Genomic DNA, 144,179 nt, shown 5'->3' with positions numbered 1-144,179 from the left:
CCTTCAGCCCAACTCATCCATGCTGACAAGATATCCTAAATTAATCTAGTCCCATTTGCCAGCACTTGGCCCAAATCCTTCTAAACCTTTCCTATTCATATACCTATCCAGATGCCTGTTAAATGTTGTAATGGTACCAGCCTCCATCACTTCCTCTGGCAGCTCATTCTATACATGCAACACCCTCTGCGTGAAAAAGTTGCCCCTTAGGTCCCTTTTAAATTTTTCCCCTCTCACCCTAAACTTACTCCCTTTAGTTCTGGACTCTCTCACCCCAGGGAAAAGATCTTGTCTTTTTACCCTATCCATGCCCCTCACGATTTTATAAACCTTTTTGTGGTCACCCCTCAGCCTCTGACACTCCAGGGAAAATAGCCCCAGCCTATTCAGCTTCTCCCTTTAGCTCAACCTTTAACTCTTGTAAATCTTTTCTGAATCCTTTCCAGTTTCACAATATCCTTCCTATAGGAGGGAGACCAAGTTTGCACACAATATTCCAAAAGCGGCCTAACCAATGTCCTGTACAGCCGCAACATGACCTCCCAACTCCTATACTCAATGCTCTGACCAATAAAGTAAAGCATACTAACTGCCTCCTTCACTATCCTATCAACTTGAGACTCCATTTTCAAGGAAATATGAACCTGCACTCCAAGGTCTCTTTGTTCACCAACACTCCCCAGGCCCTTACTGTGTATAAGTCCTACTTGCAACACTAAACTTACTAACTGTGTCTCCTATGTTTACATTCAAATAATTTATATAAATGATGAAAAGCAGTGGGCACAACACTGATCCTTGTGGCACTCTACTGGTCACAGGCCTCCAGTCTGAAAAGTAACCCTCCACCATCACCCTCTGTCTTCTAACTTCGAGTCATTTCTGTATCCAAATGGCTAGCTCTCCTTGTATTCCAGGCGATCTAACTTTGCTAACCAGGCTACCATGAGGAACTTTGTTGAATGCCTTACTGAAGTCCATTTGGATCTCGTCCACTGCTCTGCCCTCATCAATCCTCTTTGTTACTTCTTCAAAAAACTCAATCAAGTTCGTGTGACATAATTTCCCACGCACGCAGCCATGTTGAATATTCCTAATTAGTCATTGCCTTTCCAATATGTGTAAATCCTGTCTCTCAGAATTCCCTCCAACAACTTGCCCACTTCCGATGTCATGTTCACCAAGTCTATAGTTCCCTGGCTTTTCCTTACCACTTTTCTTAAATAGTGGCACCATGTTAGCCAACCACCAGCACCTCACCTGTGACTGTCAATGACACAAATATTTCAGCAAGGGGCCCAGCAGTAACTTCCCTAGCTTCCCAGAGAGGCCTAAGATACACCTGATCAGTTCCTGGGATTTATCATCTTTATGCATTTTAAGATATCCAGCACCTCCTCCACTGAAATATGGACATTTTTCAAGATGCCACCTTCTACTTCCCCACATCCTGTATCTTACATGTCTGCCACAGTAACACTGATGCAAGGTACTTATTAACTCATACCATTGAAAATTGTACTTGTAGCACTGAGCCTTGAGAACTCCATTGGAAACAGAGCTCCAGTCTCACAAATATCCTTACATGATTATGCTTTGTTTCTTGCCACTAAGGCTATTTTGTACCACCTGGATCCCACACACTTTGTCTTTAAAACCAGTTTGCCACATGGGATCATGTCATAAGTCTTGCTAAAATCCATCCATTCAATGGTTACTTAGAAAGGGTTACTGGATATATATTTGAAGAAAAAACATGTAGAGCGGAACTATTTGGGTAGTTCTTTCAAAATGACAGCATGGGCATATTGGACCAAAACTTTCCACAGTGCTGAATGATTCCACAGATTGAGACAACCCAAACTCATTTCATTAGTGGACCTGATAGCCAGCAGTAGATGAGATTTCCATCCCCCAGCATGTCGTGCATTTGGACCATTTTATAAAGGTAATAAGCACCACTCAACTGCAGCAACTGTTATAATGTTCTACTCCCAGATTTTTAAGTGTATAGGTAACATGAGTAAGAAGCTTTGCCAGGTGTTACTCAAAAATATTTCAGGAACTTGAATTAAACTGGCTTAATGCCAGAGTAAGGCGCGCACCTTTACATTTGGGCATCGGACAAGCAACACCTGCCATTTTATCTTCTCCCTTTCCACCATTCAAGGCCCAAATGTTTTACGTTTATTTGTACTTCATTCAACTGCACTGGCCCTGGGGACTTGGGTGGTTCAGTTAGCGGGGTGGCTGGCTTGTGATATGAGTGAAACCAAAAATGTGGATTGAGAATCCCACACCAGCTGAAGTTATCATGTGGCTCCTATCTTCACAACTTTGCCCCTCACCTGAGGTGTGTTGATTCTCAGCTGACCATTACTAGTTGCCTTTCTCTAATGAGAGTGTGGAACTATGGTGCCTTTACTGTATTCACTTCTTGCAATGTGCTCTCTGCTAAATTGTGAAGTCTAAACATAGGCTGAGTGAGCATTTTATGGAACACCATCATTCCATCTCCAATGCTTTCGGTCAACTGTGATTTAAATTTCCATCTTGCTCTCACTCGGAACATTCTGTCCTTGTTCTCTCGCAGTGTTTCAAACAGGTTCAAAGAAACAGAGTTTTGTTCTTTAGTCAACATGGTTTTATGCATGGGAAAACATGTCTCACAAACTTGATTGTGCTTTTTGAAGAGGTAATGCAGAGGATTGATGAAGGCAGAGCGATAGACGTAATCTATATGTTCTTCAGTTAAGGCATTCAACAAGGTTCCTCATGGTAGACTGGTTAGCAAGGGCTTTTGCCAGAAATGTTGATGCTGCCTGAACTGCTGTGCTTTTCCAGCACCACTAATCCAGAAACTGTTTTCCAGCATCTGCAGTCATTGTTTTTACCTGGTTAGCAAGGTTAAAACTCACAGAATAGTTGGAAAACTAGCCATTTGGATTACAGAACTGGCTTGAAGGTAGAAGACAGAGGGTGGTGTTACGAGTTGTCTTTCAGACTGGAGGTCTGTGACCAGTGGTGTGCCACAAGGATCGGTGCTGGTTCCACTACTTTTCATCATTTATATAAGTGATTTTTGATGTGAAAACTAGGAGGTGTGGTTAGTAAGTTTGCAGATGACACCAAAATTGGAAGTGTAGTGGACAGCAAAAAAGGTTATCTCAGAGTACAATAGGATCTTGATCAGATGGGCCAATGGGCTGAGGAGTGGCAGATGGAGGTTAATTTAGTAAAATGTGAGGTGATGCATTCTGGAAAGGCAAATCAGGGCAGGACTTATACACGTTATAGTATGTTCCTGGGGAGTGTTGGTGAACAAGGAGACCTTGGAGTGCAGGTTCATAGTTTCTTGAAAGTAGAGTCGCAGGTAGATAGGATAATGAAGAAGCTGTTTGGTATGCTTTCATTTATTGGTCAGAGCATTGAGTATTGGAATTGGAAGACCATGCTGCAGCTTTCCAGGACATTAGTTAGGCCATGTTTGGAATATTGTGTGCAAATCAGGTCTTCCTCCAAGAGGAAGGATGTTGTGAAACTTGAAAGGGTTCAGAAAAATGTTACAAGGATGTTGCCAGGGTTCGAGGGTTTGAGCCTAAGGGAGAGGTTGAATAGACCGGGGCTGTTTTTCGTGGAGTGTTCAAGGCTGATGGGTGACCTTATAGTGGTTTTTAAAATCATGAGGGGCATGGATAGAATAAATAGACAAAGTTTTTTCCCTGGGGTGGGCAAATCCAGATTTAGAGGGCATAGGTTTAGGGTGAGAGGGTAAAAATTTAAAAGGGACCTAAGGGGCAATTTTTTCATACAGACTGTGTATGGAATGAGCTGCCAGTGGAAGTGGTCGAGGCTGGTACAATTACAACATTTAAAAGGCATCTGGATGGGTATATGAATAGGAAGGCAAATGGGACTGGAAAAGGAAAAAGACTTTGGGTATTCACTCAATCCATGCCACTCATGATTGTATAAACTTCTCTAAGGTCACACCTCAGCCTCTGACAATCGAGAGGACATAGCCCCAGCCTAATATAGTCTCTCCCTATAGCTCAAAACCTCCAATCCTGGTAAATCCTTTCTGTACCCTTTCAAGTTTCACAACACCTTTCCTATAGCAAGGAGACCAGAATTGAACATAGAGTAAAAAATGAGGTCTGCAGATGCTGGAGATCACAGCTGAAAATGTGTTGCTGGTCAAAGCACAGATGGCCAGGCAGCATCTCAGGAATAGGGAATTCGACGTTTCGAGCATAAGCCCTTCATCAGGAATGGCTTCATTCCTGATGAAGGGCTTATGCTCAAAACGTCGAATTCCCTATTCCTGAGATGCTGCCTGACCTGCTGTGCTTTGACCAGCAACACATTTTCAGAATTGAACATAGCATTGCACTTCTACAATTGTCAATTTTTGCTAGGTTAGCATTCAATGCAAAAGGAACTGGGTTATAAAAATGCAACAGCAAGTTTGAATACATCAAGATCCTACAATATAAATACGAGGCAATCTGATTTTTTCAAATGATGTTGGTTGAGTTATAAATATTGGCCAAAACAGGTAAGACTCCCCTGCTCTTCACTGGACAGTGAGATGAGATTTTTGTTATCCACCTGAGTGGGGAGACAGGTTCTCAGTTTAATGTCTCACCAGCAAGGTGGCCTCCTCTGACAGAACAGTACTTTCTCAGTATTGTGTTGGAGCATGAAGACTGCATCAAGTTTATACTATTAATATAAGACTGGAACAGCGAGTAACTGAAAGGCCATGACTTCATGATCCGATAACTATTTGCAAAGTAAATATACGAAAATGCAAATTGTAACAACTCAGTAATTACAGCCTTCATACAGAAGTTCAACACATAAAGAAATCTCTGAGCTTTAATCTCAGAGAAAATGCCTGTGATAACCTAAAGTATGCAAGCTGCATTAACACAACAAAGTTTTCATGTGGCTACCCAGAATTCAGTGGCTTTTTATAAAACCTTTTCATATTAAATTAAGTGGTATTTCCCCCTCTGCCATGAGCTCGGTCAGATGTGTGCCTGAAGGCCTACTCATGGTGTGAACCTGATTTCAGTTGCACATCTGCAGTCAAAAACCACTCTCACCTAAAATGGTAATCAGGTCCTAGGAGTGCAACCTGCAGAATAAAACAAATGAAGATGGGAAGATAGAGTCTCCAATACTGGGGCCTGTTTGAACCAGATGATGCAAGTGCTAAATGAGACCATTTTGGAAGTGCAGAACAAGTAGAAAGGTATTTTACAGCAATACTTAAATGTTGTAAAGGAGGGACAGCCAATTTACACACACTAAGCTGCTTCAAATGTCAACGTGGTAATGGTCAGATTATCAGTTTTTGTACTGTTAACAGAACAATAGAACAGTCACCGCACAGAAAGAGGCCATTTAGCCCATCCTGTCTGTGAAGGCTAAATAAACTAGCCACCCATTTCTAATTTGACACAGCAGCATCAGGTCTTTAGCCTTGAAAGTTACAATGCTTTAGGTGAGAAACTAGGTTCCTTTTAAATGAGTTGAGGAGTTCTGCCTTCAAATAACTGCAAAGATTCCGGTATCCCATCACCAAGTCACCCTTTATTTACTTGTGAACAATACACTGGCTGCTTGGAGTCAGTCCTCTGAATTGAGGAGATTCTAATCTCCTGGTTATATTGATCAGCCAGGGTAGCCTTGATCGGCTCAGGTTAACAACCCCAATCAATGACATCATAGTCAACGTCAACCTGATTCCAATCGCTACATCCTCAACCACCAAACCAGGCAGACAATTCCAGACACTCACCACATTCTGGGTGAAACAGCTTTTCATAGTCATAGAAGCCCTATAGTGTGGAAGCAGGCCATTCGGCCCATCAAGTCCACACCAACCCTCCAAACACTATCCCACCCAGACCCATCCCAGTAGTCTTGCATTTCCCATGGCCAATCCACATATCCTGCACATCTCTGTGAGGAAACCGCAGCACATGGAGGAAACCCACGCAGACACGGGGAAAACGTACAAACTCCACACAGCCATTTGCTGGAATCAAACCCAGGTCCTTGGCACTGTGAGGCAGCAGTGCTAACCACTGAGCAACCATGCCATCCTTTCCTCACAGCTACTTTTGCTAATCATTTTAAATCAGAGTCCCTTTAAAAATTGACCTCTCCATTTAGGGAAAAATGTTTCCCATGGATGTTTTATCACCAAACTCTCTTTATTCTATACATCCTTACTAATTGAGGGTTAAATATTAACCAGGATACCAGGGTTAATTTCCATGCGTTTTTTTCACTGACTAAAGTGAAAGGCCAAAGGACTCGTCCTTACTCACACTGGCACCAGAATGATAGTGATAATTTAACCTTCTCAAGGATAATAAATACTGGCCTTGTCAGTGCCACCCACAACCCATGAGCAAATGCAAAAGGAACCTGTGACAGATCTTTTAAAAAGCCATTTAGCTATGGAATTGCTCATTTGAATGACAAAAAATGCTGAAAACATCAGTAAGATCACATCTTTTGTAAAATATTTTCCCATGAGGGTAAACTTGAATTCACCTGCCTCTTAAGAGAGTTATTTTGAGGTTTACCTTCTGTGAAGATTGGTGAATATGTGTACTAAGTATGAGAGATCTCAATCATTAAACATTGAGGCTTGTACGGATGTGAGATATATTATTGGAGGTTTCTGGGGACGCTGAATCGAAAGGGACAAAGTCTGCGCAAATAAACAAATTGTGCATTCTGCATTTTAGCCTTCTAAGTTCTCCTTTTAGTCATGTCCCTGTTATTTTACTTTTACTTTGACACATATTTCCAATTCTGCAAATTTGTGTTCCAGGTTCCTATTTTTGGATAAAAGAAACAGATCAAAGCTATTTGACCACATTCTTCCCGTAACCCTGCAACCACCTAAACCACATCCAACTTAGTCCTGACTTCAATCTGACTATATTTTTGACTCAATGAACTTACTGACTGACTACCTCCACACTTCTAGTATCCTCAAATTTAAGGTCGAATGTTTCTGCATAATTCTCCTTTGGACTTCTGGCTTACTCATGACTGTATCTTAACTTTTCAACAGAGTGAATATTTTCCTGAATCCATTTGAGCAGTTTTCATCACAAATTACGAATATTACAATAATCACAGACGTACAGCATAGAAGCAGACCTTTTGATCCAACTCATATGGGCGGCACGGTGGCTCAGTGATTAGCACTGCTGCCTCACAGCACCAGAGTCCCAGGTTCGATTCCAGCCTTGGGTGGCTGTGCTCCAGTTTCCTCCCACAGTCCAAAGATGTGCAGGATGTGCAGAGGGAAATGGGTCTAGGTGGGTTACTCTTCGGAGGGTCGATGTGTACTGGTTGGGCTGAAGGGCCTGTTTCTGCACTGTAGGGAGTCTAATCTAATCCATGCCAACCAGATATTCCACAAAAATCTAAACCCATTTGCCCATAACCCTTCCTAATCATATACCCGCCCAGATGTCTTTTAAATATTGTGATTGTACCAGCCTCCACCACATCCTCTGGCAGCTCATTCCATATACGCACCACTCTCTGCATGAAAAAGTTGTTCCCTTAGATCCCTTTTAAATCTTTCCCCTCTCACCTTAAAGCTATGCTCTCAAATTTTGGACTTCACTACCCTGGGGAAAATACCTTGGCTAATCACCCTATCCGTGCTCTTTATGATTTTAGATTAGATTACATACAGTGTGGAAACAGGTCCTTCAGCCAACAAGTTTACACTGACCCTCCGAAGAGCAACCCACACAGACCCATTTCCCTAGCCTAACTCTCTGGTAATTTAGCATGGCCAATTCACCTAACCTGCACATCTTTGAACTGTGGGAAGAAACCGGAGCTCCCGGAGGAAACCCATGAAGACACGGAGAGAAAGTGTAAACTCCACACAGACAGTCACCCGAGGCTGGAATTGAACCAGGTCCCTGAGCAACCGTGCCACTCCCAATTTTATTAATTTCTAAGGTCACTCCTCAGCCTCTGACACTCCAGTGAAAACAACCCCAGCCTATTCAGCCTCTCCCCATAGCTTAAACCCACCACCCTGGCAACATTTTTATAAATCTTTTCCAAACCCTTTTAAGTTTCACAACATCTTTCCTATCCATAGGAATCAGAGGCATTTTCCTCAAGTCTCCTGGAAACAAAGTCCTGGAGCCTGAAATTACTTCAATCCTTCACCTCGTGTACTGTAGTTGTGTTTTGATAACTTGGTGGCCCCGAAGGTTTGGACTGCGATTGTTTGTAAATCTGTGCAGCAGAGCGCATGAAACTAACCACTCAATCCCGCACCCCCGCCCCCTCCCCCAGGCGACCCATCAACAGGTCCCGGGCCAGACGACAAACATCAATGCAGGTGGACAGTTCTCTCTCCCAGCTGGTTATGGAGTTAACTGACAGCAATGACTACATTTTATGCCAAACCACAACGTTCCCCTTCCTCTCACAATCCCTGCAAAACTTCATGACAACCACAACATATTAAACACTGTACAGAAATAACTAACAGCAGAGTCAAGCTCGACTTAACGAAATCCCTGAGAGAAGTTAGAAAGAATTATCAACTCCAGTGTGTGGCGAGCACTTCGAGATGGTTGGTCTTGAAAACACCAATACATATTTACTGCCAATTCTGTAACCTCAAAGAAGGCTTATGATAGTTTGAAGGAGCAGCTTCAGAAGAAGAACCAGGGCATTCCAATTTAATGAGTGCGAGGACATAACAAGAAACATATTAAAAATATAGCAATTAACAAAGAAGTGCGTTGCCATTAGCTGCTCACCTCAGTCCTCTGTGTTAACAGTGTTTCTGGCTTCACTCTCTCATTCTGTTCCTAGGTTACGTACATTTCCGACAAATAGCCTCAGATCCCCAGCGTCTCTACAAACTTATCGCCTGGAAAAGGAAGCCGGATTGCACACAATGCACAAGAAATAAAAATGAAAAGGCTTAGTTATTCTGCCACTTGGGCAGCATTGTCCCTAAAAGGTTAACGATCAGCGTTCAGGGACAAAGGCCGTTCGCTTCGCTCCGTCTCCGCTTCTGAACTGTGACTTGCTTCTGGAGATGTTGAGCTGGACACTGGCGCTATGGAAACTGTCAGCTGCTCCTCAGCACAATAAGAGGTACAGCTCCAGGTCCTAATGCTCACCTGGTATACACCTGTAAGTAGGTGCACAACTGTAATGTGATTCATTAAGTCAAATGCTAACCAAGGCAACTGACCCTAATGCAACAAGAATTGCATTTCAGATGCTGCCTGACCTGCTGTGCTTTTCCAGCAACACACTCTCAACTCTGATCTCCAGCATCTGCAGTCCTCACTGTCTCCCATATGCAACAAGACCTCAGAAAGTGGCAAAACCATTATGTTCAGTGGTACCTATTCTTACTGCTGCAGGTGGGTGACTTGGGAACCTCGTTACTGGATGTAGAACTCAGGATTTGGCCCAATCCTTTGTGTTTAGCACATGCTTCATTCTGAACATAGTATAGAGAGAGGAGGCAGCAACTTTAAAATGAGCTTGGTGAGCAGGGAGTTGCTTCAGTCTGAACAAAAGCACTTTTTTGAGAGAGGATAAGTGTGATAAGAAATCAGAGTGGTATCACAAGAAATCATTTAGTTATAGGTCTGTAGGAAGCTGCTCTTAGGGAGTGCGTCTAAATAGCTTAAAAATAAGTATAATTTGGATTTCAGAAAGAAATCCGAGCAAACGGAAGGTAAATAAATTAAATAAACAATAAATTAAAATAACAATGTAAAACTGAAGTGAAAATGAAGTTAACACAACTAAAGTAAAGCTAAGTTATTTGTAAGTTTTTATAAGAAGTTCTATTTATTCTACAGGTAACAAAGAGGAGTTATGAGATGGTAACTGAAGTGGTCACAAGTGAAGTGGACATGCTGTGTTATGTGTGAAGTTATGGACATACCATGTGTCCCAGACAGACACATCTGCAGGTGTCTGAGGTTCTGAGGAAGGCTCAATTGATTCAAAATGTTAACACTGATTTCCCTCCATTGATGCTATTAGACCTGTTGTGCTTTTTCCAACAATTTCTGTTTTTGTTTCTGCAGGTGTTTACAGGCTGCATATGCCTGAGCTCCGGGCTGGAGTCACTGTTGTGTATCTGCGAGGCAGAGGACTATGGATAGCAGGTACAGAGAGATGGTCACATCACAGTTTAGAAGAGCACATGTAGAAAGGGAAACGGAAGCCTAAGCAAAATTAGGCAGGTAATGCAGGAGTTCACTTTATTTTTTTTTCCTTTTCCCCCACACTACCGTCCAACTGCGGTAGTGCTTATTTTTCCCCAGCACCATGTGGTGTGTGTGCAGGTGTGAGACACAGTGAGAGACACAAAGTGCATGAATCTTTATTCAAATTTCCACCACCAGGAAGAAAGGAAACACCCAAGTAGACTGTGACAAGCAGTGCCCTTCAAATCAAAGAGCAATGTGGTGTGATCAAACAGTGAAGGGGAGAGCAGGGATCAAATCTAAATAGAGTTGGCGAGGGAAATAATGCACTCTACGCCCTGCTTGCCCACCTCTCCCTGAACAACATCAGGGTATCGGTGGACACCGCGTGCTCCTTTTCCAGAGACACCCGGGCTCTAATGTAAAGAGGGGCAGGCAGTCAGCCCTAATGACCCCCTCCATGGCCTGCTGCCTGGACCTGTTTATGGCCAGTTTGGCCAGGCCCAGGAGCAGACCCACGAGGAGGTCTTCAGACCTGCCCTCCCTCCTCTGTACCGGGTGCCAGAAGATCAGGAGCGTGGGACTGAAGTGCAACCAAAAACAGAGGAGGAGGTTTTTAAGAAAATCAAAAAGGGAGTGCAAATGCCCACAAGAAGTTCACTTTATCGTGCATTGCCAATCAGTATTCCATTTTTGAGACTCACGAAGGCGATGGTTCCTCAGGGGAGGGTAGTCCTGGCGCATGTCAGTTATTTAGGGAAGGAGAAAGAGTAATGGAAGAGCAATAGAAAAAGTAGATTCCATTGTCGGGGGTTTGGGGGTGGTCAGACAGACATGTCTTCAGGCAAGACTCCAAGATGATATTTGCATCCCCGGTGACAGGGTCAAGAATGTCACAGGACAGCTACAACAATTTTTTTTAGGGAAGGGAAATGAGCCAGAATTGTAGGTCTTTTTGGTACCAATGACATATGTAGGAATATGGATGAGATCCTGTAGTAGATTTCAGGGAGTTAGGAAAGAAATTAAACAGCAGGACTTCAAGATCAGTAATCTCAAGATTACAACCAATGCCATGTGCCAATTAGGGTAATAACAGAATCTAGTGAACACTTAGCTAGAGCACCAAGCAATTGGGACCAGTTTTGGGGGGGGGGGGGGGGGGGGGGGGGAGGTGGGACATGCTGAGTTACACCCTAATGGAATTGGGACTGATATCCTCACAGGAAGATTTGCTAGTGCAGATGATATAGGTTCAAACTAGTTTGTCAGGGGGATGAATCTCTGAGGAGAAACCCAAATGGAAAGGAGGTTAAGGTGGTAAACAGGAAGTAGAACGGTTATGAGGGAGATGAGATAATGGGAGAAACAAAGCTGAGCATTGAGTTGACTTTGAATGCAAAATTATGTCAAAAAAATAAAGTTAAAGGCCCTCTACCTGAATACACATGGTATCCTCAAAAAGAAAAGTGATCAAAAGATACAAATACATGTAAATGATTATGATTTCATTGCCATTACAAAAACATGGCTGAGGATAGGGAAACTAATATTCAAGAATATTTGATGCTTAGTAAAGACAAACAAGAAGGAAGCGTTGCGCTGATAATACAAGATGGGTTCAGTACACTTATAGGGGAAGATCTCAAATTGGAAGTATAATGTATGGAAGCTTGGTGGGATTAAGAAACAACAAGGGCAGCAGATATTTCTTGGAGTTATTTATAGGGCACCAAATATTAGTGGTAATGTGGGGAATGGTATACATCAGGAGATGAGAAAAATTCACCCTATGTCTAAGATTGACAAGCATTTCATTAAAATTCCCAAAAATAGAGTTTTCACAAAACTAGATATAGACAGTGGATTCTGGCAAGTGCATTGGATTTGCAGTCAAGATTATTTGCTACATTCATAATTCTAGTTGGAAGATTTTACTTCAACTGATTACTATTTGAGATTAACTTGGGCACAGATTTCTCAACATAATACACCTAGTACTTTATCATGACGTTTTATAATATCAAATATTGATGCATGATAAAACAGTTGAAGACTATTATCAATGTGTGTATGCAGTCTTACAGCTTATAAGCATAAGACCACAAGATATTGGAGCAGAAATTAGGCTATTCAGCCCATCAAATCTGCTCCACCATTCAGTCATGGATGATAACTTTGTTAACCCCAATCTCTTGCTTTCTCCCCATAACCTTTGATCCCCATGACAATCAAGAAACTATCTTTCTCCATCTTAAAAATACTCAATGACTTGGCCTCCACAGCCTTCTGTGGCAGTGAATTCGACAGATTCACCACTGTCTGGCTGAAGAAGTTTCTCCTTATCTCTGTTCTAAAAAGGTCTTTCCTTTACTCTAAGGTTGAGCCTTGTGTCCTAGTGTCTCCTTCCAATGGAAACATCTTCTCAACATCCACTCGGTCCAGACCGTTCAGTATTCTGCAAGTTTCAATTAGATAACCCCTCATCCTTCTAAACTCCATCAAGTATAGATCCAGAGTCCTCAAACATTCCTCATATGTTAAACTTTTTGTTCCTGAGACCATTATCATGAACCTTCTCTGAATGTACTCCTGGGCAGAAGGGTTCTCTCTTAACAACAAGGCATCTATTCAGTTTGGGGGTGACATTGTCAACAGTAAAAATATAATGGTGGATCTTGAGAAGATTAATGTCACACTGAAGTCAGTTCATGTTCTTCAAAATTCTTAGGGATGGATGGCATTTTTTTGCTTCATTTGGCAGAGATTAGAAAGCCCTTGACACAATTCCTCAATAAGATGCAAGGATGGTGTTGGAACCTACAACAAGAGGGGGCGGCACGGTGGCACAGTGGCACAGTGGTTAGCACTGCTGCCTCACAGCGCCAGGGACCTGGGTTCAATTCCCGCCTCAGGCGACTGACTGTGTGGAGTTTGCACGTTCTCCCCGTGTCTGCGTGGGTTTCCTCCGGGTGCTCCGGTTTCCTCCCACAGTCCAAAGATGTGCGGGTCAGGTGAATTGGCCATGCTAAATTGCCCGTAGTGTTAGGTAAGGGGTATATGTCGGGGTATGGGTGGGTGGCGGGTCGGTGTGGACTTGTTGGGCCGAAGGGCCTGTTTCCACACTGTAAGTAATCTAAAAAAAAAGAGAATATGTTGAAGTCCATGGATTTAATTATCATAGCAATTGCTGCTTCAGCCACACGTTTAGGAGCAATACACATCTGAGAGCAACCGGATGGGTGATGCAAATTATTCTAGTGTGCATCATAAACATTACCCAACACAGAAATATGATATGCTGAGATTCAGAAGGACAGTCTCTCAGTTTTATGGGCTCATGAGAGATTTTCAGATTACATCTTAGATTGAAAGTGGTCAGAGACACAGATCACAAACCTTTAGTTTCTCTACTTAATGGAAAAGAACTAGAAAAGATGGTGCATAAAATACAAAAATTGTGACTTTGACATATGAATGTCACATTTGACAAAGTACATGTACAGAGAAAACTTCAGATGCTGTTGAATTGTTCCCTGGAGTGAATAGGGAACAATTTGACCTACTAATCATGAAATCAAATTTGTTCACAACATTGAGTGATACTCTCACTCCATGGTGTGGCACAATGACCAGCAAGTTGCAATCAGCTTAGCCAGGTCTAACACAAGCAGTTGAGGGAGTACAGATGTCTGAACATTATTGAACATTTCTGTATTTTGTTGAACATTAGCCAGATCAAAGACCGAGCAGATTGGTGGTAAAAACTAACAAATTTTGAGCAATCATGTTACTTTACAATTGTGCTTGACTCACTGGTGTATGAAGAGTGACTGGTCATTCAGCTTCAGTTTGGGAAGATGTAATCAGAAAGATGTAACAGGGAAACTGCACCAGAGACAGACAGACTCAGCTCCCCATTCTACCAAAGAAGTTGACTCCATAATAACCCAACAATGTACATAATAATGTGAAACAAGTCACACAATACACTTCAGTGTGATACAGTTGTCACATTTAAGACAGGGCAATGGTGTGACTCAGAGATCTGAACAGAAAAGCTATGGTCATCCAAATAACTACAGACCAGCAGAGACCATATATTGAAGGGTTCATATCAAAGAGCCACAAGAACCTAAGCCCATCACATGTTAATCATCAAAAATGAATTTATTGAAATGAATCAAATGGAGAACTTGCTGATGCAAAGGACATACAGATCTTAGACTGTCAGGAACAGAATCAAAGTCAATGGTCTTCAACCTAGAAAATGACCAGACTTCCATGTCCAAAGACAGCAATATTCCAGGAGAACTGTGAAACCTCTAAATGACCTGGATTTGTCAAGTCACAGACCTAGGGAAAGATGAGATAGTGGTAACTGTAATTATATATAAAAGTAAACCACTACTAGTAAAAATAAAAAATAGGAGGCAAGGTTATATATAGATGCAAAAGTGTCCACAACGATTAACACCAAGAAATGCCATAAGCATCATCTTCTATGATGATGTGAGGTGGCCTGAACAGCTTAGAATATCAAGGGAATGAGACCAGATATCTAATACTCCACAAAGACTCTGTAACTACATCCATGTAACCTGTAACTAGTTATTAACATTCAATAAAATGCAATGTAAACTCAAAGAGGCTTTTTGAGTTACAGCAGGAATGAGTTTTTCTCTACCGCTCTAGACAGAGGCAGGCCCGGTAGTTTTCTACGTTGAAAGAAGACGGTGGCAACATTTTTCATCAGGATCAGCAACCCATACAGTATAGTGAACTGGTATGGTTATATAAAACACACAGACAATGTGCACTCAGAAGATATAAAAGATAATAGAATTGTTCAAATTAGAGATAGAAAGAATGACATTTATTTTACACAAGTTTTTATTTGAATAGCTTTTTCATAATATTTGTAACTTAGCATCTGACACTTTTTTGTGAAATAGAAATAAAGTACAAAATTTTAAATTTTTATCCAAGGTCTAATATTGTACCAAAAGCATTCAGATTGCCCAAAATTGTGAACAGAACTTGGGTATTTACTTCAATTATCCTTAATTCTATAAAATGCTCAAAAATGCTATAAAATGTGTGATAGAAGGCAGCTAGAGTGTCCCTGAGTCAGGAATCTTGAAAAATGTGTCCTGTTTTATATCAGAGCTATAATCTATGTATCAGCAATATTTTGTGTAAAGATGCCTCCTGCCTGCTCATTCACTCCCTGGGAGTGGAGTAGAGGCATTTAAGAGGTATTGTGATTGTTATCTTAAAAGGAAGAATGTGCAAGGCTAAGGTGACAAGTCAGGGAAATGGTTCTGGATGAAATGCTCCTTCAATTGCTTCCAGATATTTTGATTTATTCTAGGTAACTTTACCTTTAAATCCCTCCTCACATCTTCAAAAAGATACTCTATTACATTTTTATTCATAGTTTCTGTAATTTTCTTCATCTGTCAGTGGCTGTGTACAATTAGATTAAAAATTAAAATAATCTAATTGCCCCTATTTTAGCATTTATATCCCCATTGATTTCATTATGAAGTGTGTTATATTCCAATAATTGGAACTTGTTGTTAGATACTAAGCCAGTCCTCTACTTACTTGGTGATCCATTCCCCCAACACATCTGACAATCTACCCTCCCAGCACCCTTACCTCACTATTACCTTATGTACGTACCATTTGACAGAAATTGTCAAAGTGACTACTGGAGATTATGAACCTTTAAGTTTCAAAATATAAAAGGGTGCATGATTTGCCTCCTTCTGACAATCCCACACTGTGAGAGAAGTGACAAATGGAAAATAGCTCTGCATTTCTGAAGGAGCCTTGATCAGAATCTCCTTTTGGAAATGCAAAGCTCTCTCCTATTGTAAACAAAGGGGCCGACTATCAATCTGCATAGGATTGCCACACTTTGGATGATCTGACCCTAAAGGTCATGCATATTCCTATTGGGCAACATTTAATTGCTGTTTTCAGGTAACTTATATCACAATTTCATTGTAAACATATTCATTGTCTCAACAGCAGCAAAGAACATAATGCATAACGATGCACCAATTTGAGGAAGTAGCAAACAACATGGATAAAGGCAAATCTGTAGATGTGGTGTATTTAGATTTCCAGAAGGCATTTGACAAAGTGCCAGATTGAACGAAACTAAATAGTGCGTGATGTAGCAAGTCATACATTAGCATGGCCAAAAGCTTGATTAGCTGACAGGAAGCTGAAAATGTGTTGCTGGAAAAGTGCAGCAGGTCAGGCAGCATCCAAGGAACAGGGTGCCCGAAACGTCGAATCTCCTGTTCCCTGGATGCTGCCTGACCTGCTGCGCTTTTCCAGCATCACATTTTCAGCTCTGATCTCCAGCATCTGCAGTCCTCACTTTCTCCTCCTAGTCTACAGGAAGCACAGAATAGGGATAAGTGCATATTTTTCAGGTTGGCAAGCTGTAATTGGTGGTGTGTCAGAGGAATCTTTACTGAAAGGACTGAATGCATGGTTGCTACATTTGCTGATTGCAAAGAGGCCATAAGGAGTCTGCAACAGGGATCACAGAGGTTAAGTAAAAGAGGAAGGTTGTTGACATAATATTGTGTGGAAAAATATAAACATTTCTAATTTGGCAGGACAAATGGTATACAGTATTAAATGGAGAGACGCTACAGAATGCTAAGGTACAGAGGGATCTGGGTGAACCAGTACATGAATTACAATATGTCGGCCTGTCACCATTGGAGTGCCACAAGGATCGGTGCTGGGTCCACTACCTTTCGTCATTGATATAAATGATTTGGACATGAGCATAAGCGGTACAGTTAGTAAGTTTGCAGATGACACCAAAATTGGAGGAGGTGTAGTGGACAGCGAAGGGGGTTACCTCAGATTACAATGGGATCTTGATCAGATGGGCCAATGGGCAGAGAAGTGGCAGATGGAGTTTAATTTAGATAAATGCAAGGTGCTGCATTTTGGGAAAGCAAACCTTAGCAGGACTTATACACTTAATGGTAAGGTCCTAGGGAGCATTGCTGAACAAAGAGACCTTGGAGTGCAGGTTCATAGTTCGTTGAAAGTAGAGTTGCAGGTAGATAGGATAGTGAAGAAGGCATTTGGTATACTTTCCTTTATTGGTCAGTGTATTGAGTACAGGAGTTGGGAAGTCATGTTGTGGCTATACAGGACATTGGTTAGGCCACTTTTGGAGTACTGTGTGCAATTCTGGTCTCCTTCCTATCTATCGGATGTTGTGAAACTTGAAAGGGTTCAGAAAAGATTTACAAGGATGTTGCCAGGGTTGGAGGATTTCAGCTATAGGGAGAGGCTGAATAGGTTGGGGCTGTTTTCCCTGGAGCATCAGAGGCTGAAGGGTGGCCTCATAGATGCTTATAAAATCATGAGGGGCGTGGATAGGATAAATAGACAAAGTCTTTTCCTTGGGTTGGGGGAGTCCAGAACTAGAGGGCATAGGTTTACGGTGAGAGGGGAAAGATATAAAAGAGACCTAAGGGACAACCTTTTCACGCAGAGATGTGGTACGTGTATAGAATGAGCTCACGGGTGCTGATGGGGGCACATGGCGGGGGTTTGGGGTTTCATACAGAGAGCGGGGTTGGGGGGGGCAGATGGGGAGGCGGAGGTATGGGCGGATGTGGGGGTGGGTTTGTGGGCGAATGGGGGTTGGAGCTGGGGGCTCGTGCTTTGTGTGCTGCTAACTAGTCTCCTGAATGGGGAGCAGACTGAGCAAGTGCTCGTTGTGTCAATTCCATTGAACTGATGGTGATGGTGGTGGAGGAGGGAGGCTTGAGCTATGCTGCAGATTCCTTACACACAAGTGTGTGTCTGGTCAGAAACAAACCCTGAGACAGAGAGAGGGAGCAAGGTAGGCAGAGTGGGAAAAAAGGAAACTTCAGAAAATTCCGATCCCCAGAGGAGAGGCATTGAATCAATTAACCGAATAATCAATTATTCGAACGAAATAGTGCCCGCTCATCTCATTTGGATAATCGAGGTTCCTCTGCATTTATCTTCTCCGCACAATCAACTGGGCAGTAGCCAGGCATCAGTTAAATGTCTGATCTGACCTAGAAGAAACAGTATGATATTTGATTAGTTTGATTAGCCATGATCATACTGAATGGAGGGGATTGCTTGAAGGGCTGAATGGTCGACTTATATTCTGCTCTTTGCAGATTGGAGGATTAAATCATTTAGAAGCTTACTACTACAATTCCAAACTCCACAGAATTAAGCAGGGGGGAAATAACCAACCTGCAATTGTAGTAGGAATTGTGGTTAGCCGATGTGGGGATTTTTTTTGGTTTTTGGCCAACTGCAGCAAATAGAAGCTTTCCACTTTAGCCCAACTTTCTGATGTCTGCTTATTAAGGGTTGTTTCAAAGTTTGGCTCTGATAGATAATTTATAAAGCCCAATGATTTAATGCAATTAATACCACTTATTTATAGAGTACATTATACAATCCTAACACGCTTGGCTGGGCAAGTCACCACAGGCCTTGTGCAGGTTCGCCACTCTGTCTCCAATTGGACTGGCATGTTACATGACTGTTTCCTCAGAGTTTGTCCTTAAAGGGGCCAACTACTACACATACATTTTTGGGTCACCTTCATCTCATATTATTAAAAGGGTCAGGAATGGCTTTACAGTCATAGTCATTGAGATGTACAGCATGGAAACAGACCCTTCGGTCCAACTTATCCATGTCGACCAGATTTCCTAACCTAATCCACTTCCATTTGCCAGCACTTGGTCCATAACCCTCTAAACCCTTCATATTCATATACCTATCCAGACGCCTTCTAAATGTTGTAATTGTACCAGCCTCCATCACTTCCTCTGGCAGCTCATTCCATACACGCACCGCCCTCTGCATGAAAACGTTGCCCTTTCTTGAAGCTTTTTCTGGAACCTTTACATCTGGACACCTATCCAGAAAACCTTCTGGACAATGGGGGTCAAGAACATTCTGTAGCATTTCATTTACATACCAACTCTTAATCTGAATTTATTGTAGTTGGCATTGCAAAGGTGGGTGCAGGATCAGGAGGGCAACCAATCCCATTCAATTGGACCTGGGAACTGAGTATTCCCAAGGAAGAGTGGGAAGGAATTTTAGGACCCCTATAAAAGTAGAGCTAGTTCAATGTTTTGAAATTGAAAAATGCACTTCAGTGAGTTATTTATATGAGAAAGGCTTTTTAGCTTGGTATATAGCCAAGCTAATTGATTTGAAACACTCAGAGGCCTTTGAAAGAATGAATGGTTTTTGATTACTGATCTAAAATGAGGATCTGTGGATACCTTTAATCCAGAGTAGATGAAAGTTAACTCATCTTATTGTACACAACGTGATTCTGAACCTCTGTAGAAGTCAGTCAAGGTGTTTTGTTCTCCAGGCTAATTGGCAGCCTCCTACTTTAATTAATCAAAGCATTAATTGGTCAAAGAAAGTAATACAAGGTCATGTTGAAGCTATGATTTAGGAGATTTGGTGTTGATTCCGAATCCTGAGAGAAACTTATTCAGAATTGTTGCACCTGGAGAAACCAAGCAATGAAGTGGTGCAATGTCTTCTATAAACAAGCTCATTTCAGAAGCTGAGAGAAAACAAAGAAGAAATACCAAGCCTGCAAATTATCCAAAACTGATTCTGAGGAAGGGTCACTAGACCCAAAATGTTAACTCTGAATTCTCTTCACAAATTCAGCCAGGCCTGATGAGCTTTTCCAACTTTTGTATCCAAAACTCAATCATCTGTGAAAACCTGCAATATTTGCTAGCGATCCTTCTGGCCTTCGCTGTCACTGCTGTAGCCTCAAAGGACAGACGAGAAAAAGTGGATATGAAAGTGCTAACAGAGGTTTCCTCCTGCTGTTTTTGATTGTACAGTACAAACTCCAAGATCCCATTTATGATTAACAATTCAAGTATTGGCCAGTTCAATGTGTTGCAATTCGGCTTCTAGCTTTATGCTGCAGTGGTTCAATGGAATCTATGGTGTCTAGAACTTCAATTCAAGGATTTCAAATAGTCAAAAAGGGTCAAGTATTTAATATGAATAGATGGAAAAATTGGTGGATATGAAACAATTCAATGAACTTATGGTCTGGGGTTTTATATGTAACAAAGTACAATAATATGTAGATTGTATGTAAGAAATTTAGAAGAGGTTCCAAAAAAAATTCTTTACACAAAAAGTTGTCAGCCTGTACACGGAACTCACCAGGACTAATAGTCAGAGCAGAAGCTAAATCAATATTCAAGATTAAGTTGAACAGGGTGGTGAAGATACTAGGTAGGCAAACATGTTTGAGACTATTTACTCACTGTAGGGGATAAATACAAAAACAGATTGATATGAGCCATGCGGCCTAAACAAAGTTGTAATCTCATTGTTAGATATAAATTACCCTTTCCCTAATCACTTAGAAGCTGACAGAATGAGAGAAAAATTCCTTAAGTCATTAGACAACCACTTGATGAAGGAGCGGTGCTCCGAAAGCTAATGCTTCTAAATAAACCTGTTGGACTATAACCTGGTGTTGTGTGATTTTTAACTTACGTCAATTAAGCCCTCAGGAGAGGACTGTTAACAAGATGTACTTAACTCAATCTCTTTCAACTTCAAGTCTAAAGGTCACAAAACTCAAAAAGGTAGTATGTTGAATTTAAAATATTTAACTTAGATACAAATTAAATATTGCATTCCTCTGTAATCTAGCAATCTGCCTTTGCTTTGCACAATTCTATTTAAATTCCATCTGTTTAGTATCAACTAATATTGTGAATATCTGGAGCTCTTTCAGAATAGTGGTAGCTGTACTTATTCCAGAGGCAGGAAGGTTGGATTTAAGTCCCACCTACTCCAGAGTTGTGTAATAATATCCCTGAACAGCTTGGTTAGAAAATATTTATGGTGAATATTTGTATTCTACCAACTAGAACCTTAAAATCGGTGTATCCCATATTACCACATGGTTAATTTCCATTCATCGTAAGTGAGTATGCCAGACTATTTGTGGGCTTAGGGTTGCTTATTAATATAAAATACATGTCTACATAATTAATATGAGCCTACTGCCCTATTTCTGAAGAATCACAGAATGATTACAGCATTCAAAGGCTACTTGAACTATTGAAATGTGGCATCTCTCTGCAAGAGCAAGTTATGTAGTTCTCCACTTCATTTAGAATGGGCATGTTAGTTCCAGTTCTTTCACATGTAAATTCCAGAACTTTATTAGTTACATTCTCAAGTGAATTTTTACAATAAGTGCCACGTTGGCCCAGAAAATGCATTGAAGGTGTAAGGTGCCCCATGTGAGGCTGTCTGTCAGAGGTATGTCATACCTTCAATGCATTATCTGGGCCAACATGGCACCTATTGTTAAAATTCACTCGAGAATGTAACTTTAACAAAGTTCTGGAATTTACACATGAAAGAACTGAAACCAACTCTCATCTAAAAGATGAAAGACTTAACAAACAATCCAGGTTTTCTCAATATATAATTTCAGTTATATCACACTGTAAATTCTGTGCCCTATGATCTTATACTCCATAACCACCTGATGAAAGAGCAGCGCTCCAAAAGCTAGTGCTTTCAAATAAACCTGTTAAGACTATAATCTTGTGTTGTGGGATTGTTAACTTTAAATGAGGGTATTCTGGTTCAGAACTCTCCATGAAAGGAAACAGTTCCTCTCTTTCGTCTTGATTTTTCATCTGAATCTCCTCTCTGCTTTGCCTTTTCCAAGGAGAACAATGCCAACTTGTTGAGACTGAAGAATAAAATTTTCCATCCCAGCCCTTAACACTATGGCAGTCCCAGTCTGTTTAGAAAGTTAAAATCCGCTACACTATCACCCTATTATTCTGACAGATAAGTAAGATCCCCTTACAAATTTGCTTCTTAATTTCCCACAGACATTTAAGGAGCTTATAGTACAATTCCAATAAGATAATCATCTTTTATTTTTCAGTTCCAACTAAATAACTTCACTGGAGGGACTCCTCGGACTGTCCTCCCTAAGTACAGCTGTAAGGTTATTCCTAATCAAAAACACCACTCCGCCCACCCCCTTTCTATTTTTCCAATAGCATCTATATCCTGGAAAACTTTGCTATCAGTCCTGTCCATCCTTGAGCCATCTGTGTATTTGCTATGAAATCCCTGTCCTATGTTCCCAGTCATGCCCTAAGTTCATCTGCCTTACTTGTTAGGCCTTTTGCATTGAAACAAACGCAGTTTAATTTATCAGTCTACCCCATTCTCCACTTTGCTTCTGCCTGTCTTGACTGTTTGACTTGCTCCTTTTCCCAACTGCGCCAGCCTCAGATTGACCTCTTTTCTCACCATCTCTCTGGGTCCCTGCACCCCCCTTCTCCTTTACTAGTTTACATCTACCCACCAGTATATTCGTCCTCTTCCAATTCAGGTGCAACTGATCCTTCTTATTCAGGTAATTTCTACCCTAGAAGAGATTTCAAAGATCCAAAATGTGAATTCTTCTCCCCTGCACCATCTCCTCAGCCACACATTCATCTACTCTATCCTCCTACTGCTACTGTGATGATGCTGCTCCTTTAACAAGGTTAAGTTATCCTTGGCCTTTTCTTTCAGAGAGATTGTAAAAGATATGACTCCGAAAAGAGTAAGTTGGATGGGTCTTAGGGCCAATTTCAATATAGCTAACAGATACTGCCTCAGGCAAAAGGCTTTTAATGAAAGGGGAGCGGCCAATTCTCCCAGCTAAGCTTATCTCCAGTTTGATTTGATGTTTTGGCAGTCTGGCTACTCAGGGAAAGCCGTCAGGCAGATTGAGTCTGCTGGTCCAAGAAATAGCTACATGGAAGAGAGTGTTCCATGCTGCCATCTCTCTCTGTCCTGTAAGACCCTGTGTTTGATTTTACCTTTTGTGCCAAAGGGTGTTTATGGAAATTGTTGCAAGTATTGGGAACAGCATCATTAAGGTGATATAGTTGGTTGGGTTTTCGCATCGGTTGGGTTGTTCTGTACTTTGTTCTCTTTTGGTTGTGTTTGATTTGGTAATCTTGTAAATAAATTCTGTTTTGTTTAAAACTAACTGGCTTGACCAGCTGCATCTCTCCTGAAGTATCTGTGTTACATCTGCCGAAAACAACTGGCAAAGTTAGGGTTTGGGCTACTTTCTTAAAATGTTTTCGGGGGTCTGGCCTGGTCCAATATACTACTCTCACTAGCACATGGCACCAGGAGTATTCCAGATATTACTAAAGAGAAAATGCTGGAAAATCTCAGCAGTTCTGCCAGCATCTGTAAGGAGAGAAAAGAGCTGACGTTTCGAGTCTAACTGACCCTTTGTCAAAGCTGACATTCCAGATGTTATTACCCTTAAGGGCCCGCTTTTTAACCTAATTTCCTAAATTCTCTCCTCAGAACCATCCATTATTTAATTCCTGTCATTGGTTCCAATGTGTATAATGACCTCCTGCTGGACCCTCTCTCCTTTGAGAATATTCTGTCCCCTCTCTGAGACATCCTCGACTCTGGCACTGGGAACAACATACCATTCTGGTGTCACGGTGTCGGCCTGCTTTTCAGACTGGAGGCCTGTGACCAGTGGTGTGCATTTAGGCTTGGTGCTGTGTCCACTGCTTTTTATCATTTATCTAAATGATTTGGATGTGAGTACAGGAGATATGGATAGTAAGTTTGCAGATGACACCAAAATTGGGGATGTAGTGGTCAGCCAAGAAGGTTATCTAAGAGTACAAGGGGACTTTGATCAGATGGGCCAAGGAGTGGCTGATGGAGTTAATTTAGATAAATGTGAGATGCTGCAATTTGGTTAAGCAAAGCAAGGCAGGACGTAAACACATAATGGTTAAGGTCCTGGGGAGCATTGCCAAAAAGGGATCATGGACTGCAGGTTCATAGTTCCTTGAAAGTTTAGTCACAGATAGACAGGACAGTGAAGGCAGTATTTGAGTATAGAGTTGACAGGTCGTGCTGCAGCTGTACAGGACATTGGTTAGGTGACTTTTGTAATACTGTGTTCAATTCTGGTCTCTCAGCTACAGGAGTGGGTGCAGAAAAGATTTACAATGACGTTGCCAGGATAGGAGGGTTTGAGCGATTAGAAAAGGCTGATTAGGCTGGGGCTATTTTCCCTGGAGCATCGGAAGTTGAGGGGTGACTTTATAGAAATTTATAAAATCATGAGGGGTATGGATAGGGTGAACAGCCAACGTCTTTTTTCCAGGGTAGGGGAGTCCAAAACTAGACATCATAGGTTTAAGGTGAGAGGGGAAAGATTTAAAAGGGACCTAAGGGGCAACCTTTTCACATAGAGGGTGGTGTGAGTATGGAATGAGCTGCCAGAGGTAGTGGAAGTTGGTGCAATTACAACATTTTAAAGGCATCTGGGTGGGTATATGAATAGGAAGGGTTAGAGGGGCCTGATATCCCAAATAAATATGGGCAGATATCCCATACAAATGGCAAATGGGACTGGATTAATTTAGGATATCTGGTTGATGTAGACGAGTTGGATCTGTTTCCATATGCTGTACATCTCTATGGCTGTATCTATCCACATTACAGAAGTCACTTATCCCTGGAACAATTTATATAAATCTTTTCTACAATCTCTTCGAATTCTCCCTGCAACATGATTTTCAGAACTGGACATGGCAGTTGAGGCCAATCCCAGTGTTTTATGATGATACACTATAATTTCCTTGTATCTGTACCTATTTAGAAAGCCCAGATTTGGAGACATTTTTAAAAATGATTTTGACTTTTCAATGTCCTTTCCACCCTAAACATATCCCCCCAGGAATCAGTGGTTCTTCTTTGAAATTATATCCTGAAGCTTAGATTGCCTATCCATGTTCTTTTTGACAGTACAATAATTCACACTCTTATGAATTGAATTTCACCTGTTAGATTTTTTTATGTTCTCTTAAACTTTAACACTATGCTCCACACAGTTGACAATGCTTATACAGGTTTTCTGTCATCTGAAAGATCGCAAAGTGAGCCCTGTACCACTGTCTCTTATCAAAAAGCAGTGGAAGCAGTGGTCCTAACATTGACTTTTGGGGAACACCATTTGTATAGATCTTTCTCCAGCCTAAAAGAAGTCATTCACTTTTAATGTCAGTCAGTTTTGTATGGTGTTGCAACTATCCATTTTAGTCCATGGGCTCCAATGTTACTGACAAATCTACAATTATGAAATTTGTGAAATGTGTCACTTTATGAAATGTTTTTAGTGCAGTATCCAAAGGAACAAGTTGCTGTCAGTATTAAAACAAATCTAACGTTCAATAGAAGCTTACCAATATATATTTGAGCTTAAGATTTTGAACTGTGCCATTGTAATTTATGAAACACTCAATCATGCAACTGAATTATCACCTAGCAGTTTACCGACATCTAAAATATCTAAGGCTTTTAAATTTGAGGTGTTATTGGTTACAGTTTATATTCTAAAATCAAACATAATACGTGACTTATTTGTGTAGAGCATAGTGCGTATAGGATGAAAGCAACAACTGTTGGCTTTAGTAAATTAACTTTCACACCTATTCATGTACCACATTAAAATTTGCCGGTGGTCTGGTTAATCAGTTTCTACAGTATAATGTCAAGGCTTGGTGTGAGGTTATTGGAAAACACATTGTCAGCTTTTCAAAAGTATTAGTTGAATATGCAGAACTATGTAGCAACAAAATGAAGAACTTGGGTACCTTGTTCTGCAACCTAAATTTTCTTAAGCATCATCATATGGTAATGCCTAATATTCCACATTCAATGGCTAATTAGCAATCATCCTTTTGATTTCACTGTGCGAAAATAAGAAATAAAGTAATAGGAACACTAACATAACCAACTAAATACTGGCAAAATTGTACCATTCCTCCTCAAAAACATTTTGGAGCAAGAATAACACAGATTGCAGAAGGTCAAGGGGTAGGTTCACCACTACCTTTTTGCAGCAATTTATAAAAATATATTTTGATGGTAACTGTTGACATCACCATCAAGGTCAGCATTTGTTTCCCATCCACCTTCCCAGAGTGCATTGCTAGGCCATTTTGGAATCATCTACATTGCTGTGGGTCTGGCTTCACAAGTAGGCAAGGAGTAAAAGTGGTAGATTTCCTCCAATAAACAGTACAGGACACCAGATTCTTTTTTCACAATAATCAATGAGAGTTTCATGGTTGCCATAACTTGGACGAGTTGTATTCCAATTTTCATTACTTTTATTTAAAGGTTATGTGGCCTGACTGTCCCAAAAGGATCACATTATACACGTGGAAAAATGTGCACATATACCTGTTGTGTAATGCCCTGCCAGTAAGAAAATACGGTGACACCCAAAAAAGCACAATAAATATGAGAGAATGAGGTCACTAGCAGTACTGGCAGGGATATTATACAGCCTAGAAGCAGGAGAATCGGCATTTCGGGCAAAAGCTCCTCATCAGGCTTTGCTGACGAAGGGCTTTTGCCCGAAACGTCAATTCTCCTGCTCTTCGGATACTGCCTGACCTGCTGTGCTTTTCCAGCGCCACACTCTTGACTCTAATCTCGAGCATCTGCAGTCCTCACATTTGCCCTGGGTTACTATACATGCATATCGAGAGCACTTTTGAGTGTCAGCAGATATTGTCAAATTTAAATTAGCAGTGGTGGGATTAGAATGTATCCCTGGAACATTAACATGGGTCTCCAGATTACTAGACCAGTGAGGTTATCACTATACTACCATTACCCCAATAATGGGTGTTTATTAAAAATGAAATGAAACTTTGCTAATACTATTTTTCCACTTGTTTTGGAATACTAAGGATCATTTACTTGCATTATTGCAAAAATTATAATTTTTTTTTGTAATTTGGGAGCACCAAGGATAGAATTAAGCAGTTTGAGAAACAAATCAGGGATGAGGAGTTCACTCAGCCCTTTAACTTTCTTGGCAAAGAAACTAATTGGACTTTGATCAATCTGATGATTTTGATTTTATTATTTTGCTTGGTCACTTACTACAAACAATTCATCCTTTAAGCAAATACATCTTAGCTCACATCAACTCTAAATTTAATTTTTCATTTATTTCTATTTAAATCATGGACTTTATTGGTTGTTTCTTGTAGATTTACATTATCTCTACCATTTAACATTTATTACATTTGATAAGAATCCTCCTTTTACAGCCTTTTATTAAATGCTGACTCTTGAATCTTCCTCAACACCTCTATATTTGAAAGTGCATAGAAAGAGAAACAGGATAGATCTTGATAATAAAGTATAGCTTTTCGGCAAAATGATCAAAGTCTAACTAGTGCCTTATGAAGCATGAGCTTAACTACTACAAATTTGCATTTTACTGCTCTATGTTGTGATGGATATTTTCTGATTAACCTGTTCAGAGATATTATAATACACCTTTGGAACAGTAAGGGCTTGAACCCAGGACTTCTGGTTCAGAGGGACACTTTCACTGCATCACAGCTACATACTTCAGGATAACATTCCATCAAGTTCGATTGATGATTTACACCATACAAATTAGTTTGCAAGGCATATTGAAATGTATGTGCCAGAACCTAACTGAAAACAATACTCAAGTATAAGAACAGAAATTGCAGTAGGAACTCAGTAGGTCTGACAACATATGTGGAGAGAAGGCAAGTTAATGTTTCAAGTCATGTGACCAGTTTTCAAAGAAATACTCTTGGCACCACTTGTCATTGACTAAGCATGGTGACCCTAATTTCAATGCATTTTTAGAATGGTTTAATGTGACCAAGGATCTTAATCTCGAAGTTTGGATCAATGAAGAGCTGGCATGAACTCCAAGTGGGAAATAAAGAGGTAGTTTAGAAAAATGCTTTGGTTTCCAGATAAGATGTTAAATCAAGGCCCCATTTGCCTGCTTGGTTAGATGTAAAAGTCCCATGGTATTATTTCAAAGAAGAGAACAGGAGTCATCCCTTTTCGATATTTATCCTTCAATTAGCACCTCAAAAACAAACTAGTTATGATCACATTTTGTTTGTGGCCATTCACTATGCAGATTGATTGCTATGTTTTCTAAATTGCAAAAGTGACTACACTTCAAAAGTAGCTCATTGGCTGTGAAGCATTTTGTGGTATCTAGTAGTTGTGAAAAGCATTATATTTATCTTCCTTGTAAATATATTTATCTTCCTCAGTGCAAATAAAATCAAAAGCAATTCCAAAATCAGTTTTATATAGCAACTAAAGGTTTGAGAAGATTTGTAGCTCAGGTTGAGGATCTTGATGTAGGTTTGCTTGCTGACCTCGAAGGTTTTTGGAAGGTTCATTTTCTGATGTTTCGTCACCATACTAGGTAACATCTTCTGCGAGCCTCCGAATGAAGCACTGGTGGTGTAGCCCGCTTTCTACTTATATGTTTAAGTTGCCTAGGGTTGGTGATGTAATTTCCTGTGGTGACATAATTTGCTATGGTGATGTCATTTTCTGATCTTTTTCTCGAGGTTGGTAAATGGGATCATCAATCAACACATTGACTGCGATCCTATTTACCCCTGAGCAAACCTACATCCAGTAACTAAAATATGTTCCAACTTGCCCACTACAATGCTCAAATTCTAAGGTGAAGGTTTGAAAGATTGGAAGTGATCATTACAGAAGTTACTTCTTTGAAATTATTCATAGAACATAGAAAAGTACAGCAAAGAACAGGCCCTTCGGCCCACGATGCTGTGCCGAGGATTATTTCTAATCTAAAATAAAATAACCTAACCTATGCACCCCTCAATTCGCTGCTGATAATGTGCATGTCCAGCAGTCACTTAAATGTCCCTAATGACTCTTCACCACCACCGCTGACAACACATTCCATGCATTCACAAGTCTCTGCATAAAGAACCTACCTCTGACATCTCCTCTATACCTTCCTCCTAATATCTTAAAACTATGACCCCTTATGCTAGCCGATCCGGCCCTGGGGAAAAGACTCTGGCTATTGACTCTATCCATGCCTCTCATTACCTTGGATACCTCAATCAGGTCACCTCTCTTCCTCCTTCTCTCCAGAGGGAAACGTCCAAACTTAGTCAACCTCTCTTTGTTAGACAAGTCCTCCAGTCCAGGCAGAATTGTGGTAAACCTCCTTTGCATCCTCTCCAATTCATTCATAGGATATAGCTGTTACTGTTTATGTCAGCAATTACCCATCCCCAGCAGGCCTCAAGAAGGTAATGGTAAGCTGCCTTCTGGACTGCTCTAGTCCTTGGGGTGTAGATCCATCCGTACTGCTACTGGGAATAAAGTTCCAGGGTTTTGACTCTTGACAATGAAAGAACAACAACACATTGTTCTATGTTCTGTACTGCTGGCAGTATTGTGTGTAGTTTGGACAAGAACTTAGAAGGTGATGATGTACCTGTTCATCCTTGGCTTTTACCTCTCTAAGTGGTAAAAGTCACAGGAACAAAGAACAATATAACAGGAACAGGTCCTTTGACCCTCCAAGCCTACCCTGATGCATTTTGCCCTTCCATACTAAAACTGTCTTCACTTATAGCATCTGTATTTCTCTATTCCCTTCTGACAGACTGACTTGCAACTAAAAAGACCATTTCATAACTTCAGGATGTCTACAAGAGCTGATCACGTACTTTCAAAGTGTTGTCACAGCAGCCAATTTGTAAACAGCAAGGTCACATAAATAGGAACTTGATGACAATACAATATTTCTCACCTAAGATTGAAGAAACATTGGCTAGGGCACAAAATACGCGTCTTCAGTTTTTCTTTGAAATTGTGCCATGGGATTTTATGTCTAATTGACAGAGTAATTGGGAATGCAGCTTAATGTCTCAGCCTAAACATGGCAACTCAGACAATACACCACTCTTAGTACTCCTCTGCCATCAGCCCTTGAGTATATATTCAGATCCTGGTGTGAACCTAACTCCACAACCTCTGTCTTGATGGCAAGTACTAATTCTGAAATAAGGCATATTTGTGCAGCATTTCTGGTATATTCTCAGATGCAAGTTTAAGGATTGGAGTAAGTAACCTGATGTATTCCTTGGTATCTTGCTCTTGCTTTAAATTACTTGGGAATGCTTGGTGATGGACACCATAAATAAAATTTGAATGGTAATTGCCTTTTTATACATTAAGTGGTGTAGTTAATGCAAGAAAAAACATGATTTCAACAGAAAAAAATACTTAGTTTATTCCCTTATTACAACTTTGAAAAAATACTATTACCATTCTTTCAGATACACAAACAACAGTGCAAATTAGAGGCATTCAGATACTTGCTGACTAAACTCCTTCCTCAAATGTGGAATTCATATGTACATTTCAAAATGCAGCAAAATATTTTAACCACATCCTGTTGCAAGAAAGCACTGAGGCAAGGAGATAATCAATCGAGTGAAAATGTTCGCTGTCTTCAGCAATACATAATGTAACTGAAAGGTTAGTCATGATCTTTGTGAATCTTAAGATATGCAATATCATTTACATCTCCAGGATTCCCCAAAAAGTAGTTCACAGCCAAGGAATTAGTTTTGAAGTATAGTCACTCCACTCATGCATACTAGTATGCACTGAGATCTTAATAAGACTATAAGACATAGGACTAAATGACTAATAGGTTTGTTTTAGTGGCATTCATTAAAGGGTAAATGTAGGCCAGGAAGATTTGGAACTAAACAGATGATAGCACCACGGATCTTAACAACAAACAGGACCTTGGTTTGATGTCTCATGTCAATAATGATACCTCAGGCAATGCAATACTGCCTTGGCAAAACAGTGAAGCATTAGCCTAGTTTATGTGCTTAAGTCGTTCACTGGGGCTGAAACTCAACATTCTGATTCAGAAGCACAAGTAAGTAGCAGCACTGAGACCAGCTGACTTAAAAATCTTACATAATGTATACAGGAGATAAGTATATAAAGCCCTGTCAGTAACTTCACACAGAATATTTCAAAAATTACAACTAGGATGCTCCATTTCATATCAATACTTAAAGAAAAAGTACTTTACAGGTTTTACATGTTTGTAACAAATTTGGATTGAAAATATTTAATTCTAAATTCTACATGAAAATCAAAAAGGCACATTTTCTAAAAAAAAAAAAATTTTGGTGCCAATTTTCATGCACAGCAATTATGTTTCAAGTAATCCCAGTAATTACAGTCTTAGAACTGCATTATTTAAAAAAAAACTTACCTTGTGGAACTGAAAATTTACAGAAGCAATCTAGCTGGTGTGCCAAAACCAGAGCTGAATTACAGATAAAATAGTTTGGCATGGTACAAAATTGGAGTTAAAAAGAGTCACTACATTTTTCTCCCATAGGATATAGGTATTTCTGGCTAAGTCAGCATTTGTTACCCATCATTAATTGACTTGGAGCATGTGGTAACGAGTTGCCTGCTTGAACCACAACAGTCTGCAGTTCAGTATACCAGCAGTACACCAGGAGTTCCAGGACTTTGACCCAGCCACAAAGAACGAACCTGATAATTCCAAACCAACGTAGGATGGTTTAGGGGAAAGAGAACTTGCAGGTGGTGGGTCTTCCCATGTATTTACTATAGTCATTCTATATATTAGAGATTTGGCATTCAGAAGGTGCTGTTGAAGAATCCTTGGTGAGTTGTTGCATCGTATCTTGTATATGGTACACACTGTTGCCACTGTGCAGTAGGGGATGGAGGCAATGAATATTAAAAGGTGCTGAATGTCAATCATGTAGCTATTTTATCCCAGATGGTGTCGAGCTTCTTCTGTGCAGTTGGAGCTGCACTCACCCAGGATTGTGGCAGCATTCTATTATGCTCCTGGCTTGTGCCTTGTGGATGGTGACAAATGTTAGGGAGTTAGGAGGTCTGTTATTTGCTGCACGTACCCAGCCTCTGATTTACCACTGTAGATAGAATTTGTATGGTAAACCAATTCAGTTTCTTTCAAACGGTAATCTCCAGAATGTAGATGCTGGTTAAGGGGAGAGCTTGTAGGTGGTGCTTGGTGCTTGAGGATTCATAAATGACACGGAAATAAATTTCCAAAATAGAAAGGAAACAATAGTTTGGTCATAACCAAGCTAGGCTGACTAAATGTTTGAAAATTTAATGTTTGTCACATAACGTTTTCTTTCTTTGCAATCGTTTTATAATCAGAGACTCTCCTTCAAATATTATTCCAATAAAAATTAAAATTCACAATATACAGGTTACAAAGACATTCTATTTTTCTACAAATTATAATTTATAAATATTTATCAAATAAAAACTATTACTTATAAGCACATTGTCAGAAACTGTGATGGAGGGCACGTGATATCATTGTTCACTTGAACTATGAAATTTACAAGGGTCACATTTCAGCATATCTAAGCTTGGATTGTGTTTGTAAAGAATTGAGAGTATACAGAACAGTAGTGAAAAACTGGTGTTGGGAACAAAGGAAAGCAATGAATTAGTACAGTCAATACAATGGTATATTGACATGTCAACATGTGTTGATTTCAGTGAATCGTCTTAAATCATTAACAAGACCAATACTGTGTCCAGTAAGCTTCCCAAGTAATTTAGTTGAATAAACTGCAGGACAGTGAAAGAGTGAAACAAAGTGCTGTGCCAGGGACAGATAAGCTTTGAAAATGTAAGAGAAATATTCTTAGAACTTGGAAATTGGTCAGAGTATATGTTTGTAAAAGGCAACCTCCTTTTCCTCTATTTAAATTAATGATAAAACTGGACAGATTCAGATTTGCTCTTCCAGTTGCTGAACCAACTTGCAGACTTTGCAGACCTCAAAAGAGAGTTAGGCCTCAAATGGCCAAGTTGGAAATGCCAAAAATAAAGCAGAGCAGTGGAAATCAGAAGTCAACAATACCAAGACAGAGACACCGTAGTAAATGAGAAAGCATATGTAAATTCGACTAACCAATAACATATCTGAAAAGTCCATCACAATTCCAGCAGTTTTGATCACCTGTTAATAATATTTTGTTAGCCAGATTCGATAAGTTCACTGGTATACTTTTTAAAATCTTATTATATACACGTGTTTAAATAAGTTGCCATTCAACTTAATGCTAAAGCCACAGCAAACCAAGTTGGTGGTCACCATCTCATTTACCTTTGTAAGATATGTACAAATCTTGAAGACACAGCCCTGTTGTGTTAAAAAGAGGAAATCAGAATCCTTCTTGAGAATCCATTTTTGGTGAGAAGGTCACTCGACTGGAAATGTCCACTGTCTTCTCTCTAAAAACGCTGATGGACCTGCTGAGCGTCTCTCTCATTTTCTGCTTTTAATTTCAGATTTCCAGCGTCCAATGTATTTTGCTTTTATACTTATGAAATCTTTGAGCTTTGTTGTATCTTTTCTCAGCTGACTTAACACTGGTCCAGGCTGATGTGAAATATTCATTGAGTGTCATTGTCCCAAAGAAGCATAAAAACTTAACGAAGTTTTTGAGGTGAACCGATGCTCAAGAATGCACACTATTGACAATTGTGAACAAGATTAAGACTGAAGAATTCAATATACAAAACTATCTTTAAAAACTGTACAGACTTTGAAAACTGCTACAATACACCTACCTGACAAAACCAAGGGAAAATTTCTCAATTCATATGGCATATACACTTGTGAGTTATGTAGACTGAACATTCTGTTGCATGATCCAATACTTCTGTTCATTCAAAGCGCACTGAACGGATAACTGGAGACTTCCTAAGTTGCAGCAGACTGAAGTTAAAAAATGTCCATTTTATATTTGAAAGCTGTTAGAAGGTCTCTTGCATATTCTCAGGTCTGTAAGTAAAAAGGAAGAATCTGTTCTTCTGCTTAATAGGATGGCCCACTTTTACTAGAGTAAGCATACTAGGAATTTTCACTACTCCGGTTCAAGCTGCCTGCAGCTGCATTACTCGGAGACTGAAGGAATTCATGGAAGTCTTGGACCAGATCTCCCTGTTCGCCAACACTCAGGTGTGGAGGACTCCCTATTAGAGGAGAAAAGAAAAATAAGGGTGTCATTTTGAGAGTAGGTAAAATTTCTGAACAGAGAAACTTTAACCTCCAAAATCCAACATGTACTGTATTTAGCAAAACAAAGGTAAAACTAGGATAGGCCAGTCACGGATACTGCTTTTACCAAGTTCTCTCATTTCTGGTTGATACAACATTACTCCTTGCTTTCCATTTGAACCATGCAACCACTGTCATTTTATTACACAGCACTGCATTTATCAAACTCTGACACCTCACATAACTTAAGTAATCAAATTCCTACTGAACAAATGCATGCTGACATTTATTTATTAACTCATTTTTCAAAGTTCCTATTTGGTGCCAAATAATTACTTTCATTCTTTTATCGCATGTGGGCATCATCATCATCAAGGTCAGCATTTGATGTCCATCCTGAATTGCCTTTTACAGCAGTTAAGAGTTAATCACTTTGCCATGTTTAGGCTAGATGAGACAAGGAAAGCAGGTTACTTGTCCTAAATGACATTAGTGAACCAGAATGTATTTGAATGACAATTAATCTTTGTATCATTACTGAGAATAGTGAGGTTTATAGGTTTTTCATTTGATCACAACAGCAACTTTTGCAGGCCTCCAGTTTGCAGGCCTCCATATTACTCTCCTCAAGCTACAATACATCTCATTTGGATCCACATCAGTTTTCTACTTTTAGTGTTGCCAACAATTTAAAATACTTCCTTTTTTATTTTTCAAAATACATCCAAATCTTGAAGCTACCTCCCCTATTACTGTAATAGTGACACCATTCTCTAATGCAAAATACTCATTTAGTACTTCAGCCATGCTCCAACTCTCCTGAGATGATCAGCTTTTTTGGTCTCCAATCAGTATTACCCCCTGTCCATTTAAGTACTGTAAGGCTGAGCTTTTTCTTTCTTGTATTTTCAATCCAACATTCACATGAATTTCAAGTTGGAATCAGATTTTCCAAAAATAAAAGTCATTCATAAACTTCTGAGGGCAATCATATACTTCATTGAAAAGATTAATTGGTTGTGCCCCAGTGATGCCACTGAAAATGAATAACACATCTTCCACTGCATCTATTAATCACAGCTTCCAAAGTGCATCAATAAACACAAACATTCGAACAAAAGTTATCACAAAAATAAAAGTAAGATTCTGCAACTTGTTTTTTTGCAGCATTCAATCAAAATTAAATCTGGAATGGAGTTTCCACATTCAATCTTTTTCAAACAAACTATTTACAAGCTATTATTAGAAAGAATGAAATTGTATACTTTACACACGAGTGCTGAATTAGCAAATAAAGATTAGTATTTGTAACTAAAACAGATGTAGATAGCATGCTGAGTGAGATCCTTAAACCTGAAAAAGGTTACATTTACATTACCCAAAATACTGTACATTTCACAATCTAACCATGACCACAAGAGCTAAACAAGGACCAATTACTAAATGATTAATCCGACTTTCATTCTTCAGGTGCCATAGCAACATAATTACTGAGTATTTATCAGCAAGGCCTGAAGGCATTTGAAATGATGATACTAAAACAGGTCACAAGATAAATACAGATTAAGACCATTCAGCCCATTTCAATTCAACCATAATTGCTACTTTTGTTTGTTAAATAATTCCAGGTTTCTCATCTTTGTCAGGTCTTGCTGAGCTTTTGTTGCCTGAAAAACTAGATTATTTACAAAATAACCTTCAGTTTGAACTTAAACTTACTGTTTTATTTAAGCTAATATTTTGGACATTTTATTCCCTCAGACATCTCCCACTGTAAACAAGCTTAAAAGATATGGTCTTGGGCATCTTATCTCCAGACTGAAAATCCCACACCACTCATCTGCAAACCTGAGACTCTGGGTAAGTCTTGAGACTACTCCCTACATCATCTCCAATGCTCGAGTGTCACCATTTTTTGTTGTACAGATGATTTAGCACAGACCAGGATATAATGGGATATGCAAAGCAATCAATCTCTCAATTCATCCACGGAGAACAGCAAGTGTATTAAATTTAGTAGTTCTATTAATTATATAATTGTAGTATTACAACTCAACTTGTCTTCTTGTGATGGATTGTAATTTTTTCAGATTGTGAAAATTTAAAGTAATGGTGGATTGAACTTGATGCACACCATTAGCAGGGAAAGAAAATAATGGGTTGCAGTAATCTACAGACTCTCAGAATTGCCTCATCTGTTACAGCAATGTATAATTCAGGAAATTATGAAGTCCTAAGAAGAACATTACAATTGTCATGGTTGATTTTAATCTGCATGTTGACTGGACAAATCAGACATGCACGGGTAGCATGGAAGTTAAATTTGTAGGGTGTATCAGAGAATATTTCCCAGAGCAATATGTTGTAGAACCTAATCCAAAATAGGCCATCTTAAGATCTAATCATGTGTAATGAGATAGGATTAATAAGAGATCCATAGTTAAGGATGCTTTAAAAGGGTAGCTATCATAATATGGTAGAATTTTAAGTTCAGTTTGAGGGGGAGTCACTCAGCTCTCAAATCAGTGTCCTCAACATAAAAGGTCAATTACAGATGTATGAAAAAATTGTCTAAAGCGGTTGGGAAAATAGACTAGTCGAGGTGACCAGTGGCCAAAATTAAAGCAGATATTTCATAACACTCTGCAAAAATTCAGTCAAAAAGGAGAAGGTTGAACCAATCATGGTCAAAAGATGGAACATTCAACGAGAAATAAAGGCATACAAAGTGGCAAAAAATAGTGTCAAACAGAGGATTGAGATTTTTTTCCCCCCAGAAACAAGCAGTGGATGACAAGAAAAGACATATAGAGAACATTGATTATGAAAGTAAATTGGTAAGAAATAAAACAAAACAGCAAGGGCTACTATGGGTGCCTCAAAAGAAAGTGAGTATCTAAACTAACCATGGAACCCTTGGAGGACACAACTAGGGAATTAATAACAACATGAAAATAACAAATAATTTCAACCAATACTTTACAATGGCCTTCATATGGAAAACACTATAAACATCCCAACAACAGCAAACAGATAAGCAAGGTAGTAATGGAAGAAAAGGCTTTGTAACATCTTCTAACATGAAGTACAAAAGTATTTTTAATGTATTTCTATAAACTAATTGCAGAACAATTGCCAGCACCTGATAGCCCCCATCTAAGGGTTTCAAAAAGAAGTAACTGCAGAAATAGCAGTTGCATTGGTCAAAATATTCCAGAGCTCTATGGACTCCAATGGATTGGAAAACTGTTCCTGTTCAAGAAGAGAGGAAGGCTATGCAGAAAACAGAGTCCATTAATCAAGAAGAAATACTGGATGTTTAGAAAAACTTAATACAGTCAACATGGTTTTGTGAAAGAAACCATGGTTGACAAATTTGGTAGAGCTTCTTAAGGTTTTTTCAAAAAAAACATTGATATAAGGGAACCGGTGGATGTAGTTTATTTGGGTTTTCAGACGACATTGATAAAAGTGCCTCATAAAAGGTTACTACACAAGATAGAAGCTATTATTAGCATTAGGAGTGATGTATTGGCAAAGACTAAGGATTTGTTTACACACAGAAGACCAAGATTCAGGATGAACAGGTATTTATCAGTACATAGCTATTGAAGTCCTATAATAATCAGTCAATCTATCCTCAATTATTCACTACCTGTATTAATGACTTGGAGAGGAGGACAGAGTGTAATGTATCCAAATTTGCTGATGACACAAGAACAGGTAGGAGGTTGAGTGAGTACGCAAAAACCTGGAGTTTAATGTAGGAAAGTGTGAGGTAGTACATTTTGGTAAAGAGAATCAAATGGCAAACTATTAATTAAAACAGATTCCAAAAACAAAGTGCACTAAGGAATCTGGGTGTTTTTGTGCATGGAATAAAATGTTAGCATTGAGGAGCAACAGGTAATTGAGGTACCAAATGGCATTCGGCCTTTATTGCTAGAGTGTTGGAATTTAAAATAGGAAAGTCTTGTCAGAAAGATACAGGATTTAGTGATGCCACACCTGGAGCACACTGTACAGTTCTGGCCCCCCCATATGTAAGAAAGGATGTATAGACATTGGAGGCAGTTCAAAAAGAGATTCACCAGGCTGATTCCTGGGATAAAAGGGTTAACTTATCCAGAATTGTTAAACCAATTAGGGCTTTATTAGTGGGAGATTAGAAGAATGAAGAATGATGTTATTGAAACATATGATTATGAGGCTGCTTGACAGGGCATATGTCAAGTTGTGGGGTAATCTCAAACTAGGGGCAAATGCCAACTATTTCTGTAACTCTCATTTAAAACAGAATTGTTTGTCACAGAGAGTAGTGAACTACTAGAATTCTCTACCTCAGAAATCTGTGGAAGCTAGATGACAAAGTACTTAAAAGGAAGTAGTTGAAAATGTGTTGCTGGTTAAAGCACAGCAGGTTAGGCAGCATCCAAGGAATAGGAAATTCGACGTTTCGGGCATAAGCCCTTCATCAGGAATGATGAATTCTTGATGAAGGGCTTATGCCCGAAATGTTGAATTTCCTATTCCTTGGATGCTGCCTAACCTGCTGTGCTTTAACCAGCAACACATTTTCAACTGTGATCTCCAGCATCTGCAGACCTCATTTTTTACCCTTAAAAGGAAGTAGACAGGTTTTTGAAATATCAGGGAATTGAGGGTTACAATGGGCTGACACACAAAAAAAGGGAAGTTGAAGCTTGAAGCAGATTAGTCATGATCTCATTGAATGATTGGACAGGCCTGAGGGGTGAAATAGTCTGCTCCTATTTCCTATGTTAGCAGACTATAATATATAGCAGACTGTATAATAATTATGTAACTTGGGAGAATTGTACTGGTGGACTAAGGGTTATGGCTTACAATGCAGTACACTGCATTTTAAACACTTTGAAAGTTCATTTTTTTCACATAGCAGAAAATAAGGACTCCATTGAAAATAAAGGTTAGGAGCAAGATGGCAGAGGCCTCAAGTGAAAAGCAAACTTCACACAGAAGACTATGTTTCAATGAGCAACTTGCAAATTTACATAACACATACAAAGTATTAAAACAAAAAGAATGCCACCTCAAGTTTCACAGTACTGAAAAAGAAAAAGGTTACAAATTGAATTAAAATTAAAAGGCATATGGGATTATGGATATAATACCACCAACCAAAAAGTAAAAGAAAATGAAGGCAAAATATTTAAGCAAAAACAGATGTTGCTGGAAAAGCTCAGCAGGTCTGGCAGCAACTGTGAAGAGAAATCAAAGTTAATCTTTTGGGTCCGATGAACCTTCCTCAGAACTGGATTTCTGAGGAAGGGTCACCAGACATGAAACGTTAACTATGATTTCTCTTCACAGATGCTGCCAAACCTGCTAAGCTTTACCCGCAACTTCTGTTTTCATTCCTGATTTACAGCATACAGAGTTCTTTCCATTTTTATAAAGTATTTAAGCGTTAGGGATAACAGATAGAAAAATATGCAAGTTAAGATAAATGGAGATTGGTGTTAATACTTAACTTCATAATATTAGGCAAGCGGAAATCCAGAATTAAATAAAGAGATGAAGGATATACAAAGAAAATACTGTAGAAGTTAGGCTAAAAAGATGATAGAAATAAAAAGCACCCTTTGAGACATGTGCACTTCCAGCTAGTGCAGGGAATGTAGGAAGTCTCAGCAAAACCATATAATGTACTGTAGAGACTATACTCGCATACAGTTTAGTTTTTATTTTCCTACAGGAGGGATATTTATTTTGTTCAGAGAAGATTTGCGTGCCCAGTTCCTAGGATAAATGTGTGGAGTTTAGATCAGAGTGGGTCTGGAAAAGCACAGCAGGTCAGGCAGCATCCGAGGAGCAGGAAAATTGACGTTTCAGGCAAAAACCCTTCATCAGGGAGGCCAGGTAGTTGAGTATATTTAAGACTGATACTCAAAAATCTATCTATCTCAAAGACATCAGAGTACAGGGAGAAAGCGGGAGAATGGGATTGAGAAACTTATCAGCCATGATTGAATGGTGGAACAGACCCGCTGGGCTGAATAGCCTAATTTCTGCTCTTATGTCTTATGGTCTTATGATTTAGGAGGGGTTGAGCAGGTTGACCCTGTACTCATTTTGAGTTCAGAAGATTAACAGGTGATCTTATTGAAACATTTAATTGAGAGAGTTTGACAAGGGAGATATCGAGCTGATGTCTCCTCCCAGTGGCGGAACCTGGAAATAGAGACCATACACTTCAAAATAAGATGTGTCCCATTTAAGATAGAGGTGGAAATTTCTATCAAAAAAGCATTAGTCTTTGGAATTTGCTTCCAGAGAGTAGTGGCTGGGTTACTGAATATTTTCAAAGGATGATTTAGACAAGGGATATTTCGCTGGATGGGAAGACGAGAAAATCTTTTAAAAATGAGGCAGGCAGGGCAATGGAGTGAAAGACATAATGAGATCAACCTTTATCTCATGGACTAGTGATACAGAAATAGAAAGGTCTGCTCCTACTCCTCTAACGACCTTATGGATTCAGAAGGAAGTGGAGAGAAAAAAGTGGAAGCCCTTGAAAGTAAACTTATGTCTCACAAAGTTGTTTTAGGATTACTTCTGCTTAGAGTCCATAAATTACTTAGATACTAGGATGAGGAAGTGAAGGAGTGAAGTCCAAGTTTGCGGATGATAAAAAGACACCAATATTCTAAATAACTCTGGGGATCAAAAGAAAATTGCAAGTCAATAATGAAGTAGATCAATGGGCAAAAATGTATTGGAGTTTAATGTCAGTAAATGTGAGGTGATATACTTTGAAAACAAAATCCAAAGTCTTACCCCGAATGGACAGAATATGTAGCTGATGAGGAAAAGTGCGGGTTGTGGGGTGGTGGTGGTGGTGGGAGGGTGGATTTAGGTGGCCTTCATGTTCAAAAGACATTCAGAATAACATTTGGAGTGAGCAAGGCCATGAAAAAGCCCCTGGAATACTGTCAAATATACCATTTGAGAGGTAATGGTGAGGCTGCTTAAGTAAGGCTACTGTAGGCAGTATGATGTACAATTTAGGCATCTAGGAACCTAGGAACAATCAAGAAGGTATTAATGTAGAATCAGTATTGTAACTGCATGTATAATTATGAAAACCACCTGAAACAGTGGGACAGCTTTTATTAGAACAGAGATTAAGGGGACTTGATAGAAAGAATGATATATTAGACCACTTTCAGTAATTGAATGATGACAAAGGAAAATGTAAACTTCAACAAATAACAATAGAGCAACACCGTTGATTGGCTGAATAAGAGCACAGGTAGTGCCACACAATCTTAGAATAGATCTTGCAGTTTGGAAGTGGGCATCCATGATTCTGTGAACCATCAGCAGTATTGTGCTCCAACACAATCTGCAAACTCATGGCTCAGCATACCCACCCCTCCCCCCAGACTACCATTATATCAATCCAGAAGTCAAACCTGTTTCAATGAAGGGTGCAGGAGGGCATGTCAGCAGCAGCAGCATATCTGAATATTAGATATTAACAGAATACCTAAACATGAGAGGTCAATCTGGTGATGCTACAAAACATGACTACTTATGTACCAAACAGGATTATCAACAAGTGATAGGCAGAGCTAAGCAATTCCACAACCAATGGATCAAATCTAAATTCTGCATCCTGCCACATCCAGTCATTTATGGTGGGCAATTAAACAACTCACTAGAGGTGTCTCCACAAATATCCCCATCATACTGAAGATCCCCGGTATTACGAGGTAATAAATGGCTTGGAAAGGGTGGACGCTAGGAAATTGTTTCCATTAGGCGAGGAGACTAGGACCCGTGGACATAGCCTTAGAAGTAGAGGGGGTCAATTCAGAACAGAAATGCGGAGCCAGTTCTTCAGCCAGAGAGTGGTGGGCCTGTGGAATTCATTGCCGCAGAGTGCAGTGGAGGCCAGGACGCTAAATGTCTTCAAGGCAGAGATTGATATATTCTTGATGTCACAAGGAATTAAGGGCTACGGGGAGAATGCTGGTAAGTGAAGTTGAAATGCCCATCAGCCATGATTGAATGGCGGAGTGGACTCGATGGGCTGAATGGCCTTACTTCCACGCCTATGTCTTACGGTCTTATGGTATCACAGGTGCCACTCTTCAGCCAATTCCATTTACTCCATGTGATATCATGAAGTGTCTGTGAAAGCAACGGGCTCCAACAACATTCTGGCAATATTATGAAAAGCTCTAATCTAGAATTTGCCACACCCCTAACCAAGCTGTTCCAGTATACATATAACATTAACATGTCAATTTCAAAAACTACCAATGACCTGTACATGAAATATCAAATCAGGACAAACCTAACCTAGTCAATTACTGTCCTTTAAATCTACTAACGATCATCCCGATAAATAAAGGAAAGGGTCATCAACAGTGCTATGAAGCTGTGCTTGATTATATTTAAAAAAAGGCTCACTGATAATCAGATTGGGTACTGCCATCTTCATTATAAATGTGGTTCAAACATGGACTATAGAGTTGAACTCCAGACAGAGGACTGCCATGGACAATAATAGCAGCATTTGACCAAGTATAGCTTCAAAAAATCCTAGCAAACTGGAAGGAATGAAAGTTTGGGTGAAAACTCTCTAGTGGTTGGAGTTTTGCTTAACAAAAAGCAAGATGGCTACGTTAGCTAGAATTCAATCATCTCACATCCAGACATCACTTCAGGAATACTTGGGAAAAAAAAGTGTCCCAGGCCTAACAATGCTTCATTCATGACCTTCCCTCTATTACAAAGAAGTAAGGACGCTTGTTGATGATTGAACAAAGTTCAGCACTGTTCATGTCTTCAAACACCAAATCAGCCCACATCCAAATACTGCAAGATCTGGATATCATCCACATTTTGGTCTGACAAGTGCCAAGCAAGGACCATTTTCAACAAGAGAAAATCTAACCATTGTTCCTTCACATTCAAAGTAATTCCCATTATTGAATCCCTCACTAACAACATCCTTTGGATTACCATTGATCAGAAATTAAACTGAAGTAGAGGCTAAGAATCCTGCAATGTTGCAAGTGAAGAATTAGAACCCCTTGTGAAGGAAGCAAAGTTTAACAAAAATTTGGGACCCACAGTTTTACTGACAGTAAGAACAGATGCTCAGAAACCCATCAAATCTGTCTTGACTGCACCTGCAATCTCATGTGCTCTGTAGGGTGTTCCAGAGTTTACCTGTAAACCAATATTTACCTTATTACTTTTGGATGTTGGAGCACAAGCTGTGTCTGTGTGTGGTTGGTTTTACTTAAAATGTTATAAGTAAAACTTATCTTGTTTGCTTAAAGCAGTGGAATCTTGCAAATTCATCTTCTTAGTAAGTAATGGGGACGTCAAACATCATCTACTTTAAAAACAAGTTACTAACCCTAACAGAATGTAACAATTTTAAACAGTCTCTCCTGGGATCAGAACATGTGATGGGACTCATGGAGTATTGCAAATCCACAGAGAATATGTGCTAGAATTTGCTGACAATAAAGCTTAGATTTGCCCAGTGAATATTACTACATTTACTGAAAACCAAATGGGTGTCAGTTATGTCTTTTCTGGAGAAGGGAGATTTATACTAGAGTTATTTTCAAAATTAACCAAGGCCAGCTTAAAAACACATGCTGGAGTGGAATGTTGTAACAAGGAAGACAAAGAAGAGTATTGGTGCAATGACACAGCCTTACTTGACCCCAGTTCATAGACTACTGGGTCTGTTGTAGATCAACTGGTGATGTCTACTGGCTTTTGTGCAGCTGGTAGATATTGGTAACAAATTTCTGCAGGCAATCAAAAATTTGACAGGTTTGCTCCAATTTTCCCCCTTGATGCAGTGTTGTTCTCTGCACTTTCCCTTGAATGTATCTTGCTGTGAGGATCACATCCACTATGTCTCTTGATGAGTCAATGTAGTCTTCCTTTCAACAGGATCTGTTCAGCCAGCAGGAGGAAGATTTTACAATGTGATGGAAGTCATAGCAGGCCAATCAGTCTAATTTTCTTTAAGATGGTCACAATTGTGGCATCTCGGAGACCACCTGTCGTGCAACCCCCTCCCTTCCAGATGAGGTGATGTATATGAGCCAAAAAAGTGATTCTCCACTGTATTTTAGTATCTTGGCAGGGATTCCACCTATGTTGGCTGTCTTATCAGTCTTCCTTCCATCAAGGATGGTGCTGAGATGACAAGGAGTAACACGTTGTAGGATGTGGCTGAGGGCACTCATGCCACGTCAGCCAAGAAGAATCATAGTCTAGGAGATCCTTGAAGTGCTGCTTCCAATAGGCTCACTTACTTTGTCCTTAATGAGCACTACTCAAGTGGAGTCTCAAGTGGAGTATCTTTCAAATGGGCAGCTCTTTGCGTTCTTCAACCACAGATGGTCTTGATTGTGCTGAGGAATCTGATCATCATAGCTGTTGGTGTTTTGCTGTATTTCCTGTACTCTTTCAATTCACCATCTTTTCTTTAGGCCAAGGTTTTGTTGAACACCACCTTTTGTTTATATGCAGACCTAATTTCTTCCCATTTAGTATTGGTGAAGTTTCTAGTTGAGAAACACCCTGTACTTGTGATTTAGTAGTTCCTGATCATTCTTGTCAGGCTGGTCTTGATGTCGGAGTGCCAAACTGTGGTGCTGGAAAAGCACAGCCCATCAGGCAGCACTGAAAGTGGAGGAGAGCCAACGTTTTGAGTATAAGCTCTTCATCAGGAATGCCTGATGCCTATGGTTGAAACGTTGACTCTCCTGCTCCTCGGATGCTGCCGGACCATCTGTGCTTTTCCAGCACCACACTTTTTGACTCTGATCTCCAGCATCTGCAGTGCTCATTTCCTCCTGGTTCAGAAACAGTAAGTTTCTTTGGAAGCATCGCTTGAAAATTTCAAAAGGGAGACCAGGCACCATGAACATTGTGGTTCTTGTTCACTGACCATCACCAGACTACTCCAACTTGTCACTGAATCACAATATGCTGATGATACTCAAATGTGTACACAGAAACCAAGCTCCAAACTAGTATCAAGGCACTCACAGGGAACAAAGAATATGATTCTTTGGTAAATATTTAGAACTCCAAAGCTTCTTTACCAGCCTGTTCCCACTGCACAACACTGTTTAATTACCAGGATGAATGACAAATCACTGTAAAACACAGATGAATTTCCACACCTTTGGAGCCAGCTCTGAGTGTAGATGTAAACTGTGAAATTCAACATTTGCTAATCCAGTATTGTATCAGTCATACATTAGAAGAGAGAAAAGCAATCTTTGATCCAGATAAACTGTTGGACGAGACTTGATGGTTATGAGCATGTTTCTAAAGCACAACAATTGAAATTAAATCTTTCCTTTAAAGTTCAAAATGAGAAGTTTGTAGAATTTGCTAACGAGAAAGAAACATTGTAGGATTGGTAGTTTTGGAAATTGAAACTTGAATGAAGAATGAGCTCATGATAATAAGAGTTTTGGAATAGCATCACAAACACCTTGAAGTTAAGGCTTCTAAAATAAGGGAAATGGCAGTTCTGATAGAAGCAATGACAAAATCAGAAACAAAAACAGAAGTTGCTGGAAAGCTCAGCAGGTCTCGCAGCATCTGTGAAAAGAAATCAAAGTTAATGTTTCGATCCGGTGACCCTTCTGAGAAAGTTCTTTCAGTTTTTATATGATAAAATCAGAGTCAACTTGGGGACAGTGGCTATTACTTTATAAAAGGCTTTAGGGAGAAGGCAAAAGCTGGTCTAATTAATAAAAATGATAGCTGAGAAAATAAAAGTGATATAAACAAACCAGTATGTTTTCACATACTTAAGACAAGTCATGTAAAATAAAGCTGTTGGAAAAGGAAAGGAAATGTGAGTTAGAACAGTAGCAATCTTCCAGATGTGAGCATAAGAAGTACAGTTAATAAGTTTGCAGATGAAAACAAAATTGGAGATGTAGTAGATAGCAAAGAGGCTTACCTCAAATTACAACAGGATCTGGACCAGATGGGCCAATGGGCTGAGAAGTGCCAGATGGAGTTTAATTCAGATAAATGCGAGGTGCTGCATTTTGGGAAAGCAAATCTTAGCAGGACTTATACACTTAATGGTAAGGTCCTAGGGAGTGTTGCTGAAAAAGAGGCCTTGGAGTGCAGATTCATAGCTCCTTAAAAGTGGAGTTGCAGGTAGATAGGATAGTGAAGAAGGTGTTTGGTATGCTTTCCTTTATTGGTCAGAGTATTGGGTACAGAAGTTGGGAGTCATGTTGCGGCTGTACAGGACATTGGTTAGGCCACTGTTGGAATACTGCATGCAATTCTGGTCTCCTTCCTATCGGAAAGATGTTGTGAAACTTGAAAGGGTTCACAAAAGATTTACAAGGATGCTGCCAGGGTTGGAGGATTTGAGCTACAGGCAGAGGCTAAACAGGCTGGGGCTGGTTTCCCTGCAGCGTCAGAGGCTGAGAGGTGACCTTATAGAAGTTTACAAAATTATGAGAGGCATGGATAGGATAAATAGGCAAAGTCTTTTCCCTTGGTCAAGGAGTCCAGAACTACAGGGCATAAGTTTAGGGTGAGAGGGGAAAGATATAAAAGAGACCTAAGGGGCAACTTTTTCACGCAGAGGGTGGTACGTGTATGGAATGAGCTGCCAGACGAAGTCGTGAAGGCCGGAACATTTAAGAGGCATTTTATGAAAAGGAAGAGTTTGGAGGGATAGGGGCCGGGTGCTGGCAGGTGGGACTAGATTGGGTTGGGATATCTGCTCGGCACGGGCGGGTTGGACCGAAGGGTCTGTTTCCATGCTGTATATCTCTATGACTCTCACCATTCTCCCTCAGAATGTACTGGGCAAGAATGGGGATTCTTCTGTGCTGAAGTGAGTCAGATTGCTAGAGGTCATGGAGGCTTTGTTTCTAAGAAAGAAGTATACATGTAAGCCTCTAAAAAGAAAAATAAACAATTAATATTTTGCAACAGTGGAGCAGTTCAGTCATTGAGAGTGGCTGATATGATGTGTGATCCAGATGGTTTGATGGGAGTTGTATTAAAAGAAGAGTAGGCAGGGTATTTACCCATTTATTCTAAGTAAATGAAGAGATTGCAGGAATTCTGCCTCATTAATTTACTGAAGAATAGACTTTGTAATAAGTAATGTTTTGACCAGCATAGATGGCAACCATGGTGAAGTCCATGTCACACAGCGTTTCCTTGACCATGTTGACCTTGCCAATTTCCACAAAATTACTGAAATCAAACATAAAAAAAGGTCAAGAAACAATTATAAATATTGCACCCAAGTATAATTTGTATTTATTTTAAATAAGGATGAGATAGGTGATATGGAAAAACTAGCAGCAAGAGTACAACTTTAAGTTTGGTGGAACAGTTTCAGGAGGAAAGATTGAAGCACTAGTTATTGAGGCAGTCTATGTTTGAATGGAACTTGAGGGTGTTGCAAGGTGAGATCTTCAGAATTGAGGAGTTGGAATCTCTTGTGAAGGAGGCAAAGTCTTAATGCGATTTGGTGACTCACTGTTATTAATATCTGGATGGGTTGCTGGGAAATCCACGGGACCTGTCTTGACAGCATCAGCTACTTGATATGCTCTGTCAGGTGTACAAGTTTATCCGTTAACCCAAACTTACTACATACTCCAACATCCAGATGGTAGATTGTATAACAAAGTTAGACAAGTAAAACAGTTTAGCTTATTTGTTCAAAACCAGGAAATCTTGTGGTGTTATCCCTGAAAAGCTGGAATCTCAAATGCTGGCTTAAGGTTCACAATACTGAACCCACCTCGTCCTATCTCGACTCCATTCTCTCCCCCTTGGTTCAGCCACTGACCACCTACATCCGTGACACCAACCACACCCTCCATCTCTTCAGGAACTTCCAGTTCCCCAGCTCCCAGCACTTTATCTTCACTATGGATGTGCAGTCCTTATACACATCCCTATCCCAAAAGGATGGCCTTCCATGCCCTCCACTTCCTTCTCTCCAACAGACTTAGCCGGGAGGGCCACAGTTACACCTGCCTCTTTGTCGGCTACATTGAACAATGCTTTTTCAGTATCTATACAGGCACTGTGTTCCAACTCTTCTGCTGTTACATCGATGACTGCATCGGTGCAGCGTCCTGCACACAGGCTGAACCGAAGCAGTTCATCGACTTTGCCCACAACTCACACCCCGCCCTCATATTCACTTAGTCCATCTCAGACACTTCCCTCACCACTTCCATCTCCGGTGACAGTCTCTAGACGGATGTTTACTACAAACCCACAGACTCTCACAACTACCTTGATTGCACTTCCTCCCACCCAGTATGCTGTAAGAACTCCATCCTGTTCTCTCAATTCCTTTACCTCCACCACATCTGCGAGATCAAGGAGACATTCCACTCTCAAGCATCCAGATGTCTACCTATTTTGAACAACATGCTTTTTCCCCCTCTGTCATCCAATGTAGCATCTCCATTTCCCATTCCACTGCTCTGAAGCACACCCCCTCAAATGCAACAAAGATGGAGTCCCCCCGTCTTCACCTACCACCCCACTAGTCTCTGCACCCAACGTTATCCTTAAACACTTCCACCAAATCCATCTAGGCCCCACCACCAAGAACATCTTCCCCTCCCCACCCCTCTTTGCCTTCTGCAAGGACTGTTCCCTTCGACAGTCCTTAGTTTGTACTACGCTCCCCACCAATCCCCCTGAACCCCTAGGTACCCACCCCCGCAACCAGAAAAGGTGCAAAACCTGCCAATACACTAGCCCACTCACCTTCTTCCAGGGCCCCAAACAGTCCTTCCAGGTGAGATAGAGGTTCACCTACCTCTCTTCCAATCTAGTTTACTGCATCAGGTGTTCCTGGTGTGGTCTTCTCTACTTGGGGGAAACTGAACGTAAACTTAGGGAATGGTTCGCCAAGCATCTCAGCCAGGCCGCTAGGGGCTTACCAGACCTCCCAGTCACCGACCATTGTAATTCCCCTTCCCACTCCCTTTCTTACATGACCATCTTTGGCCTCCTCCATTGCCACAACAAACCAAATCCCAACTTTGAGGAATAACACCTCATCTTCTGCCTCGAAAGCCTACAGCCTGGAGGACTCAACATTGAGTTCTCCAATTTCAAATAACCTTACTTCCCTTTCCCTAACTGCCTTCCCAGCCCCACCCTTCCACTCCTCCCAGCCACCAACCTGATTTATTCCTCCCATTGACCAACCAGGTCGCACCCTCTGGCTACCTTCAGCTATTCCCACTTCACCACCCTGCCCCCACCACCTCCTTTATCTGCAGCTCCCCTTACCCCAGCCCCAGTGCTGAAGAAAGGTTACATCCAAAATGTCAACTTCTCCACTTCCTGACGTTGCTTGGCTTGCTGTGTTCTTCCATCGTCCTGCTTGTCTACTTATGATTCACAATATAGCAGTCATTATAGATATCTACATTGGGTGAGACTTGTACTTCTAAAATTATATTTGCACTAGAGACTTTCAAAATAAAGATAATCTTATCAATTTAGCATTAATGCCACTGGTACAATTACACTATATATGTTATTTTTATTTTCACACATTCAGCACACAAGATCACATTTTTCATACATACTCACATATATGATCATACAATTGGTTCAGCCACACCTGGAGTATTGTGTACAGTTCTGGTCACTGCACTACAGGAAGAATGTGATTACATGTGCAGGGGACAGAGGAGATTCACCAGGATGATATTGTCTGGGGTGGAGCAGTTTAACCATGAAAAGGCTTTTGGATAAGCTCTCACTGTTTTCTTTCATGCAGAGAAGGCCAAGAGAGGTGTTCAAGATTATAAGGGGCATGTACAGAGTAGATAGAAAGCAGCTGCTTCCCTCAGTTGAAGGGTTAATAACACAAAGGTATAATTTTAAAAATGTGAAAGCCAAGGAAGCATTGAGGAGATTTGAGGGTTTTTGTGCATCCAAAGAGTGGTGGGAATGCACTGCCTGGGAGGGGACCTGAGACAGTTAATCTCACAATCTAAAAAGTGCTTGGATAAGCGCTTGGAAGTATCATAACATTCAATAATTTGGCCCTGGTGCTGCAACAAGTAGGACTATTGTAGATTTAGTGTACATTTGGCAGTACAGACTCAATGAGCAAAAATGCCTCTTCTGAACTGTATAATCTTATCATTTCTTTAGTGAAATTATGTAGTTTTACATAGTGACAAATAAGCAAATATTTTAAACTATAATAGATAGTTCAGGCTATTTATTTGACAAGCTATTTGGTTTCAAATTTTCACAAGAACAAATCCCCATATAATTAGATTAATTCCCTACTGTGTGGAAACAGGCCTTTCGGCCCAACACGTCCACCCAGACCCTCCAAAGAATAACCCACCTATACCCATTCCCTCTGACTAATGCACCTAACACACGGGTAATTTAGCATTGCCAATTCACCTGACCTGCACATTTTTGGACTGTGGGAGGAAACTGGAGCACCCGGAGGAAACCCACGCAGACACAGGGAGAACGTGCAAACTCCACACAGTCACCCGAGGCTGGAATCGAACCCAGGTCCCTGGCGCTGAGAGGCAGCAGTGCTAACCACTGCTTTTGTACAGTTTATACTTCAGATAAAGGTGTATCATTTCTGCATATTACTGCAAGGTTTGACTAATTTCATACATTACGAATGAAATTCAAAACCATAGATAATACATTGTAAGAGGAGTAACTGCAGTTAACTTAACAGACAATAATGGTAGTATACTGCCGAACCAAGAGACTTTTTGTTAGAACTATATTTAACTGAGGAAGGATTGACCCCAGCAGAGAAGCAAAACTTGAACTCTTCAAATCACAAAAAGTTGCGTTTGAGTCGGGACCTTAAAACAGGAAAGAAAAGCATCAAGTGAAAGAGAAAATTTAACTAAGTATTTTTATGTAAATACAGATCAAGTGATTTTGCATATAAACTAATAAAAGGCAATTTCAGAACTGATACCCTGATGCAATTCTTCATAAGAAGTGATTTTACACCTGGAATACAGTCTTTTAGGTTGGCTGGTAAAGACTATAGCGCTGAAACCATTAAAAAAGCCATTAAACACAATTATAAAGCAAAACACTGCAGATGTTGAACATGAAATGAAAACAAAGTGCTGGAAATACTCTACAGATCTGGCAGCATCCACAGAGAAAGAGACACTCAAGTTAAATGTAGAGTTAAATAAGTCAGTCAACTTGAAATGTGAACAGTTTCTCTCTCCATAGAAGCTATCAGATCTAATAATATTTCCACCACTTTATACTTAACTGAATTAAAAACAATGGAGGGAGAGAGTGGGGGGAGTTGAGAAAATGAGGAGAAAGTAACAGTATACTTGTGTAAAAGCAAGAGCAACTGGATAAAATTATCTTCCTCTTCTGTAATTGTTCTCATTAGGTAAATCTGCAGTACCACAAAGAACATGCAGCGCCAAATCAAATCTCACTTTTCCAATAAAATCAAGGATGGGCTTGAGGAAAATTACTGAAGAATAAAATTATTCCTTATGCACCACAGGCACAAACTGAACCAAGGCTAATTTTAACTTAGCTTATACCTAGGTGGTGCTGCTCGCGGTCGGAGTTACTGGAGATTGAGCTGAGGTTTGAGGAAGGTCGGGAACCAACACGTTCTGTCTGAGCCTCATGCAAGTCCTGCAGCAACTTGGTGGTCTCATCCAGATTTCTCTGGTTATCATCATGATCAGGTTCCTTCTTCACTACTTTCCCTAAAAAGGTGACACATTTTTAATTAAGGTGCAGTTTAGGTAGCTTAGGAAACTGGACAAACTTTTAAGGGTCTGGGTACGTAAACTGGGTACAAATTAAACAGATACATTCTGCATGTTAAAAAACTGTCAATTTTCTGGGGCAAGGTAAGTTCATGATGTGACATAAAAGACTTCATTCAGCTACAGTTGTGATTAAGCACACTACATGTCTAATACAAGTAAACCTCCATTTATTCTGACCCAACAATCTTAGCTCCTCAAGGATGTCTCCTAATGCATCACTGATTTCAAACCAGTCATCCTCTGGTTTTAGGATAAGGATGCTCATATAGCACTCAATTAGTGCTTTTTGTACTTGGTAGAAACTGAACTGACAACATACAGACTAACTTCAATTTTAAACTTGGATTCCAGAGTTGAAAGAAGAGTCTGCTACCCTTTTGCATTACTCAATTCCAATCATGGCAACATAGCAATGAGTGAATTTTAGCAGTCGATGAGTTGGATGCATGATTCCTGTTTGCTAATATTTCAGTGCATTTCATGATGCTTTTCTAAAGCATCTCAGATGGAAAATCTAAGAACATCCAAACTACAGACATAATCAATTAAAATTATTTATGCAAATGACCTGCAGTAGTGTGATATACAGAGGAACCTCGATTATCTGAATACCAATTATCCGGAAATCGGATTATCCAAAAGGAGATCTCGAGGTTCCGACAGAAACATTATATCAAAGGCGTCTGATCGTATCTTTTGTTTACAGTGATTATAAGTGCTGCCGAGAACAATCCTGGAGTGATGGGAAAACAGGCACTTTCTAAATGACTCACCTCCCACGTCTGCGCCTCCACCCCCCCCAAAAGGTAGTAGAAGAGTAGAAGTATCAGCAGTGTTGTTGGGGGTATCCAATCCAGCTACACTGGAGAAGGGGGGGGGGGGGGATGCGAGGGTGGGTGGGCGGACGGCAGTATTGGATGGTGGGGGTGGGGAGAGCAGACGGCAGTTTGGGAGGCAGGCAGGTGGAGGAGGGTGTTGGACAGGGTTGGGAGTGAAAGGGGGGCGTTGTGCGGAGGATGGCATTGGACAGGGTTGGGAGTGAAAGGGGGGCGTTGTGCGGAGGATGGCATTGGACAGGGTTGGGGGCAGACGGGGGGGCGATGTTGGATAGGGATTGGGGGGTTGGGCAGAGGATGGTGTTGCTCGGGGATTAGGGAAAGTGGATGGAGGATGGTGTTGGATGGGAATTCGGGGGCGGGCGGAGGGTGGTGTTGGACGGATATTGGGGAGCACGGGCGGAGGATGGTGTTGGGAGGGCGGGCGGAGGATGGTGTTGGACGGGGGTGGCGGTGTTGGACGGGGATTGGGGGAGCGGGTGGAGGATGTGTTGGATGGGGTTGGGGGATGAACGGGAGGGAGGTGGTGTGGACGGGGATGTGGAGCGTGGACGGAGGAGGGTGTTGGATGGAGATTGGGGGAGCGGACGGCGGATGGTGCTGGACGGGGATGGGGGAGGGGCGGAGGATGGTATTGGACGGGGGGGGGCGGTGTTGGATGGGGATGGGGGGGGTGGGATGGTGGGGCGGGGGGGAGGATGGAATTGGACCGAGATTGGGGGGTGGACAGAGGATGGTGTTGGACGGAGATTGGGGGCGCGGGCAGACGAAGGATCGTGTTGGATGGGGGAGGGGGGGGGGGGGGGTTGGATTAGGATGGGGGAGCGGGCGGCGGATGGTGCTGGACAGGGATGGGGAGGGGCGGAGGATGGTATTGGATGGGAGGGGTGGTGTTGGATTGGGATCGGGGGGGCGGGCGGAGGATGGTGCTGGACGGAGATTGGGGGCAGGCGGAGGATGGTGTTGGATGGGGTTGGGGGCGGACGGGGGGGCGCTGTTGGATTGGGATTGGGGGGTCGGGCGGAGGTTGGTGTTGGACGGGGTTTAGGGGGGCGGACGGGAGGTGGTGTTGGATTGGGATGGGGGGGGGCGGGCGGAGGTTGGTGTTGGCCGGGGATTGGGGGCGGGGCGGGCGGAAGATGATGTTGGACGGGGATAGGGGGTGGAAGGAGGATGGTGTAGTACAGGGATTGGGCGGACGCGAGTGGAGGATAGTGTTGGACAGGGATTGGGGGCGGGCGGAGAATGGTATTGGACGGGGATTGTGGGGGCGAGCGGAGGATGGCGTTGGACGGAGATGGGGGGGTGGACGGAGGATGGTGTTGGATGGGGATTGGGAGGCAGGCGGAGGATGGTGTTGGACGGGGATGGAGGGGGCGGGCGGAGGATGGTGTTGGACGGGGTTGGGGGCGGTGTTGGATTGGGCTTGGGGGTGCGGGCGGAGGATGGTGTTGGAGGGGGATTGGGGGGCGGGTGGAGGATGGTGTTGGACAGGGATTGGGGGGGCGGGTGGAGGATGGTGTTGGACGGGGACTGGGGGTCGGGCAGCGGATGGTGCTGGCCGTGGTTGGGGGTGAATGTGGGGGCGGTGTTGGATGGGGATTGGGGCGGGGGGCAGGTGGAGGATGGTGTTGGACGGAGATTGGGGGCGCGGACGGAGGATGGCGTTACACGGGGTTGCGGACGGACGGGACGGGGGTGGGGGGGCGGTCGGTGTTGGACGGGATTTAGAGGCCGGCAGAGGCTCACGCACACTGTGCTGCTGCCTCGACTGAACAGGGAGCAGACTTAACAGAAAACCCAGAGCCCCAGAGGAAACACATTGAATCGATTAACCGAATAATCAATTATCCAAATGGGATAGTGCTCGCCTATCTCGTTCAGATAATCGAGCTTCCCCTCGACTGTTCACTCAACTGTTAAAGGATATGCGGATACAAATGATACGAAGAAAACGAAAAAAAAGAAAAATTCATTCGAGGATTTTAAAATTCTTTAGATGAAAGTGAAGTCTTCAAGAAACACTGGAGGTCTCAGCAATATACATAAAAGTTATCAGTGTTTCAAGAAACCACAAAAAGGTAAAGAATTGCATTTAAATAGCTCCTTTCACAACCTCAGTATGTTGCAATGGGCTTTACAAGGATGGAAGTACTGCTGTATGAAGCTGCAGTCAATTTGAGTGCAGTAAATTCTGACAAGCAACATTTGATAATACCTGATCAGTGTTTAATGATGTGGACTGAGCAAAGTATCAGCCAGAACACCAAGAACAATTTGCTTGCTCTTCAAATGTTGTTGGTTCGTATACATTCACCTGACAGCACAGACATGATAAAGGGCAAGTACTCTTTCTATACTAGAGTGTTGCCAATATTGGTGTTTTCAAGACACTGAAGTGGAACTTGAGCCCACAGCTTTCTGATTCAGGGAAGTGACATTATCTACTCAGCTACAACTGACAGTGCAGGCATCAACTATTTCTTCAGCAATCTTCACTGTTTTGTTTCATTTGATGTATTTTTCCTTTTAAGAAAACAGTGTTTGCATACAAGGAACTATCGAGCACACGCAAACATCACAAAGTCATGGTTTTGTTCAGTACGACATTACTGATGGTACAGATAGATTACATTCTCAACTTTCATTCTCAACAGCCACCATCCATTTTTCTGACCACAAGACAACTTGGAGTGGTAGATTAGGAATAAAATAGCTGCAAATCTTGAAGTTTGGAACTGAAACATACTTTTGAGTATGGCAGTTTCAGCTGTGACTCTCAAAAGGAATCAGAAAACCAACAGAGAAAAAATATGCATTCTGCACTGGCACCAGTGTCTAAACAACTACTACAAAAGGGTAACTTATGTTTAACAGCTAAGCATCACAAGAACACTCCAGATATCAACTGGCATTTAGTTATATACATAGGTTACAAACTTAAAAGTGCATGAAGACAAATTCCAGAAAATGCAAAGCAAGTATGGTAAACTCAACTCTATGTGGTCAGCAATGATTTTTAGCTAAGTATTTCTCTTAAAGCAAAAATTTTGGAATTGATTGCATACAAGTATCTGTTAAGATAAACGTACACCTATCCAGTTGAAGGCTTTTAATAAATAGACTGAAGAGAGACCATGTACAAAGTGCAACTCACCTAGTGAGTTCAATAAAGAAATATCCAAGGAGACATCAGAATAAGACTTTACAGGGATGAAATCCAAGCCAGTCCGGTTGTCACCTGCACTACCATTTGCCCCTCCGGCCTGTAGTAATTAAAGTATCACAAAGTTTTGTTTTTAAACTACAAAGTTTAACCATAAAACACAGCTTAGAGTTATAATCCTGTAATGTCTCTCAAAAACGTGCTGCTTCCTCAATATGCAGTGAAGCAAAAGTTTTGAATACATTTAAGACAGATGTTGATAGATTCTTGGTGAACAAGGGGGTGAAAAGTTATTAGGGATAGAAAGAAATGCACTCTTGCACCAAACTCATATGTTCATAATAATTGTCTCAGGTTGTGGACACATGGCATTTCACACTTCAGTAATGGTTTTACGCAGACATTATAGGTGTGAACTTCTTGGTACAGGTAGATCAATTCACAATTCAAGTATTTGAAAATCTAATCAAACGATGGGTAAGATTAGAACTGTTTTGTTAATATGTTTCCATTCAAATAGAGTCAGAGTCACACAGCATGAAAACAGACCCATCAGTCCAACTCATCCATGCCAACCAAGTTTCCCAAATTAAAGCAGTCCCACTAGCCTGCATTTGGCCCAAATCCCTCTAAACCTTTCCTATTCATATACCTATCCAAATGTCTTTTAAATGCTGTACCTGTACCTGCATTTACCATTCCTGCGGCAGTTCACTCCACATACAAGCAAACTCTGTGGAAACGTTGCCCCTCAGGTTCCTTTTAAATCGTTCTCCTCTCACCTTAAAAAAATGCCTTCTAGTTTTGATCTCACCCACCATATGGGAAAGACTTTTGCTATTCACCTGATCTGTATCCAGCATAACCTTGTAATTCATATCACCCCCAGTCCTAGCAACATCCTGGTAAATGTTTTCTGAACTTTCTCCAATTTAATAATATCCTTCCTATAACAGGACAACCAGAAATGTATACAGTACTTCAAACGTCAATCTTAAAATATTACATTTATTTCTACTTAATGCTTTTTGTCCATTAATCGTCCTCATTTCTTAAAACAGCAGAATTAAGTATGTTATCTTCTAATCACTGAAAACTATTCTAGAATCCCATGATTTTCTGGAAGATCAAACCAAATGCACCCTACTCTCCAGCTATACCTTTTAAAATACAAGGACTCCTTGTCCAAAAACTGCCACTACTTAATTCCATTTATGGCCCATCCTTTAAATGCCTTTGCAGTCACTGACTTGCTTGGCCATTTTGGCTTAAGATATTGATTTAAAGTCTACAGAGAAGCAGGGAAACTTGCACAACTTCCTGACTTCCAGATTTAAATGCACTTTTGTGGTTGCTGAAAGTTGCTGTGCAATTTAAAGTTCAAACAGCGAGTGCTGACAGCCGTCTCGTTATTTTTATCACATGTCTGGGTGTAGTGTTCCATTTTTCTTGACAGATGCTGTAGGGAAAAAAATTGAAAAGTGATTTTTCTGTTCATGATGTAAAATAGGGATATTTTTGGACAGCAGGAACATTATGGGCACGGTGGTTAATACAGCTGCCTCAAAAGCACCAGGAACCCAGGTTCGATTCCAGCCTAGAGTGACTATCTGTTCAGAATTTGCATGTTCCCTGCATGTCTGCATAGGTTTCTTCCAGGTGCTCTGTTTTACTCCCACAGTCCAAAGATGTGCACGGATTGTCTGTAGTGTCCAGGGATGTGCTCTGTATTATCGTTGAATCATCCTGCTTGTTGCGTGCATATTGAAATGATATGACCTCAGACTCAAAACCTCCTCAACAATTCAATCAATTAGACAACAGCACATAATGAAAAAGAATCTAACTCAAAAGATGATAAACATCTGCTGCGCACATCGGATGGAATTTAATCCAGGGGACAGGGGTCTTGTCTGGCAGAAAGTGTGCCAACAATTGTCCCACAGTACCTTCTTTTGAAAAAAAGCCTGCCATTTTAAGTGGTAATGACCAATGTTTTTCACTATTTTCACTGCTGTCACTGCCACAAGGGAGAAGCAGAGGGACAGACCCAGGATCAGCAAGTCAGGTAGGCCACAACTGCCAGAGTATTAGAAAGAGATTGTAGTATGGGATTGGAAGAATGGACTGGGGTGGATGTTGGCTCCCTTTCCCAATCCAGATATTAGATATCTCAAATCAGCCACCCTATACCCAACAACAAGGGGCCCCTGCAGAACCCTACATTTGGTTTGAATTCCCTGCCAGCAGTTTTGAAAATTGAGGCTTTTAAGGGGACATCAAACCCACAAACTCATCTTTGCGCAGATTTTGTCAATAAAATTGTGTATCAAAAGACACACCATTCAAATACTCAAGAGGATACAAAACTTAGTAGAATTTGTAAAACTTTAATGCTGTCCATCTTGTAAAACTTCTTTAAGCTACATCAAGCTCTTCTTGCTCCAAATCCTTCCATTCTCGATCCTTTATGTTACAAGTATTTCCATTTTAGCTCTAACACCTCTGGTGGACTTGTAGCATTTGCTGAAGGTACAAATATTTTACCGTTTCCTCTTAGTCAAATAATTTAGAAGAACTTACTTTTTATACTGATATCAAGTTAGTGGTGTACCAGGGAGATTTGTTGCATTGCTATTTAATCTTCCAATGCCAGCATTAAGCAGGTGACATTGACCATGATCTGGTGTCTGACCAACACCAACCACAATATTTCATGTTATTATCAAGTGTAAAATCAAAGGCCAAAGAACCAAACATCCCTCTTTGGTCTCAAACCAAACACAAGTCTCTCAGTGATACAAAAACTACCACACCGCAGGTGTCATTTTGGTTTGAATACTCAATAGCTTAACTTCTAAAAAGCCTTTTAAAGGTAATTCAATGGTTTTCTCCACTCCAGTGCTTCTCTGGGTTTCTAGATTATAACTTAACCATACGTTCTGCAGCAGCAAGGTGAAAGCTGAAAATGTCATGATAAATCACTCAGTCAGACTGATTCATCAACAGGAAAATTAACTTCCTTATTCTTTTCCACCTACTTGTGCAGTATTCTGAGCACTTTTCACCCATAGCTGCAGGATGCACCTCTGCTGATTGCCTCACAGAGCCTCAAAACGTTCCAACTGCAGCCCCAGACTTTCCATGAAAAATGAGGCTTTGTAGAGGAATATGAAAAATCCCAGATAAATGTGAGGTAACATTCAAAAGGTTATGATCATTTGAATTGTATTAAATTATAATATGATCTTTATTCACATTACTGTTTGGGAGATTGTTGTGCATAAGTTGGATTCATACTTCTTATAATATGACTTATACTTCAAAAATGTTTTTCATTGGTTGTATTTCATGTTGAGATATCCTGAAGTTGCAAAAAGTACTATACACTTGTATGCATTACACTTTTAACATAACCTCAGAACAGTTAGATCATCTCACCATTAATGGTTTAGATGCTTCTGAACAGGCAGGCTGCAGTTTAGGTTCCTCTTTAATGAAAATTGCTGGAGCCTACAACAAAGCAAGGAGTGGTTAAGATGATGGCAGAGGTAGAAGAGATAAATATATGATGTAGCTGAATCAGAAAATACAGCAATATACAAAAAAAATGTTCTGTTTGAACATCAAACTTTAATGAAGAGAAATCTAAAATTTGTTTATAGATTAGAACTAACTATAACAAAAGGTACAGGTCACTAAACTAGCAAGCATTTTCATAAATTTCTGTCATTCCAAAGCTCTCACATTACAATAGTTTATGCCAAAGAAATTCTATGTCATAAACACAATTTTTAGTTCTTTCTAGATATGTCAGTAATCCCATAGTTTATCCCTTAACTCTTACATGCAATTCTCACTTACTCAATTGTTTAATAATTGCACAAATTAAGACACACCACAGCTCCCCAGTCCAGGTGTTATTAAAGCTCTCTTTTCATAGGCTAAGAGGTGTTCAAAATCATGAATGGTCTAGACACAGCAGATACAAAAAAACTGGCTCCATTGGTGGAGATGTAGAGAACCAGAGAGCACAAAAGCAGCAATGGAAAAACCAGGAATAATTTATTTCTTTTTTAAGGAATGTTGGGGTTAGGAACTGAAGTATACTTTGGGTATGGCAGTTGCAACTGCGACTCTCAAAGGGAATCAGAAAAACAACAAGAGAAAACTAGTTTGTGGGATCATAAAGGAAAGTGCAGGGAGTGCCACTAACTGTAATACTCTCACAAGAGAGCTGTCATGGACCTAATGGGGCAAAAGGCCTCCTCCTTTCTACAGTGATTCCACATATTTTTATTTGCATATTCTACATTAATTTCACATATTCAAACGAGTAAACAATATGAATGAATGCAAAAAAAATGATGGGACATTAAAAAGATCAGTTGGTTCATCCGCCCTACCTCCTACAGTTATGGTGCAATATGAACAACATCTTGACTCAATTCACATATTCTCTTTCAACCTCAACCTCCTGGAAGAGATTTTAAAAAATGCACCAGAAAAATACACTCAGCCAATTCAGACAGGGTGAAAGCCTCACTGAAATCACAAAATGTGCTCAAACATTCCAGACCAGTGTCCATGAGACAGATTTCCTATACTTCACTTACCTATTGCATGTCAACAAATTTTTCATTTAAAAAAAAGTTGTATGTGGGATTTGGGTATAGCAGGCATTAACTGTCCAACCACTGCAATCCCTGGGATGTAGGGACACCACATGTTTATTGGGAATGGAGCTCCAGATAACATTTATTGTATATTGCTCCTACTTACCTAATGCTTTTTAGATATTATCCCTAATGGTAGGTTCAGTACTTGTTTTTTTAGTGAAATATGCACTGAGCACCCATTCTCTGTGGCATACTTCTTTATCAGATTAGAAGAGTCCCATAAAGGCAAAAATGAGGACTGCAGATGCTGAAGATCAGAGTCTAGATTAGAGTGCTGCTGGAAAAGCACAGCAGGTCAGGCAGCATCCAAGGAGCAGGAAAATCGACGTTTCGGGCAAAACGTTCCTGATGAAGGACTTTTGCCCGAAACGTCGATTTTCCTGCTCCTCGGATGCTGCCTGACCTGCTGTGCTTTTCCAGCACCACTCTAATCAAGAGTCCCATAAAGCCTACCAATTAGAAAGAAAGCCAAAAACCTTACAAGGGGCATTTCTATGCTCTGGTATTTGTGATTTTAAAGTCTCTGATCAGTGATTTTAAAGTCTCTGAATACAATTTACCCCATACACAGCCAAGAACAGACCCTATAAAATTGCAATAAGTTGAATTTCCCAAGCTTGTTCATAAGATTCATGCTGAACAGAGGTTCACTATCGGCAAGGGAGCCCTTTGTAACCTGATTTATCTACTCATGTGCTTTATGTTAAAAAAAATCAAAACAGTCATCCAGGAAAATTGTGAAAATATGTTTATTCCTCAAGTTGCCCACACCATATGGTATTGGCATATTGATCTTGTACAAGAGACATAAAAAAGTACTGGCAGTTAGTCCTGGAAATCTCAGTAAGCTTTCTCTGCTTCGCATGCTACCTTCAGATGAGTCCACCACATCAGTGTATTAAAACATAGTTTCTGTGCTTTTGTGCTATAATGCATAATCCTGAGCATCTCCAAGGTCTCTGCGGCTTCAGCTAAGGAAACAGGCAAGTGTGGTGGTTATTCATCAAGCTCTTCAGGATCTTCCCTTCAGATATTTTATCTACATTCCCAATCCATGCCTCTGAAGTGCTGGAGGTCACCCCGTGGTTTTGTTAGCTTCATGTTGAAAGAGTTATGCCTTGACATTCACAAAGCAATCGCAAGACACAATCAGCACAAACTACACCAGTTACCCATTCCTTGCTATACTTCCCACTAGTACACATTTCATCTTCAAATAACGTAGAGCAATCTTGTAAAAACAGTCAAAAAAATAGACCTATCAACTCCCAGACTCAATGCACTGATCAGTAAAGAATATTAAACTCTTTCTTCACTATCTTACCTACCTGTGACTCCATTTGCAAGGAACTATGAACCTGCACTCTAAGATCTTTGTTCAGCAACACACCCCAGGATCTTAAGTGTGTAAGTCCTGCCCTGATTTGCCTTTCCAAAAGGCAGCACATCACATTTATCTAAATTAAAATCCACCTGCACCCCTCAGCGCATTGGCCCATCTGATCAAGGTCCTATTGTACTTTGAGGTAACCTTCTTATCTGTCCACTAGTGTCATCTGCAAACTTTCTAACCATTCCTATTTCATATCCAAATCATTTATATAAAAATGACAAAAAGCAGTGGATCCAACACTGATCACAGTGGTACACCACTGTCATAGGCCTCCAGTCTGAAAAGCAACCCTCCACCACCATCATTTATCTTCTACCTTCGAGGCAGTTCTGTACTCTAATGGCTAGTTCTCATCGTATTCAATGTGATCTAACCTTGCTAACTAGTCGCCCATGAGGAACCTTGTCAAACACCTTACTCAAGTCCATACAGATCACATCCACTGCTCTGCCCTCATCAATCATTTTCGTAACTTTAAAAAAACAACTCAATCAAGTTTCCCTTGCACAAAGCCACACTGACTATCCCAAATAAATGCAAATTCTGTCCCTCAGGATTCCCTCCAACAATATGCCCACCACCACTGTTAGACTCACTGGTCTATAATTCCCTGGCTTTTCCTTACCACCTTTCTTAAATAGTGGCACCATATTAGCCAACCTCCAGTCTTCCAGCACCTAACCTGTGGCTATCGATGATACAAATATCCCAGCAAAGGGCCTAGTAATCACTTCCCTAGCTTCCAACAAAGTTCTAGTGTACACTTGATCAGGTCCTAGGGATTTATCCGCCTTTATGCATTTTAAGCCATCCAGCAGCTCCCCCTCCATTTTCAAGATGTCGCTTTTTATTTGATTGATTTATTGTTGTGTCTTTCAAAGTACAGTGAAAAGTCATGTTTACAAGCAGTACAGGCAGATCATAGTAAGCAAGGATGTATAGATCAAAAAGAGTTAGAGGCATATATTTTCCCATGTCTTATATCTTCTAGTCAAAAATCCAGGAGGATGGGTCTCATGCAAACTTGGAAACAAAAACAGGTTAAATAGTATGCTTGGTGTCTTGTAGGTCATTTCAGAGTCCGATAAACAGACTAGTTGAGCTAGTGATTCAATCAGCAAACTTCTCCTGGCTGATCTTTTAGCAGACGAGTGAGCAGTGATCTCACCATGAAGCTTTTCATAAATTCAAGACACTGTCCAAATATGTTATGGTGATCAAATTGATCCAACATCCCGTGTTGTGGGTTAACACTTTTGAAGCCCAGCTAACATGTTATCTTGGCCAATCACTCCCATTTGCCACAAATTCGATTGGGTTTCAGTCTCCTTTTTTGTGCAGCATGAAACATGGAAATAAGCAGTTTGAACTTTAAGCAACTTTAAACTAAGAACTAATTCCAAAGATGGCTGTGAAATATCTTCATCTACATCCATACTTAATAGGTATTCGTGAAAGACTCAATATGGTTCGTGGCCGAAACGCCAACTGTCACACGATTTGCAGAAGTCACCTTAACAATTCATTTGAGCTCACATTTTAAAAAGTATTCTCTCAAAGTTGATTGTGAGATGCCTTTATTGAGAATGCTGAGTTTTGTCATATTATTTGGTTTGAACATTCTTACACTTAAGCTGCAAGCATGCTTAGCTAATGCCTTACACAAAAGGAAGTACTAATTGAGAAATACCAAATACAAAAATGCCACTTTGAATTAAGACCTGCATCATTTCACTCCACTAAATAGCTTGGGCTTTAGTCTTTACCATACACTGAAATCTGTATTGAATAGCTATGGGTGACAAAGTATTTTTTAACTCCCGTAAAAGTGAATGATGCTAGTTCTATATACACTCACCTGAACGTCAAGACTCATATCAATATTTTTACTTGCTTTTTGTTCAACATTTCTTTTCTGAAAGAAAAAAAAATGCTAACATTGTAAAATAATTTTGCAGAAGGTAAAATACAGAAACAGTCCATTCAGGAATCTTTACCAAAGTTATGCTCCACACAAATCTCCTTCCACCCTACTCAATATATCACTTGATCCATTTTTCCCACAAGTACTTATCCATAGTTCCACTAAAACTTCAAAGCTATTTGCCCCAGCTTCAGCAAGTGATATCTTCATTTGACAACCTAACCACTCTCTAGGTAAAAAAATAATGTTTCCAGTTTCTTACTGAATCTTTTATATTTCTGGTCTTTTGAAGGCCAACAATTATTCTCACTTCAACACACAACATTTTAAAAAATTATGTTGTAATGGTTCTGATGGAGGGGTCAATGTTTATAGTAGTTTACTTTTAAGACAAAAGTAAAAATATGATGGAGGTCAACTGGCAGAAAAAATTAGTTTAATTATTCCTGTTGACCTCCATCGTGGGACCCTGTTGACTTCATTGTGAGAGACACTGGATTAACATCATGCTTAGACAGACTTATATTGCACTTTTTACCAAAAAAAAGTGCTTTCAAAGAACTGTAGTGCCAATACAGAATTTTTAAACTGTATACAATTTGCAAACAGCACATTATCCTCCGCCATTTCTGCCACCAACAATCAGACTCACTAGCAGAGATATATTTCACTCCCCACACCTATCAGCTTTCTGCAGATACCATTCCCTTTGCAACCGCATTAGGTCCACAACCCCCACCAACATGCCCTCCACTCCCAGCATCTTACCTTGACGCCACATGGGGTATAAAGCCTGCGTCCATTACCACCACCGCTCCCCCACCCCCTCCATCCAAGGCCCCAAAGGATCCAACCACATCCGGCAGACATTTTCCTGCACATCCAAACACGTCATCTACTGTGTCCATTGCTCTTGATGTGGTCTCCTCTACATTAGGGAGACAGGACACCAACTCTCGGAACGTTTCAGGGAACATCTCTGGGACACACACATCAAACCACCCCATCGCCCTGTGCAACTCTCCCTCCCACCCTGCCAAGGACATGCAGGTCCTGGGCCTCCTCCACCACCAAATCCAAGCCACCTGACGCTTGGACGAAAACGCCTCACGTTCTGCCTGGAGACACTCCAATCACACTGCATTAATGTTGATTTCACCAGTTTCCTCATCTCCCCTTCCCCCCACCTCATCCCCAATCCAATCCTCCAACTCGGCACCACCCTCTTGAACGGTCGTACCTATCCATCTTCCTTCCCTCCTATCCGCTCCACCATCCCTTCCAAGTTATCACCATCACCCTCTCACCAGCATCAACCTATCACCTTCCCAGCTACCCTCTCCCACACCACCTCACCCTCCTATTTATCTCTCAGCCCCCACCCCTCCCCCACATTCCTGATGAAGGGCTTATGCCTGAAACATCAACTCTCCTCCTCCACAGATGCTTCCTGTCCTGCTGTGCTTTTCCAGTGCCACACGTTTTGACTCTCACCTCCAGTTCTCACTTCTTCCAATTTGCAAACACCAAAAAAAAACCTTACGACAATATGATGCATTTCTGTGATATCGGTCAGGACACTGGAAAGAACTTCCCTGTTATTATCTGAAATACTGCCATGGAATTTGTTATGCCTGACAGAGGTCAGCCACATCATTCCAAGGACATCTCCAATAATGCAGCAATCCCTCAAAGCTACAGAGAAGTGGAAGTCTCGATTTTTAGGTTCAAATCCTGGAGTTAAAGGTAAGCATGCTACCTTATCTGCCAAAGTTGGCACTGAGTGAAGCTTCTGTAGAATTTACACTTCAAACAAATGTTCAAGTTTGTTCTTGGAATTCAAAATTACTGTGGTAGCATTGACACTAGAAATCTTCCAAGAACTTAATAATCAGCAGCTTACTCTCTTTGTGTATGTTCCTTCCATGTCCTTACTCCCGTGAGTTGAAAAAGTCAATAACATCAAGTGTTACCCATTTTCCTCTTCATAGATGTTGCATGACCTGCTGAATACTTGAAACCATTTTGTCTAGTTTGTTCCCCCAAGTGATTCCATTCTCCCCTTAGGTATCCACTCAAACTAAGCATTTATTTTAGTATAATCTGTAATGACTACCATGTCAGCAATGATTAGTATAGCATGCAAATAAGTTCTTACCTGTGATAAATGATAGACAGCTTTGGAATGTTCTCCTGCAGTGATCTGATTCAACAAATCATCCACCATTTTCTTTGTGGAACTCCCACAGTCTTTAACAAATTCTTGTAAACTGCAGGAAAATATACATTAAAAATCTTGTAAAACAAGTTTAGGTTTGCAATTTCAACATATTTCTTGCAAAAATGTAATCAATTGAAGGAATCAAATATTGTTGTACAATGAAATTGAAACATGATGTTTCCCATTTGTTGATGTGGGGTTTTGAATGTTGACAAACTAACAATGTAAAGTCTAACAAATACTTACAATATCAAAATTTCAACATAAATCTGATCTGCAGCAAGGGAAAACAAATTAAATAATACCAACATATTTATATCTAACATTTCCAGTTAAAAAGCTACAAGTTCTTCTTAGTTAATGATCTGCTGCCCTCTGATGGCCCATTTCTATCTCTGCTTAAACTCAGGTAATTTAACTCTTCCATATTGTCCAAGTACAGGCAGAAAATCTTTTGGCAGCACTTTCAGCCACTTACAATGATAGCATTGTTTAAATGTCTTGCTATTAGCACTCAAAAACCCTTTGAAAGAATGCATATTCCTGAGCAGGCCTGAGTCACTGTGCTATGATTTTTAAAAGATAAACTTCAGGCACTGGTTAGGGCAGGTTAAGATGGCTCTAGGCAAATCATTAAGTAGCCAGTTGTTTCAGAAAAACTTTACTGCATAGGAAATTATCACAATAGTTAAGAGTTGTAAAAGATAGCATTGCGCATAAAAGGTAGTTTCACACAGTTCCATTGGGAAATTGCACATAGGAAGATGGTAGCAGTTTGTTGGAGGTCAATTATCTTAGCTGCAGGACATCTCTGCAGGAGTTCATCGGGGTAGTCCCCTAGGTAAAAACAATGACTGCAAAAGCCGGAAACCAGACACTGGATTAGTGGTGCTGGAAGAGCACAGCAGTTCAGGCAGCATCCGAGGAGCAGTAAAATCGACATTTTGGGCAAAAGCCCTTCATCAGGAATACAGGCAGAGAGCCTGAAGGGTGGAGAGATAAGTGAGATGAGGGTGGGGTGGGGAGAAAGTAGCATAGAGTACAATAGGTGAGTGGGGGAGGGGATGAAGGTGATAGGTTGGGGGGTGTGGGGGAGGTGGACTGGATAGGCAGAAAAGAAGATAGGCAGGTAGGACAAGTCATGGACAGTGCTGAGCTGAAAGTTTGGAACTAGGTTGAGGTGGGGGAAGGGAAATGAGGCAACTGTTGAAGTCCACATTGATGTCCTGGGGTTGAAATGTTCCGAGGCGGAAGATGAGGCGTTCTTCCTCCAGGCGTCTGGTGGTGAGGGAGCGGCGGTGAAGGAGGCCCAGGACCTGCATGTCATCAGCAGAGTGGGAAGGGGAACTGAAATGTTGGGCCATGGGGCGGTGTGGTTGATTGATGTGGGTGTCCCGGATTGTTCCCTAAAGCGCTCTGCTAGCCCAACTAACTTCAGCAGCTTCAATGACCTTCCCTCCATCTCAAGGTCAAAGAGTGGCAATCTTCACTGATGATTGCACAATGTCCACCATTCGCAACCCTTCAGGTAACAAAGCCGTCCATAACAAAATGTAGCAAGACAACATCAAGGCTTTGACTGAAAAACGGCAAATAACGTGCATGGCACAGAAATAACAGGCAATTACCACTAGGTCACTGCCTCTTGAAATTCAAATGGTATTACCACCACTGAAGCCCCCAGTATGAACATCCTGAGGGATTACCATTGAACAGAAACTCAACTGGATTCACCCAACAAATGCAGTGGCTACAAAAGGCGATTAGAAGCTAAGACTATGGAAGTAATTCATTTTCTTTCTCTCCCAAAACCTGTACACCACCTACAAGGCACCAGTCAGGAGAGTGATCGATTACTCCTCACATTCCTGAATGAGTTCAGCTCCAACAACTGCCAAGAAGGTTGAAACCGTTTGGACAAAGCAGTGTGCTTGATTGGCACCATTTCATAAACATTCACTCTCCCCAGCACTGACACTCAGTCAAAGCAGTGTGCACAGTTTACAACACGCACTGTGGAAATTCACCAAATATCTTTAGGCAGCACCTTCCAAACCCATTACTGACATCTGGCAAGATCAACAGCTGCGAATTAACCTCCAAGCCAATCACTATCCTGACCTAGAAACGTATTGTTATTCCTTCAATGTTGTTGGGCGAAAACCCTGAAATTTCCTTCCTAAGAACATTGTGGGTCTCCCTGCAACATTTGGACTACAGTGATTCAAAAGTCAGCTCACAACCACCTCCTCAAGAGAACAGGAATGGTCCAGCCAGCAAGGCCCTCAAGTGAACAAAAATAAACATACTGACACCCAATAGCTGACAGCATTGCAGCAGCATAGCCAAATACATTCAAATAAATCCATTTTGAAACCCACACCATTTGTTCAATACTAAAAACAAAGGCTTATTCTGGAGTGTAAATTAATAAATGTGTTTACCTTAAGGCACACTGCACCCCAGTCTCTTCTCCATATGTAGAATACAGCAACTCAGTCTCCTCTGGGGTAAGGTTAGGGAAGATGGTATTGTTTTCTATGGACTGTGCTGTATACACACAGTTCAGGTACGTAACTGTAATAGGTAAAGAAAGGTTTTGAAATGCTTTCACACCCAACAGGTTTCATTTCTAACAAGAGTATTGGGTTGGACACATTCATTTGTAAGAGTCAGGTTCAATTTACCTTATACTTCGGTTTATTCTTTTATAGGTTCAAAATATAATCCAAACTATTTTTCCATTAAAAAGACACAAAATATATGTGAGATAGACAACATTCCCCCCAAAACATTGATAGTTTTTCCTCCAAAAGCTTAGTTTTCTCCCTTCTTTCTTTGATGATGTTATAGTGTTCATAAGGAATAAACTAAATGTTGGATAAACACAAACAATTTTGCAAGTTAAATTGTTATATTGTAATGGCATACAATAAAATTTGCATCATCTACATGCTATGGTAATGGGTCATGCCAGTTGGCATGCAAAGGTAGCCAAGGTTAAAAACAACCCTTGGAGACAAAATCTTCCTCATCTACACCTCAAATCAGCAATCCCTTATTTTTAAAATTTGATTTCCTAATCTTAACTTTCCCTGTGAGGGGAAACATGTTGGCAGCATCTGTGTTTTCAAGCCCTCTTAGAAGCTTATATTTTTAACAAGATCACCTAATGTTGCTGGAACCTCCACAGAGTATAGGCTCATCTTGTTTAACCTATTGCTCATAAAAGCAAATCTTTTTATCCTAAGAATCAGCCTAGTGAACCTTGTCAGAGCTGTTTAAAACCAAGTATATCGTTGCTGAACTGACCAGACCAAAACTCTGATCCTCCAGGTGCCACCTACCCTATTAAGTTGTGACAAAACTTCACTATTTTTATCTTCTATTGCTCGTGTAATGAAGATCAGGTTTTCCTTGTTTTATCAATTATGTGTTTGACCTGCACGCTAACTCTTTGTGATTCATATACTGGAATATCCCGATTTCCATGTACCAAAGCACTTTGCAGGTTCTCTCCAATTATGTAATATTGTCTTTTTCTATTCTTCATGCCAAAGTAGAAAAATTGACATTTTTCCACACAAAGCTACATCTGTCAAATTTTTGTTCATTCACTGCTGCTTCACAGCACCAAGAATCTGGGGTCGACGCCAGCCTCAGGTAGATTGTCTGTGTGGAGTCTGCACATTCTCCCAGTATTTGCATGGGTTTTCTTTGCTTTCTCCGGTTTCCTCCTATAGCCCAAAGACGTGCAAGTTAGGTGGATTGACCATGCTAAATTGCCCATATTATCAGGGATGTGCAGGTTAGGTGTATTAGCCATAGAAAATGCAGGGTTACAGGGAAGGTCTGGGTGGGATGCTTCGGAGTGTCAGTGTGGACTTGATGGGCTTGCTTCCACACTATGGAGATTCTACTAAATTGGAATATTTTGAGAAAAGCTTAAGCAATACAGATTCGCACTCAAAAATAAAGTTTTGATTAGTGAAAGCAAAAGCTAATTTTACCTGATAAAGCTTTATTCCTCCTGTCATCTTTAAATCCCATAGTATTAATACCTGGTTGAAGTTTAGTTGTAAGGGAACTTAGATCGACTGGGTGAACCTCTTCCTCTGCAAAATCAATATAGAATACTAAACATACATTCGAACCGATACAAAAATCCAAGCGACAAATCTATATGATTTTTAAAAAATTCCCGTGTCAACATGTATTTACTGCAAATAAATATTCATCTAAAACTGTAGTAGCTTTTTTGTGTAAATTGTAAAACAAGTCAACACTGAACTTGATCATTTTCATGACCTTTGAATTAGAAACAGTTTGTCAAGGAAAATCTGTAGTTCTTTTAAATGATCATTGGTATTTTTTAAAATCATTTTATACATTCATACAAATGTCAGCTAACCGTAGACCCTGGTATCATAATACCTGGTGAAACACCTCTACCCTCCATCTCATATTCATTTTGCCAAATTCCCTCATCTAAGTCAATAGTTTGGCCTTTCCAGCAACCTCACAGCAACATCAGGTTGCTCTGGGGTACACAAGTCCCTTTGTGACCAGGCTACTATCACTAAACACTGGCCCAGATTCATAAAAGTCAGCCAGGACTTGGATTTCACTGTATTCTTCCACGTAGTTAGTGACAAAGCATCTTAATGTCTGTTTTTACCCTATTTAGCAAGGACTCTCATTTGGATTTGATTCAATGAAGACTTCATATTGTAAACAAAAACACATTAGTCTGAATCAGCCACACCATCAGGTTGCCAAATTAATTTTAGAATAATGAATCTAAAGAAGAGACACAGATAAGATGCAGAGCTGGGCTGAGAAGTTGCAAATGGAGCTTAATGTGGAAAAGTATGAGGAGTTCACTTCGGGAGAAGTAACAGGAATGCAGAGTACTGGGCTAATGGTAAAATTCTTGGCAGTGTAGATGAACAGAGAGATCTGAGTCCAGGTGCATAAATCCCTGAAGGTTTCCACCCAGGTTTATAGGGTTGTTAAGAAGGCATATGGTGTGTTGGCATTTATTAGTAGATGGATTGAGTTTCGGAGCCACGAGGTCATGCTTCAGCTGTACAAGACACTGGTAAGGCTGCACCTGGAGTACTCAGTGCAGTTCTGGTCGCCACATTATAGGAAGGATGTGGAAGCTTGGAAAGGGTTTAGAGGTGATTTACTAGGATGTTGCTTGGTATGGAAGGAAGGTCTTACAAGGAAAGACTGAGAGAACTGAGGCTGTTTTCGTTGGAGAGAAGAAAGTTGAGAGATGACTTAATCGAGACAAATAAGATAAGCAGAGAGTTAGATAGGGTGGACAGTGACAGCCTTTTTCCTCAGATGGTGAAGGCTTTCAATCGAGGGGTCATAAAGTTAGGACAGATATCAGGGGTAGTTTCTTTACTCGGAGAGTAGTAGGGGCGTGGAACGGCCTGCCTACAACAGTAGTACACTCACCGACATTAAAGGCATATAAACGGGCATTGGGCATACATATGGATAATAATAGAACTGTGTAGGTTAAATTGGCATGAGATTCATTTTGAAGGTTGGCGCAACACCGTATGCACACACATGCAGATGCAAACAAAAACAAAAATTGGTTGTAGTTGGAGGGGTAAACAAAGGTACTGAGGAAGTTGTTCAATAGCATCAGTCCTCGAACACTCATTTTGGAATCAAATGAGGGACCAAGGTTGTGACCAGCCTGGCTTAGGCTGAAATTGTTGCTAGGGAGAGAAGTTGGGGCAGTAGCTCAGGAATGTAGTTTTCCGCATGCCTGCATACACTGACTTCAGTGATCCCAATATTTCATTGGGGGAAATTCCCACTGATGAGCAGTCCAATTATTTAATAAAACTAAAGGAGCCGCACTTGGATCAATATAAGTAGATGTGAGCACATATCTTGGAAAGATATATTGCCCTTGATGAGAGTACAACGTAAGTTTACAAGAATAACACCTGGACTTCAGGGGTTAATTTATGAAGAGAGAATATACAAATAAGACCTACCTTCTTTAGGCTTTAGAAGGTTATTGAGTGATCTGATTGAAATCTTCAAGATATAAACAGGAAAAGACAGGGCAGTTAAACTATTTCCACTGGCTGTGGATTCTAGAATTAGAGGTGTACTCTGAAAATTAGGGTTCAGCAAAGATGTTAGGAAGCATTTCTACACACAAAGTAGTAGATGTTTGGAACTCTCTTCTATTTAATGGCAATTGATGCAGGATCAGATGCTGTTTTTAAATCTCAGATAAATTTTGTTCAGATATTCAGGGATATGGGGCAAAGGCAGTTTTATGGAATTACGACACACATCAGCCATGATCTCTTTCGATAGTGGAACATGCTCGAGGGGCTGAATGGCCTACTCATGTTCCTTTTGAGTCAAGAGAGGTGGTGATGTGGTGGGGCTGAATGTTGTTAGCATACATGTAAAATTTATACTGTGCTGGCATGTGGATGAGAAATAGACAAGTAATGGGAAATATCAGAAATAATAGTGTGGAGAAAGGAGAATAATGCATTTAAAAATGATCTTCTGGTCACGATTAGATCAAGGAGATGACAGTGATGAGGTATTTGAAGACGATGGTGTGGTCATTTATATCAGAGACTGCAGGAGGATGGAGGTTTACCTTTGTCACTGGCACATGGCATGTGATTATGCTAATAATTATTTCAATGCAGAGGCAGGTGTACAAACCCTAGTGGAGGGTTTCAAATGTGGACTTTGAGAAAAGATGGGAGAATTTGGGAGGGGCAGCAATACATTCGAGAACTTTTGATCTTGACATGAGGTTGGAGTTGAGATAGTAGATTGGAAAGAGAATCGGATCAAGTGTTGTTTCATTTTGAAGACAGGAGTGTTGACAATTGTCAACTGTGACCTATATCAACTTCAGTAATGCATTCGCCAAGGTTTCTGACGGTAGACTGGTTAGCAAGGTTAAATCACATGGAAAAGAGGCAGAACTAGCCACTTGGTTACGGAACTGACTGGTGGAGGGTTGCTTTTCAGACTGGAGTCTGTGACCAATGGTGTGCCACAAGGATCGGTGTGTCCACAGTTTTTCGTCATTTATTAAATGATTTGGATGTGAACATAGGAGGTATGATACATATAGTGGACCATGAAGACAATGGGCCAAAGAATGGCAGATGGAGTTTAATTTAGATAAATGTAAGTGCTGCACTTTGGAAAGGCAAATCAGAGCAAGACTTAATGGCAAGGTCCTGGGGAGTGCTGTTGAACAAAGAGACCTTGGAGTGCATGTTCATAGTTCCTTAAAAGTGGATAGTGAAGAAGGCATTTGCTATGCTCACCTTTATTGGTCAGTGCATTGTTGGGAAGACAAGTTGCACCTATAGAGTGCATGGTTTAGGCCACTTTTGGAATACTATGTGCAATTCTGGTCTCCCTATCACAGCAAAGATGTTGTGAAACTTGAAAGGGTTTAGAAAAGATTTACAAGGATGTCACCAAGGTTGGAGGATTTGAGCTATAGGGAGAGGCTGAATAGGCTGAGGGGCATGGATAAGGTATGTAGAAAAGGTCTTTTCCCCAGGGTGGGAGAATCCAAAACTAGAGGGCATACGTTTAAGGTGAGAGGGGAAAGATATAAAAGGGACCTAAGGGGTAACTTTTTCATGCAGAGGGTGGGAGATGTATGAAATAAGTTGCCTGAGGAAGTAGTGGAGGCTGGTACAATTACAACATTTAAGAGGCATCTGATGGGTATATGAATAGGAAGTGTTTAGAGGGATAAAGGCCAAGTGCTGGAAAATGGGACTAGATTAGGTTAGGCTATCTGGTCGGCATGAACGAGTTGGACTGAAAGGTCTGTTTCCATGCTGTTTCTGAGCTGTACATCTCTATGACTGTATGAGTCTATGACTGACTAACATTGAGGGCCGATCTGTACTGCACTGTAACATTCTATGCTTCGCAGGAGGGCTCCAGAGCACTGATGATGTCTCTTAGCCAGGGGACGAAATGTTTGCAACAAGAAATTCCAGCTCGGCGAACAGAACCACAACAACATTCTATGTTATAATTCCTACAATTTGATCAATGAATAGCACATTTCACAATAACAATTTGATTCTCAATAGGCTTACACTTCATTGTTTGAAGAGCTATACATCTTTGTTATATCCTGACCACGAAGGTACAAAGTGTAATAAAGCATTCAGCACATTTTTGTGTGACTTAGAGGTTTTATTAAACTAAAAACCTAAGAAGGCCTTTAAGAGTGTGTGTGTGTGTGTGTGTGTGTGTGTGTACACGCGCGCGCGTGCGCGTCCGTACGTCCCATCCTCTTATCTATCTCTCAGCCACCTTTCCCACTCCACATTCCTGATTCTCCTGCTCCTCGATGCTGCTTGACCTGCTGTGCTTTTCCAGCACCACACTTTTTGACTCTGATCTCCAGCATCTGCAGTCCTCACTTTCTCCATAAAAATATAAGAATTAGGAGCAGTGCAAAGCTTTAATCGTGCATTGTGCTTGCTTGGCCATTCACAAAGATTGGGGTTGAATTTCTTCACCAACACACTTTCCCTTCTCATCCTGACATTGCTTGATGTTCTTAATGCCCAAAAATCGATTGATCTCAGTTCTAAATACACTTACTAACTTATTCTGAAGTACAGAATAACAAAGTTTTACAACAAATGTTCCTTGTTTTTTTTTGCAGAAAAGCAGAAGTCATTCATCAGCACAGTGATTCGCTCCAGTTCAGAGAGAATGTTGCTGATAACTCTCTAAATCAAGATATTCCCCTTTACCTTCTTCTGGCTCCTGGTTTTGGAAAATAGTCTCGCAAATTCTGCTCTTTCAGCCTTCTGTGAATTTTGCACATTACAATTTAATTATCTCTCATTTTGCTCGACTTCAGAGGACATGGGCCTATATTTCTTAAAGAACTCCTCATAAGGACCCCTTGATTCGTGGAATCTGTAATGTAATAAACATTTGTTGCATCCCCAAGGTATGTACCTTCCACCTGAGGTAAGGATACTAAATCTATCTACAGTATTCGAAATGTGGTCTCACCAAAATTTGATATAAGCAAGACTTCTTTACATTAAATATTCAGAGGTCTAATACAATCTATAACATGGATGCAAATAGCTGACACCCAAGCACTAAACCTTGTGACATTCCACAGTTAGACCACTCTGTCATGAAAAGGGTTCATTTAGACCAATTCAGTTTTCTAACTGATGTCCAATTGGAACTGATGTAGTATTCCTGGTCCAATGAATCTTAAATGATCAGTACTGCATTATACTTAGTGATTCAATCAAAATCAGGTTAATTCGGCAATTAATTTATTCTTTTCTCCTCTCAGATGAAAAGAAATGAAGATGGCGCGTGTTTTGCTGTCTGTGAAGTCATCATACTGGACTGAAAATGTCAACCATGTTTCTCTCTCCACAGGTACTACTGAATCTCAAATATTTTCTGTATCTACCTCAGATTTTCAGTGTCTGCAGTATGTGGTTTTATTAAGGGGTAAAATTGTTCATTAAGTTGACAGCCCACTCTGCAATAAATCCACTTGAATTCAGAACGGAAACGTTTGTTCATAATGCTACAAGTCTCAGCTTGATTGGAGATGATTAGATAATTATTCTTTCAATCATGTTTGGAGATTGCTGTAAGCAATGGATTTGACTTTACACAAATTGTATTTTGTAACTGCCTTCTACTCTTACACCTTGCTGGGAAAATCTTTGTTATATTCAGCAAACTGATTTTGCTGAAGTTTTGGTATGAGTTTGAAGAAACCATTTGAGAGTGAATGAAAACCACAAGCCTAAACTCAAATCATACAGCAATGTCAATATCCAATGTGAAGAAAATCAGGAACGCTGTGAAAGGATTTGTCACATCCTATTTTGAGTTCGTGCATACATCAAACTTTGCTCCTAGAATATTTTAAATATAATCAAACATTAAAGTCAACTTGCCTTCCGTTTCTGGATCTGACTGGTTTACAACAGCAAAAAGCAGAGGCCCTTCACCCTCCTTTTTGAGATAGCCAATCTGCAGGAAAATAAATTATGTATTGGGTCAAATATACAGTTAATTATTCAAAATAGAAGTAAAATCAGACCAAAAGTATCCATCGAATTCAGATTAAAATTGTTTGCTTAGCAGCTCTTGGGAATTTAGGGTACTTGAGTGCTTTAATTTACTTATTCTAAGGATAGTTCAACCAATTTAGCGAACAACATCATTCATTCAAAACCATATTTGAAGATGCTGCAATGATGTGTGCAGATAACTAGTATCATCAAGTATAGGTCTATGCCAGTGTTTTTGTTAAGTCACATCAACAATGTACAGCTAATAATTGTGTTACGTCCACTAATGGCAATCTCAAAACGTAACATTTTCCAGCAAATAAAGATTCAATGTAAATTGGGATAAATTCTTACACTAGTCAGTAAGTTCGTAAGAAGGGGCCATAAAATTAAGTTCAACGAAAGAACAAAGGGACTAGATGTAGGTTTGCTCATTGAGCTGGAAGGTTCGGTATATTAGGTATACATCACCATATTAGGTAACATCAACAGTGAGCCTCCGGATGAAGCACCATGGTATGACCCACTTTTTATTTATCTGTTTAGGTTTCCTTTGGTTGGTAACGTTATTTCCTGTGGTGATATCATTTCCTGTTTTTTCCTCAGGTGGTGGTAAATGGGATCCAAATCAATATGTTTGTTGATAGAGTTCTGGTTAGAATGCCTTGCTTCTAGGGATTCTCGCACATGTCTCTGTTTGGCTTGTCCTAGGATGGATATGGTGTCCCAGTTGAAGTGGCGTCCTTCCTCATCCGTATGTAAAGAGACAAGTGGGAGTGGGTCATGTCTTTTTGTGGCTAGGTGATGTTCATGTATCCTGGTGGCAAGTTTTCTGCCTGTTTGTCCAATGTAGTGTTTGTTACAGCTCTTGCAAGGTATTTTGTAAGTGACATAAGTTTTGCTTGTCTGTATAGGGTCCTTCAAGTTCATTAGCTACCATTTTAGTGTGTTGGTAGGTTTGTGGACTACCATGATGCCAAGAGGTTGGAGTACTCTTCTCAAAACTCGCTAACAAAGGGACTATCTAGAATTATTTTTATTACAGAGATGTGTTCAGTAGTGAAACAGATACGCCATTCAAAATGCTTTTGTCCAAAAACTAGATTTTTGTCTCCAGGGGATCTGGCTGTTAATCCTGGAACACAGTCAGAACAGGAACGACGAGGCCATTCTCATATTATCCCAAAGGTTCCAATGAGCAAGAGTTGTACCCAGACACAATACTGGAGTCCATCGCAGCTCTTTAAAAAGTACCTGCCTGCATCCCACCATACCAGTATGTTCTGGTTACAAAACTATCTGTTTACTGGTAGAATAGAATTTGGGATTCTTTCTTAAGAGGTCGGCAGATTGATGAAATTCTCAATTAGAATTACAGTAGTGCAGGTCCATTACATGATCTGTATTCCCAAATTAATGTTAGCATACAGATTCAATAAAGTTTTTACATAACCCTCTTGTGAATTCAATAATTCCTTCAATAAAAATTGGAATCTCTACTTATTTTCAATAGATTCCAGTGACTAGATCATAGAAACAACAGGGTTTTTGCTGAGCAGCAATGACCCTCAACATTCTTGCTTTATGAATTCTAGACCACTTCTCTGGATAGTTTCGTAACAGCAGAAAATATTCTGTTCACTCCTCCAATCTAAAATGTGGCAATTGAAAAATAGAGGAAAATCTTAAATTTGACACACAGACACTAGGATGCTGGATTTCAGATCTTGGACCTGCACCTAATAATAGCAGAAGCAAAACTCATTGGAGCGTTTACAAGAGAAGTGATTAAAAAAAAGAGAAACTTGAATAGTTATGGGGAAGAGGAAGGGGCATGAGACCAAGGATAGCTTTCCTTTAAAAAAAAGAATTATGAAACAAAATAGCTTCCTTTTGCCCTGTATAGTACAATGATTTTCCAATATCAACCTGTTCAGAGTCCAAAAAAAGTACAACTGACAAAACAGGACTCGTTTGCTACATACTTCCAGTTTTTATTGTATTAGTGAATATTACTTACACTTCATTAAAATTGTTTACCCATTGGTCACACTGACATACCTTGCTATTGGCTGCATTTCTGCTAATTCTGTCTCGAGCTTCATCTGCTGCATGTTCCACCAAGGCTAGGACATGTTCTTCAGCTGTACTGTCTGTCGAGCTGCATGCATTCCCTTCTGGCTCATACAAGTAACTGAAGACAGAAGAAATTGTGTATGTAAAGCTGGATGATGGGACATGAGTACTGTGGTAAATTAGGAGCATCCATGTTATTCAACTCTAAGTATATTGTCTACTGTATTCTCCAATCTAGCTAATATAGCAGGACCAAGACAGTTCAACGTACTTGTTCACATTTTGAGATCCTGTAACAGAATGCTTAGCCAAAGGTGGTCAAGCGGAATTCCTGTTTATAAACAAGGAAGCTTATCTCTATCAACACAGAGAAATAATTCTTAAACTGGCTTCAGTATGAACTGATCGCAAATGGAACATGAATTAGCCAGATACACTAGTCTTTATAAGCATCCAGTGTATGCACCTCAACTGAGAAAAAGACCAAAATTACCGATGACACTCATGGTCAATGTTGTACAAATATAGTGGTCACTTGAAGAAAGGTGACCAACATCATACAATTACATCTTAGCAAGCAATGTTTCAGAAGAGATTGGATAAGAAAACTATATGTTCTCAGGGCTGAAAATGTGTTGCTGGTTAAAGCACAGCAGGTCAGGCAGCATCCAAGGAACAGGAAATTCAACGTTTCGGGCCGGAGCCCTTCATCAGGAGGCATCCTGCAGACCTCACTTTTTACTACTATATGTTCTCAGGGCCAGGTAACTAAAAAGCCACAGCAGCTAGAAATACTTCTAGACCATAAATCTTACATCATTACATTATTAGGTACACTACTCAATATTATATACTGAACTGTCAGATTATTAATAAACTGTCATCTGATTCGACCATCAGATAAGGCAATCAGATAAGCTACTCAAACAAGGCTATTTCAATAGGATAACATGACAGTCATTTAAAGTTATTACTGATAATTCAACCATTTCTAATCAAACGCATTTCGCCTTAGTGGTTTTTGGAAATGACAAACATTTTGGCATTAGGGAAGACAGTGACAAAATATTAACATTAATAGACCAGTAAGCCATAAGCCCAGGCTAATGCTACACGGAACAGGAGTTCAAAACCCATCATGTCAACTGGTGAAACCTCAATTTAATTGATTGAATTTATTATTAAATTTAAAGAATTCTGGAATTGAAAGTTAGTCTAAGATATGGTAACCATGAAACCATAGTTATTTTTAGAAAAACCCATTCGCTTCACTAATGTCCTTTAGGAAAGGAAATCTGCCATTTTTACTTGGTCTAACCTACATGTAACTTCATACCAACAGCAATACGGTTGCTCTTAAAGGCAAACAGGGATGGGTAACAAACTGGCCTTGCCAGTAATGCTCACATCTCATGAATAAATAAAAATCAGCTAGAATATTGTATCAAAGTGTATATATTCTCTACTCTTAAAATGCATCAATCCATTAACAAACACTCAAAAGCTGCTTCAGAAAAGGGTCAACAATTTCAAATTGAAATCAATTACCTTATGACTTCTTTAATTTGTTTCTTGGATTTCTTGGTTGTTGTTTCAACAGGTGCTACAGTAACTTCTGCAACAGTTTCCTCTTGTGCTATATCTTCATCCCCTAACAGTGCTGCCTGCTGAGAAAAATCGATCTCCTGCATGAATGTCATGCTGCGCTTCAAAGCTAACAGACGTTCCTGTAAGCAAAGAACACAGAGGGCACGCTTTTTACTTCTCCCCAAGTGCTGGGGTGAACTGCATGCACATGCACAGCATTTAGTAGTAGCTGGTCATTGATGTGCATGGTGTTTAATGACTCATCTTTGCGAATGAGAGCAATTACAGGTGAGTGCTGTTGCGCCTCAATAGTTTAGTGGAAAAAACCCACTAGTGGTGACATATGGATCACATACTATGGCATGCCTTGACAAAAGACTCTACAGCCATCAACACCATAACACAAGATCATGAAAGTTATGGAGTAAATAAAACACATTCAGGGGAATGCTGAACACATTTTAAGAAATACTCCACAAAAACAAAAGAAAAACACTGATAATATAAACCATGCAAACAGGATAAAATAAATATCAACTTACTTCAATTATGTATCATGAAAAAATGCATTTCAAGTAAACTTTGTTTACAGTTTGCTTTTATGTTATGCTTCTTAGTAATACAAACTATGGTGGAATAATTAAACGATGTACACATTAGTATAGTCATGCTAGTCTCGAGTCAACACAAATATCAGTCTTCTTTGACTATGTGCAAATGTAACGTGCAGTATAGTAAATCGACTTTATGTGGAGCTGTCCTCCAATATGGCGTGAACACCAGGATAGTTTACAATTGCCCTCCCCCTCCAGTTAGCATGTATGACAGCACCGATCACTTGATGCTTAAGCTAAATGAAGGTTTAATCAGATCAGTGATGGCCCCTTATTGGGCAAATAGCAGAATAAAAATCTGCATTCGTTGGTTTGTTCAATACAATACTGTGCTGACTCATCACTAGTCATATCATACATGAGACACACAAGTCACAAAAATCATCTTACTTTACTCATCATCTTAAATCCTGTATGAAGAAGCTTCTTTGCTGCCTTATAGTACACCGTTTCAGGCCGGTTGTAAGTCATTGCATTATCACACATTAGTTTGAAGTCACCCTAGAAGTAAAGGAACATGACCAAAGTGACTTTTTTTTTCACTATTTCTACATTAACATTAAATATATTCTATTTTATGCAGTTGGTAGAAGGTACAAATTAAGCATAAAATTCTTGAAAAAAGTGCACTAATCGATTATAATATGATAAACAGACCAGTTAGTCTTTGCCATGCCAACTATTTTGTTACCATTCTCCCCATCTCCTGTTACATCACTGACACTAAACAGGCAGCCTCTGGGTTGCAAACATGTTCCATTCTGGAGTCTTATCATTGACATATGCCACCCTCACACAAGAAAATCATTATAGCCCGTTCTTCACAACTTTGCACAGTTGACCAATCAGCAGCAAAACAGTTACCATATATTAATCTATTTCTACTGACTGCACTTCTTAAGGAATCTTGTGCTATAATGGCAGTGTCCTTATCTGTGGACCAGGAATTTGCAGGCTCCAATCTCACCTCAGCATACAACGGCAACAGAGGCATGTCAAAACACATCAAAAAAGGTTGATTGATTAAAAACAACCTATTAGAAACACCACAACCTGGCCAATAGAGGGTTAATACTCCACCCATATTCCCATCCTCCACTATATGCAATTCTTTCATCTGTTCCAGTTATTCCTCCAGACACTGAAGAGTATGCTACTTGAAATGTTGAGGCCTACCAGTTCTTCTAAGAAACTTTTTACAAAGAAATAATTACTCTTTTCAAACAGGTTTTCCACACTGAAAGAGCTATTCTCACTATGAAATTCTTCAGACAATTCTAAGAAGCGCTCATTGAGAAATTAAGAATGCACAAGTATGTTTGAAACAACTGCTACCTTTTGAATTGATTATTTAGGTTTATTTCCTGTGTTAACCTTACCTTAAATTCTGTAATAGAGTTATATTCATTTGCTAGGATTTTATCTTTCATTGTGCTGAAATCCATTGGATGTTTGATTATCATAGAATAACCAGGTGCAATGCTATCCGTAACAGGGAACGCAAAAAATCCATGAGGATCTTTCCTAAAACAAAACAATTTTTGATTATGATTTAAACAGAAATAATAAATATACAAACACTCATTCCTCTTTTTCCCTTCCTCATCTCTCTAAACACTTGTGGATATTCCAATAAGTAAAATAGAAGATTTTAAAAAGAAACATGTATTGTGTACTCCTTACTTAATATAATGGTATGTTACTCAACTAACAACACTATGGTCTTGTCAAATTTGCAGATCTCAGTGACGTTAGTGTTATGGGTGATGTTGTGTTTCAGCAGCCTGAGCTATGGTAAGCAAAGGAAGCCAACAAGGGTTCTCTCCCAAGAGGGAAAGCCATCCTTAGGCTGCTAAGCATTAAACAAGATAGCAGGATTTATTTGACAATATGTGAACAATTTTACCAGATTTTATGGTCTGTTTACAATGTTCAATATTCAGTCAGAGAACGCTTTCCCTTCCCATAATGTTATTAAAAACATTGATGTAGAGGTGTGCATAAAGAGTTTGTGGTTGAGGACAGGGTGAACATTAATTGTAATTCTCTCCTCCAACATGCAATTCAATAACTTCTCAATCTCATGATCTAGACTCACGATGAAGAATGGTCACTTTTTTGAGCCATAGCGTATATAATGTCCTACAGGTACTTTATAACAGGACAAATACAAGTTCGATTTACTAGCAAGTCATAGCCCTCAAAAGGTTAGTGTACACAGTAAAATTTTGTAAAATACAAGATTTAAAGATTTAACAAACTGTACTGCTGTGCAACAAGCTGGGATGGAAGATCATGCTCACTATGGTCACACAATATGTCAAATTTGAAAATAGGTGGAAAGCAAAGGTCAGAATTTACCCCACCAGGGAGAATGGGTGTAGGAAGATATCAAAACTCTGACACCTTGTAGTTGACTATGCACAACTCTGGATGCAACTTAGATAAATCAATCTATCCTCCCAATGTAGGAAGACAAATATAGTTAAATAGTTCTGTAAAAAAACAAACTATTTAATTGTTGCTGGTTTTGAGTGAATATATTTTGAGACTGCATGTTATAGTATGGCTTTAAATCATACCTTTGTAACTGGCGCAAAAAATGCTCCAATAGCTGCTGCAGAGGTGTATTCTCACTTTCCACTTTTAACACAAACAAAGGTTTTATTAGTATTGAAAGATAATGGCATAATCTGTAATTGCTTACATGTACCATCTTACATTAAAAAGTTATGCAAAAGTAACACGCTTCATGATCTTTATTATGAATGTCATGACATGAATGCAACTATCTACTAATATTGTGATGAAGACTTAAAATTATTTTGGAACTTGGGCTCTAAAATCAAGGTACATGGATTTTGGTTTTATGTTCAGTGAAGGTGATTTGCTTTTTTTTAAAAAAAGCAGCATAACGTTTTTTAAGTATTGGATCAAACAGTTTTTCGAAGAAATCATTAAGCTAAATAATAGGCAAGCTACCTTGTGAGATCATTGCTGAAGTGCTAACTTGAGCTTTTAAACATGCAGAAAGAGGGCTCTGGGTCTTGAAGCAGCTTCAGTTCACAAAATCCACATCATCAAATGTGGTACACTATGGAATCCTCAAAACAATGAGCATCAGGAAAACATCAGTATTTCAAGGAGAGAAGAGAATTACATTTTGTGAATGAGCAGAAAGTCAGTGAAAGGAAACACTTGTCACCTAATCAGTTGAGTATTAAATTAAAGAGCGAAAATAAGAATGATATTTCACTTGGGTTAGGAGTCTTTCAAGGGTACTGATGGGAAAATGGCTCAATATTTATTTTTTGCTGTTTAATGTTAAGATCTCTCCAAATTACTCTGCAGCTTTGCTTTTTTTTTGCCCTTGTTTTATGTAGTAAACTTATGTTACTTTGTTTAAAGTATATTGGTAACCATGCATGAATATTCACTATCCAACACTGTAGTAATCAATTGGCGAAAGCAAAACATCTAGTCCATAAAACCAGGTTACACACTGAAACTTGTCCACTATTGTCATGAATTGTGATGAGAATAACAAAACATTACTAAATAATTTAACATATTTTGACAATGGTGGCAGGAAAACTTTTCGGAAATTTGTGCAATTAAGCGACCTAGCATGTACAAAATTTAGTGATAGTTCACTAACAGGCTGGCAATAAGACTCAATGTGGACATCATGACTGAATGTAGACAACTATTTGTTCGGTTCATCTTGGATACTGGGGGAAGGAACAGACAATTTAGAGTCATAGTCATAGAGATGTACAGCATGGAAACAGACCCTTCGGTCCAACTCATCCATGTGGCTAGATATCCCAACCCAATCTAGTCCCACCTGCCAGCACCAGACCCATATCCCTCCAAACACTTCCTATTCATATACCCATACAAATGCATTTTAAATGTTGCAATTGAACCAGCCTCCACCACTTCCTCTGGCAGCTCATTCTATACATGCACCACCCTGTGTGAAACAGTTGCCCCTTAGGTCTCTTTTATATCTTTCCCCTCTCACCCTAAACTTATGCCCTCTAGTTCTGGACTCCCCCACCCCAGGTAAAAGACTTTGTCTATTTATCCTATCCCTGCCCCTTATGATTTTGTAAACCTCTATAAGGTCACCCCTCAACCTCCGACACTCCAGGGAAAACAGCCCCAGCCTGATCAGCCTCTCCTTATAGCTCAAATCCTCCAACTCTGGCAACATCTTTGTAAATCTTTTCTGAACCCTTTCAAGTTTCACAACATCTTTCCGATAGGAAGGAGACCAGAATTGCACGCAATATTCCAACAGTGGCCCAACCAATGTCCTGTACAGCCGCAACATGATCTCCCAACTCCTGTACTCAATACTCTGACCAATAAAGGAAAGCATACCAAACGCCTTCTTCATTATCCTATCTACCTGCAACTCCACTTTCAAGGACCTATGAACGTGCACTCCAAGGTCTCTTTGTTCAGCAACACTCCCTAGGACCTTACCATTAAGTCCTGTTAAGAGTTGCTTTCCCAAAATGCATCACCTCGCATTTATCTGAATTAAACTTTATCTGCCACTTCTCGGCGCATTGGCCCATCTGGTCAAAATCTTGTTGTAGTCCTGTTGTAATTTAAGCCTTCAAAAATGTTTTCCTACATTACAAGAGTGGCTTCATATTTAAAAAAATAACTTAATTGACTATAAAGTGCTTTGGGACCTCCCGGGGTTGTGATTGGTGCAAATAAATGCAGATTCTTCTTTGTTAAGGAACAATCATTTTTTTATAATCTCAGTAGGAACTTGTTTACTCTTCCTCCTTCATGAAGGCATCTTCGTTTGCTGTACTATGCTCTCCAGAATCCATTAAAGCTTCTGGTCTTTAAATACAATCCTGGATAGTAACTGGTAAATAATTATTTGACCACTTATGTCATCAGAACACACTGCCACACGTTATAACCACAAAAATCTATTTACTGCACCAGCATCACTGGAGAATGATCAGGAGTGGGATTCTGGACACCTTAATTTCTCCTCTTTGGTTCAAATTAATTCTAAGAACTTCACAACTGATTCTACATGCGTCAGATCACTGATTGAAAACCTTGCCACTTGTGATTCATTGACTGAGTACCACACCATGTGATATAATTTCTACAAATGGTATTGCTATACATTTTCTTTCAAAATAGATGTGGTATATACTTAGTAGTTTGCTAGCAGTGACACAAGCTTCTTACTCCAAACTGTAGTCATGTTAAGCAATCACACAGAAAAATTAAGGAGGAAAGCAACAACATTTTTGAAGCACTTTTAACTAAATTAGATATTCCTTGGCTCATGTCTGTATTCTGCTATTTCACTAAAATATTAAGATAGCACCAAAAGTCCCAACTAAGGCATTGGAAATGCAATACTGCTTAGTGAAAGTTTTAGTAAAACATTGCATCCCTGATCCCATGCTAATTTTGCATACATCACCCTGCCTCACTGTGAGAAGTGAATTTGCATGACCAAGCTCCAAAGAACACAACAGGAGTAGTAAAGGAGAATACAAACACCTAAAAAAGATACAGCTCAACACATAGCATTTTAGAAATGTTCATTTTTAAAATTACAATGAATGATACTAGGAGTGGCCAGTAATTAGAATCATTCAAGTCCATAACCATTTACGTTCTTTCTTTTATACCTGACAATATATTACAGGTGAAACTAAGTTATTTAAAAAAAAACCGTGAATGCTGATAATTTTGAGACAAAACCAAAAATTGCTGAAGAAACTGAGCAGGTTGAACAGCCTCTGTGGAGATAGAGCAGAAAGCAGAAGGGTCCAGTAATCCTTCTTCAGAATTGATGTCCACAGATGCTGCCAGATCTGCTGAATTCTTTCAGCAATTTCTCTTTTCATTTTCAACTTCCAACATCTGCAGTCTATCTTTAAAAAACTTGTACCTTGTTCCTTTGTCCTGCATGATCGGACTGGTCGATCTGTTGGGGGTTCAACTTCAATCCTTTTTCCTGGATCAAACTCATCTGCATCAGCCTCACTGTCTAAATGTTCTTTTTCACGTTTTCGCTTCTTCTCTTCCTGTCACAAAAGATGATCAGTCAAATGATAGAATACGTATTTGATTCCATTAAGGAGTGTCATTGATATAGATGCCCTGTGAATGGTGAGGTCTAACAAATCTACAGAAGAATATGATTAGTTTTTTGCCATCACAGAAACAATAAATGTACAAAATGAGCCGATTTCAAGTCCTTTCATTCTTATTTACAAACATGCAAGAGTAATAAATCTCAGAAAGCACATGCCAAAGGGTTCAGTTTATTTGAAAAGAATGTATAAGTAACAACTTTTCCTGGCAAAGTATAGTGCATTGTATTTTCAATTTTATATCCATCAAGTAGGTAGACAGATGATAAAGGTTGGCTGGTATTAACATGTCATGGTACTTAATAATTGCCTACAAGTATGCATGCTTGTATCACTGCAGCACAGCAAGCAGATTAGGACTCAGCTTTCAGTCTTGTAATGCAACAAGTCTATGTAGATGTCAAAAACGTATTCAGCATTTCAGTTTTTTATATTAAGTGAGTTGTATCTTGCTCAGAATGGTGCAAATATATCATAAGTATATTTATGTTCAGGACACTTAACAACCAGTTAAATATGACATGTAGAGGGCTCGTTCAAATAGTTAATACTTTTTCTCATGTGGTAATGGTGCAACTACCCAAGACAACTGATGTGACTCACAAATTGTACTGAAATCAGTCAACAGGAGAACTTAGGGAAACCTGAATAATTTCTAAAGTCAGAAAATATTCGTTATGTAAAGTGCACAACCATTGGTCTTAATGTCTTGACCATCCAAAATGCAAGTGAAAGGCCTCTGCATTTATGAAGTGTTCAATCTTTCAGCTCAAGATACTGTTTTGAGCTACCACAACACATATCTGAGTCTTCAAGACATAATACCGGTGAACAAAAGTTACTGGTCTTGAACCTGTAACTAAGTAAGATTGAGTATTTGTTTCGCATTTAACACATCTCATTTCTTCAGGAAAGATATGCAGCCACACAAGATCCTATGGCAGTGGAAAATTATATATTACACAAAAAATCCAGAAAATATTCCTACATTCAAATTTTGCACACATTTTTCACTGTATAGTCCTGGGTTAATCTGGATGTTACACTCCTTCACGCCTCCATTATCTAGGTGACAGATGCAATGAGCAAATGTGGAATGCAAGAATTAAAGTGACAAAAGTGATCTCCACTTATTACAACGTGGCCTCTAAAAATAGGCATTTGTAAAATATTTTAAAACACTATGTCTCAGAACTTTAAAGTCTCAAATCAATATTCATTACTGCAATCTCTGCTTTTAGATCTTCACTGACATTATGGATACTTTAGCATTCCATCAGGAGCCACAATAGGAAATATCCAAAAACAGGTTCTCTCTAGTTTCCTCAGTCTCAAGCACCCTCTCAGGTCAAGGCTGAAACACTAACCTGGAACTTCTGTGATTTATTGAAGTGTGGGAAGAGCAACACAAGTCAAACATCAGTGAATGTCAAAACATTACCTACCTGGGACTCACAGACATACTTTACTCTCTCAAATGTGGCCAAGTCAGAGAACATAATATTAAACCAACAGTCAGGTAGAAAAGTTCTACCGATATTACAACACAGGAATGACAAGTCAAACTAAATCAGCCTCTCTAATACTGGATTTGCAACATAGTGAAATTAAAATATTTAATGACCCCCAAAATTTCCCAATTGTTCCTAACCAGACTTATGAAGACAGATCTCGAACACCAAGTTCAACAAAAATGAGGAATTTATGGTTAATGCTGTAACTTCAGCAGAGCAAAGCTAAACAACAAGGTAACCTAATTAAGACAATAAGAAATAAGATCCAGACTAGGCCATTCAGCTCCTCAAACATGCTCTGCCATTCAATAGGATCATAGCTATTCCGACATAACTCACATCCACTTTCCTGCCTTTCTCCCGTGGCCCTTAATTACCTTACTGATGTAAAATCTATCTATTTCAGTCTTAAATTTACACAAAGACTCTCAACCCTCAGATGAAATACTCAACTCACTCTTAAATTGGCATTGCTTTATTCTGAGACTGTGCCCTCTGGTGCTAGACTCTCCATTGAGTTGTAACATCCTCTCAGCATTTACCCTGTCAGACCCCTCAAGAATTCTATATGTTTCAATATGATCAGCTCTCAGCTTTCTAAACTTCAGTGAGCAGAATCCCAACCTGTTTAGTCTTTGCTTATAAGACAATGTCTCCATACCAGGGATCATCCTTATGAACCTCCTCTGAACCACCTCCAATGAAACAATATCTTTCCTTAAATAAGGGGTCCAAAACTGCTCACAGTACTCCAGATGTGGTTTTTCCAGCATCTTATACAGTTGCAATAGATTTCCCCTGATTTATATTCCAACCTCCTTGAAATAAGGGCCAACTTTCCATTAGACTTCCTGATTACCTGTTACACCAATGTGCTAGCCTTCTGTGTTTCATGTACAAATAGCCCAAGTTCCATTGTGCTGTAGCTTTCTGCACTTTTTCTCTTTCTCCATTCCAAACTCAGCAACTTTGCATTTTCCAAAATTGTAGTTGTCTGCCAACTTTTTACCTGCTTAACCTATCAATATCTGAACTACTTGTATCCCGCTCACAACCTGTCTTTTCACCTACTTTTCTGTAAACTTGGCTACTGCACATTCACTTCATTCCTCCAAGTCATTAGTATATATTGTAAACGGTTGTGGTCTCAGCACTGATTTCTTTGGAATGCCACGGGCCACAGTTCGCCAAACTGAAACAGAATTCCTTATTCCCTCCCACTGTTTCTTGTCCATTAGCCAATTCTCTATACATGCCAAAATACGACCTCAAATGCCATATGCTCTTATGATTTAACCTTTTGTGAGTTATCTTGTTGAACACCTTCTGGAAGTCCAAATACAACACATCTACCAATTCTGGATGTAGGTTTGCTCACTGAGCTGGAAGGTTCATTTCCAGATGTTTTGTCACCTTACCAGGTAACATCTTCAGTTGGCCTCAGGTGAAGCACTGCTGATAACTCCTACCTTCTATTTAGATTTCTTTGTGTTGGTGATGTCATTTCCTCTGGTGATGCCATTTCCTGTGGCAAAGTCACATGTACCAGTTTTCCTCTACCCATTCTGGTTGAGAATTCTTGAAAAACTCTAATAAATTAGTCAGACACAATTTCTCTTTCATGAAGCCAGGCTAAGTCTGCATGATTAAGATAGGATTTACCTAATGTTCTGCTATTAGTTCCTTAATAATTGAGTCCAATTCTTTTTCAGCAATAAATATTAGGCTGATCAGGCTATAGTTTTGCACTTTTCCCCTTCCTCCCTTTTTGAATAGGAGTGCCACATTACCAATTTTCTAATCTTCTGGTATTTCTTCAGAATCCATACGGCTTTCGAAAATTACAACCAATGCTTTAACTACAACTACTACTTTTAGGATCCTCTGTTACAAGCTAACAGGGCCAGGGGATTTATCGGCCTTTAGCCCCATTAGTTTGTCTAAAACTACTTCTTTAGGGATAGTGATGGTACCTAGTTCCTCCCCCGTATTCTTTATTTCTAAGTGTTTTCCACTGTAAAGACTGGTGCAAAATATCTGTTTAACTCATCTGCCATTTTGTTGTTTTTCAAATCATCTCCCCAGATTCCGTTTCTAAGGGATCTATATTCATTTTGACCATTCGCATCCTTTTTTATATGTTTACAGAATTCTTATCGTCAGCTTTTATGATCCTTCCTAGTTTTTCCTGGGAGTTTATTTTCTCCCATTTTTAAAAAAAAGTCTCCCACAGCTGGATTCAGAATTTATTCCAGTTTTACAGACTTTGATCTCCTTACAGGCTTACTTATTCACTTAATACCTTAACATCCTTGGTTAGCCACGGCCAGTTTATTCCTCTCTTAGAATCCTTCCTTTTTACCGGGCTGTATTTTTACAGAGAGTCATCAGTTATATTGTTAAATGTCTCCTAGTGCTTACTTACTCTAATTTCTGCTAATCTATCTACCCTGTTCTAGAGTTTAGTTAACTCTATCCTCATTTCATTGTAATTCCTTTTATTTAAGTTAAACACAGTTACTTCCGACCCACATTTTGAACTAAGTTTAAATTCTATCATATTTGATTATTATTTCCGAGGGAATTTTTTATTCTGAGGTAATTTATTAAACCAGCCTCATTACCCATTACCAGATCTACAACAACCTCCTCCTTGATTGGTCCATGGTATACTGTTCTAGGAAACTATCCCTAATACACTATGAATTTTTGAAGTAGCTACTCTTTCCCATTTGATTAACCCAATCAACATGAAGATTAAAGGCACTAATTATTATTACTCTATTCTATTTAGAAGTTCTTATTTGTTAATTTATAGTCTTCACTACAGAGTAGCTACCCTTTGGAGGTTTGTACTCGTACCAAAGACTTATTTCCCTTCCAGTGTTTTACCTTTGCCCCATCACTAACTTGCAATCCTACCTTCTCCTTTACCTTTGATTTTATAATTTTCCATGCAGACAAATCTCCTATACTTAGTTAAAAGCCCAATCTACAGCCCTCGCTATGCAATTCACCAAGACTCTGGTCCCAGAATGATTCAGGTGGAGCCCTACCCTCCTTCCCCTATAATGCCAATGTCTCATGAATTTGAACTTGTTTCCTCATACCAATCTTTAAGCCACATGTTGGCCTTTTAAGTTTGTTTAGCTTGTACCAATTAGCTTATGGCTCAGGTAATAATGCAGAAATTGCTACCTTTTGGGTTCTGCTTTATCATTTAGTGCATAGCTGCTCATATTCCCTCAGCAGAACCTCCTTCCTTTTTCTACCTATATCATTGGTACATACCATAGCAACCAGATCTTTCCCCTCCCACTTCAAGTTCCTCTACAGCCCAAATGTGATATCCTGAACCCGGACATCAATCAGGCAACACAGCCTTCGAGACTCTCAATCCTAGACAAACCCCTGATTGTATTATCCCTGATTACAAATATATTTCTCTTTTCTGTCCACTCTTGAATGGTTCATTAAATCATAGTGCTATAATCAGTTTGCTCGGCCTCCCTAAAGCCCATGCTCCCATCCACAAAGGGAGCAAGAATCTCAAACATGTTAGCCACAACAAGGGCTTAGGCTCCATGCACTAGCTCCTGGATCCTTCTATCTACCACACTCGTAGTCACACCCTATCTCTGACCACTGATCAAATCTGAGGTAGTTAATCTGAGGAGTGTGATTGCCGGCCTATGAACTTACAGTTTTCCTGTGATGTCACTCTGCTTGCGTTGGACACCCTGGACTTCAATTTATCAAAAATACCTTACAAACTATGAAATTAAAAAACACAAGCAAAAATCAACTCTTTCCTTGCATGGAATTTACATTCTGCTCTGAAATCTCCAAAATATATATTCACTTTGACTGTGCCTGACTCCGGATATGATCTCTTCTTCTTGATTTAGGTCTATGATTTCAACCCAATCTTCTCTGATCATAACCCTGGCTCTCACACACAGACAAAGAGTTAAGGGATAAGTCAAAAGAAAATATAAGAATTGTAACTTGGCAGTTTGATAACAGTTACAATGATGAGTACCAGGTCTTTATTGAATCCTTGAATGATGTGAGGTCTTATATGCACATGATAGTATGTTGCCTAAATTCCAAAGTCAGTACAACGCAGTAAAGGCACTTTGGCCCACAATGTTGTGCTGAGCATTTATCTTAATCTAAGATCAACCTAACCCACACACCCCTCAATTTACTGCTGTCCAAGTGTTTGTCCAGCAGTGATTTAATTGTCACTAATGTCTCTGACTCCTCTACTGCTGCTGGCAGTACCTTCCAAGCATCTGTCACTCTCTGCGCAAAGAACCTTCCTCTGACAACTCCCCTATAACTTCCTCCAATCACCTTAAAAAATTATGACCCCTCGTAACAGCCATTTCTGACCTGGGGAAAGTCTCTGGCAATCTACTCTATCCATGGTTTGGAGATGCGGGTGAAGGAGCAGCGCTCCAAAAGTTAGTGCTTCCAAATAAACCTGTTGGACTATAACCTGGTGTTGTGTGATTAACTTTGTACTCTATCTATGCCTTTCATTACCTCTATCAAGTCACCTCTCTTCCTTCTTCTCTCCAGTGTGAAAAGCCCTATCTCACAATGTAAACAGCTTCTAGCAAGCTCCAACAAATAATCACTTATTGGTTATAAACTGTATTCTTTTCTCAGAACATTTAAAAATTGTTTAACAGAATATAAAACTAGACAAAGTAAAACTCAAACGCAGTTTCCCAGTCTAGCAGCTTTTGTACACACAGATTTTGGCCCAAAAAACCCAATCAAAATCTATTCAATCAATGATTTCTCTTTTTTTTCACATTATTGGTGGTTCGCTGGCCAGCAACATCCTCGCCTGCATTGACCAGTGCAATAGTCCTAGAGCATAACACATCCGGATGCCGAAACATCTGGAATGTTCTGAGAACAGTAATTAACCTGCAATTACTTTTCCAGGCCAGTTCTCATAAATTACCACAAGTTTGTTTGCTCTCTCTTCCTTTCTAAAACAAGCCGCTGCTCAAAATTCAAATTCTAACTTTAGCTCAGAGTTTCAAATGAACCAGATAAAAAAAAGAGATAGTCTCAATAGCAAGCAATGTCTATCACAAACACAAAAATAACTAATCTCAATTTTAAAGTTCCCTATCACTAACCAGCAGTAAAATGAAAGTTTCTTTTAGCAGTGATGGTTTGTGTCATAGCCTATGCACTAGTGATTCCAGATATGCAGTGCTTCCAAACCCTCCTCACCCAGCACAGACACCTTAGCCTTCACACTCCTCAACCTCAACACCTTGCTATAATTCAAGCCCCGCCAACTACATTATAGACTAAGCACTAACACCAACATCTTCCACCTCTTATTTCATTATTCAAAAGCCTACTCTCAGTTAATGTTCTGAAGCACCAGACTCCAATTCCAGTAAGGATTTCTATATAGTACTTGCATTGTGTGGTGCTAATGCCTCACTTTCATTCACACTACATACACTTTCTAACATATTCAACACATATTTTCCCTGCTAGATCTCAGAAGCCACTTTTAATTAAGGTCATACTTTAGATTTGCATTATTACAAGCCACAGATTCTTATACAATTCAAACACAAGGGATCCCAGATCTTTCCAGTACTCGAGATCAGCTTGCTCCTGTGTAATTTGAACTGAGGGGCCATTATGGAGTAGGTTAGGAGCTGAAAAACAGAAAAGTTTTTATTTTGGGGAAAGTGAAATTGAAGGGAAATGGACTGCTAAATGGACTATCAGATATTAAACTGCAGTACAGGCTGAAACAGTGATGTAACAATTCTATAGGGCTTGAGCATCAGGTGTTATCAGAGAAAGTCACCAACTTAATTACTTAAGTTTAATAAATTCAAAACTTGAAAAGGAGGTGGAGGTACCCAAACACATTAGCAAAACACACAATTTTGCTGCAAGGGTAATTTAAATTTCGACCAAATGTTTTATGTTGGTGTTTAATTCTCTGCTTATTACAATTTTCATATCAAATTAACACCTGCCAATTAAATGATTTTATCTTGAATTATCCTACCTCCAACAGGACAGAATCTAACTAACACCCCTGACATTCAACGACATTACCATCACTGAATGCCCCACTATCAACATCCTGACTAGAAACAGAACTGGACAAGCTATATCAGAGCTACAAGAGCATGTTTGAGGCTAGAAATTCTGTAGCGAGTAACTCAGCTCCTGATCCCTCAAAATTGTTCAACACCAATAATGCACACGTCACAAATACAATGAAATGTACCCACATGCCTAAATGTGTGCAGCTCCAACAACACAAGATAATCCGTACCACTGAGGACAATGCAGTCTATTTGACTAGTACAGCCACAAACAGTCATTCCTGGTGTAAAGCTCAACATACATTGCTGCTGTTTTCTACAAGGTGCAATGTTCCTTAAGACATCTCCTCCAAACTCATGACCACTACCATCAAGAAGGACAAGGGCAGAAAATTAACAGGAATGTCACCACCTGCAAGTTCCCCTCCAAGCCACATAACATCCTGTCTTAGAACTTTATTATCATTTTTTCAGTGCCACTGGGTCAAAATCCTGGTACTCCATCTTGAATGGCATTATGGGTCTACCTACACAAAATGGAGTTCAGCGGTTTAGGAAGGCAGTTCGCCACCACCTTCTCAAGGGGCAATTAGAGATGGGCAATAAATGCTGGCCCACTAGCAACAACCACATCCTATGAATGATTCTTTGTTAAATTCTGAAGTTTTTCCCACTGCATGTGTCTCTCTTCCTGGCTTACACTCCCATTAGGCTCCCGACTCAAATATACTTTTTATTCATTATCTTACACTCAAAAGATTAAAGGTTTGCCTCCTCCTCAACACGCTATTCTGGTTTTCACCATAAAAATGTGATTATTTTAAAATTATCTCAAAGCACAATGTAAAATAATGAACTCTACTTTATCGGAGGGTGTTTGAGACTTTATACAGGGTATAAGACATCCTGAGAACATCACCTGGAATGAGCAAATACAATTATAAACAATACTTGAAGATGTTTTGAGACTGAAGATTGCAGGGCAATACAATAGAACTGCTGAAAATTATTAAAGAATTGGACTGCCGAGATAGAAGTAAATTGCTTCCACTTGCTGGGAGATTAAGGATGAGAAGCCAAAGATTGAAAATCAAATCAACAGAACTGAGGATAAAAGAAATATCTTTACAGAGAGAGGTGAGGGGTTGTAGATTCATATCCAAAGCTACTGACACTGAGATATAAAGTCTGAAACATCAATACTCAAAATTAGGCACAGAATATGAATAAAGGATAGAGGGTAAAGTTTTGGCCTAACAGCTTGTTTCTTCTTGTGACATCTATACGTTTACAAGAGCAGGTGGTTTTCAGCACTACTTAAAGAAATATACAAACATCTTTAAATGTACCACAGTAGATAATGGATGCATGCACACACACTTTCATCCATTGCTAATCTTGCTAAAATGTACTCACATCACAGAAAGAATAAATTGATCATGTGCTTATTATGCAAATTGTCAGTGCACATTGCTTTCTCTGTCTGTTTAACAGCCCCCTTTCAGAAAGAGTAACAAAACTAAAAGACACTCCACACCTCAGAATTACTGAAAATAAAATAATCAATAGTTTAAATGTAAGCAAATTAAATCAACCAAGGGTGGAATTGTTGCTGAAATGTTTTGCTTGATCGGTTCAACAGAACTTATTTCTGTGCAAAACCGTAAATTGGATTTTATTTGCAAAATTAAAACCACAATACAAAAATACTGCTTGTAAATAATAAAACGCACAAAAGACAAATTACCAAATTCTGACATAAGCTTATGAAAATTAATAATCATTAGATCCATTACAATCAGGTTACTTTCAATTTCAGTAAAATGGCACAGTTTTGTAAAAGCTGCAGCATAATTATTGAAAATTTAAAAGCAATTAATACTTTTACAACTTCATGTCCTTTTGAGATCTTCCTTAATCAGTTCCAAATTGGCAGCTACTAGTTCTCAAACTGACTTCACTGAAATTCTTATTTTCCTCAAGCACAATTTCTTTATATTAGAAACTCCAAAATATCAGACCTCTCCTTAAAAACAGCATTGCCCTTATGTTCCTGTTACAACCTCATCCTCGCTCAAATATTGAATCAATTTTCCTACTTCTATTTAATTATGCTAATATAGCCTTGCTTCCCAATCTTCATGTGTCATCTTATGTAAAACTGACCAGATTCTTGATCTGAATAAATTCTTGCTCACCTGTCACCTCATCTGACCTAGAGTTAGCTCACCCTCAATCCACTAAATTGAACATTTCAGCCTAGTCACAACTCCCACTCAACTTTTCAAACAGGCTTTTCCAATACTAGCAATCCTGTCGTGGGTTTAATCAGTTTTCGAGCCTTTCCAGCATCCTCTGTACCCTTGCCTCAACATTGATTGCAAAACCTTCAGTCACCTTGCCACAACACTGTGGAGTTTCCCTACTAAATGCCTCCAGCCCACACTGTCTCACATGATAAAACCATCTCAAAACAAACTGCATCTGAATCATTCATCTATTTCTACTGAAAAGTATTGAGTCTCTTAGATTAAAGACATAAATACAAACTGTATCTGACCAAACCTGATGTCAACTTACTTTCCTTCTCCTACGTTCTTCATCTGAAATGTGTTTATCTTTTTCTGATTTCTTTTTCTTCTTTTTTTTCTTGTCTTTGTGCCGTTCTCTCTCATGATCAGACCGGTCATCATAATAGCTGGAATCGTGGCCTGAACCAGAGAGCTCAGTAACTTCACTTCCTCCCACCTTCAGTACCAGCTTAAGTGGCTTTTCAGGAGGTTTATCAACAAAGCCTGTAATGAAATAGGAAACACATCTCACATACATGGATAAGAAAAGGTCTGCAACATTTATGCAAGAATTTGCTCTAAATTATGCCTGTCAGTAAAACAGAAATTATCATTAATAATCAAAGATTAACTGCAGTTCAAAAATCCATTATTGTGAGCTTTGCAGAAGTTGTTTCATATCCTCCCCTCCTTTCTTATGTAGATTGCCCCTCTTTGTGGCAGGATTGGGTCTTCCACTAGAAGGACTAACAATCAATTAATTACTTTTGCACATTAAATATATTGTCTTGCATGCAAATATATCTATCAGTTCACACACAAAAGCATCCCACCAACAGCAATGAGACAAATAATTAGCTGATCCATTCTTGTTGGTATTGATAATCTTGGTCTTAGAGACTAGAATTGCAGCCCTTCTTTTCCTTGAAAAGTTCTACAGACATTTTTTCATCTGAAAGATATAAAGACACAAACTACAAAAACAAACTATAAAATTCTAACAGGACTAGACATGGCAAATGCAGGAAGAAGTTCCTGGTAACTGGGGTTCCAGGTCACAGTCTAAAGGTACAGGCTAGATCACTTAGGAGACGAGGAGAAATTTTGGTGGTGAGCCTGTAGAATTTTCTCCCGCAGGAAGTGATTGAGGTCAAAACATTGAATATTTTCAAGAAGGAGTTAGATAAAGCTATCAGGGCTAAAAGGATCAAAGGGAGAAACATGAACAGGGTACTGACTTGGACAATAGTTATGATCATTTTGAATTGCAGAGCAAGTCTGAAAGGCTGAATGGCCTACCATACTATATCTCATATATATCATCCTATATCTGATAGGTAGACACTGATTTGCTAATTACTGCACTGAAGTCCAAGTGGAGCTTTAACCCAAAACCTATTTTAAATGTATCTCACTGCAACTTTAAGTTTATAAGGAGTTTGCAAATTACTGTAATGCATTCAAGACTAAAAGACATCAGAGCAGCAGTAGGCCATTCAGTGCATTGAGTCTGCTCCATCATTCAATGAGATCACGGCTGAGTTGATAATTTTCAAATCTTCATTCCTGTCTTACCCTCCACCAACCCAACTCCCACCAAAACCCTTGATTTTTCCTTGTTGATTAAAAATCTGTCTCACCCTCTAATATTATTGACCCAGACAAGTATTTCAAATCAATAAGTATTGATAAATATTTTATCCCAAACAAGAGTAGGGTAAAAGAAAAATACAATGGGAGCTTAAAATCATGATCCTCAACAAAAGATTGTCACTAATAAGTTCAGTAAATAATTCAGGAGGAACGCATTTATTCAGTGATCAGCGTGTGAAAATCAGTCGCCCTTGAGTAGACCATAAGACATAGGAGCAGAAATTAGGCCATTCAGCCCATCGAGTCTGCTCCACCATTCAATCATGGCTGATAAATTTCTCAACCCCATTCTACCCGTAACCATTGATACTCAAGTACCTATCTACCTCAGTCTTAAGTATACCTGATGTCTGTGAGGGGGGAAAGCAGACATATTTGTGAGGGGGGAGGGCAGGGAACAGGAGATGTTGAAATAAATAGCAGGAGGCTGTTATGGAGCAGAAATACAACTCTATGATCAATGATAGCTACTGTCCTGAACATCTGGGCTAAGAGTATGAAAGCGAAAGCAAAGGCAAATAAAATAAAACAGAGAAGAGTAAACAACAAAGATTGAGAAATAAAAATCAAAGAGGGAGCAGACCCTTCAACACTTTGTTTCTGTCCAAGAGGTGAATGGAAAGAGGTTGGAGCGCCCCTCCCCCACACCAAACCGCCCCGCCCCCAATCTAAAACCTCTTCATTGGACGTCCGCCGCCTCGGACCGGCAGTTCTTGGCGCACACACACACTGTAAGGGGAAGGAAAGCTGTCCTGGCAGCGGCGTCCTTTCCACATTCACTCACCATCGTAGGAGCGCCACTCGCACTTGTGTTTCTTGTGCTTCTTCCCCATGTCCAGGCGGCCGCCAGCGACAGCGCACCCGCCTCGAGCCGCCGATTCTGCGCAACCTCGCGCGCCCAACGGCGCCTCGTCGACAGGAGCGAGACTCGCCTGGCGTCTGCTTCCCGTGGGGAGGGAAGGGAAGGGAGACCTCCTGAGGGGCACCGATTTTAAAATCAATACAGTACGATTCAACGATTCTGAATAATTTCCAACCTTTGATTAATGAAACTTGTCAACTTTGCGTCGCCTCCCCGCCCCCTCCCCTCCCCCTTCCGTCGAGAGTCAGTCGACGGTCTCGGGGCACAGCGACCAATCCGGTTGCGGGGAGGGGTGAGTGTCGGGAGATCGCAGCCAATCGGTGGAATGTCTCCGGGAGGGAGGCGGGGCTGGACGATGATCGGCGTCCCGATCCGCCAGCGATCGTCAACAGTGCGGATGCCGTCTGCCAATCATGGCGGCATCTCCCGCATTGGCCCCGCCCCCAGGATGTGACGCAATGAGCGGCTGTAGCCTGCGCTGTGGCGGGCGGTGGATTTGAGTTTTCTGCCGGCGAGAGAGCCGAAGGAACTTGTGAGTGAGAATAGGCCCTGGTATCGGGGGTGGGGGGGGTTCTGGCTCCCGGTATTGACCAGATGGTGGGAGAGATTGATAGATCAGTGGGGCTGGATTTTAGGGGAAGGTTACTCTCCGAGTGTCCGTTTCAGTTGTGTGGTTGCCTCCTTTTACCTCAGTCGAGTGACTTGAGCACAAGATCCCTGCTGACACTCTCTTCACTGCTGAGGGAGTGCTGGAATGCGGTGTAGGACAATGAGGTTTCTCCGGTTATCTTGTCCAACGTTCATTGTCTGATAGTGATGTAGAGCACGGAAACTGACCCTTCGGCCCAACTCGTCCTTGCCAACCAGATATCCTAACCTAATTTTGTCCCATTTGCTAGCACTTAACCTGTATCCCATAAGACATAGGAGTGGAAATAAGGCCATTCGGCCCCTCCAAACTCTTCCTATTCATACACTCATCCAGGTGCCTTTTAAATTTTGTATTTGTACCACCTTCTCTGGCAGCTAATTCTGTACACATATCACACTGTGTGAAAAAGGTGCCACTTAGGCTCCTTTTAAATCTTTCCCCCCTCACCTGAGACCTATGCCCCCTAGTCCTGGACTCACCCATCTCAAGAAAAAGACCTTGTCTATTTATTGTATCCATGCCCCTCATAATTTTATAAACCTCTGTAAGGTCAACCTTCAGCCCCCAACCATCCATGGAAAATGTATTCATTCCCTAAATGTTTGTGAAATCATGCAGCTTGCGAGTTTGGTTGCTGTGTTTCTCTTACATCAGTGATGACCTTACAAATGGGTTTCAGAGACGTAACAGTGCTTTCCCAGTTAAAGCATCTTCCATCTGGTGCAGCCTTCTTTCAATTTGATTAGGGAAGTTATCTTCAACTTCAAGTCCATGGTGAGCAAGCTAAATAGACTCAAAATTAGATGGGGCAGTAAATTGTAATGAAGAAATAACCTTACAAATGGATATGGATAGGTTAGAAGTGGCCAAAATGTGGCAGATGGAGTCTAATGTAGATAAGTGTGAGGTCATGTGTTTCATTGAAAAAATTAGAAGGTGGCCTGTTAACTAAATGGGGAGAGACTTCAAGGTGCTCCAGGACAGAGGGATCTGGGTGTCCTCATTCAGAGTCACAGAAAACTAGTGTACAGGTACTGCAGATAATAAAGAAAGCAAATGGAATATTGGCTTTTATAGGTAAAGGAATAGAAAATAAAGGTAAGGGAATACTGTTCCAACTAAATAAGGCATTGGTGAGACCACAATTAGAGTATTGTGTGCAGTTTTGGTTCCCTTACTTGAGGAAGGATGTAGTGGTAGTAGAGGCAGTTCAGAGAAGGTTCACGAGTTTGACCCCAGAGTTGAGGAGTTTGTCATGTGAAGTGAGGCACTGCTGCCTCACAGCGCCAGGGACCCGGGTTCACTTCCCGCCTCGGACAACTGTCTGTGTGGAGTTTGCACATTCTCCCCTTGTCTGCATGTGTTTCCTATGGGTTTCCTCCCACAGTCCAAAAATGTGCAGGTAAGGCGAATTGGCCATACTAAATTGTCAGTAGTGTTAGGTGCATTAGTCAGGGGTGAATGGAGGGGAATGGGTTGCTCTTCGGAGGGTCGGTGTGAACTTGTTGGGCGGAAGGGCCTGTTTCCGCACTGTAGGGAATCTAATCTAAATTTTCCTGAACAAATAGTCTGTTATTGATCCCACTGAATGAAATTATGACATTATTGTATTCAATCAGTTGTTTAGATTTTTCTTTTTTAAAACACTTTAGTAATTTATAAATGGATGCAGCAGCTGGAGAATTAAAACAGGCTTTACCATCTTTTGACTCCATGAAAATACATGTGGAAGTCTGTGTGAAACAGAACAGGTAAGCCACTTTTGTTTCATGCAGTGAAACTTGTAGTTTTTCTTTCCTTATTGCAGTAACAAATAACGAAGAAAAATAAATACAGAGCTATCTTTCAGCGTAGCATGTGTGAGGATCACAAATCTGTGGGTATTCAGCCGTGTTCATTGTCAGCCTTTAATTACAATTGGCTGGTGACTAAAAGATCTATGGGATCCAGGGAGGCTGTTGGAGAGGCCAAGCTGCTTAGTGCATGCATGGGAAGAGAGTTTTGAGAAGAAAGCTGCTGTGTGAGTGCAGGATGAAAAATTGCTGATTTGCAGTTGTGGGCTTATGCCGTGTAAACTGGCTAGACAGGTAATATGTAATGTAGGGTGATTCCAGCAGCATGGGTTCAATTCACACTGGTTGAAATGACAATGCTGAGCCCTCCTTCTTAATATCTTCCCTTGCCTGAAATTTAGTTTAAACCACCAACAGTTGTGTGTCTTTATTGAGAGAGAGCCTATGGTCCAGTAGGACTGTAGCAACTTTACCTTTCAGACAATGGAGAGAGTTTAGGGGGCCGGAATGATTTTCTTGAGTTTTTAATCTGCCAAATTCTTCGGTTTATTATTGGTGCTTTATTACTTACCTCTAATTGTGCCCTAATCTCTGAATCTGTTAAAACTGCTTAACTTTACTAACTAACAACAAAGGTTTTAATTTAGTTGTTCAAATTTGACAAATGATTGAATGGACTGCTTTAGAAAAGAAAAAAGGCTGAGGAAGGAATTGTAAAAATATGTTACTGGATTACATTGAGAGTCATGGTTATACGGCTTTGCAACAGAGGAAGAAGGTATAAGAGTAGACAGCTTATCACCTGAGGGACATAACAAAGTGAGATTTGGGCGATAACAATTTTTGATGTGAGGCATTGTGACCAGCTATGGATGCTGAAGATCACCAGAATGACAAACTCTAGTTCTGGGATAGCTGAACAGCTTGTGGGTATAAACAATACAATGAGTGAAGAAGGTTATTTCTGAATACAATGGGACCTTGATCAGATGGGTCAATGGGCTGAGGAGTGGCAGGTAAAGCTCAATTTAGATAATTGAGATGAGTTGCATTTCGGTAAGACAAACCAGGGCAGAAGTTGTACAACTAATGCAAGTGTCCTGGGGTGTGTTGCTGAACAAAGAGACATGGGGGTGTAGGAATAGAGCTCCTTGAAAGTGGAGTCGCAGGTAGATGGGGTGGTGAAGAAGGTTTTTGGCACACTTGCCTTCAATGGCCCATGCATTGAGTTTAGGAGCGGGGATGTCATGTGGCTGTACAGTACCTTGGTAAGGCCACTTTTGGAATACTGCATTCAATTCTGGTCTCCTTGCTGTAGGAAAGATATTGTGAAACTTGTAAATCCTTTCTGAACCCTTTCAAGGATGTTGCTGGGATTGGAGGATTTGAGCTATAGGAAGAGGCTGAGGGGTGACCTTGTAGAAGCTTTCAAAATCATGAGTGACATCGGCAGGATAAATAACCAAAGTCTTTTTTCTACGGTAGGGGAGTCCAAAACTAGAGGGCATAGGTTCAGGGTGAGGGGAAAAGATGCAAAAGGGACCTGAGGGCCACCTTTTTCTTGGAGAGTGGTGTGCTTATGGAATGAGCTGCCAGAAATGGAGGAGGCTGGTACAATTACATTTTAAAAGTATATGGATGCGTATATGAATCGGAACAGTTTAGAGGGATATGGATCAAAAGCTGGCAAATGGGAGTAGATCAGGTTAGAATATCTGATTGGCATGGACAAGTTGGACCAGACATCTGTTTCATTGTGACTGTGATTCTGGAGTGGGCTGTGGTCTGTGTCTCTTGGAAGTAAAATTGCCTGGGAAAGCTACTCATTTTCGCCCTCTCATATTGTAGGTAATGTCCTTCCGGTAGATTCAATGCATTACCACAAACAGCTGAAATTATGACATGTAATATTTATATGTTCACTTCATGTATAAAATCCTTTGTTCATATTTATAATGTAAGAACAGTGCACCCATTTTATTTTAAAATGGGATCTGCAAAGTCTGGGGCCCTTGTCAGAAATTTATATTTGGTCTTGAATCCTGTGCAATGCCATGAGTGACCTACTGACTACTTTCAATGGATAAGTAAATGGGTAAAATTAGCACTACATATCAGAAGAAAGTACATCATTCTATAAAGATACAAGCACAATTAATACAAGTTCCTAGTAATAAGTCTACCTACAAAGTAAGCCAATATTATCTTATGACATAGCTATTTCATTAAAATGCAAAAAGCAACTCTACAAATTTGCAACAATTGTTTTGTGTTTTTTTTTAACATGGTTTCCTTCTGTTTCGATAGTACTGCGAAGCAGGAAGATGTGCGGCTGTGTGTATTGCAACTACTGAGCAGACACCAAGTGGTATTTGGAGATTATGTCTGGATGGAATTTGATGATGATTTTCTAACGAAGCATGTAAACTCTGTATGCATCGTGGACACGGATCTTACGTTTAAGGACAGACAGGTAAGGGATTGATGGGGGGAAATGTTAGAAGTTGAGTCAAGCACTTTTTTGTAATAGTCATACAGCATAGAAACAAGTCTTTTGGTACTTAAAATGGGCCAACCAGGTTTCCTAAACTGAACTAGTCCCATTTGTCTGCGTTTGGCCCAAATCCATCTCAACCTTTTCTAACCATGTACAAGTCCAAATGTATTTTAATTGTTATAACTGTACAGGCCTCTACTACTTCCTCTGGCAGCTCATTCCAAATATGCACCACTCTGTGTGAGGAGGTGAAAAGCTGCACCTCAGGTATCTTTTTATTGTTCCCTTCTCATCATAAACCCCACCTTCTAATTTTGGATTCCCCTACCCTGGGGAAAAAGACCTTGGCTATTCACCTTTATCTATGTCCCTCATGAGTTTTCAACCTCTATAAGGTCACCCATCAGCCTCCTATGCTCCATGCGGGGAAAGAAAAAGTCCAAGCCTATCCAGCCTCCTCTTAAACTCAAAGCCTCCGATCTCTGTAACATCCTTCGTAAATATTTATCCTCCCTCTCTTATAGGAAGGTAATCAAAATTTGTATACAGTATTCCAATGTGGCTTTACCAATGTCTTATACATCTGTAACATAGCATTTGAACTCCTGTACTATTAACAATGTCAATAATTTGTTATAGTGGTGTATTGCAATAGAATAATCTGGAATGTATTACTTAATGTCATGAAAGTGCTTCTCTTTTACTTCCTAATCAAGTATATATGGAAAATAAACTGTCATTACAACTTGATTTGTCATTTTGTGGAGAAAGTAACTGTTGAAGTTCCAAACTGGTGGTCTGTTATAACAGAAGGAAGTTAATGTAGCAAGTTTAAGCAAGCACAAGACATGTTATGTGAGAAAGAAAGTATAGGGCAGATTAAATTGTAGAACTGATAATGAAAGAGGTAGTAATTAGACAAGAAAATAAAAGATCGGTCTAGAAGAGATGTAAAGAGGTAAAGGAAAGTATCAGTAACGGCTGTCATCCGAAAACCAAATGTTCACATTGCATGATGTTCATCTGTTTGACAAAGTTGAGCATACTGTGAATACTTACTGTTGTGACATATAGCAACATTTTTAATATCTTTAATGTATTTTATCATTATTTGATAAATTGTTAATTCCAGATTTAATTGCGTGTTACAATATAGAAAACGTCAGATACTTTTGAAAGTTGATTCATCTTCTGTAAAAGAGATAAAAGGATAAAGTGAATGAAATGGCCAGTGCTGCCAATAGTATATTGATCTTGCATCTAGGGTCACTTTGTGTGCTAGAAGGTAACTAGGATTAGGGAAATTGGACAGTTCCAATTTGGGTGAATTCTTTTATTTCTGAAGGAAAATGTTTCACTGTTCCACTGCGATACCTTTCATGAGAGGTATTTACTTTCCCAGTTGATGTTAACTCATGTATACAGATTGTGAATCAGCAAATGTGCTTGCTGCTGCTAAACTATCTTCATTTTCTGTCTCAGCCTATTGACCTGACAAAGTCCAACATTTCAATTTATATATTTCGTCTAAATGAGGAAGGTCCATCCTCTGATGCTTTGGAGGGAGAAGAGGAGAACATGCCAGCCTCCAATAACTGGCTTCTACCTGCCGGTATGTACCACAAAACCCTGTTGCGAACTAGGATGTTGTTGGGGATGGGGGTTTTGAGTTGTTAAAGATAGGCTAGGACTTTTTTTCACTGGTGCGTAGGAAATTGATGGATGATCTCCATAGAAGTTGATGTTATTATGAGAAAAGGTGAATAGTGGTGGTGAAGCTCAAAACAAGGGGGCACACTTTTAAGGTGAGATTAAAAAGATTTAAAAAGGATATGAGCAGTAACTGCTTCAGAGTGGTTAATATATGGAATGAACCGCCAGAGAAAGTGGTGGATGCAGGTATAGTTATGATGCTTAAAAGACATTTTTGATAAGTACAACAATGGGGAACGTTTGGAAGGATATGGACCAAATGCAGACAGACAGGTGTTGTTTTGTTTGGGAACATAGTTGGTGTGGACTAATTGGACTGACAGATCTGTTTCCAACCTGTATGACTCTATTCTTGTGGAGTGAAATTTAACTAGGACCATTACTTTTTGTTTTTTTTTAAGTGTTAAAGGGTTTGAAGAATTCCCCAAAATGTTGAAGCAACTGCCTTGTTTGGTAATGAATCTGTATCTATGTGGAAATTAAAGTTTTACATGTAGGAAATATGAAATTAAAGCAGACATTGCTGGAAACACTTAAGATATTTGCCTGCATGAATAAAGAAATGGAATTGACATTTCAGGTTAATTCTTTTTGGATCAGATGTCGTAATGCCACTTATGACAATCATGGCTCAGCAACAGTGCTCTAACTACATATTGTAAATGTCTTTTTATATTAATTTGTGGCATATGGATGTCGCTGGCTGGGAAAGCACTTATTGCGCATTCCTAATTGCCTTTGACAAGGAGCTGTCATCTTGAAGTGCTGCAGTCCATTTATAGTAGACCCATTAGAAAATGTGATTCCAGGATTTTAACCCAACAGCAGTGAAGCAATGGCAATATATTTCTAAATCAGGCTGTTGAGTGGCTTGAGGGTGAGTTTGCAGGTAATGGTGTTTCATATGCTTATTGCCCTTGCCATTCTAGATGGAGTAGTTGTGTATTTACTTTAAAGAGATAGCATGGCGTAGGATTTTGACCCCAGGGCTCATCTGCTCTCTGTTTTATTTCTCTCCCTTTTTTATTTTACGTACTCCTTGAAGAGCTCTGTCGTAGCAAATGAGGCCAGTGCAGACTAGAAGCGGCAATGGAGGCGAGCTTAGGTTCCCATTGGCTTCTGCGTCACCGGGGTGGTCCTAGGGCCAATCATGGCTGCAGGGACAGAGGCAAGTTTGGGTCCAATACAAAACCTATCTGCATTGGCAAGGTGGCCCCAAAGCAGACTCATGGTGATTGCAGAGTTGAGTTTGGGTCATTGTACCTGGTGTCATCAGTGTCTGCATTGGTGAAGGTGTTGGTGAAGATGATAACACTGAAGAGTGGAAACTTTTGTTCCAGAAGTGGTGCAGTGAAGGGGACTTTTCTGGCCAGCAAGACCATAGTGGAGCACTTAACAAGAAGGACTGTGAAGTTGAACAATGTTTCTTTATTTTTCTATCTATTTTCTATGTTTTTTTCTTTTTAAGATGGTGCTAGAGGCTGGTGACACTGTACAACATTTTTCAGTGTATTTTGTAGCAATAAATAAATCCAATGTACAGTCTGAAGACCTTTTTGTGCATTTATGCAGTGTATGTTTTAAATGGTGACACTACCTATATATTGACCATCAATGGTGAAGGGAATGAATGTTTGTAGATGTGCCAAAGTCTTAGGCTACTGTGTCCTGGATGGTGTCAAGCTTCGAGTGTTGGGGTTACATTCATCCAAGCAACTGGGGAGTATTCCATCATATTCTTGACTTGTGTCTTGTAAATGGAGGATAGACTTTAGAGAGTCAGGAGGTGAATTATCGTTGCAGGTTTCTCTGACCTGCTCCTGTAGCCACAGCATTTATGTCTGGAGCAGTTTAGTTTCTGGTCAATGGTAACACTCCCAGGATTTTGATAGTGGGGAATTCAGTGATGATATTGCCATTGAATGTAAAGGTGATAGTTAGATTCTGTCTTGTTGGAAATGATTGCCTGACATTAGTGTGGGAAGTAACAATTGTGCCACATTTTAGCCGCCTTCTGGATATTGTCCAGTTCTTGCTACAATGGGGCATGGACTGTTTCAATATCTGAGGAAGGGGAATGGTAATGAACGTTGTGCAACTATTATTGAACATTCAAATAAAAGCAAAATACAGTGGCTGCTGGGAATCTGAAAGAAACAACACTGGAGAAACTCAGCAGGTCTGGCAGCTGAAACAGTTAATATTTTGATTCTGGTATGATATTTCGGTGAACATCACTGTTGACCTTATGGAGTGCAAGTCATTGAGCAGCTCTACATGACTGTGATAGTTGGAAAGACACCCTCTAAGAGTGGTGAAAGCTGATTCAGCAAAGTTTCAAAGGTACTTGGCCTTTTTTTAGAAGACTTGCAGTGCTATGAGGAAGGAAAAAGGAAGTAGAATCAACAAAAGTGCACAAGCAAAGGCTCAACTATTAAAATAGCCTTTCTTCTGTGTTGTACATATCCATAACTTGGCAAAGACAACTATGCTCTGTAACACTTTTTAAGAAATATCCCCAGCAAGTCACTCAAATTTATAGGTAAAGTTGCTATTCACCATCATTATGTTGGGTGGGGGAGAAAGTTGCCCACATTACTACAGTAAGTAAGAGTACTCTGATAGTTGTAGCACCACCTGGAGTCAAACATTCTTTTATTCACCTGGAATAATATATGGTGAGTTTACAAACCACTTTAGCATCTAATGATATAATGTTATGTTAATTGTTGGTGCATGTAAAAGGCCACTTGCATAATATGGGCATTTATTTATATAGTTAACTATAAAAATCATAGCCAGCTCATGATTGCATTGGCTATTTGTTACCTTTTTGTTAAAAGAAGATGAATATCAAACTTTCTAGTAAGTATGGCAATTCTTGTTGAAAAAGAACTGCAGCTCTTATGAGTCTGAAGTTCTCATTTTATAACGTAATGAACTTTACATTCTGCTCAATATAGCTTTTCATTCCATATTTGTAGGAGAGTTCCATGGACTTTGGGAGAGCTTGATATATGATAGTGAGGTTAAATCACAAGTAAGTGTTTTTAAAACTTACCGTGGTATTCTGGCTGTGTTGGAATAAACTGCTTGGCATGCCTATGAATAATCCATTTTTGCTGATAATGCTACAATATTTAGTTTATCAAGATTTGCTGACATAATTGAAAATAGATTAATAATTTAATATTTAACAAAATCAACTTTGAGTGTATATCAGTGTCTTTAAAAATATCTTTGATTCTTCAAAGTCATCTGTCACAGAATTGTCTCTTTAAAAATATTCTTGTTTTTTCCCATTGCAGTCCTACCCATTTATGTTGACCTCACATGGATCGACATTCCATTCCTTCATACTTCTAGTTATCTATTCTATTTTTTCTCTGTATCTTGACTTTGACGTAAAGGATTACTCTGATAAATCAATAGTCTTTTTTCTGCCCATTATTATCTATTTTAAAATAAAGTCTCTCTATATCACAACATTTTCTTTCAATTTTTTTTTTACTGTGTTTCAAAATAACTGGGCCAGGATTTTTTTGCAGAGTAGGGCCCAATCTGCAGGCCTTTAAAAATGACAGGCAGGACCCAGATGAGGTGTTTACCCCTCATTTTCAGCAAATCCCATTTGTGGTAGAAGGGAACATATCTTTAATTCAATGGGGCCTTTTGAAACGTCAAACAAACTGTCTTGGCCCAGAAGTGTTGGCATGTTCAGGTGCACCTGTGAAAATGCTAAATCAGCTTTAAATAAATTTTTCAGAGCAGTGTCCTAATTGGAGAAGTCAAATGCAAATCATTCAAATTAATCTGTAATCAAAAATATTGAGGAAAATTAGTTTCAACCTTTGTTTCCTTTTATGCGTATTTCAAAATATTTGAGACTTTACACAGGCTATATTCAAACTGAGATTTTTTTTTAAAAGTTTCAATCTATTATCTAATCTTTTTTGCATATTTTGAAGGTTATTATTTCTGCAGTTTGTATTTAAAGTAAATTTAATTTGACCTTTTTGGGTAATTGATAACTTATTCACTTTGTTCCTGCAGTTACTTGACTACGTCTCAACTACTTTACTGTTTTCTGACAGAAGTGTTGATAGCAATTTGATTACCTGGAATAGAGTGGTACTACTTCATGGTCAGTCTTGAATCTCTAACAATCGATTATCTCTTGTATTTTTGTGCTGTTCCAGTGCTTTCAGCCAGTCTTATCTCTTGTTAAAATTGTGACCTGCTATATATCTGGGTACCAGTCCTGTTTGCCTTGGCATTTGCTATTATAGATCCTGAATCCTGCCTGATCTCATTAACTGTATTGATAATTGCATCCTATCCAACTTTGGAATGTTCAGAACTTTACAAGAGCATACTGTGAATGGTAGGACTCTGGAAAATAGTGAAGGTCAGAACATCCTTGGTATGCATAATCACAGATCCCTGAAGGTAGATAAAGCAGTTAAGAAGGCATATTGTGTACTTGCCTTTATTAGCTGAGGCAGTGTACAAGACCAGGGAAGTTATGCTGAAATTGTAACAATGCTGGTTAGGCCACAACTACAACCACATTATAGGAAGAATGTGATTGCAGTAGAGGATAGAGAGATTTACCAGAATGCTACCTGGACTACAGTGCCTGAGTTAATAGGAGAGTTTGGACAGGCTGGAGTTGTTTTCCTTGCAGCAGCAAAGATTGAGAATGGACCTGTCAGAGGTGTTAAAGATTTGGTGGCATGGTTAAGAATGCATTTGTTTCCCCACACACATTGTTTGCTTTTTCATCCATGGAACATGGGCATCTCTAGCTGGTCAGTATTTATTGCCAGTCCCTAGTTGCTTTGAGGTGATGGTAAGCTAACTTCCTGGAACCTCTGCAGTTCTTGTGCTGTAGGTTGACCCACTGCCCTTACGGTGGGGATTCTAGGATTTTTACCCAGTGACAGTGAAAGAATAGCAATATATTTTCAAATCCAGAAAGTGAGTTGATTAGAGGGGAACTTGGAGGTGATGGTTGTCCCATATCTGCTGCTCTTGACCTTTTGAGGTGGAAATGGTCATGTGTGCAAGCTACTGATTCATGATTTTTGAATTTCTGCAGTGCATCTTCCAGATAGTAGCAACTGTGTGTACTAAGCATTAGTGTAGGGACTGGATGTTTGTGGGTGTGCTGCCAATTAAGTCACTTGCTTTGTCTTGGATGGTGTCAAGCTTCTTGAGTGGTGTTGAAGCTGCACCCATCCAGACAACTCAGTATTCTATTATGCTCCTGACTTCTGCCTCAAATATGATGGATGGGCTTTGGGGTGTCAGGCAGTGAGTTACTTGCTGCAGTATTCCTAGCATCTGTCCTGTTCTTGTAGCCACTGCAGCTATGTGGCGGGTCATATTGAATTTCAGGTCAATGGCAACTCTCTTGGTGTTAATTGGGGTATTTGGTGATGGTGACACCATTGAATGTCATAGTGTGATGATTAGATGGTCTTTTATGGAAAGTGGTCATTGCCTGGCAGTAGTGTGGTATGAATGTTAGTTGCCACTTATCGGCATGATTGTCCAGATATTGTTGCACTTGAACATGGACTGCTTGTGTCTGAGAAGTCATGAATACTGCTGAGCATCACGCTCACATCGGCAAACATCCCCACTTCTGATCATATGGAAGGAAGATTATTGGTAAAGTAGCTGAAGATGATTGGGCTAAAACCAAATAAGTAGCCGGATCAATAATCAGGGAGCATAGATTGGTAGTTGGATATTTGTTTCAATGAGGACTATGATAGTTGAAAACTTGCTGTCTGAAAGGGCAGTTGAATCAAAACTTTCAACATTTAAGCAGTATTTAGATTTCAACTTAGTCTCCAGGAAAATAATTATTAGAGTAAAATCATTGTTGACTATCACGGATGTTATGGGCTGAATAGTCTACTTCTGTGCTCTAAAAGTATTTTCATCAGCTGGAATCATAATGAAAGTTACTATCGCATCTGCTTTCCACCATCCTTTTGTAAACAGACAATTTTAGAAAATAACTAAATTTGTAACCAGAGATGTCAATTTTTTTTCTTTTTAACACAGGTCCCCCAGGAACTGGTAAAACATCGTTATGTAAAGCACTGGCTCAAAAACTTACCATTCGATTTTCTCACCGGTAAGTTCAACCAAGGTGTTGCATTGTGTTAAACGATTTTATGGAATTTTGTAGTGTTCTCAATTGATAATTGCTGACTTTTTTTTGTAAAAATGGATTCTTTGCTGGAAGGAAAGCATATGTCCACTAGTGTGTTTTTAGCCTTTACTTAACTGGCTTTTTTAATGGATTTATGGGAGAGTGATGAATCTTTGTTTCATTAATACAATTGGTTTCTAAATCTAGGATCTACATGGTATAGCAGTTTGAATATGCAAATTAATTGTTCACCTTTTGTGAGCTGGATGTGAATCCATCACTCTCTGAAGAAATAGCATTCACGTTCTCATGAATATGAATATATTTATAATGTGGGGTGGCGAGGTGTCTCGGTTGTCAGCACTACTGCCTCACAGTGCCAGGGACCCGGATTCAATTCCATCCTTGGGTGATTGTCTGTGTGGAGTTTGCACGTTCTCCCCGTGTCTGCATGGGTTTCCTCCGGGCATTTTGGCTTTCTCCCACAGTCCAAAGATATGTAGGCTTATAAGTTGACCTTGCTAAATTGCCCAAGTGTTCAGGGATGTGTAGGTTCGGTGTATCGGTCAGGGAAATGTAGAGTATTAGGGTAGGAGAATAGGTCTGGGTGGGATTCTTCGGACGGTTGGTGTGGACTTGTTGGACCAAATGGGCTGTTCCTAACTATAGAGATTCTATAATTTCATAAAGTCTGAAATTTCCAGTTTGTTATAATTTAAATTTATTAGTTATGAATTCAAGTGCAAATTTGACCTCCCATTTGCAGTGTAGCGGTACCATTATTCTTCATTATCCTTTTACTCCAGTATTAAAGCTACTATCAACTTTAATCATGATTAGACTAATCCACAGATCCAAGTAATCCTCTGGGGGTCCAGGTTCAAATCCCACTGTGGCAAATGGTGGAATTTGAATTCAATGAAAATCTGGAATTAAGAGTCTAATGATGACTATAAAATCATTGTTAGTTATTGGGGGAAAAGTCACCTGGTTCACTAATATCCTTTAGGGAAGAAAACTGGTCTGGCCTGGTCTACATGTGACTCCAAATTCACAGCAATGTGATTGACTCTTATCTGCTCTCTTGACAATTAGGAATAGACAATAAATGCTAATTTAACCAGCAGCACCCACATCCCATGAATATGGGAAATTGCTCATTGTGACTGGGAGTTTTCAGTGGGTGTGCCTTTTTTTTGCGCTATCACAACATCCCTAATCAGGGAGTTACATTTATGTCTGAATAAAGATTTTGTAGTTAGGAGCACAAAATGGTCACAATTTCAGAGAAAGTAACAATTCTCAGCTCATTTCTTTTTTTTGTGTTTTTATGATAGTGTATGTAATCATTAATTGTAAGGGTTAGATTGCCAATGAACTTTGATTTTTTTTTAAATTGTCTTCAAGAGACTGCTTCCACACTGTGTTTCAGGTACCGGTATGGACAACTGGTAGAAATCAACAGCCATAGTCTCTTCTCCAAATGGTTTTCTGAGGTAAATCCATTAATTTTCACATTCAGATTTTTTTTTACAGCTTCTCCTTTTCCAGGAGGAATCTCTTTTTACTAAAAAAAACTAAGGCCCATTACATCATATGTTTTTCATCCTTTGATGCCAAAAATGATTTTCTTATTATCTAACATTTCTTTATTTAAGCCCTCATTCTGCATTATAAATTTTGTGATGACGTTAATGAAAAATCGATATTTTCTGTCTAGGTCAACATCTGCGATTTGTTGCATGAAAATATAATTTCTAGTACATATGGAAAACCAGTAGTTATCGAGAGCGTTATTAAACCCTCAGTTTTATATAATGCCTGAATGCAAGGCCAACCACACAAACTTTGATTTGAGTCAATTGGTTTAGCACCTATCAATTTACCCTTAGTTATTGATTTGTCTTGCAGAAATGGAAGTAGGATTAAAAGATTTCACTCAATTTAGATAGAATTTGCAAACATTTGGTCTTTTGTGTAGAGAACCAACTACAGAGCAGCAATAAATATTAATTATGAACTCAGTTTTAATTTTAAAAAATCTTCTTAAACAGAGTGGCAAACTTGTTACAAAGATGTTTCAAACCATTCGGGATCTAATTATGGACACGGAATCCCTGGTATTTGTTTTAATTGATGAGGTAAGACCATCTGTCCTAAAGAACATCTAAACTAGCACTGCTGTGGCAAGTTTGAATCTGCTCATGAGACCTTTTTGAAGTTTTTATTTTGACTATTATGAGATTGAACTAAGGTGAGAGGAGACTCATATGGAACATAAGCAGTCACAAACTGAAATTACGTTTCTGTGCATTTAAAATCTGATTTTGCTCAGTACCTGTTTTAAAAATTTAGAAAGTCAAACCTGGTAATCTGCCACTAGGTGTCACTGGACTGTTATGGACTGTCGTGTTAACTGGCAGAAAATTGGCAGTGAAATTTATTAATAAATTCAATGTTTTATTACCTGCTTCAATTTAACATAATGTACTGTTAATTGTTACTTTTGCAATGAGATGTTAAAATGTTTCAAAGTCTGGTCATCCAAAAGATTCTCTGACTAAAGTTATGTAAATGAGCTTGGTGCACACCGTGATTTCAAACAACAATGAGATAAGTGAACATTTAGTCTTTTTTTAGTGAAATTGGTTAGAGGAATAACTGTGGAGAACTCCCTGCTCTTCATTTAAATATGAATAGTTTCCCCATATCTGTACAAGCAGGTGAGACTTCACTTTTCAATGTTCTCCACAAGTCAGTATCTTTGTACTACACTGCAGTGTTGACATGGATTATGTTGCCAGTCCATTGAGGGGTTTGAACCCTGGCTACCTTGGTGAGAATGCAATCAACTGAGCTAGGATATTAAACTTCCCTTTTCTTCAAACTGGCTTCAAGGGATCTCATGTTCTTTTGAGAGGATACTTGAAGCTTTGGTTTAATATCTCCTATGAGGGTGCAACCTCCCACTGTGCCGCACTCCTTCAATATTACACTGGACCATCAGCCTAGTTTTATTGTGCTCAGTGCTGGAGTAGAATCTGAGCTCGCAACCTTTTGACTTGGGAAATGAGCATACATCATGACTGTAATGTGGGACTTTGAGAGATAAACAAGTTGAAAAGCTCACTTCTGGGATGGAATTAATGAACAGACATAAGTTTGAGGTACTAATTAATCATGGCCTAATAAAAAGGTGAAGCACACATGAGGAACTGATTGGCCCACTCCTATTCTTGTGCACAATCAGCTTTTTCGTAGAAAAAATGAACATACTGGCAGTTGAAGAGTAGAGCGTTACTTCATTAACTATTGACATGTTACAACCTTGAGCTAGAACTTGGAATTGGGGACATTTTGAAATTCAATCAAAAAACAAAAAGTGTAACCAAGTGGGAAAGAAGAGAATAAAATTGCAGGGAATGCAGAAACTTACAGTAAAATCTTTTATTCCTAAAGAGAAAAAGACAAGGAAGTGACACTGGCAATATTGGCTGCATTGGAATCATCTTCCAAAATTTTAGACTCTGGAGGCAGTTCCTACAGCGGGTGTCAAATGTAACCTCATTAATTTAAAAGGGAAGGAGTGAGAAAACAGAATTACAGACCAGTTTGCCTAATATCAGTAGTGGGGAAAATGCTGGCGTCTGCTGTAAAAGATGTGATAACAAAATGTTGGAATAAAGCAGCAAAATTGGACGAAGTCAGCTCAAGTGTCATCCAGACTCGCAACATTAGCTTGCTGTCTCCATGGGTGCTGTCTGAGCCACTGATCTCCAGCATTTGTTGTTTGCAATCTTGGACAAAGAATGAATTAGTGGAAAGCAAATCATACTTAAATCAACTGGATATTTTTGAAGATGTAACCAGTGGAATAAACAGAAGAACCAATGGATGGGATATCTTTCAATTTTCAGAAGGCTCTGGAAATGCACGGTATAAGAGATTAGTGGGCAAATTAAAGTACGTAGAGTGTAAGAAATTGGTATAATTGTGACTGGTAAACAGACAGAAAGTAAAGTGTGAATAACAGGTCTTTTTCCAGGTGTCAGGCAGTGACGATTGGGGTACCACAAGGATTGGTGCTTGGGCCCCAGCTATTAATGATATGTATAAATGATGCCAAGATGGGTGTCAAAATGCACCATTTCCATGATTTCTGACAAAACAAAACTGGACAGGGTTGATGAATGTGAAGTTGTTCATGTGTGAAAAACAAAGGTAAATGGTAATATTTAAATGGTAATATTTCATACATCTACATTTCCCAAAGAGCTCTGGGTGTCCTTGTCCTTGTGCACCAGTCAGTGAAAGTAGACAGACAGCTGCAGCAAACAGTATATTAGCAGTCATTGTAAGAGGATTTGAGTTCTGCAGTGCTTTGGTGAGACTGCACCTGGAGTATTGCATGCAGTTTTGGACTCCAAATTTAAGAGAGAAAATATTTACCATAGAGGGAGTGCAACAGGGGCTTATTCAGCTGATACTGGGGATGGCAGGACTGTCTTAATGAGGAGAGATTTGTTTAACTGAGCCTGTATTGTCTACAGTTTAGAGGGATAAGAGGGCATTGGAGTGAAATGTATGTTTCAAACAGGGCTGGACAGATTAGATGTAAGGAGAATGTTTTGCTTGGTGGGGAGTCTAGAGCCAAGGGTCATAATCTCCAGACTAAAATGAGGAAAGATTTCATTGCCTAAAAGGTAGCGAACCAGTGGAATTCTCAACCACAGAAGGAGCCTAAGTCGCTGAATATATTCAAGGAAGAAATAGATATCTCTGAATGTCTTTAAAATCTAAAAATGTAATTGGGGAAAACAGAAATATGGCATTGAGGTAGAGGATCAGGCTGATGCTATTGAATGGTTCAAAGGGCCAGAACATCTAGTTTCTGTGCATCATGACCTTTAGAATTTGGGAGAGCTTGTTCAGACTTGGCTTTCCTTGGAAGTTGACATTCTTAGTGATTTGCGTAGAACAATTCCCTGGACTTTACGGTCTAATATGCAGTTAGCACTGATTGCCTACTTGCTTCCCATTTACGTGTGCTTGTGTTTTTAAATCTTGGCTTTTGCTATTGTCATCACCTGAACCATTCAAAATGCAAGTCCTTCCTGTCAACCTTGGAAATCCACTATTGTCAATCATAAGTGTTCAAACTGGAATCCCCAGATCTTATTCAATATTCAATTAGGTCATTCAATACACCCCCACTAAAATCATACCATAGGAATTGTAAAAGCACCTAAAAGGTGTATCGAATTTCTAATGGTTGCTTTGCTCCTGTTATCTCTGGAATATAAAAGTAGGAGCAGGCAATTTAGTCAATTGAGCCTGTTCCTATAATCAATGAGATCACGGCTGATCTGTGATCTTAATTCGTATGCTTGCCTTTACCCATATCTCTAAATATGTTTTGGCTAACTAAAATCTCTCAATCTCTGTTTTAAGTTTAATAACTGATCTGGTATCAATTGATTTTTGTTAGAATTTACAAATATATTTTTGTATAAAAGTGTTTTCTGTTGAAATGTCCGGCTTTAATTTTTAGATTGTGCTCTAAGTGCTGGACTTCGCAATTATTGCATATTTCTGTCCATCCTATTTGTTTCCCTTAAATCTTTAAACTTTGATCAAATAAACCTTAATATTAAAGTTCACGGAATGCAAGCCTTATTGTTTGATCTCCTCTTGGAATTTAGCCTTTAGTATCCAGATATAACTGAAATTTACACTGCAATTCTTCCAAATGTATCCTTTAAGATTTTGATGCTCAGAACTGCTCACAGCACTCCTGATGCAGTCTAAAGCATGATTTTTCTCACCTTGTATTCAAACTTTCTAAAGGCCAACATTCTATTTGTCTATTTGATTACATTTTGCATTTAGGTGTGAGGTTTTAATGGCCAAGGTAACTGGGCTGCCAAGTCTTTGTCACCGATGCATTAAATTAATCTGTTAAAGACACTTGTACAGAAGCCTGTGACAACATTTTAAGTGAGAATGAAGCATTGATAATAAAAGGAATTTGGAGGAATTTGAACAGTGAACATATTTTTGAAAGTAGTTAATTATTTGCCCTGAAGGGTGAACGTTGTGGGCCATGACCTGGTCTATGGGTTAACAATGTGGTCGTGTCACTTGTGCTACAGGTTGAAAGTTTGACAGCAGCTAGGAATGCTTCGAAGTCTGGCACAGAGCCTTCTGATGCCATTCGAGTAGTTAATGCTGTGTTAACACAAATCGACCAGATCAAAAGGTAAGTTTCTTTTTAAATTGTGCTTGCTCCTTCTATATAGCAGATTTACTTTGGGGCTGTTTTCCCTGGAGCGTCTAAGGCTGAGGGGTGACTGTATAGAGGTTTACAAAATTGAGGGGCATGGAGGGGTTGGAGTGCAGAATAAAGGGCATAGGTTTAGGGTGAGAGGGGAAAGATATAAAAGACACCTTTGGGGCAACTTTTTCACACGCAGGGTGGTACGTGTATGGAATGAACTGCCAGAGGAAGTGGTGGAGGCTGGTACAATTGCATCATTTAAGAGGTATTTGGATGGGTATATGAATAGGAAGGGTTTGGAGGGATATGGGCCGGGTGCTGGCTGGTGGGACGAGATTGGGTTGGGATGTCTGGTTGGCGTGGACAGGTTGGACCGAAGGGTCTGTTTCCGTGCTGTACATCTCTATGACTCTAATCTTTGTTTTGTCAAGACTGATCTCTGGATCTCTTGTATAGTCCTGTGGATTCTGACATTAGTTGGCCTTCTACCATCAACTTTTTATTTGCTCCTAACAGTTGTGCACTTTGCCACATATTGATCATCATTGTTTTGCAATTCAAAAATAGCAATTGCTGCCTGCCTAGTGGTTAAAGAGCCTATTGTTTTACTTTTTTGTTCCTAGGTTTTCACAGCTGTATCCAGTGGGTAACATTGGTTAATGTTAATATATTTCTGTTCATTGATATGCAGGTAAAGTCGTCATCTAGCCACATGAGGCACTCTACTCAGACATTGAGAAAGCAGATGTGGGTTGGCCTGTAGGACTGAAAAATTGCAAATGTTAGAATTTTGTTCAAAAAGGGTATAAAGATAAATCTAGCAACAGACAATTTAACTTTGATAGGAAAATTTTCAGTCTTATCCTAGATTATTATTTCTTGAATCAGTGTGGACTAAGGAAAAATAGCCAGCATAGATTTATTTACAGTAGTCTTAGTTAATTATTATGGATGAGTTTTTTTAACGTGGTAGCAGTGGATAGGTGAGGGGTGTATTGGGTTTTGTGATCTAGTGATGTACATTGTTTGGAAATCTATCTTTGACAAGGTGTCACATGAAAGGCTTACCTCTATTGTGAAAGCTCACACAAGAAAAGGAACAGTAACAGCCTTGGTGTGAAGTGAGATGATTAACGGGAGACAGAATAATTGGTGACCGGTTGCTTTTTGGACTGGAAGAAGATAAACAGATTCCCAAGGAGATGACACACCGTCACTTTTTAAATGGGACCATGCCCAAATTTGCAAATAACACCAAACCTGGAGATTTTATGAACTGGGAATAATTATATTCTTTGAGATGTCATAGGGTGATGAAATGGGTGGACAGTTGGCAGATAACTAACATTGTGTTCCAAGAAAGTTGGAAGAATGAGAAGAGATGACCATTTTAAAAAGTACAATTCCTAAAACGTAGAGGGGCAAAGGGACCTCGGGTGTGTGTGCACAATTTTTTGGGGGGCAGATTGATATGCAGAATTTTCAGTTCTATAAATGAAGGCACGAAATGCAAAGTCAAGAAAGGTATGCTGAACCTGAATAGAACAATGGTTCCCCTTCAGTTGGGCGGATTTGTATACATTTCTCTTTAAGAAGAATTTGTGAACTTGAAGCTGTGCGCAGAAAAGATTTGTGCAAGTCTTCAGTTATGTGGATAGGGTGGAGAAACTAGACACATTCACCTTGGAGAAGAGCAAGTTGAGATTAGGTTTGATAGAGATATTCAAACTCCTGAGGACTATAGACAAAGTCTATCAGAATTGTTTCCATTGACCAAATAATTAATTGGAGGGCATCAATATAAAGTGAATGACAAATTAACCAAAGGCAACTTGAGGAAAAACTGTTTTATACCATTGTTAGGCTCTACAGTGTACTGTTTGAGCGTAGTGACAACAAATTCATTCGAGGCTTTCATGAGGAAATTGGAAAAGCAACTGAAGAAGGGAGAATTTCCAGCACCCGTGAAAGAGGTGGAGATTGGGATGAATTGACTTGCTCTTGCTTGGAAAGCAAGAGCACAGTCAAATGGCCTCCTTCTATGCCATAACTATCACTTAACAATTTTCTACCTCTGCACCTTCCCGCACAGTAGCCTTATCCCTTGATTACATTATCTAAAAATTCATAAATCAAAATGTCTCCATATCTCAATCTTAGTTAGCCAGTATTTTATTCTGAGACTATATCCCTTCGTGTTAGACTGAAATCAGAAAAACTGTTCATGGTTTTTTTTTCTCATCCCTGATGAAGTCTATTCTCGATGATTTGGCTGCCATGGTTCTGAACTCTGAGTTGGTGCCGCACTACTGAAAGATTGCCTCCGTAGACTCTACTGTATCCACTCTTAATGTTTGGCATCTGTTTTTGCCTTACCTAAGTAACTCTTGTCTTGTTCTTGGAAGTTCCAGTATTATTTAAATACCCCTGCGTAATGCAAATTTCTCAAAGCTGCACTACAATAGTGTTATCCCTTGTGTGTGTCTGTCTCTCATGCTCTCTAGAGTTCCGATAGCATGTGACCGTGGATATCGGTGTTTGTCATTAACAGATGCATTCTCATTATACTGCAACAGTCAAACAGGAATTTTGCATACTCTGATTATGTCACCTTTCATTCTTAATTCCAAGCAGTACAGATCCCTCCCCAAATAACAACTCTCACTCCAGGCATAGTCCAGTGAACCTTTGTTACATTCTCTCTGTGGGTCTTGTATCAATCTTTAAGTATGGAGAGCACATAGGGTACTATGTGGATTCTCAAGTGTATAAGTCAACTTTATTCATTCTCCAATCCCTTTTTGTTACAAAATTAATGTACCATTTGTTTGCTAGCTGTTCCTCTCCGAATAATGATTTATTAGAGGATTGGTTAATGGATAGAGCACAATATGATTGAAGGAGTCATTTTTTGTTGAACTACTGTAACTAGTGGGGTATTCAAATAATCCATATATGGACTTCTATGATGTAAATCAATAGCTTACGTGTCAGGACTAGTTGTAAGGTAGTCTCGTTAATAAACTTGAACAAGTCAAGTGGCAAAGTAAGCTTATGGAAGTGGCAAACTGCAAAATGTTGAGTAGTTTAATGAATGGGCGGCACAGTGGTTAGCACTACTGCCTCACAGCTCCAGAGACCCAGGTTCAATTCCCACCTCTGTGCAAACTTCACAGACAGTTGCCTTTCTGCCCGTGTCTGCGTGGATTTCCTCTGGATGCTTCGGTTTCCCCCCCACAGTTCAGAAATGTGCAGATTAGGTGAATTGGCCATGCTAAATTGCCCTTAGTGTAAGGTGAAGGGGTAAATGTATGGGGTGGGTTGCTGTTCAGAGGGTCAGTGTGGACTTGTTGGGGCGAAGGGCCTGCTTCCACACTAAGTAATCTAATCTAATAGAAATCATGACAGATGGAATATAATATCTTGAAACACAACGTTATCAACTTTACAAGAAATAGAAAACTAGATGTTTTAAGTGGTAAGAGGCTGAGAAGCATTATTTGGATGAACTTCAGACGTGTTGTAAATGCAATTGCTGAAAGTAATTCTATATTATGATTTTGATGTGAATATTATTTTCAATATGACCACTTTAGGAGGTAAAATATCTATTTTCAGAACTGATATCATTGCTAAATCATTTCTCATTGAACAAATTAAATTTTAATGTAATGATTGCTAGTGAGGATTTTTAGGTAAAATTGAAAATGAAACCAATTTTTGAACATGGACTGGGTGGGATTTGTAGAGTGCAAATAGTGGGTATAAATGGTTGCTTTGTTTTTATTTTCTCTGCTGACTTCCCTGTACCATATGTCTCCTTGCACAATGCTTCCTTTTCCAACAGCGAAAGATGGCAGGCAAAAGTACACAAATAAAGTCTATTGTAACAAGATGGCGAACGGCAGTTAATTTTCCTTCTGGTCTATTCAGCACCTGATCTTTTGTTATAGTGATGTAGCTAACTACAGTTGGAAAATGTCATGATGCTGTCACTGAGGTTAGTTTGTCCAATTTTTTTTTGAAGAGGGGCAAGGCAGAGGCCCTCAGGAAGTAAGAAAGTAAACAATTTGGAAAGCCTTGGGTTTTTTTAATGGCCTGAATGGGTGTGGTCAGATCTCTCCAATCTGGATTTCTAGGTTTTGGTTTGTTCAGTAACAGCAGAAGTCTTTGGGGCCTCAAAAGAGTTGGAGGCTTCAGTGAAATGTCTCTTAACTACTATTTTCTTCCTGAATTTCCTCTTGATGTCTTTTTTAGATTAGATTACCTAGAGTGTGGAAACCGGCCCATCCAGTCCACACCAACCCTCCAAATAGCAACCCACCCAGACCAATCCCCCTACATTTACCCCTTCACCTAACACTACGGGCAATTTAGCATGGCCAATTCACCTAACCCGCACATTTTTGGACTGTGGGAGGAAACCAGAGCACCCGGAGGAAACCCACGCAGACACGGGGGGGAATGTGCAAACTCCACACTCTCAGTTGCCTGAGACGGGAATTGAACCCGTGTCTCCGGCACTGTGAGGCAACAGTGCTAACCACCGTGCCACCCAATGTATTGTAAAATCATCTTTTGCTTTTATTTTAAGTATAGTATTAAGATTGTGTTTTGCTTAATGTCAAGTACAGGGTAGTTTGACCATTTGCATTGCGTCTGGAGCACATCACTTCATGTCTACCTTTTTTTTTAAATAAGGAAAAGTTGGGCACTAGGCTACCTTAATATATATTGATGCGGTCTTGTCTGGTCCATAACACATGACAATGAACCTACATCTTCATGTATTGCATGGCGAGTCATCTGTACAATTATAATAACATAAAGACAGAAATGGGATATTCAACCATTCTAGCTTATTCTGCTGTTAATTTTGCTCATGGCAGATCTTGGCTCAATTTTTGTGCTCCGAAGCCCTCTGTCAAGCAAGCTTTTATGCTGCAGCTTTAGGTGACTTTAGTTTAGTGACTTAAAACAATTTTCTTTTAGCTGCAATCAAATATGTTAATAAATCGCACAACACCAGGTTATAGTCCAACAGATTTAATTGGAAGCACGAGCTTTCGGAGCGCTGCTCCTTCCACAGGTGGTACTGGAGTACACGATTGTAAGACACAGAATTTATAGCAAAAGTTTAGTGTAATGTAACTGAAATTATCCACTGAAAAATACCTTTATTGATTAAGTCTCTCCTCTGTTAGAATGACCATGTTAGTTTCTCTTCTTTCACACGTAAATTGCAAAAACTTTTTTTAAAAAAAGTTACATTCTCAAGTGAACTTTAACAATTGGTGAGACCAAGAAGGGAAACTAACATGGTCATTCTGACAGACTTAACAATCAATCAAGGTATTTTTCAATGTATAATTTCAGTTACATCACATTAAACTTTTTCTATAAATTGTGTCTTACAATCATGTACTCCTCAACCACCTGATGAATGTGCAGCACTCTGAAAGCTAGTGTGCTTCCAATTAAACCTGTTGGACTATAACATGGTGTTGTGTGATTATTAACTTTGTACACCCCAGTCCAACAATGTTAATAAATATTAGTGCTATATAAGATGGTGTAGATGAGGGAGTTTCCATGTAACAAGTAAAACTGGGTGAAAGGATAAACATTTCTGGAAGGATAAACAATGCTGTTGATGTTGCCTTTACTTTGGCAGATGCTCTGATTATAACAATGTGAGCAAACACAACCTTGTGTTTGAGTATATGGGTGTGAATATACATTGAATATATCTACAGTTAGTCAGATCAGAGTTACCTTTCATTATTTGCTTTCTTTGTCTAATCAAGTTTTGCTTTACAAAGTGCTTACAGGCATATTGAAGTTATTTTAAGCAGCTGAAAAGGTCCTGTTCCAGAAGAGTGGAGGATTAAACGGTATTGAAAAGAAAGACCTTTTGCATAAACATTTCATTGTGCACTTATCAGGATAAATGCAAGAATACCAAATTTCAAATGGTTGCAATAATTTATATCACTGGAGAAGAGGGTTTTGTTTTGTTAACAAGTCAACTCTAATTAGTCAAGACATTTCCATGGAAAAACAAATGGGGATTTCTAATTGAAGTTTATCAACTGAATGCATTTCTCAATACTTGATTTTAAAAATACATAATTTTGGAACAATGAGTTGCCATGAGTGTACTTCAACTTCTGCATCTTATGTTCCCTGACTTGAGAAAAGATAGCAGCAGGTTTTAAGCCACAATTTGTACTGACAAGCTCTTCCCCATGCCTATGATTCTCTTCTCTGAACTCCTAGATTTCCTAATGTTATAATTCTGACTACATCAAACATCACAGAAAAAATAGATTTGGCTTTTGTGGACAGAGCAGATATCAAGCAGTATATTGGGCCACCGTCTGCTACAGCTATTTTTAAGATCTATCTCTCTTGTCTGGAGGAGCTAATGAAGGTATGACACCATTTCTTTTTGCTGAGAAAACTTGAGCTGTTGTGCTGAGATTGCTAAATTAATTTTTGACTTTGGGAGAATGAGTAAGTCAAGATGAAGTGTCAGTGGAATCATTTACCTCTTTGTTTGTTTTTTAGTGCCAGATCATCTACCCTAGACAGCAACTGTTGACCCTGAGAGAATTGCAGATGATCAGCTTCTTAGAAAATGATGTGTCTAGGTTAAGTTTAGCACTTAAGAATATTGCTGCGTAAGTTAATTTTGTTTGCGTGGTTCTAATGCCTCCTTGCCAATTGTTCATATGTACTTTTCACTCCTCTAACATTAAATGATGTGTGAGGACTGTGTACTTCTGTACTTTGCATAGAAGCATTGAAGGTAGGAGCAGGAGGAAGCCATTAGGCCCTTTTGAGCCTGCTCCGCCATTCATTGCGATCATGGCTGATCATCCAACTCTACAGCATAATCCTGCTTTCTCCCCATAACTTTTGATCCCATTTGCCCCAAGTGTTATATCTAGCCACCTCTTGAATACATTCAATGTTTTGGCATCAACTCCTTCCTGTGGTAATGAAGACCACAGGCTCACCACTCTTTGGGTGTAGAAATGTCCCCTTGTCTCTGTCCTAAGGGGTTCACCCCGAATCCTCAGACTGTGACCTCTGGTTCCGGACACAACCACCAGCAGGAACATGTACCCTGTCTAGTCCTGTTAGAATTTTCTAAGGCTCCATGCGATCGCTTCCTCCTGTCTCCTGGTACCTATGTGTTCCACAAGCACTGGCTATTTACCCTCCAACTCCAGAATGTCCGTCTCCTCTCCCCACCCCCACTGCACTCTTTCCATTCACACTGACGTGTCTCTTGTGTTCATTCATTTGCTCCCTTGATTTTTTTTTTAAACAGAATCTACAAATTTCTTCCATACACTAACAGACTTGGGGTCCCATGACATAGGGTACATTTGAGAACAGAACCTATCAACTCCTTCCCATCTCTCTTTGGTATATCAGCAATGTATCACAAATGTAGATTTTCTTTACTTTCTCATAAATGTTGGTATCAAGTTGACTGAATTTGAAAATTATATTTTAAGCTGTATTTTTAAGAAAATAATTTTACAATCTGAATCTCATTCTCTTTGAAATTCTGTTTTATAACTAAAGTGCTAGCAATTTTTTGAATGTAAGAGCTGACTATTTTATGAATCTTTAGCTTCCATTTTGAGGATGTTTTTCCTATTTTTATTCATTGTAGGAAAAGTGAAGGACTAAGTGGACGAGTTTTGCGAAAACTACCTTTCCTAGCTCATGCACTGTACATTCAGGTTGGTTCCTTTGACATTGAATTTGTATGTCTACTTCACTGATATAGTTTGACTTCAGATGATGATCAAATGATGGTTTCCCAAGGAATGATTCCATTAGATTGCTGCTTCATAAAAATAAAGCACTTTGGTTGCTGGATGTCTGGAATAGAAACGGAAGGTGAAACGCTCAGCTCAACAGTTAGCATATGAGGAGAGAGATTCAGTTGAGCTTTTCAGTTCTGACAAAATCTCACCAACATGAATATTAATTTTGTTTCTGTCCACCAAGATTGAGCTTCTAAGTAGCCTCTGCTTTTTCTGATATTACTACACTTTTTGTCCCTGATCTTGACTTTGGTTGATTGGGATGAATGCTCAAAACCATGAGAGAATTCATAGTTCACAAATAGATATGTATGGACTGAGAGTATATTGGTAGTTTTGGTTTTTCCTTGTTCGTTACTTGTGGAGTGCAACTTAAGGTAGGAATCTTACTGTAGAATTGCACTCATCTGAGCCATCTGATTTACATTCTACCCTGATGTAAGTGTCACAAAGTTATCCACCTCCACAGGTCCAGTTCCATAGGTGCTCTGATTAATGGCAAGAAACTTTTCTAGCTCCGTGATAGCGCGCTCTCTCTCTCTTATTCCTGCCTAGAAGTTTGAGTGCACAAACAGTCTGGCAATTCTGTCACTTCCGCCACTGCCGTCGCCGCATCTACTTCCGCCCCCAGTGATGTCACTCACCTGCACAATGACCACGCCGCATGCGTTGCTGCCCCCACGCCCAACCCCACCCCCAACGCTAGCTCCCAGCCCTGCTGTATTTTCACCATTCCTCCAGACCTCTTCCCCACCCCCACACCAACCACCTCTCTGAGGATGAAAGATCAGTCCTCAGCAGAGGCCTCACCTTCATCCCCCTGCGCTTCCGGATTAACGAGTTCAACACGCGGTGAGACATCGAACAATTCTTCCGCCGCCTTCGCCTCTGTGCCTACTTCAACCAGGATTCTCGCCCACCCTCTGACGACCCCTTCTCCTGCCTCCAACACACCCCATCCACCTGGACACCCCGTGCTGGCCTCTTACCCGCCCTCGATCTTTCATAGCCAACTGCCGTCGTGACATTAACCGCTTCAACCTGTCCACCCCACTTACCCACTCCAACCTCACTCTCGCAACGTGCAACCCTCCCTCCCACCGCTCCAACCCCAACCTCACTATCAAACTGGCAGACAAGGGAGGCACGGTGGTAGTTTGGCGCACCGATCTTTACATTGCTGAGGCTAAACGCCAGCTCGTGGACACCTCCTCCTACTGCCCCCTTGACCATGACCCCACCTCCCACCACCAAACCATCATCTCCCAGACCATCCATAACCTCATCACCTCAGGGGGTCTCCCATGCACTGCCTCCAACCTCATAGTCCCACAACCCTGCACCGCCCGTTTGTACCTCCTGCCCAAAATCCACAAACCCGACTGCCCCGGCCGACCCATTGTCTCAGCCTGCTCCTGCCCCACTGAACTCATCTCTGCATACCTCAACTCGGTCCTGTCCCCCTTAGTCCAAGAACCCCCCACCTACATTCGGGACGCCACCAAAGCCCTTCACCACCTCCATGATTTTCACTTCCCTGGCCCCCAACGCCTTATCTTCACCATGAACATCCAATCCCTATACATCTCCATCACCCATCACGAAGGCCTCAAAGCCCTCCGCTTCTTCCTTTCCCGCCGACCCAACCAGTACCCTTCCACTGACACCCTCCTTTGACTGACTGAACTGGATCTCACTCTGAACAACTTCTCTTTCCAATCCTCTCTCTTCCTCCAAACCCAAGGAGTAGCCATGGGCACCCACATGGGCCCCAGTTATGCCTGCCTCTTCGTCGGATATGTGGACCAGTCCATCTTCCGCAGCTACACTGGCACCACCCCCCACCTTTTCCTCTGCTACATCGATGACTGTATCAGCGCTACCTCGTGCTCCCACGAGGAGGTTGAACAGTTCATCCACTTTACTAACACCCTCCACTTCGACCTCAAATTTACCTGAACCGTCTCAGACTCCTCCCTCCCCTTCCTAGACCCCTCCATTTCTATCTCGGGCAACCAACTTTAACACGGACATTTCCTATAAACCGACCGACTCCCACAGCTACCTAGGTTACACTTCCTCCCACTCTGCCCCTTGTAAAAACGCCATCCATATTCCCAATTCCTTCGTCTCTGCTGCATCTGCTCCCAGGAGGACCAATTCCAATACCGACCAACCCAGATGGCCTCCTTCAAAGACTGCAATTTCCCCTCAGACATGGTTGATGATGCTCTCCACCACATCTCCACTTCCCGTTCCTCTGCCCTTGAACCCTGCTCCTCCAATCGCCACCAGGACAGAACCCCACTGGTCCTCACCTACCATCCCACCAACCTCCAGATATATCATATCATCCTTCGTCATTTCCACCACCTCCAAACAGACCCCACCACCAAGGATATATTTCCCTCCCCTCCCCTATCAGCGTTCCGGAAAAAACACTCCCTCTGCGACTCTCTTGTCAGGTCCACACCTCCCACCAACCCAACCTCCACTCCCGGCATCTTCCCCTGCAACCGCAAGAAATGCAAAACTTGCGCCCACACCTCCCCCCCCTCACTTCCCTCCAAGGCCCCAAGGGATCCTTCCATATCCGTCACAAATTCACCTGCGCCTTCACACATTTACTGCATCCGCTGCATCCGATGTGGTCTCCTCTACATTGGGGAGACAGGCCACCTACTTGCGGAACGTTTCAGGGAACACCTCTGGGACACCCGGACCAAGCAACCCAACTGTCCTGTAGCTGAACACTTTAACTCCCCCTCCCACTCCACCAAAGACATGCAGTTCCTTGGCCACCACCATCCCCAGACCATGGCAACATGACGCCTGGAGGAAAAGCGCCTCATCTTCTGCCTAGGAACCCTCCAACCACAAGGGATGGATGCAGATTTCTCCAGTTTCCTCATTCCCCCCCCACCTTATCTCAGTCCCAACCCTTGGACTCAGCTCTACCTTCTTGACCTGCAATCTTCTTCCCAACCTCTCCGCCCCCACCCCCTCTCTGGTCTATCACCCTCACCTTAATCTCATTCCACCTATCGCATTCCCAACACCCCTCCCCCAAGTCCCTCCTCCCTACCTTTTATCTTAGCCTGCTTGGCACACCCTCCTCATTCCTGAAGAAGGGCTTATGCCCGAAATGTCGATTCTCCTGCTCCTTAGATGCTGCCTGACCTGGTGTGCTTTTCCAGCAACACATTTTTCAGTTCTGATCTCCAGCATCTGCAGTCCTCACTTTCTCCCAGACTGACAATTTGCAACGCAGCGCTGAAGGAGGGTTGTACTGACATGTTGTCTTTCAGCTGACCCAATACGCAGACTCAAGTAGACATAGTACTACCGTTCCATAACACTACTCCAACAAGAAAAGGAGAGTTGTCAGAATCTCTTAGCCCTTTTGGTCCACGGTCAACATTAATGAACAGATTATCATGTCATTATCATATTACTGTGCTAAGAACTTGTTCAGAAATTAGTACTGGTTTCTCTACCTTACAAAGGTGGCTACACTAAAGTATTTGATGAAGTGCTTCAGGAAACCCTGAAGTTGTGAAAGGTACTATCTAAATGGAAAAAAAATCTCTCTTTAGCTTTGAAACCTTTTGATCTTGTAATGGATCTGTTTATTTGGGGACACCTGTCTGAGATTTTGAAGTTTTAAACTTGCAAAATATCTGATTCAGTGTAATTCATTTGAAATTTCTACTGCTTATTCCCTTTTCAGTTGTTGCAGCTTTGTTTTAGTAGATTGGTAGCAACTTCCCCATTTTCTTCCCCTACTCATTAGTTCTGCTTTGTGGAACAAAGAAGTCTGGTACTGATGAGAGTTTGTTTGGTCAACATCATGCAATCCAGACTTCAAAACCAGTGGTGAGGCTAGACTAACTGCTCTTGTGAGCAAGCCAGCATTTGGTGGCATGGAGGAACAGAGTGAAGCTAGGTCCATGAAGACCAAGGGGGAAATCCTTTCTCAGTGATCAGTGGTGTTCAAGGAATTCCTCAGTGGTGTGTTTGTCCCAGTCATCTTCAGCTGGTTCAATTACCTTTCCTTATTTTAAAGTTAAAAGTTGGAATATTCACTTGATTGGGAATGAAACTAACTATTATACAATTCCTCAGCCATTGAAATAATTGTCTCTCACTTGCAGCAAGACTTAAATCTATTCAGGCTTAATCTGATAAATGGCAAGTAACACTCATGCCATTTAAATACCAGCCAGTGACTATGCACTGACACTGATTTACTTTTGTGAATGCTTCACTGACTGTCCTGGAACGTAACTATGTAAACAACATGGCTCTAAAATTATGTCACAAACTGGAGACTTAGTAATGGGGAACTCTTCCTTCAAGCCTTGATGTTGCAATTCTAACAATATTCGAAGATTGGCACTATCCAGAAAAAAGCAGCTTGCTTGATCTGCATCCTTGCACCATTGTAAGTACTTACTTCCTCCACCACTGCCATACAGTAGCTAAATTGTATACTTGATGCATGGCATCAACTCGCCAACATCTCCCAAACCTGTGACTTGTACCATCCAAAGTGCAAAGGCAATGGGTGCGTGAAAACATCAACACATGCAAGTCTACTCTCACAGGATCCTTATTTGCATCCTTATTATTGATCCTAAATCACTCTGCTGAGTCAAAACACTGGAATTTACCTAAGAATGCTTTCCCATCATGGATTGGAGCTTTTAAACATTGCAACTTACCACTACTTCTTGAGGGCAATTAAGAATAGACATTAGGTAAACATGACCAGTGATTCCCATACACTCTTTTTAAAATCAGTGGTTTATGAAGGAAATTAAATCTGCTTTTGCATACTGTCCTTTTTAAAATTGTTGAGATACATGGTTGCTAAACATTGAGTTCTACCAGTGTCGAGAGGATTTAGCTGCAGGAATGACACTTGGCACACTTACAACTATTTCAATATATTGCACCTTGGTAAACAAAATAAAAACTGCAAATGTGTTGCTGGTCAAAGCACAGCAGGTTAGGCAGCATCTCAGGAATAGAGAATTCGACGTTTCGAGCATAAGCCCTTCATCAGGAATAAGAGAGAGAGAGCCAAGCCGGCTGAGATAAAAGGTAGGGAGGAGGGACTAGGGGGAGGGGCGATGGAGGTGGGATAGGTGGAAGGAGGTCAAGGTGAGGGTGATAGGCCGGAGTGGGGTGGGGGCGGAGAGGTCAGGAAGAGGATTGCAGGTTAGGAGGGCGGTGCTGAGTTGAGGGAACCGACTGAGACAAGGTGGGGGGAGGGGAAATGAGGAAGCTGGAGAAATCTGAATTCATACCTTGTGGTTGGAGGGTTCCCAGGCGGAAGATGAGGCGCTCCTCCTCCAGCCGTCGTGTAGTTGTGTTCTGCCGGTGGAGGAGTCCAAGGACCTGCATGTCCTCGGTGGAGTGGGAGGGGGAGTTAAAGTGTTGAGCCACGGGGTGATTGGGTTGGTTGGTTCGGGCGGCCCAGAGGTGTTCTCTGAAGCGTTCCGCAAGTAAGCGGCCTGTCTCACCAATATAGAGGAGGATTTTTACTAACAAAATAAAAACACAACAATGGGCCAAATCCATCTGAATTTCCTTACAGGAAAATTGTTTTGTATATTAGCCCTCATTGTTTCTTCCGACTAAATTTTATTTGTATTTGGATCATTGATCTGTCTTAGTATTTCAAGTGTTTTAGTACCTTTTCTCTTTTTGCCCCCTCACTGTTTTAACAGTCATCATCTGTAACAGTAGAAAAATTTTTAGAAGCTCTCTCCATGGCAGTGGACAGACAGTTTGAAGAACGAAAGAAACTAAGCTCTTTTGATGGCAAGATATAGTATCATCAACCAATTGTCAAAACAGTTGGAATCTTATATACTTAATATTGACCTCCACAAACTGTGTAGTATTTTGACACGAGGCATGAAGATGGCGGTGGTTGATACTTTGGACTTTGTCTTTCCAAATTGGTAAACATTTATTTCTCCTAAGTTACTGAAGGATAATGTTTTTCCATCTCGATCCATTACAAGTACCACGCTAATAACCAAAGCATTCTAGAAACTATTGTTTTGTCTGTCATGCTTGACAAAATTAAACAGAATTAACAGCAAGGAGACTGATTGATTGTTCAATCTGAATAAACTATGCCAGTAATTGTTCCACATGAACCTCCTTCCTTACACTTTATCTAAACCCATTAGTGTGTGCTCCTATTCCTTTCTGCATCTTATACTCCTGTAGCTTTCTTTAAATGAATCTGTCAGTTTCAATCTTTAAAGACCACTTGTTTCACTGAAAGTAAAAGAGACAATTGACTACGTGATACCCTGGAGCTGTTTTGCTTCTCACATACCCAATTCAAATTAAAGTTAGTCAAAAAAAATTTTAAAAAATTCCTGTTACTTGCATACAATGGCAATGCAATAGGTACGTTTATGCAACATCTCTGCCCTTGTGGCAAGATCTGGTTCTGCTTGTAATAACTGGGTGGAAGAATATCATTAAAAATAATATTAAAAAATAAAATAAAATAAAAATACCATTCTATAATAAGAACAAATTGAAACAAGTTCAGTTGATTTTTTTTTTGGGAGCAAAACCATCTTGAACAGTCATTTTAAAATTGGTGCTTTACATTAGATCACCATCAATATATGATAAATTTGTCCTATGTGATGGACCAACACCTGTAGCTCCACCTTTTAGAAAGTATTTGTTAATAACACATGGAATTATTTATTGAAAATCACAGCTGACTTAGCAATGCTGAAACTAGACTTTTGGAAATATTTTACAAAATATTGGAGTGTAGATTTTTGTAGTTTGTTTCTGTACGATACATACTGTATGGCCCAAATGGTCTATGCTGGTGCTTATAGTCTACACTAGCGATCTTCAACAGTCTATTTAACCCCATCTATCCTTCTATCCTTTTCTCCCTCTAGCTTCTCCTGAAATATGTATATCTGTACTATTCATCTCAGTTACTCTTTACAGAGTGGAGTTCCATTCTCTAAATGCAATGTGGACAAAGAAATTTCTCATTAATTCCCAGTTGAATTGTCTGACCCCACAAAGAGTAAAATTCTTTAGTCTTTGGCTTAATCTTACTGATTTCGTCTTTGTGATAGCTTTACTGTGTCAAACTAATACTTTCGAATAACATTAAACTGTTAACTGTACTGTCATATTCACACTAATACAAAAAAATCCAGTAAAATTTTTGTCTTTTAATAATTTCAAGCTCTCGATGACACTGAATTGTGAAATGTTCCATTGTTTTAAGTCACCAATTACCTTGTAATTGTGGCACTTTAAATGAATTGGAACAATGGCATTTGACAGGCTGTATTTAAATCCAGCTGTGTTCACTAAAATCCATTATATTTGTGGTATTGAAAAAAAAATCTAGATTTTGTACAGGATTTTGACCAAAATTGTTAATTTTGGGGACAAGCTGGGGATATGTTTACACAACTTTGAATAACTTAAAAAGGGAATGATGTAAAGATTTATGACCAAGTTGACATGAATTTGGTGAATCCTTACCTTAATTACTTTATGTAGACTTAAAAATTAGTAAACCTTATGAAATAGTGATAAGTTGAAGCCCAAACAAGTAAGCCCAACACAGTTTAATATTATATAAAAGTTTAAACAAGGCTGTCACAATCTTTGTACTATACAAATGTAGTTTAGGTTACAGATCACTATTTTATTACCAATATTGTAGGTTACTGCAATTATACTTTACTAATGATTGAAGAGGCAACAGATAAGAGTTCATTTTTTCAAAATTTTGTTTACCCCATACTTGCAAATTGTTGTCAAAAGTAGCAGTTTTTCGAAAGTGATTCAGCTGGATTTTATAATGGACAAATGTTTAACTATTGCATTTTGTTCAGTTAGCTTGCATTGTTAACATCCTATTTCATATAAATGTGATTGGAAGTGATAAAGTTAAGTGAACTGTCAACCTTTTATCGTGACCATAGTATGTTAGGGACTTGGATAAATTTTGTTAATTTCACGTTTAAACTGATTTTATGATGTTGAAAGGTTGAAAAATATTTTATAACATTAATTTCCTACCTCCATAACACAACAATAGTTTAACAAGTTAACTTGTCATTTTCTGGCAATGTTATGGAAGTTAACCTCCATCCAGAGAATGTCTTTCATTTCGTTAGCACACTCAAAATATTAAGTAATATCTTCACTAAATGTTGACTGGTGTTGAGGAAAAGATTTGCATGTTTCTACTGGTAATTGTGTGTTTTCCAGTTTATTGTTTTTGACCTGTTTGATAATCTGAAGTAATTCAAAAGAAATTACAACAAAAAAATGCAGGTGTCCATATTTAGTTTTGGTGTTTCTTTTCAGTATGACTGAAGAATCTTCTCAATGAAAGATTTTCTGTTTGTTCATAATCTAATTCATTACACTGCTGCTTGTTCTCATTTTTTTCTATGTGGCTATCTTTGGATGAAATCATCCAATTGCACATTTTACCTTTTCCAAAAATTCTTCTCTGTAAAATACCAAATGTTTTGTATTTTAAAAAGCTTTTGAAATAAACATTTTCAAAACTTAGTGTGGGTGTTTTCATTGGTAACTGACTTGAAAGGTACATCAAAGTTGTTAGACAGTACAACATGATCTTGTAATTTCTTCACCTTTTTCTGTTGCCTGTACAACTTGTACACCAGCCCTAAAATCAGAAATACTTCAATAAGTAAGGCAGAAAAAATAACATAGAATGCAGTGATTATTTCTTCAGGAGTCAGCTTCATTGATAGAATATCATATGTTCCTATATTACAATGTACTGTAGGCTGGGTGGTGGCTGGTCTAGGAGTAGTCATGTTTGCATGTGAAGATGGCTCTCTCACTTTATTACACCATTCTTCAGATTGCATCATGAGGACAGTTTCACTCCAGAAGGCAGTCTGCTGTCTGCGGTAAGATCTGCTTATCCAATCTGATCTGTCTGCAGTGAAGTTCATGAATTCTGTGCCAGTGGCTGTGTAGTTGGGCCAGCCTGATATTTTGTGGGGTCCTCTGTTTGGGTTACTGTGAAAATTTAAAGTAACATTAGAAACAGGAAATATCATTCAGCCCCTTAGGCCGGTTCCACAATTCAGTCAGCTGATAGCTAATGTGCACCTCAGCTCCACACACCCATGACCGATTCAGTTGACACAGTATCTGCGCTTGCTTTGAGGTGAGAGTTACAAATTGTCATTATTTGAGAAAATTGTGTTGACTAATTTGTCAAAGGTCTAGCTGTGACCAAACTATTATGACAATAAGATGCTCAAAGAAGAGTTGATGGGAAGTGTAAATGTTGCAATGTTACTAGGCTAGCCATCCAGAGGCATGATTGTTCTGTGGGCATGGTTTTAAATACCTGCATGGGAAATGGTGAAATTTGAATTCAATAAAAATAAAAAGCAAGTCTATTGATGACCATGTAACCACTTGCCAGTGATGCTCACATTCCATGAATGAACAAAAAATGTAGTGTTTAACTTGTGTCCCTGGAATGCTATTTCATAGATTACAGCCTCGTTCACAGATCTAATGAATGTAACAAAAAGAACTCATCCCAAGAGTTGTATATAAAGTAAGTCCTTCATTTCAGCGAGGTGGTAATGTTACTGGACATGAAATACAAATTCCTAGGATAATGTTTTAGGGACATGGGTTCAATTCCCACTGGAGCAACTGGTTAAATTTGAATTTAGTAAAAATCTAGCCAGAGAAACAACTGTCTATTGAGTTTTGTAAAACAAAAACCACTTAGTGAACTAATGTCCTTTTACGGAAGGAAATATTGTCCTTATCTGGTCTGGCCTATGTGACTCCAGATCCAGAGCAATGTATATGTTAACTGCTCTCCAGGTAATAAATGGTGGTTTGGCTTGTGCTACTCACATCCTCTGAAAGAATTTTTGAAAAATTCCCAACTGTATGCCTGCATATCGGGAATTCTATAGCAAAAGTAAAATTCTTCTTTGCATTGACAGTAAGAAACCAAAGTGAAATTAATTGAATGATTTCAGGAACTAAGTTCCAGTTATCTATGGGTGAACTACACAATTTCACTTCAAACTCAGACTAACTTGTAATTGGAGGGGTTTTTTTTGTGTGAAACGATGAAACCACTCCATTCTAATGTTAATGACGTTACAGCAAAGAATGTTTGCTTCCGATAACTGAAATGGAAAGATTTACATTCTCAGTTGTGGCTTTGATGAAAGTCCAAGCAAGTGTTTGGTTATCAGGAGCCAAAACGCCACCACCTCTCTTGTTGCTACTGTGATTCCAGCTACAGGACAAGTCAGATCCCAGAATGAAATCCAGCGTGGTAGATTTTATTTTTTTAACTAATGTTGAAATGCTAGGCTGCAGATTTAGTTTTAGCAATAGGATGTTTATCATGCATTAGAAAAATAAAACTATTCAAGATGTCTACAAATACTCCCCACCACCATCACTACAGGAAGGGGAAGAATGAGAATTGTGTAATGTTGGTAGACATGGAATGAAATAAGGACTTTTTGAAAAAAAAACAAATTAGAATACTGTCTTACCTACTGTGTGCAAAATTAGTCCAGTAAGCCATGAGGCTGAAAGATAGTTGTTTCTCTGCTTCATTATATTGGTGGGTTGGATTTTTGGCAACAGGATCTCCTAGTAGATAAAGCAAATCATCCAAATGAGAAGCTCCAACCCAAAGAGGGTTTTTGGAAAACGAGGAGCTATGACTGGAAAGAAAATTAGCATATGTTTATTTGTTGTTTGATTCTAAAATACCCAAGCATTAAACTTGCCATCCTATTCCTGATAAGTTCAAGTTTAGCTACAAGTTCAGAACTACCCCTAATATGAACTGATTGTGAGGACAAAAGCCAGTTTATTGGGGAACTTGCAAACTTATCACACTGCTCCAGTAAGGAACAGTTCTAAACTGAGACTGAGGCACATGTGTCTTTGATAGTGCTTTACTCCATATCTTTTTGATGGCTTGATTGGTGTCCACTTCCAAAATTATGTTGAGGAGTTTGAATAAAGCAGGAAAGCCATGAATATTAACTTAAGCCTTTTTCCCCCCCTCATTGCAGTCATTATCCTAACACAACAAAATCCCAAAGACTAGCAGATTGTTTTTTGGCACTGTACTTTAACAGAGGAGTCCAAGCCTAAGAATCAAAATGCCAATTTTGAAGATCTGAAGTGAGCTCCTTTGAGTATCTTTCCTTATAAAGGATTTTTTTAAAATTGGAATTGATTTGGAAGTAAATATTTCCCATCCAATTCTAATCACAGCGATAGATAAACTCATGAGGCTAACTCAAGTTATGTCAACTGGTTGACATAACTGCACCTGATTTAGGTATATAAAGCTAAACTTGAATCACAGCTGTGTGCTGTGCCTTTAACCATCCCATTACAGACTCAAACTATTTTTATGGAGAGCATTGAAAGCTATGCAAAAGACCATGAGGTGCAGGATTACTAATGCAACTTCTGTTGAAGAAGATAGAGAAGGATACATCAGTTAGCATAATTGTATAATCCATGTTTTAAGATAGTGCATGCATTTCAAAATACTCTAGTTGCAGACAATCAGTGTAGATTTGTTAAATGTTAATCTGTCAAATTTAATTTGTTTTTAAAGAAGTGATGGATTGGAAGATGAAAGGAATGCAATATGCATGCTTTGTGAATTTCCAGACTGCATTCTCTTAGACATTCTTAGTCTCAGTTAATATGAGATAAAATATCCTCCTCAGCCCAACCATGAACATAAAGGAAGATTCCACTCAAAGTGTACGAGTGTGTGAGCAAAATCAGACATAAGGATTAAATTGCATAAAGATGGCAGCTTGAAACAGTATTTGAATCTAGTGAGGGAGGCTTAAGAGTTGATCTGTTTCCAGAATCCAGTTAATTTTGCATTAAGTATTAACTTAATTATAACAATAAGTTGTAGTTTATTTCAATTTTTGTTTGTGATAAGAAAGATTCCTCTTGAGACACCTGCAGTGACATCCATTAGGTAACTAGTTAGAATTGGATCCCTAGCCAACAGCAGCTAATTCACCTCGCTGGTCTCTGAGTTAAGATAAACACAAGTTTAGCACACACACAAAGTAAATTGCACAAAGTGGGAGACTGTGTTATAAGACAGTTTTTCAACCTAGGAGTTTTGAAATAAAGAGAGGAGGGGAGTGTTGGTGTAATAATTGAGCAGGCACTGCTCTGGCCTTATACAAAAATAATTGGTCCAAAGAAGGTGACAGATATGATGAGACCTGAGAACTGAACCAAAAATGTGTTGCTGGAAAAGCGCAGCAGGCCAGGCAGCACTCGAGGAACAGGAGAATCGACGTTTCGGGCATAAGCCCTTCTTCAGGAATGGAGAAAGTGAGGACTGCAGATGCTGGAGATCAGAGCCGAAAATGTGTTGCTGGAAAAGCGCAGTAGGTCAGGCAGCATCCAAGGAACAGGAGAATCGATGTTTCGGGCATAAACCCTTCTTCGGGCTTATGCCCGAAACGTCAATTCTCCTGTTCCTTGGATGCTGCCTGACCTACTGCGCTTTTCCAGCAACACATTTTCGGCTCTGATCTCCAGCATCTGCAGTCCACACTTTCTCCCCTGAGAACTGAAGCTTGGTAGCAGTAATTAGGTATGTGACTGCTAGTTCAGTTTTCTTTTTACACTCTCTAAACTGGCACTGGGGAGTATAAATCAGTGCCATATAAAAATGGTGTTGCTGCTCAAAGAGAGGTAATCTTTTGGCTCAAAAGGTAGTGTTCTTGCCCATGAGTTAGAAGCTCCTGGTTCAAGCTCTACTCTAGGAATTGATGGTCAAGGTCAGACTTATTTATAACCCAGCAAGTATCAACCTGCAAATCCTTCCAATGTATATCAAATGCTGGTACAAACAGCAGAACAGATTCCTGGTTAGTTGAGAAATTGGAGCCTCTACAATCACTATTAATAGCTCCAATTTACCCCATTCATTTAAAAGTGCATGTTGCCATGGCAACACTGATTCCTTTGGGTGGGCCCGGAATGCTGTTGACTACCTGACTGCTGTAATCAAATTGATGCCAGAGTATGTGGTCTGACCCCTGTTTAAGTCCAGTCTCCTTTTCCTACTTGCAATAATAGGATTGGAACTGTTTTTAGGTAGAGAAATGAAGAAGAACTGGTCAATCTCTATAATAGCACAACCTGTTATTGCTAAGTGATATTCTAAACTTAAAATCTAATCTGTTAAGAACAAAATAAAGAAGGCAGGGCATGTGAAGTGTTGCAGCTGTAGCACGTGGGTGCTGCTGGAACTCTGTGTGACCCACAGAAACCACATCTGCAGTAAGTGTCTACAGCTTTGAGATATTAGGCTCCAGGCTGATAAGTTGGAATCAGTTTTTAATATGATACTTCAGGGAGGGGGTAAGTTACTTTATTCCAAAAGGCAGTAGTAGCCCTTTGGCTAAGTACTTTAGATTTGTTCCATATCACGGACAGGAAGGTGTGGCTGGAAGAGAGGCAGGTAAAGAGGACTTTAAGGAAACAATGAACAAATCTCAATTGTTCAACAGGTTTAAAGTTCTTGCAGCTTCTGTGGGTGAGAGTAGGGTCTGAAAAGATGGTGACCAAATTCCCCACGGTACTGGAGTATGGATGGGTCTTCAAGTGGGGGAGCTAAAAGAATGGAATTGCATCATAGACAGTGTCATTGGGGAATGGATGCTATTGTCTGCAGCTGAGAACATGGATTCAAAGGGCTGTGTTCCCTGCCACATTCCAGAGCTAAGGAGATCACAACCTGAAGTGGGAAAGCTATGATGTGGAGATGCCAGTGTCAGATTAGGGTAGACAAAGTATTTGAAGTGGGAAAGGAAAGATCCTGGTGTGGTCCACATGGATACGAAAGACATAGGTTAGACCAAAAATGAAGTAGTTTGAGCAGTTGGGAACTAAATTAAAATGCAGGGCCACAAGGGTAATAATCTCTGGATTGCTACTAATCGAATTGGCATAAGCTAAACCAGATCAAACAGTTTGAATATGTAACCAGTGTTCAAGAAAGGCAGTAGCTCAGAAAGCAGGGAACTACGCCAATTAGTCTGTCATTGGGAGAGTAATCAAATCCACTGTTAAGAAAGAAGTCACAGCATATTTAGAAAGTAATAATACAATCAGGTGGCATTAATGGGCTCAGTGGTTAGCACTGCTGCCTCACACCACCAGGGCCCCTGGTTCGATTCCAGCCTCAGGCAACTGTCTGTGTGGAGTTTGCACATTCTCCCCGTGTCCACTGGGTTTCCTCTGGGTGCTCCGGTTTCTTGCCATAGTCCAAGATGTGCAGGTTAGGTGGATTGGCTATGCTAAATTGCTTGTAGCATTCGGTGCACTAGTCAGAGGGAAATGGGTCTGGGTGGGTTACTCTTTGGCGGGTCAGTGTGGATTTGTTGGGCCAAAGGGCCTGTTTCCGCACTGTAGGGTATCTAATCTAATCTAACCTAACCTAACATGGTTTTGTAAACAGCTTATGATGTTTGACAGAATTGTATGAACTCTGTGAGGATATGAACAGTAAGATGGATAAATGGGAATCAGTGGATAGAATAGATTTAGACTTCCAGAAGACATTCGATAAGTTTATTACACAGGATAAAGATCTTATGGTGTTGAGGTGATTAGTTGGCATTGAGAAAGGTTGGGCTAACTATTAGGAGCTGAATCAGGATAAAGGATTTTGGAATCTTTCTACACGAAAAACAAATGGTTTGCATGCAGATCCGGCATGTAATTAAGAAAGCCCTTGTCTTTATGAAGTATAACGGCATGCAGTCTTGCCACAGCTGTAAAGGACTTTTAGGTGGGAGCATTATGTGTACAGTTTTAGTCTCCTTATATAAGGAAGGACATATTTAAAAGGGAAATCATTCATAGAAGGTTAATTCCTAGAATGAAGTTTTCCCTCTTGAAGAAGGAGTAAGCATATTAGGTTAATGCTCATTGGAGTTTAGAAGAGTGAGAGGTAATCTTATTGGAAAGGGATTTTGAGAGGGCTTGACAGGGTAGATGCAGAGATAATGTTTCCTCTGCTAGAAGAATCTAGAACTAGAAGAACAGTTTCAAACTAAATATCCTAGTTAAATGGAGATGAGGAAGATTTTTTTCTGAGTTGTTGGTCTTTGGAGCTCTTTTCTCCCAGGGTACAGTAGAGGATGGGTCATTGAATATAGTCAAGGCTGGGTTAGACATATGTCTGGATTGAAAAATGGCATGGTGGATTATGGGGTGCAGGCAGGAAGCTGGAGTTAAGGCCTCAATTGGATCATCCTTAAGGATCTAAATGGCCTAATCCGATTTCTTACGATCTTATGGAAAAGAAAATGTAATTATGTTCACAACCTTTAGATATACTTTACTGCCAATGAATTTCTTCCTGAACTGGAGACTGTTATTTTCTACACAAACATGACAGCTACTGTAATGTGTAGCCAGGTCCCACTAAAGGCAATGAGCTAAATGACCAGTTAAACTATTTTAGTGGGGTTGCCTGAAGGTTTTAACGCTGTCTAGGACAATTGGAAATTTCAAATGCTTTATAAATGATGTAACTTTATATGAAGTTCTGCAGCCTGATGGGATCTCAATTTCATTTGTGACATCTCCAGCATTATAGCTATGACTTGAAGTTGCCGGTATTGGGCTGGAGTGGACAAAGTTGAAAATCACACAACCACCTGATGAAGGAGCTGTGCTCCGAAAACTAGTGCTTCCAAATAAACCTGTTGGACTATAACCTGGTGTTTTGTGATCTTTAACAATATAGCTGGTAACTCAGATTATAGGGATTCTGAGTAATCCAAGATGGAGGACAGCAAAACTTTCTGGCTGTAGCAGCTGCTCCTTTTTTGAGGTATTTTAGGTGTTGGAGGTGATTTCCTCGAATTCCAGGAGCAGCAATTACTGTTTTATATGCTGTTGCACTATTTTGGAACTTGAGAGAAAAAAAAAGTCAAAGCATCAGCAGTTTTAAAAGGGAGAAGAACAGACAAAGGAAGCACATGGTGAGGCCAGTGTAGGAGAGAGAGAGAGAAAGAAACCCACGCTGCCAACTGACAGAGTTAGCAGTTACTGCCTTTGCTGTTGAATTCATGTATCGCTGGACATTGGAGTGCATCTGAGAAAAGTAAAAAAACAGTAAAATTCACAACTGAGCTTGAAGGAACTATCTGGGAGAAGTCACAGCACAGAAGCAGATAAATGGATTTTAAGCGTGACCTTAAAATAAGTCTGCAGTAGTGAGTAGAGTGGGTTCTTTCTTGATTATATGTTTTATTGAGCTATGTCTCTTGATTAAACTTAAAATATAAGACATAAGTATTAATTTTACCTGAAACCTCTCTTATTTAGAGAGGAATAAGACAATGCTATTTTCTGGGTCTGTAGATTGAAATAAGCAAAAATGGCCCTTAGTAGAGTGATAAACTCTTCTTGTCGAATGTGGGAGTTTACAGAGAGTTTATGGGTTACTGAGGATTATATCTGCAATAAATGCCATTGATTGTAAATCCTATCAGATCGAATGGATTAGTTGGAGAGGCAGTTAGACACAATGAGGAACTTACAAGAGCAAGGGGCTCTGATGTTTTGGCAGCTATACAAAGTGGGGGGGGGGTGGAATCTCAGATACAATCACATAGATGGGGTAACTCAAGGGAAGGTAAGAGAGGTAGGCAGGTAGTGCAGGAGTCTTTTGTGGCTAACCCCATTTCAAGCAAGTATGCTGTTTTGGAAAATGGAGGTATGATGGATTCTCAGGGGAATGTAGCACAAAAGCCAAATTTCTGGTATTGAGACTGGCTCTAATGCAATGAGAGGTATGTCAGGATCCGAGCTGCCAGAGGAAGTGGTGGAGGCTAGTCCAATTGCATCTGGATGGGTATATGAATAAGTAGGGTTTGCAGGGACATGGGCCAGGTGCTGGCAGGCGGAACTAGATTGTGTTGGGATACCTGTTTGGCATGGACGGGTTGGACCGAAGGGTCTGTTTCTGTGCTGTACATCGCTATGACTCTATGACTATATGCTGAAATGCTGGATTGAAATTTGTATCCGTGGTCTAATTCAGAGGTGAGAGTACTATCACGGTGCCAATGGGACACTTGCACAGCAGCTTTTGACATGATTGTGTGGGACAGAAAGAGTTGAGAATAAGCAGAACAGCTTTTTTTTTCTTCTTCAGAAGCAAAGCTATGACCAATTGAACTAATGCAATACAAAAAACTGGTTATTTCAAATACTTCTGGGTTCATTTATTTATGAAACAAATCAATTCTATAACTCAGAATTACTTTACCTGTAAATGTACAGAAATGTTTCTGCCCTGCTTGAGTGTTGATCTGCTAATTGGTAACTCGGTGTCAACCATTTGTGGTCCTGAACCAAGTCTCTGAAACCATCTCTGAGGGCAGCTGGGTCATTTGGGCGCGTGAAGTCTCTGTAAGAATAGCTGATAACATCTGCTATCTGGGATGGATTGTATCTGAAGGAAATTACATTCAAAGTTATTTTTGCATCTTACTTGGCAACCAGACAAACTTTCATGTTGCACAGAAACTATACTGCATTAATGTAATCTTCAGACCTAGAAGTGGGAAAAAATCATTTGAGGTTCTCTTTAGGTTCTGTTAAATGTTTTTCTAGGAGTTTGTGGAAGAATGTCACCTTCAAAAAACAAAGGCAATTCTTCACATAGCAATTGGCAATGGCTAATCTTGTTTGTCTTGTACTA

The 144,179-nt window shown here is 39.9% G+C and overlaps 2 protein-coding genes across 6 annotated transcripts; one reads left to right on the top strand and one right to left on the bottom strand.

Moving 5' to 3' along the window:
- Window positions 1–30,554: 30,554 nt before the first annotated feature.
- brd9 (bromodomain containing 9) lies at window positions 30,555–99,637 on the bottom strand. Of its 5 annotated transcripts, none has more exons than XM_060850052.1 (17): window positions 99,318–99,637; window positions 97,170–97,384; window positions 86,764–86,899; window positions 83,399–83,459; window positions 82,196–82,340; window positions 81,207–81,317; window positions 80,164–80,342; window positions 78,601–78,733; window positions 76,423–76,498; window positions 70,438–70,542; window positions 68,872–69,004; window positions 66,365–66,476; window positions 64,141–64,197; window positions 59,652–59,723; window positions 56,202–56,310; window positions 51,972–52,142; window positions 30,555–34,310 (listed from the first exon to the last, which is right to left on the bottom strand). In XM_060850052.1, exons 1-17 carry the CDS (start codon window positions 99,364–99,366, stop codon window positions 34,189–34,191), a joined length of 1,986 nt encoding a protein of 661 aa, XP_060706035.1. In that variant the 5' UTR covers window positions 99,367–99,637; the 3' UTR covers window positions 30,555–34,188. The 5 variants fall into 5 exon arrangements, with proteins under 5 accessions (XP_060706035.1, XP_060706036.1, XP_060706037.1 ...); XM_060850053.1 differs by having other exon boundaries at window positions 80,164–80,282; XM_060850054.1 differs by having other exon boundaries at window positions 80,164–80,279.
- Window positions 99,638–99,850: 213 nt separating this feature from the next.
- Window positions 99,851–134,125, top strand: trip13 (thyroid hormone receptor interactor 13). The gene is made up of 14 exons (XM_060849925.1): window positions 99,851–99,927; window positions 101,700–101,798; window positions 104,148–104,313; window positions 105,820–105,949; window positions 109,035–109,090; window positions 110,104–110,194; window positions 112,129–112,201; window positions 113,652–113,715; window positions 114,274–114,360; window positions 118,372–118,478; window positions 124,776–124,929; window positions 125,067–125,179; window positions 126,187–126,256; window positions 132,079–134,125. The coding sequence occupies exons 2-14, from the start codon at window positions 101,710–101,712 to the stop codon at window positions 132,181–132,183; spliced, it is 1,305 nt and encodes a 434-aa protein (XP_060705908.1). The 5' UTR covers window positions 99,851–99,927; window positions 101,700–101,709; the 3' UTR covers window positions 132,184–134,125.
- The last annotated feature ends 10,054 nt before the right edge of the window (window positions 134,126–144,179 follow it).

This window comes from Hemiscyllium ocellatum, chromosome 34 (genome assembly GCF_020745735.1).
Source record: "Hemiscyllium ocellatum isolate sHemOce1 chromosome 34, sHemOce1.pat.X.cur, whole genome shotgun sequence".
NCBI classification, from domain to species: domain Eukaryota; kingdom Metazoa; phylum Chordata; class Chondrichthyes; order Orectolobiformes; family Hemiscylliidae; genus Hemiscyllium; species Hemiscyllium ocellatum.
This window is presented reverse-complemented; position numbering and strand designations above follow the sequence as displayed.

What these genes read in the sequence shown, in the direction of transcription:
- brd9 (XM_060850052.1), bottom strand. Translation starts at nt 99,366, where the DNA reads ATGGGGAAGAAGCACAAGAAACACAAGTGCGAGTGGCGCTCCTACGAT. An exon ending in CTGTCTATCATTTATCACAG is followed by an intron (nt 64,198 to 66,364) that starts GTAAGAACTTAT and finishes TTTTTCTTTCAG; the next exon opens with AAAAGAAATGTTGAACAAAA. An exon ending in TTCTTTATTGAACTCACTAG is followed by an intron (nt 52,143 to 56,201) that starts GTGAGTTGCACT and finishes TCACCTTTTTAG; the next exon opens with GGAAAGTAGTGAAGAAGGAA.
- trip13 (XM_060849925.1), top strand. Translation starts at nt 101,710, where the DNA reads ATGGATGCAGCAGCTGGAGAATTAAAACAGGCTTTACCATCTTTTGAC. An exon ending in TTACGTTTAAGGACAGACAG is followed by an intron (nt 104,314 to 105,819) that starts GTAAGGGATTGA and finishes TTTCTGTCTCAG; the next exon opens with CCTATTGACCTGACAAAGTC. An exon ending in CTCATGCACTGTACATTCAG is followed by an intron (nt 126,257 to 132,078) that starts GTTGGTTCCTTT and finishes CTGTTTTAACAG; the next exon opens with TCATCATCTGTAACAGTAGA.